Raw genomic sequence first — 144,179 nt, forward strand, 5'->3', positions numbered from 1 at the left:
GGTTTGTGTTGGCATTTGGAGGGTTTGCATGGTTTCCCCCCCCCCCCCAGGTGTGTATGTGTGTGTTGGTCCTTTTAAAGGAGCTACCCCCTAGAAAAACAACTTTGCCCCCCCTTTCTCTCCCTCCCTTTTCTCTCTCCCCCCCTCTTTCTCTCTTTCCCTCTTTCTCTCTCCTTCTCTCCCTCCCTCCCTTTTCTCTCCCTCCCCCTCTCTCCCTCCCTTTTTCTCTCTTTCCCTCTTTCTCTCCCCCTCTCCCCCTTTTCTGTTTCCCTCTTTCTTCCTCTCTCCCCTTTTTCTCTGTTTCCCTTTCTCTCTCCTCTCTCTCCCTCCCTCCCTCTCCCTCCCTCTCTCTCCTCCCTTTTCCCCTGTTTCTCTTTCTATCTCCTTCTCTCTCTCTCCCTCCCTCTTTCTCCCCCCCCCACTCTCCCTTTTTTCTCTTTCTCCCTCGCTCCCTTTCTCTGTCTCCCTCTTTCTCCCTCTCCCTCTCTCTTTCTCTGTCTTTCCCTCTTTCTCTCTCCCTCCCTCCCCTTTTCTCTGTCTTTCCCTCTTTCTCTCTTCTTCTCTTTCTCCCTCTTTCTCTCTCTCTCTCTTTCCCTCTCTCTTTCTCTCCATAGCAGGAGGGGGAGGGTCTCCTTTCCAGCGGAGCCGGGCATCCCCGCCCTGCCCGGGGAGGAGGAGGAGAGCAGGGAGGGGGTCTACAGGCTGCGCCCCTTCCTCAACCGGAGCCTCCCCCTGGCCCTTGCCCGGCTTGGGGAGGAAGGGGGCGGTTGGAGGGGGGGGAGAGGCGGGCAGGGGGGGGGGGCGCGCGCCCGGGCTCCGCTCCAGCCTCCCGCCCGGCCTTGACGTCAAGGAAGGAGGGGAAAGCCGAAAGGGGGCGGCCGAGGGGAGGAGAAGCGAAGCAGCGCAGCGCAGCCAGCCCAGATCCAGGAGAGGCGCCCGGCCGCGCAGCCGTTGGAGGGGCAACTTTGCCGCGGGAGTGGTCGCTGGAGCCCCGCCGGGAGCCCTGGAAACGATTGGAGGGGGTTCCTTTGCCTTTCCACCCATCCTTCCACCCATCCTTCCTTCCTCTTCTTCTCCTCCTCTTAATTCTTCCGCGCTCCCTCCTTCCTGCCTTCCTTCCCGGAGTCGAAGCGCTGCCCCGGATAGAGGTAAGCGAACCCGCCGGAGCTGCCAGTTTCAGAAGGGGGGGGGGGGTTTGCTGCTATTGTCTCGCTTTGGTCCTCCGGGGGGGGGGGTCACTTTTAAAGGGTGGTGGTGGTTGGGAATCCCGAGGGGGGGCAGGGAGGAAGAGGAAGAGGAGGGAATTAAAGCAGCCGCCCCCCAGGAAGGAAAAAAGGGGGGGTCCTTTGAGACACCCCCCTCTCTCCGCTTGGCCAACTCCAAGGGAATTCCCTCTCCCCATCACTTTCTCCGGCGCCCCCTCCCCAGTTTTCATAAAATACATAAATATTGTCTCGCTTTGGTCCGCCGGGGGGGGGGTGTTCACTTTTAAGGGGGTGGGTGGGAATCCCGAGTGGGGGGTGGGAGGGAGGAGGAAGAGGAGGAGGGAATTAAAGCAGCCCCCCCAGAAAGGAAAAAAGAGGGGGTTCCTTTGAGTCAACCCCCTCTCCATCCTCCCCTTTCAGACCCCCCCTTTGTCCCCGCTTGGCCAACTCCAAGGGAGTTTTCTCCCCATCAGTTGGTCCAGCGCCCCCTCCCCAGCTTGGGCGCGCGATTGGGGGGGGGAGCCTCGGCCACGTTGGGATGGGGAGAAAGGACGCCCCCCTCTGACATTAAGAGGAGGGGGGTCCTTTCTCCCCATTCCCGCCCCGCTTTTAATACAGACTCCCCCCCCCTCCTTGGAAATTAAAGGACCGGGTTGGCTTTTTGAGGGGCGCAGAGAGAAAGCGAAGGAGCGCCAGAGACAAAGAAAAGCGGAGCCCCTTCGGTGGGAGGCTCCTCCACCCATTATCTCGCCCCTCCATCCTCCCCAAAAGGGGGGGCTCTTCTGGCAGCCCCTCCCTGCTTGAGCTGGGGGGCCTTCACCTGGGGGGGGGCTTTGAGAAGGGCGGGGTGGGGGAAGAGCCGCTTATTCCGCCTTTTCTTTGCGGGATGGAGTCGGGGGGGGGGGCTTCTCCATCCCGGAGCTCCCGCGGGTGGGGTGGGGGGCTTTCTGGGGTTCGCCCGCCCCCGCTGCTGCTGCTTCTTTGGCTTCTTCGGGCGGTGGGCGCGACTCAGTCTTCGGGGTCGGTGGTGGGGGGGAGAGGCCGACCCGGCGCCCCCTTTGCACGCACAGCCCTCCTGGGCAGAGGTCGGGGGGGCATTGGGGGGAGGAAGGGTTTGTGTTGGCGTTTAGAGGATTTGCACGGGGTTGTTTTTCGGGTGTGTATGTGTGTGTGTTGGTTCTTTTAGAGGAACTACCTGGCTAGAAAAACAGCTTTGCCCCCTCCCCTCCCTCTTTCTCTCTCCCTCTTTCTTTCTCTCTCTGTTTCCCCCTTTCTCTTTCTCTCTCTGTTTCTCCTCCTCTCTGTGTCTCCCTCTCCCTCTTTCTTTCTCTGTCTCTCTCTGTTCCTCTCCCTCTCCCTCTCTTTCTGTTTGCCTCTTTCTCTCCCCCCTCTCTTTCTCCTTCCCTCCCTCTTTCTCTCTCTGTTTCTCTCTTCCCCCTTTCTTTCTCTCTCACCCTCTTTCTCTGTTCCTCTCCCTCTCTCCCTCTGTTTCCCTCTTTCTCTCTCTCTGTTTCCCTCTTTTTCTCTTTCTCTCTTTCCCCCCTCTCTCTCTGTTTCTCTCCCTCTCTCCCCATTTCTCTCTCTGTGTTTCCCTTTTTCTCTCTCCCTCTCTCTGTTTCTCTCCCTCTCTCTCTCAGCCTCTTTTTCTCTGTTTCTCTCTTCCCCTTTCTCTCTCTGTCTCTCTCTCTCCCTCTTTTTCTCTCTCTGTTCCTCTCTCTCACCTCTCTCCCTCCTTCTCTCTCTCTGTTTCCCTCTTTTTCTCTTTCTCTCTCTCTCCTTCTCTCTTCCTCCCTCCCTCTCTGTTTCTCTGTCTCTTTTTCTTCTCCTGGTCTTTCCTTTCTTTTTTTTTTCTTCCTCTGTGTTTGTGCCAGCTTGGTTTTGCTCCGATCGGGTTTCGCCTTCCACCTGACTTTCTGCCCCTTTCTTTGCAAAGATCACACCCTGCTTTTGTGTGTGTGTGTGTGTGTGTGTGAAGAACTTGGCAAAGGGCCTGTTTACGTTGGAAGCAAGAGAGAGAGGCGGGTTAGCTGGCAGTGCTTGGAGCAGCCTCAGGCTTTTGCAGCCTAGTTGGGACCCCGGTGCTTTGGGGGCTCATCCCTCCACAGGTGTGGAGGGCTGGCTGGGGGGAAGGAGGCAGATCCACTGCCAGATCCCTTCCTGGAGATCCCCTTTCTCTGTGGATCTGCCAGGAAGAGTACCCAAAGGATCTTCCACGGGGTTTTTGAGCAAACATTTGTGGCTTTCTGGAGCAACTCCAAAGCTTTCTGGAAAATCTGTTGTTTTGGCCCTGTTCTGCCATGTCCTTGATTTTTTCAAACATTAAAAGTCCAAATAAGCTGACTTTCCCCTCTGGACTGCATGTGAGTCTTGCTAGATTTATTTATTTTATAGTATTATTATTATTATTATTATTATTATTATTATTATTATTATTATTATTATGTCAATACAACACAGCAAACGAGATCACTATGCTGGATTTCGTATTTCATCCCCAGTCGGGGCGCTTCCCAAGCACCTAGGACACCGTGATGTAGCGACGAATTATGTTTGCCGATCCCAGTACAGCGGCCTTTTGCAATTGACAGGTGGAGATTTTGTCAATTCCGATGGTTTTCAAATGTCCACTGAGATCCTTTGGCCCTGCGCCCAGCGTGCCAAGTACCGCTGGGACCACTTTCACGGGCTTATGCCAGAGCCGTTGCAGCTCGATTTTCAGATCTTCGTATTTCACTAATTTCTCTAGCTGCTTCTCCTCAATTCTGCTGTCTCTCGGGATTGCGATGTCGATGTTGTTGTTATTGTTGTTGCTATTATTATTATTATTATTATTATTATTATTATTATTATTATTATTTTGCATTGGGCTCATTTCCCCAGAATTGGACAGCTGGTGAGCCAAAGGGATATTTGTAAACCTTTGCAAACGGAGCTGAGTTGGATCTCATTTCTGTTTGTACACAAGGGAGTTACACACCCCTCCATGCGGCTCCTTTTCCTCCTCAATCTCTCGGGCTCCTCTGCTTTTTAAGTCTTAACTTTCCTCTTTTGCTCTGTAATTCCAAAACTGATGGATCCCCAGAGTTTGTTTACATGAGTATAAAAGGAGGGAGACACCCAGCGTTCAGTGTAGTAGGTTTTTCCCCCTCCTTTGGTTCCAAAGTGTTGCCTCTGCCAGGAGGCACATGTGTGTGCGCGCAAAGTGTTCACACACACACACACACACCCTCCCTTACACCCTTTTCTCCCTTCCTCCCCATCTTCCTTTTGAACCTTAGAGGAAAAAGTTTGCCGAGTCTTCGGAGAGGGGCGGCATACAAATCTAATAAATTGAATTGAAAATTGAATTGCCAACTGTCTGAAATTACCAGGCTGGATTTTGCTCTTGTGCCATACGAGGCAGCTGGTGGGGAGAACCAACAGGTGAGGCTTTTGGGGGTGGAGTCACTCTACTTCGATTTTTATGGCTAAGTTTTTCATGTTGTTTCTCATCAATTCAACTGTCCCTGGTATGGCGACATGGATGATCCACACTTTTTTCTTTTCCACAATCTGTGTGTTCCAAAACATTGTCAAATTGAAATTTTTTTTAATTTATTCTTTGTCCAATATACAATACATATGGAAGAGAATAGACATTGAGTAATATATATAAAGATAGTAAGTAAAAAAGAAGAGAAATATATGAGAGGGAGAGAATATATATGATATATGAGATAAGGAAAGACAATTGGACAGGGTACATTAGGCACACCAATGCACTTATGTATGCCCCTTACTGACCTCTTAGGAACCTGGAGAGGTCAATCGTGGATAGTCTAAGGGAGAAATGTTGGGGGTTGGGGGTTGACACTATTGAGTCCGGTAATGAGTTCCACGCTTCAACAACTCAATTGTTAAAGTCATGTTTTTTACAGTCAGGTTTAGAGCGGTTAATATTAAGTTTGAATCTGTTGCGTGCTCCGGTGTTGTTGCAGTTGAAGCTGAAGTAGTCGTTGACCGGAAGGACGTTGCAGCATATGATCTTGTGGGCAATACTCAAATCGTGTTTTAGGCGCCATAGTTCTAAGCTTTCAAGACCCAGGATTGTAAGTCTATTTTCGTAGGGTCTTCTGTTTCGAGTGGAGGAGTGAAGGGCTCTTCTGGTGAAATATCTTTGGACGTTTTCGAGGGTGTTGATGTCCGAGATGTGGTATGGGTTCCAGACAGATGAGCTGTATTCAAGGATGGGTCTGGCATAAGTTTTGTAGGCTCTAGTCAGTAGTGTGAGATTGCCAGAGCAGAAGCTACGTAAAATCAGGTTAACAACTCTGGAAGCCTTTTTGGCGATATTGTTGCAGTGGGCTTTAGCACTTAGGTCATTTGATATTAGTATTCCAAGGTCTTTTACTGAGTGTGAAAGTCCCAAAGTATTTTGGCATGCTTGTTTTCAACTATTATCTCAGGTTTATGATCCCACCAGTTCTTTACCACTGGTAGGTGGTAGTTGTGGCACAGGTTCCAATGAAGCATCTGGGCCACCTAGTTGTGCCTCTGTTTGTAGTCTGTCTGTGCAATTTTCTTGCAGCCACTGAGCTACAAATACAATAATAATAATAATAATAATAATAATAATAATAATAATAATTTATTAGACTTGTATGCCGCCCCTCTCTGAAGACTCCTTTATTGGGGGAAGGAAAGCCAGATCTACATGGGTAGATCTGCCAGCAAAGCTGTTTCTAACTGATTCTTTAACAAGGCTTGGAAACCAATCTTGGATAAGCAGCAGGCACGTTGCTATCGCTTACCTGATGGGCTCTGAGGATGTACTTGGAAAAGAGGATCGCTTGCTTGAAAGCTTTTAACAAGGGGGTTCACGTAACTTCTTCTTCTACATGGCAGCTGGCTACTTTGTGGCTCAATGAGCTGACGGTTTGGGGTGTTGTGTATCCAGGCAATTGAGTGCCTTCAACCAAACAGAGATTAATGTCTTCGGTGGACGGATTCGTGATGGATGGTTTGTCTTTGATATGTGGTTCTTAGGAAGAGAATCTCTCCCATTGAACTCAGGCTTGTTGGAATATCATTAGCAATGGCTTCCGAGGAATAATACCTTTGAAGAGTGTCCAGAAACTTCAAACCGAGCCATGCGAGCGGTCAGGGGCCTTCCCAGCCATGCTCATGTTTCATCAACACTCCGCGGCCTGCGTTGGTTGTTTATTGGTTTCCGGACACAATTCAAAGTGTTAATAATGACCTATAAAGGCCTCCATGGCATCGGGCCAGATTATCCCGAGTTTGCGGAGAGGGGCGGCATATAAATCCAATAAATCTAATCTAATCTACTTGTGGGATCGCCTTCTGCCCCTTTTTCCAGGTCCTGTCAACTAGATAATGTCTCTTGGTGGGGCCAAGGGGAAGAGCCTTCTCTGTGGGGGCCCCAGCCCTCTGGAATTAGCTCACCCCAAGAGATTTGCCTGCCCCCACCCTCCTTGCCTTCCGAAAGAGTCTGAAGACTCACTTATGAAGCCAGGCTTGGGGCAATTAGATCTTGGGCACCCTGGCTGATGAATGTTATGTATGGTTGTTGTCTGAATGGGTATGATTGATTTTTAATGAAATTGGAGGTTTTAGGTTAGTTATCTAGTTTAATTAATTGGATTTGCCATTGTATTTTATTGTTTTTTAATTATATGTTGTAAGCTGCCCTGAGTCTTCGGAGAGGGGCAGCATTTAGAATAGAATAGAATAGAATAGAATGGAATGGAATTTTATTGGCCAAGTGTGATTGGACACACAAGGAATCTGTCTTGGTGCATATGCTCTCAGCGTACATAGGGGTCAAATAAGCAATGAAGAAGATCAATATTAATAAAAATCTTAGGATACAAGCAACAAGTTACAGTCATACAGTCCTAAGTGGGAGGAAAAGGATGATAGGGGATGATGAGAAAAAATTAGTAGTAATAGTAGTGCACATTTGGTAAAAAGTCTGACAGTGTTGAGGGAATTATTTGTTTAGTAGAGTGATGGCGTTCAGGGAAAAAATGTTCTTATTTAAATAAAATAAGTCAAATCAATCAATCAATCAATCAATAAAGAGATAAAGAAATAAAGAAAAACAACAACAGTTAACAACAACAACAGAGTTGGAAGGTATCTTGGAGGTCTTCTAGTCCAACCCCCTGCTTAGGCAGGAAACCCTACACCACTTCAGACAAATGGTTATCCAACATCTTAAAGACTTCCAGTGTTGGAGCATTCACAACTTCTGGAGGCGGGCTGTTCCACTGATCAGTTGGGAGTAGACAATGGGAGCTTTCAAAGCACCAGCTAGCAGTTGATCTGCGGAATAGTCATTTCCATCATTATTATTTTTTTTAAAAATCTGGAATGGAAGGAATGGTGGAGAGGTGTCCTTTGCTATTAGCAGAAAATGGAGCCTCCATGTCTAGAGGCAGGGTACCGTTTTGAGTGTTCTTCTGAGTGCAGAGAAGATCCATGGCCATCGTAAGCTCTACTAGGAAGTCTTTAGATGGGCTGGGCTGGGGAAATGAACTCTGGAGCTGAGGGGTATCTCTGGATCCAGAAGGGGGGGAAAAAACCCCATGCACAGGTACAGCATATGGGGTACATTGCTCCACAGTAGCCACTGTGAGAAGGATCTTGGAGTCCTAGTGGACAACCATTTAAATAGGAGCCAGCCGTGTGCAGCAGCTGCCAAAAAAGCCAACACAGTTCTAGGTTGCATCAACAGAGGGAGAGAATCAAGATCATGTGAAGTGTTAATACCACCTTATAAGGCCCTGGTAAGGCCACACCTGGAATACGGCATTCAGTTTTGGTCTCCACGATGCAAAAAGGATGTTGAGACTCTAGAAAGAGTGCAGAGAAGAGCCACAAAGATGATTAGGGGACTGGAGGCTAAAACATAAATAATGGTTGCAGGAACTGGACATGTCTCCCTTAGTCCTTTTCATCCAACCAGACATATCCAGTTCCTGCAACCATTATTTAATGTCTGGTTGGATGAAAAGGACTAAGGGAGACATGATAGTAGTGTTCCAACATCTAAGGAGTTACCATAAAGAAGAGTAGATAACCTATTCTCCAAAGCACCTGAGGATAGAACAAGAAGCAATGGATGGAAACTAACCAAAGAGAGGACCAGCCTAGAACTAAAATTTCCTGGTAGTTAGAACAATTAACCAGTGGAACAACTTGCCTCCAGAAATTATGAATTCTCCAACATTGGGAGTTCAGACCTCTCTGTTTCTATCTCTCCGTCTCTCCCTCTTTCTCTCTCTTTCTCTGTTTCTCTTTCTCTCCCTCCTTTTCTATGTTTCGCTCCCTCTTTCTCTCTCCCTCTCCCTCTTCCTTTCTCTTTCTCTCTCTCTCCCTCTTTCTCTCTCCCTCTTACTCTCTTTCTTTCTCTGTTTCTGTCCCTCCCTCTCTTTATTTCTCTCTCTCATTCTGTGTTTCCTCTCCCTCTTTCTCTCTCCTCTTTTTCTCTGTTTCTCTCTCTCTTTCTCTCTGTTTTTCTCTCCTTTCTCTATTTCTCTCTCTTTCTCTTTGTCGCTCTCTCTTTCTCTGTTTCTCTCTCCTTTCTGTTTCTCTCTCTATCTCTTTCTCTCTCTGTTTCTCTCTCTCTCTCTCCATTTGGTCTGTTTCTCTCTCTCTCCGTTCACTTGGTCTGAAACTGAGCAGGAGGTTAGACTAGAAGACCTCCAAGGTCCCTTCTAACTCTGTTGTCCTGCTTCCGTAGTCCTTTCATTCCAAATCAGATGAGATCTGATGGGCAGCCACTGTGTGCGACAATGTTTTTGGATGGGGGTGGGGGGGAGAATGGATTTTCCCATCCTTTCCCTCGGTGTTCCTGGAGGTTTTCCAGCCTGTCACTGACTCGGAGAGCAGAGCCAAAGAGCAGTCATGCTCTCAAATTAATTAATACGGGCGTATCAGCGCTCAGCGTTGTGTTTATACAAGACAGGATGGTGGAAAGGGGAAAACGGAGTCACAAGCCTGTTTATTTCTGCTCTCTGGTTTGCTTCTTCCCTTCCTGGTCTCTCTTTCTTCTGCGCTGCGGGATTCCTGCCTCCTCTTAGCCTGGCAGGGATCTTCTTGGAAGCTAGAAAGAATTGGGATCAAGAGAAGAAATGATCATTTAAAAAGTTATGGAATGTGCCCAGATGGATAGGTCAACCAAAAAATTAGAAGGGAAAGAGGAAACGGATTATTATAGAGTTTGGGATAAATTCTATAAATAGTTAAAAAATTTATTTTCTTATGAAATGTACAGTATCCACAGTAAATACAGACAAAAATGTTCTCAGTGTACAAATGTATACAGCTCCGATGAAAATTGGGATGTAAATCACCCCGGATGTGTGTGTTTTTCTTTTATGTTTGTGTGTTTTTATATGTGTGTTTTGTTTTAAATAAATAAAAAAAATTAAAAAGAAGGAACTGGGATGATGCCGACTTGCTTGGATCTTCCCAGGATCCCACACTGCGTGGCCCCCCCAAAAATTGAAAAAAAGAAAACAAATGCAGAAGAAAAAATAAATAAAAAGTTTTTTTAAAAATTGATTTTAAAAAAAATATGATGGCAGCGCCACTGACCTGGCATCGACTGATCTGATTGGCTGACATCATCATGACATCACCAGCAGACCGCTACCGGTTCGGGTGGGGGGGGCGTGTGGTTGTGGGAAGGTGCCCTCTGCTTTTTTCCATAGGGTGAAAATCAATGCACTTGTTTATATTTATTTAAAAGATTTACGGGGCTGCGCTTCTGAAGCAGAATTTGGGCGGCTCACCACCCTAACAAGAGGGCATTTGTTTGTTTTTATTTCTTTATTAAATTTTCGGTGCCGCCCATCGACTCTGGCTGGCAATAAAACCGAGAAAGACAAAAGCATAAATCAACAGCCAGGCATGGAGGAATCCACTTGGCAACTTCTTATTTATATCTCCTCTCCAGCATTAACCATGAAGTGCAGGCAACCATCCGTTCCTTCCTATACGAGAAATCATGTTGAAGATTTGTATCTCTATATCAATATACAGTATCCCTATATATTATATTATATCTATCCATATCTATCTATCTATCTATCTATCTATCTATCTATCTATCTATCTATCTATCTATCTATCTATCTATCTATCTATCTAGTATCTATCAAATTGATGATAGATGATAAAGAGAGACGATAAATGATAGATGAATGAGTGATAGACAAACAGATAGACAGAACTGATGATAGAGATGATGGGTGGATGGATGGGTGGGTAGGTAGGTAGGTAGGTAGATAGATAGATAGATAGATAGATAGATAGATAGATAGATAGATAGATAGATAGATGATAGACAGACGATAACGATGATAGATAGCTAGATGATAGATGATAGACAGATAGATGATAGACAGACAGACAGATAGATGATGTATGGAGATAGAGATAAATGGATGGATGGAAATAGATAGAAAGATAGATGATAGACAGACGATAGCTAGATGATAGATAGCTTTGGAGAATAGCCTGACTCCTTCTTCTTTGTGGCAGCCCCTGAGATATTGGTACACTGCTATCATGTCTCCCCTGGTCCTTCTTTTCATTATCTGTTGTGTGCTCGTGTGTTGTTGTGGTTGAAGCTGGAGTAGTCCTTGACAGGAAGGTTTTTGTGGCAGGTTATTATACAAGCTATGCTTAAGTTGTGTTTAAGGCGACGTAGTTCTGAGCTTTCTAAACCTAGGATTGTAAGTCTAGTTGCGTAGGATGTTCTGTTGCGAGTGGAGGAGTGGAGATTTTCCTTCTTTCCACGCAGGGACGGTGCCAAGGCTGGGAGGGAAATATGGGCTGTTTTGGTTCATGTTTTTTTTTGGGGGGGGGGGAGCAGGACTAGCTTCCCCCACCCCCGGAGGAGAGGTGGGGAGGATGGCAGCCATGTTTCTTTGACCAGAGCCCAGCATCCTACCCATCACGGTCCCTTCATCCCTGGAGCTCTCTTTGATCTCATGTTTCTGTGGGTTTTTTTCCACGGGGCGGGGTGCCTGGGTGGCTTCCAGGGGCTACAGTCCTCCTGCGACTTCAAAACACAGGCCGCCGGCCAAGCAGGGCTGTGGCTCCCTCCGCCAGGCCCTGGGCTTTTGTTTTCCAGCCAGGTTAGCAGTGGGGGGAGAGAACTGCGGTGTGGCGTTGGCTTTTTGACCCCGGTTTGGCGTGTGCCAGCATGGCAGCTGTGTCAGTGCCCTGGATTTGATGCCTTTGGAGCCGGTGACTCAGATGCAGTTGGAGAACAAGGTCCAAGAGAGCTTTGGGGGGGTGTAACTTCCTCCCCCCACCCCGCCCTGCTGCAGCAAAGACAAGGCCTGTACGGGGAGCCCAATGGAGCCCAAAATAATAAGAGTAGAGAATTGGAGAAGAGAGTGCAGAAGAGGACTAGGAATGGGAATAGGGAGGGAAGGGAAGAGAAAGGAAAAGAGGAGGAGACGGAGAAGATGGAAGGGAAGAGGAAGGGAAGAGTGGAGAGGAGAGGAAAAGAGAAGAGGAGAAAGAAGTAGAAGATGGAAGGGAAAGGAAGGGAAGGGTGGAGAGGAAAGGAGAGGAAAAGGAGAAGGAGAAGATGGAAGGGAATAGGAAGAGAAGAGAGGAGAGGGGAGGAAAAGAGAAGAGGAGAAGAAAGGAGAAGGAGAAGTAAAAGATGGAAGGGAAAGGAATGGTAGAGAGGAGAAGAAAGTAGAAGGAGAAGATGGAAGGGATGAGGAAGAGAAGAGAGGAGAGGAAATGAGAAGAGAAGAGAAGAAAAGAAAGGAGAAAGAGAAGTAAAAGATGGAAGGGAAGGGAAAGGAAGGGAAGGGTGGAGAGGAAAGGAGAAGGAGAGGAAAGAAGAAGAGAAGAAAGGAAAAGGAGAAGATAGAAGGGAAGAGAAGAGAGGAGTGAAGAGGAAAGGAGAAGGAGAAGGAGAAGAGATGGAAGGGAAGAAGAGAGGAGAGGAAATGAGAAGAGAAGAAAGGAGAAAGAGAAGTAGAAAAGGGAAGGGAAGGGAAGGGAGGAGAAGAAAGGAGAAGGAGAAGGAGAAGATGGAAGGGAAGCGAATTGGAGAAGAGAATACAGAAGAGAAAATAGAATAGAATAGAATAGAATAGCATAGCAAGAGTTGGAAGGGACCTTGTAGGTCATCTAGCCCAACCCTCCCACCCAAGCGAGAGACCCTGCCTCCTTTCTGACAGATGGCAGCCCCAGTCTCTTCCGGAAAGCTTCCAGCAATGATGAAGCTCCCCCCACAATGTCAGAATCAGATGTGACTCACTTAACAACTGGTTTGCTTAGCGACCCCAAACACCTGGTCCCAATTGTGTTTCTAAACTGAGACTACCTGCCAGGGGGGGGGCAGCATAAATTTGCATGGGACAGAAGGGCAGCTAAGCATGTTTTGCATCAAGAAGGGCCCAAAGATTTGCTTCCCACAGCAAGGAAATGAGAACTCAGCATTGATCCAAAGATTTCCAAATATTGGTTTTTTCCCCCCATTATTGGGGATTCCGGTTAAAGGCCCAGTCCGTTTGCCCAGTTTGAGGCTGAGCCACCCACATCTATATGCTCTGATTTCTTTGGGTATTTGACCTTTGATTGTGGCTTCCAGCCCCCATAAGGGATTTGGAGAGAGAGAGAGAGAGAAAGAGAAAAAAAAGCCCTTTCTCTGTCACACGTATTATTCTGCCTCCAGATCTTACAATACCTGTACTCTGGCAAAGGTGTTTCTCACGGTATTCCTTTCCTGCCTCCACTTCCTCCTTTGTTCCCAGCCACAGGTAAACAAAGAACCATCTCAGTGGTGGGAGATTGAGAGGCGAATCCACGGGGCCTTTTATTCAACCGGTTTTTAACCCTTTTGAAGTCGACAAAATGCTTCCGCTAGACAAACGGTTAGGGATAGCATTCACCCTGATTGAACTTTATCCAGATTTGGAAGCTAAGCAGAGTTGAACCCGGTTAGCATTTGAAAGAGAGGTGGGCTACCCTAGAGCAGTGGTTCTCAATCTTTCTAATGCCACGGCCCCTCAATACAGTTCCTCATGTTGTGGTGGCCCCCAACGATAAGTCTAAGAGTGCTATCCTGTCTCCGTTGGTCCTTCTCTTCAATAGACTGGCCATGCTCACTGATGGGCTCCTACTGGTATGGTCAGGTACGCAAAACCAGTAGAAAAAAATTGATTTTTTTTTTCTTTCTGGGCTCTGGGTATGTTTTCCCTATCACAGTAAACGAGGTTGAATGTGTATACGAGGTTGAATGTGTATACGTGTGTGTGTATGTGTACATACTTTATATAGTAGATAATGTATATTTTTTTGTGCCTGTGTGTAATAGGTATGTACACATATGGCATATATACATGGAATTAAATAATATATTGTGGATGTTCAGTAATAGTAAATAGATAGGGAAATCCATCCTAAAATAAAATACAGGAAATAGTGTAAGGGCAGACTAGATGGACCAAAATAAATATCTATTGTTAGATATTTATTTTTATACACCCTGACACCCTGTATTATTACGTTTTGTTTCTGTTTTGGATCCATTCATACCACTTATACCATATAAGTCCTCAGAGAGGGGTGGCATACAAATCTAATATATTATTATTATTATTATTATTATTATTATTATTATTATTATATTTTGTCCATTGTTCCCTTAATTGCATTAGTCATTTCATCCATCTCTGCACATCTATATATTTTGTCAATGATAAGATTCGGACTTTGGGGTTTTTTTTTCTTGCCTAAGTGTAAGGTTGTAAGTCCAGGACTACCAGTATTGCAGTAATTGGCTCTTTAGGGCCTTCTGGGCAAGGTTCTCCTGCGCGGAGGTGTGTTGGCCACCCACGCAGCCTTGCCCTAAATGACAACTCTTCTTCCCTTCAGGCATTTGCTGCAGAGCAGCTGCTCCGAAATCAGCCTGGCCTTGTTTTCAAATGAATTCTGATTTAATTGTTTGCACTCCCTGTGTTCCATTGTCTGGGAGGCCGATAATCTCCCATCTAAGGCTGCTGCCCAGATATCCTCTGCGCTCTGTAATCTAATGTGACTGATAGCTGCTTTTCTGATAAAGAGTTCCTGCCTGCTGTCGGATGACGATATTGATAAATATTGATATTGATAAAATTGAATGGGGCCAAAGACAGGCTACAAAAAAGAAGAGTTCCTGCCTGCTGTTGGATGACGATATTGATTAATATTGATATTGATAAAATTGAGTGGGTCCAAAGATGGGCTACACAAAATAGAGTTTCTGCCTGCTGTTGGATGACAATGTTGATAAATATTGATATTGATAAAATTGATAAAGATATTGATAAAATTGAATGGGTTCAAAGAAGGGCTACAAAAAATGGTGGGAGGTCTTAAGCATAAAACTGATCAGGGAAGACTTCATGAACTCAATCTGTACAGTCTGGAGGACAGAAGGAAAAGGGGGGACATGATCAAAACATTTAAATATGTTAAAGGGTTAAATAAAGTTCAGGAGGGAAGTGTTAATAGGAAAGTGAACACAAGAACAGGGGGGCGCAATCTGAGGTTAGTTGGGGGAAAGATCAGAAGCCACATGAGAAAATATTATTTTACTGAAAGAGTAGTAGATGCTTGGAACAAACTTCCAGCAGACGTGGTTGGTCAATCCACAGTGACAATGTAAACATGCCTGGAATAAACATAGATCCATCCTAAGATAAAATACAGGAAATAGTTTGTAAGGGCAGACTAGATAGACCAGGAAGTGTTTTTCTCTCGTCAATCTTCTATGTTTCTATGAAGGGGACAGGAAAAATAAAGCTTTGGGCCCCTCCTCCTTCCTTCTTTCTCCTTCTCTCCCTCTTCCTACTTCCGTCCACTCCTTCTCTTCTCCCTCCACCTTTCGATCTCCTCTTTCTCCCTCTTGACCTTTCCCTGAGACATTCTAATTCCAATTCACCTTATATTTAACTAACTGATAACATGTTCCCTTACATCTTTGGCTGATCGGTGTCCCTTCGAAACTCATTGTTTTTTTATATCATATCTATACATATAAATCTTTGTTCTAGCTGATATATACTTGCTCAAAAAAATAAAGGGAACACATAGAAAAGTTTGTAAGAAAAAGCAATTTTTCCCATAGGAATCAATGAAAAAGCAAATAATGTATGAGATTGAGGAAACCACAGGGAAGGTGGAGGCCCTGTTTCCTCCCAGGAGATTCCTAGAGAGGCCCCATGGAGGCTTCTCCCCACCTTTTCTGGCACTGTTTCCTCCCAGGAGATTCCTAGAGAGGCCCCAGGGAGGCTTCTCCATGCCTTTTCCGACCATGTTTCCTCCCAGGAGATTCCTAGAGAGGAGGTTTCTCCCCACCTTTTCCAGCCCTGTTTCCTCCCAGGCAACTCCTAGAGAGGCCCCATGGAGGCTTCTCCTTGCCTTTTCCGGTTACAGTTTTGGAGGCTCAGGTTTGTAAGTGGAAAATGGCTCTTGAGAAGAGGCAAAAAAATCTTGGACACCCGGTTCTTATCTAGAAAAGTTCGTAAGTAGAGGCGTTCTTAGGTAGAGGTACCACTGTATTGTTAATCTGCAAGCACCTCTTTCCGAATGAGCAATGCATGGGAAGATGTGGCCACGTTCCACGTGGCTCAGCTGTGTAGATTTTGGTCGGAAGGCTTGGCAGTTTCCACAGAATGCTGCAGCTGAGTTTTTCCTCCGTTCCGGAAATCCATATATATATATATATACCTCTTTGCCATGAACTCCCCCGGAGACCCTGGGAAAGTCTACGTTTCCTGTTTCCCTTAATGGAAAACAATGGAAGCGGCAACCGATAGCTTGGTTTTCGGAGATTGTGATCCCCTTATATAGAGCGCTGGTGAGACCACATTTGGAATAATACTGTGTTCAGTTCTGGAGACCTCACCTGCAAAAAGATATTGACAAAATTGAACGGGTCCAAAGACAGGCTACAAGAATGGTGGAAGGTCTTAAGCATAAAACGTATCAGGAAAGACTTCATGAACTCCATCTGTAGAGTCTGGAGGACAGAAGGAAAAGGGGGGACATGATTGAAACATTTAAATATGTTAACGGGTTAAATAAGGTTCAGGAGGGAAGTGTTTTTAATAGGAAAGTGAACACAAGAACAAGGGGACACAATCTGAAGTTAGTTGGGGGAAAGATCAAAAGCAACATGAGAATATATTATTTGGCTGAAAGAGTAGTAGATGCTTGGAACAAACTTCCAGCAGACGTGGTTGGTCAATCCACAGGAACTGAATTTAAACATGCCTGGGATAAACATAGATCCATTGTAAGATAAAATACAGGAAATAGTATAAGGGCAGACTAGATGGACCATGAGGTCTTTTTCTGCCGTCAGTCTTCTATGTTTCTATGTTTCTATGCTTTCAGACCAAATCCCTCTGGACCCGGCTTTTCCCATGTATGGAAAATGGGCAGATCGGTTTGTGCCCTGCTTGGACATTGTGAAGGCCGCAGATGAGATGCTGCTACCTATTTCACATGCGTTTCTTCACCTGCGCCAGTAAAGCAGGTTGTGAGCTGTTGCATCCTTTCAGCAAACAAACAATGATTAAGCCAAATTATCCCCTCACACACACACCCCCCACCGACACGCCAGCCTTTTGATCATGGCTGCCCAGATCAATATCAAAACAGACTTTGAAACCTAATGGTTTCATTGGATTACCATATTTTTCGGAGTATAAAACGCACCAGAAAGAGGCTGAAAATTTGGGTGCATCTTATACTCTGAATGTAGCTTTTGTTTCAGCACCAATGAAGCACTAAAGATCTTCCCCTTTTGCAGACTTTTGGATTGCTACTCAAAAGGTTTTTTCCATCCCTAACTTTTTGCAGGCTTTTCATAACTACTTGCTCCGAATAAGTTTTTTCCCCAGCCTAACCAGGGCAATAAAATAATGTGCTGAGGCTGACCAGACTAAGGATGCTAGCCAGATGAATACCTGGAAGGCAGATATCCCCCCCGGTTATTTTCCTTCCCAGGTGCACCTTTTCTAACATCTTATACTCCAAAAATAGTAGTATATCCAAAGTTATAATCCAGTGCGCAGCAGCAGTAAAAAAAAAAGCAAATTCCATACTTGGCATGATTAGGAAGGGAATCGAAAATAGGTCAGCAAGTGTTGTATTGCCTCTGCACAAATCGATGGTGAGACCACACTTGGAGTCCTGTGTACAGTTCTGGACACCACACCTCAAGAAGGATAGAATGGAACTGGAAAAGGTGCAAAAAAGGGCAACAAGAATGATCAAGGAAATGGAGCCCCTCCCTTTATGAAACCAGGTTGCAACGCCTTGGTCTCTCCAGCCTCGAAAGACGGCGTTGAAGGGGTGACTTGATCGAAGGGTATAAAATCATGCATGGGATAGAAAAGGTGGATAGAGAAAAATTATTTTCTCTATCACACAATACTAGGACGAGGGGGCCCTCCCTAAAGCTCATAGGTAGGAAAGTAAGGACAAATAAAGGGAAACATTTCTTCACCCAGAGGGTCGTTGGTTTATGGAATTCACTTCCAGAAGAGGTCGTGACAGCTGTCAGCCTGGATAGCTTCAAGGCAGGATTAGACAGATTCATGGACGTCAAGCATATAGATGGTTATTGAAACAGATGTCCAAGTGCTGCCTCTATGTTGGTTGAGGCAGGCAGGGTTCCCTTGAGTACCACTTGTTGGGGTGTCAAGGGAAAGGGAGGGTCTTGCCTTCCCTTTCTGCTCAAGATCCCCATGGACAATTGGTGGGCCACTGTGTGACACAGAATGCTGGACTCGATGGGCTTTGGCCTGATTCAGCATGGCTCTTCTTAGGTTCTTAACTTACTCATTTGAGTGACTAAGCTATTGACTGATATCTTTGGTCAGGAGGACAAGACTCTTTATTAATTTTGCAAAAAAAATAATGAGATTTCTTCACATATATTGTCGGCACTTACAATGTTGTATGCGCGTAGAAGTCTAATAATCAATCAATAAATAAATCTGGGACAGCTGCCATCCTGGCTGTTTACAGTGAAATTACATTACATGCGATGCGCTAAATTCAAGTGATGTGAATCAGGCGGCGGTGGGGAGGGGGCAGGTCCTTGACTTATATGACCACCTTTGTGTGAGGGGAGGTCAACATTTCCATTGCTCAGCACACAAGGAGGTAGTGAATCACGCTAAATTTGATGGTCTTTTTTTAACTAGGGTGATTGTGAATCATAGCAGTTATTAAAGTAAATTGTTAACAATTGCATGATATCATGCAATTGTTAAGTGCACCTGGCTTTCCCCATAGACTCGGCCTGTCCAGCTGGGAAACTTGCAAATGGTGATCAAATAGGTTGACCTTTTTTTTTTCCTGAGCAGGTGGATAATGGCCTTTTCTTTGCCATTCCATTTTTCTTTTGAATATATGGGAAGCCACTGGGTATCCACGGAACGAAAACAGATGCTGGATAGCGGAACCTCTGGGCTTCCGTCTTTTTAAAAATTAAAACAATATTTTTCGGTCGCACCCAATCGGATGGAGAAGGGACCCAGAACAGATGCCAACAGGAGGTGTCCACGTGCACATTGCCACGTACCCTATTAGAGGATCCTAGAATGATACACCTGCTTGAACGTGTCCTTTTGAATTGAAAACTCAAAGCAACCAAGCCTGAACTGTGGTCAGCAAACTCTTGCTGAGCGATTGAGCTCACTTTCATAGAAACACAGAAGATTGACCACAGAAGAAGACCTCATGGTCCATCTAGTCTGCCCTGATACTATTTCCTGTATTTTATCTTAGGATGGATCTATGTTTATCCCAGGCGTGTTTAAATTCAGTGACTGTGGATTCTTCCTTCCTTCTTTCTCTTCCTTTCTTCTTTCTCTTCCTTCCTTTCTTCCTTCCTCCTTTCCCTCTTTTCCTCCCTCCCTTCCTTCTTTTCCTTCCTTCCTTCTCTTTCTTTCCTCCTTTCCTCCTTCCCTCCCTTCCTCATTCATAGAAACAGAAGATTGATTGCAGAAAAAAACCCCATGGTCCATCTAGTCTGCCCTGATACTATTTCCTGTATTTTATCTTAGGATGGATCTATGTTTTTCCCAGGCATGTTTACATTCAGTTCCTGTGGATTTACCAACCACGTCTGCTGGAAGTTTGTTCCAAGCATCTACTACTCTTTCAGTCAAATCATATTTCCTCACGTTGCTTCTGGTCTTTCCCCCAACTAACGCACTTGGACAACCTCAGATTGTGCCCCCTTGTTCTTGTGTTCACTTTCCTATTGAAAACACTTCCCTCCTGAACCTTATTTAACCCTTGAACGTAATTAAATGTTTCGATCATGTCCCCCCTTTCCCTCCTGTCCTCAAACGCAAAGCATGGAATGCAGATTTAAGTGGCATAGCTCAGATTGGAGAACAGAGTTTTTTGTCCATGGGTGGTAGAACCACAGCTCTGGGATAGGGTTGCGTTCAGAAAGTGTATTGTGGTAGATTTTTCTGCCCAGTTTTAATCAATCTGCGGCGTTAAGAAGGAGCAAACCCAGGCTGAGTTGAAGGAAAAATGTATTTATTCACTCACTCATTCATTCGATTTCTATGCCGCCCAATAAAAATGCTTCCCCCCGGAGCCTCTGTGCAAGCCAAAAATCAGCTGGTCAGCACATACATGCATATTGGAGCTGAGCTAGGGCAACGGCTCATGTGCCAGCAGATATGGCTAGGTTCGCCATCACTGGCTTCGATAGTGTAAAAGCACTATGAAGCGATATATAAGTCTAAGTGCTATTGCTTGGGTGGGTGGGGATTGGTCTAGATCAGTGTTTCCCAACCTTGGCAACTTGAAGATATTTGGACTTCAACTCCCAGAATTCCCCAGCCAGCAAATGCTGGCTGGGGAATTCTGGGAGTTGAAGTCCAAATATCTTCAAGTTGCCAAGGTTGGGAAACACTGATCTAGATTAGATTTATTGGATTTATATGCCGCCCCTCACAACAATGGTAAAAAACAATACATAGTAACAAATCTAATATTTAGCAATCTAAATTACAGTTTTAGGTTAAAAAATCCAAAAGAAACTCCAATATATAAAAAACAAGCACACAGTCGAATCATACACAGGCACTACATGGGCAAGGGGGAGATGTTTCAATTCCCCCTTGCCTGACGGCAGAGGTGGGTTTTAAGGAGTTTGCGAAAGGCAAGGAGGGTGGGGGCAATCCTAATCTCAGGGGGGAGCTGGTTCCAGAGGGTCGGAGCCACCACAGAGAAGGCTCTTCCCCTGGGTCCCGCTAGACAACATTGTTTAGTCGACGGGACCCGGAGAAGGCCCACTCTGTGGGACCTAACCGGTCGCTGGGATTCGTGCAGCAGAAGGTCCTACAAGGTCTCTTCTGACACTGTTAATCCATTTAAAAACTTTTCCTCCTTTCAGAAAAGCAACTTACAGAGATCTCTCTTGTTGGCTAATGACTTTTTTTTTTTTTAAACCATTCCTGTTAAAACGGTGGGAGCTCTGCAAAGGCAGCTGCTCCACTTGGAGCCAGGAAAGCAAACTCAGAAACCTGGTTCTAAGACAGGAACAGCCAGAACAGGGCAAACCGTATAATTTAGTCTCCCGTCTTGAAGCCCTGATGTCGCCAGATGGGAGGGCGCGCGGTCGGGGTTTTCGCTAGCTTTGGGTGCCATCAGCTGCCTGGAGGCTTAACACACCTGGTCGAGGGATTATTTTGTCGGGGAAAGTAGCCAAACAAACCCATGCGGGATGAAAAACAGCAATTGGAACGTTAATTTCAGCATCTGCACTCTGGGAGATGGGTAGAAGGGTGATAGCAGAGGGCTGAAGGCCCAGAGGCAAACTAAAAGTTTCCCTTAAAATCTCCTGGGCATGTACAGATGACTGTGCAAAGTTATGCATATCGGGGCAAAGAACCCCAATTATACCTGATGGGGGCCAAGCTTTCTGAGACAACCCAAGAAAGGGATCTTGGGGTTTTGGTGGTCAGCTCAATGAAGATGTCAACCCAGGGCGCAGCAGCAGTAAGCATAGAAACATAGAAAAAGACCTCCTGGTCCATCTAGTCTGCCCTTATACTATTTTCTGTCTTTTATCTTAGGATGGATATATGTTTATCCCAGGCATGTTTCAATTCAGTGACTGTGGATTTATCTACCACATCTGCTGGAAGTTTGTTCCAAGGATCTACTACTCTTTCAGTAAAATAATATTTTCTCACGTTGCTTTTGATCTTTCCCCCAACTAACTTCAGATTGTGTCCCCTTGTTCTTGTGTTCACTTTCCTATTAAAAACACTTCCCTCCTGAACCTTATTTAACTCTTTAAAAAAAGCAAATTCCATGATTAGGAAGGGAATCGAAAATAAGTCAGTAAGTGTTGTATTGCCCTCGTATATGATGGTGAGACCACACTTGGAGTACTATGTACTGATCACTGCACCTCAAGAAGGATATAATGGAACTTGAAAAGGTGCACAAAAGGGCAACAAGAATGATCGAGGAAATGGAGCCCCTCCCTTACGAAACCAGGTTGCAACGTCTCAGTCTCTCCAGCCTTGAAAGACGGTGTTGAAGGGGTGACTTGATCAAAGTGTATAAAATCATTCATGGGATAGAAAAGGTGGATAGAGAAAAATTATTTTCTCTATCACACAATACTAGGATGAGGGGGCCCTCTCTAAAGCTCATAGTTAAGAAAGTGAGGACAAATAAAGGGAAATATTTCTTCACCCAGAGGGTCCTTGGTTGATGGAATTCACTTCCAGAAGAGGTCGTGACAGCTGTTGACTTGGATAGCTTCAAGGCAGGATTAGACAGATTTATGGATGCTGTGTATTGGTGGCTATTGAAACGGATGTCCATGTGCAGCCTCTATTTTGGTTGAGGCAGGCAGGATTCCCTCGGGTCCCATTTGTTGGGGGTCAAGGGAAAGGGAGGGTCTTGCCTTCTCTTTCTGCTCAAGATCTCCCTGGACAATTGGTGGGCCATTGTGTGACACAGAATGCTGGACTCGATGGGCTTTGGCCCAATTCAGCAGGTCTCTTCTTAGGTTCTTGTGTTCTTATGTTCTTATGACTTCTTGAGGTATGACTGCAACGGATCCCCAAAACATGAGTCACTAAGCGAGACGTTCCTTCAGCGGGTTTCAAACCAAAAAAAGATGGCGGTGCAGATAGGCTGCACCTAAATTGCATCATCAGCGGGCTGCGACTGGAGTGCCCGCATCGGAACCCAGCCCTACCCCACAAGTCTTAAAGTTGCTAAGCTTGAGGACCCCTGAGCTAAAGTCTAATCAATAGTGGTAAACACGAATCTCCGGGGGAAACTGATTCCAGAGGGCCGGGGCCCACACTGAGAAGGCTCTTCCCCTAGGCCCTGCCAAGTGACATTGTCTAGTTCAGTGTTTTCCAACCTTGGCAACTTAAAGATATTTGGACTTCAACTCCCAGAATTCCCCAGCCAGCGAATGCCCCAAGTCCTCGAAGAGGGGTGGCATATAAGAGAAGGAAGGAAGGAAGGAAAGAAAGAAAGAAAGAAAGAAGGAAAGAAGGACGGAAGGAAAGAGAGAAAGAAAGATAGAAAAAAAGAAAAAAAAGAAAGGCATACAAATCCAATAAATAATAATAATAATAATAATAATAATAATAATAATAATAATAAAGTTGCCAAGGTTGGGAAACACTGGTCTAGTTGATGGGACCTGTAGAAGGCCGAATCTGTGGGACCAGTCACTGGGATTCATAATCCTCCCCACCCTTTAAAATTAACCCTGTTTATCATGGTGTCCAACCACTGGGTCGCCATCTGACCTCTGACGTGCAAAGCAATGCGCTGGAAATGTGTCCCTCACCTCTCTCTGCCCTTCCAATTTCCTTCATCCACCTCCTCCCTTCCTGTTCCTTTTTTGGGGGATGTCCCCTGGGGAGGCTTTGGCCAGGACGATCTGTGTTTCCCTGTCCGGGGAGTACAGTTAGTTCCCAGGAGGCGGGAGGCGACCAGGATACGGATCTAAACTCAGTAGTTTAAAAAAGGAAAATCTTTCCGCTTTTGGGAAAGGTGGGAATTACAATCGTATCCAGTTCCTTCCTGGCCTCCCTCCCTCGTCTTCCTCCCCCCCCCCAACATCTGCATGGAGCTGACTCAGCACTGGGCGCTTGATGCAAAGCAGGAAGCAGTTAAAAGTTCAAAGGGGGGGGGGGGGGATAAAAACCACAAAAAAGAAGGCAAATGGAAGTCTTTTTTTGGGTGGGGAGGGGAAGAAAGCGGGTTCCATTTTGGAGCGCAAATTCGGTCAGCTGTCCGGCCAAGCCAAGAGATCTGGTTGCAATTTGCGGCCTGAACAGCTGTGGTTGTGGCTGGCTTTTCCAAAACTTCTCTCTTTCTTTTGTGCCGACAAATTTGGGGGTCTTTCCCCCCCCCCTCTCTCTTGCAGAAAGCACCAAGAGGACCTCCCCCTTCCCCCCAAGGGCACCCCACGTGTAGATTCTGTTCCTTGAGGCAAGGGGCTGTTTACAACTAGTTGCAAGGACTTGGGTGCTGCCAATCAGCCCAGAGCAAACAGGCCCAACCTGTCTGGCTCCTGTTTTGCGGGCAGCTTGCCAAAATAGTAAAAAAGGAGAAAAAAGGGAGTGGGGGGGTTGTTTATCTCTACACCTGAGGTTGATAGACAAATTTCAGGCTGGCTCCACCCGGTGAACCCGCGCTGAAAGATTTAAGGTTCTGTTGAACCGCTGCCTTCTCTGGGCTCTCCTACAGGTACGGTCAGGTCTGCAGAACTGGTGGAAAAAAATTGATATTTTTTTTCCTTTCCCCCCCTTCTGGCTTCTGGATATGTTTTTCCTATCACAGTAAACGAGGTTGAATGTGTACAATTTTAGAAGAGCTGTGAATGCGTGTGTGTTTTTAATAGGAAAGTGAACCCAAGAACAAGGGGGCACAATCTGAGGCTAGTTGGAGGAAAGATCAGAAGCAACGTGAGAAAATACTATTTGACTGAAAGAGTAGTAGATGCTTGGAACAAACCTCCACAGACGTGGTTGGCAAATCCACAGGAACTGAATTTCAACATGCCTGGGATTTAAACATAGATCCATCCTAAGATAAAATACAGGAAATAGTATAAGGGCAGACTAGATGGACCAGGAGGTCTTTTTCTGCCGTCAATCTTCTATATTTCTATGTTTCTACATACACATACAGTTTATATAGTAGATAATGTATATATTTGTGTGCCTCTGTGTAATATGTATGTACACATATGGCATATATACATCGTATATTTTGGATGTTCTGTAATAGTAAATAGATAGGGAGGTTGTATCTCTTTGAGGCGAGGAGAGGCCAGGTACCCTAACCCAAACCCTTGACGTGAGTGACATCAAATTGGCCACCTTTAAGCCAGTCACGTGATCTTTAAGCCATCCCCAATCACATGATCATCAAGCCACTCCTACCTGGTCACATGGTCAGGAAGCCACACCCACAAAATAAGCCACGCCCACAGTGTAGTAGTCAAAATTTTAGCAGTCCTTCACTGACTCAGCGTAGCTGGCTGGAGAATTCTGAGAGTTGAAGTCCACAAGTCTTAACGTTGTCAAGTTTGGGCAGCTTTTTTGGAGGGCAGCTTTTTTGGAGGGGGGGCAGTTTCAAGTGTTGGTGATTTCCTAAATCCGGCTATTGATTTGAGCTTCAAGCTTGGCAGTTTGTTTGCAAAGGTTTCATCGCCTTTCGAGGAGACGTCGTTGGCACACTTTGAGTTGTGCTCATCTGTCAGAAGACAGGTCTTTAAATACCTATTGATTGATTTGATTTGATTTATATGCTGCCCCTCTCCAAAGACTCCGGGGCAGCTTATGAGATCTCATTTAAAAAAGTATTTAAAGAACGTCTCCTCGAAAGGGGACGAAACATTTGTCACAAAACTGCCACACTCGGACTCAGACCAACAGCCTAACTCCCGACCCGAGCTACGGATATTGAGACACATTTCAGATTTCCTAAAATAAATGCCCAACCATGTTTCATGACCTCTTCCGAAAGGTGAGATGAGAGTCTGAAAGATGGGCGAGAGGTGTGAGTATCTTCTGAGCCTAAAGATCTGATCTTGGTGTTTACGGAAAACCACCTCAAGAAAACATTGGCCGGTGGATGAGTTGGGTCAAAAATGGATTGAGCAGTTCCATTTGTATAGATAGCACTGATTGTTCGCTGGACCTTTAGGCTGCTTTAATTCAAACAAGGCAGTGAAATGAAATTGGAAGAGTCAATGTGTGAATTTAGATTAAAAATGATTAAAAATAAAAATGAAAGGGCGGAAATGGGATCGATGTAACTTTAAATCTTAATGGTTGTAAGATCGTGCATATAACAGTGTATAATTATTAGTTAATAGTGTACATCAGGGGTCCCCAAACCTTTTACACAGGGGGCCAGTTCACTGTCCCTCGGACTGGTGGAGGGCCGGACTATAAAAAAAACCTATGAACAAATCCCTATGCAAACTGCACATACCTTTTTTTAAAGTAAAAAACAAAATGGGAACGTACTATTTAGAGGGGGGAGAAGATCTGAAATTCATATATGTTTATGTTTTGTTTTTAATTTTCTTTTGTTAACATCTGATTGGCTATACAAGGTTTTCTTGGCTTATGAAAAATGTATAAAGAAAGAAGGAAGCACTTTGGCATAATGGTTAATAAGTTAGAAATATAATTGGTGTTGCACTTTTTGAAGGAACATTAAGGATGGAATTTAATTTAAAGAAAATGAATGTAACTGGATGACAAAATTAGAAAAAAAAACCTTTTGGCAACTTTTTTGATGATTGATATTAGTTACTAACAAAATACCGCATTTTATTCATTGAAAATTAGATGGTACACTGTGTTGTTTGAATGTATGTTTAGAGAAAAATTAAAAAAAATTACCCCCCCCAAAACAGTCCTTCCTTACTCTGTCCCTCCATTCATTTCATTCTTCCTTCCTTCTTTCCTTCCTTCCTTCCCTCCTTTCTTCCTCTCCACTTCTCCTTCCCTCCCTCTCTTTCCCTTTTCTTTCTTTCTCTCTTTCTTTTCCCTGTGCTCTTGTCACTCACTGGCAGGCCGGATAAATGGTCTCAGTGGGCCGCATGTGGCCCGCGGGCCGTAGTTTGGGGACCGCTGGTGTACATAATGAATAGGTAAAGATGAAAAATGTTTAAATATAAAACAATAACCATAATTAGGAAAATGTAGAATTGAGAAGGAAGCTGTATTAGTGGAACTATATTTTATACCTGGACGGTTGATGTGTTTGTCTTTTACGTTGTTTTGTTTTTAACTTGGAAAATTTCAATACAAATTATTTAATGAGTTCTACCTGTTCTTCAAAGCCAGTTGGAATCTTCCTCCCCAACCTTCTTTCCGCCAGTTTGCAAGGGGCTTTCAAACAAGGCTAACCGAAATGCAACCCTTAGCTTGGTGGCTAAATTCCCGCACACAAGATTTCAGCTTTAATTGAAGTTAAAATTAAAAGTTGGCTCGCCGTTCCATCCTGCCTCGCCCTAATGCTTCATTTGCAGGCTTTTTGCAAAACCTTAGTTTGCAAAGCTTGGCTAGGGACCCAATGTGCCAGGAACCCATTTCGAAAGCTGAGAACGATAAGGGGGGGAAAGTAAATCATTTTAATTATATCCACGGATGGAGATCTAGGTTTTATTTTCTTAGAGGAAAGCGGGAAGGCCCACATGAAGACTGGGTGGAGTAGCTCCTTGCAAGTTCGGTCACGCTGTCTTTAGGGGCGAGTAGAAACATAGAAACATAGAAGACTGACGGCAGAAAAAGACCTCATGGTCCATCTAGTCTGCCCTTATACTATTTCCTGTATTTTATCTTAGGATGGATATTTGTTTATCCCAGGCATGTTTAAATTCAGTTCCTGTGGATTTATCTACCACGTCTGCTGGAAGTTTGTTCCAAGGATCTACTACTCTTTCAGTGAAATAATATTTTCTCACGTTGCTTCTGATCTTTCCCCCAACTGACTTCAGATTGTGCCCCCTTGTTCTTGTGTTCACTTTCCTATTGAAAACACTTCCCTCCTGAACCTTATTTAACCCTTTGACATATTTAAACGTTTCGATCGTGTCCCCCCTTTCCCTTCTGTCCTCCAGACTCTACAGATGGAGTTCATGAAGTCTTTCCTGATACGTTTGATGCTTAAGACCTTCCACCATTCTTGTAGCCCGTCTTTGGACCCCTTCAATTTTGTCAATATCTTTTTGTAGGTGAGGTCTCCAGAACTGAACACAGTATTATTCCAAATGTGGTCTCACCAGCGCTCTATATAAGGGGATCACAATCTCCCTCTTCTTGCTTGTTATACCTCTAGCTATGCAGCCAAGCATCCTACTTGCTTTTCCTACTGCCCGACCACACTGCTCACCCATTTTGAGACTGTCAGAGTAGGCGCACGTCAGGTTTGGAGCGTTGAGTGGAGAGGATTTCAGTCCAATGGCCTCTTCTCCTTTGGCAGGCGCGCTCTTTTCTTTTAAGGCAGGGAAGGGGGGTAAGATTTGCAAGCGGCTTTGGGCTGCAGCTCCCCTCCTCGTCTTGCCCATTATTATTTTTTATTTCCTATGAATGCCTCGGGGGGCATCGCATTCACTCCACTTAATTACATTTTTTGGAAATGGAAATAAGTTTTGAGAAAGCAAGTCAAATAGGGCAGGGAGAAAGGTCCCCCCAGGGAGAGCAGAAAAGTCACTACCCCTTTGTCTGTCTGTGTGTGTGTGTGTGTGTGTGTATGTATTGTGGCTCTGCGCACCACAAGACACACATTCCCCCCCCCCCCAGCCATCACTCTGCTAAACAACTAATCCCCACAACATTGTGAAATTAACTACTAACACAGTGTTTCTCAACCTTGGCCATTTGAAGAAGCGTTGCTGGCTGGGGAATTCTGGGAGTTGAAGTCCACACATCTTCAAACGGCCAAGGTTGAGAAATACTGTACTAAGACTATTACTAGTCTTCTTCTCAATCCTTCCTAATACCTGTCTCTTCCCCCTTATGGCTAAATCCATGTTGCTTGTTTCTTTACTCCTTATATGAGACTATTAGAGCCAAGGTGGCTCAGTGGTTAAGTGCAGCACTGCAGGCTATTTCAACTAACTGCTAGCTGTAGTTCAGCAGTTCAAATCTCACCCCCGGCTCAAGGTTGACTCAGCCTTCCATCCCCCCGAGGTGGGTCAAATGAGGGGCCAGATTGTTGGGGGCGATATGCTGATTCTGTAAACTGCTCAGAGGGGGCTGTAGAAGCACTATGAAGCGGTATATAAGTCTAAATGCTATTGCTATTATATTGTTTTTATTTTATTCTAGTATGATTTGACCGCTTATTAGTATCTTATGGCTATCACTAAGTGTATCTTATGATTCCTGATGAATATATTTTATTTTTTCTTTATGTACACTGAGAACATATGCACCAAAGAAAAATTCCTTGTGTGTCCAATCACAATTGGCTAATAAATAATTCTGTTCTATTCTATTCTATTTTATATTCTATTCTATATTCTATTCCATTCTAGTCTACTCTATTCTTTCATTCTTCTATTTCTATCCTATCCTTTATTCTTTTCTAATTCTTTTCTTATTCTATTCTATTCTATCCTATCTAAATTCTATTCTTTCTGAATTCTGTTCTGTTCTATTCCATTCCATATATTCTGTTCTTTTCTGTTCCATTCCATTCCATAATTTCAATTATATTCTCTTCTGTTCTGTCCCTTCCAGTTCCATCCCTTATCCCAGGGGTAGGCAAAGTTGGCTCTTTGATGACTTGTGGACCTCAACTCCCAGAATTCCTCAGCCAATCTTGCTAGCTCAGGAACTCTGGGAGTTGAAGTCCACATGTCATAGAAGAGCCAACTTTGCCTACCTCTGCCTTATCCTATTCTATTTTATTCTGCACTCTGCTCTGCTGTTCCGTTCTATGCTATTCTATGCTATTCCACAGTATACTATGCTAGGTTATCCCATGCTATCCTACCCTATGCTACGCGTGCGTGCATCTTGACCCCCGCAGGTTAGAGAACATTTGCAAAAGCCAAACTCGATTCTCCAAACAATTTGTGCAAAGCACCGCTTTATACAAAGAACAGGCCTTTTATTTTAAAAAGCTGTCCTTTAGATTTCCTTTAGCTACAAAGATGTCCTTTTCAAAAACAAAATCAAACAACCCTCCTTTGTCAATTTATTTTGGTCATTAAACTTTTTACGGGTACAAATGGTACCACTTAATGCCTGGTCTTTTGAAAAAAAAATATATGGAAATGAAAGGGTTTTTTAAAAAGCAGGCTTGATTTTAGATTTTTTTTTTTTAATTAGCATGGGCATTTTTGAAGCTTTTCTTGAATTTTCCTTGGTAAAAGCAAAGTGATAAAAACAATTAAGTTTCTTTTCATCTCGATAAACCTCTCTCTGATTTGCCCTTTTTCTTAAGTTGTCCTTTCATCCCCCATCGTCTACTTTAAAGGGTCTGTGATTTGCGTGGGTCTGTGGCTAAGGAGGCACTTGAAGTCCCAAATGAAAAGGCTTTCTTTTATGGGAGTGGGTTTATTTTAATTATAAACATATACATCCTAGCTGGTGACTACCCTGAAAATGGAATTTGGTTTACCCAGTGAAGGGCTGCAAAAAATTTTACTACCATACTGTGGGTGTGACTTATTGTGTGGGTGTGGCTTGATGGTCATATGACCAGGTAGGAGTGGTTTGACAATCATGTGATGGGGTGGCTTAAAGGTCATGTGACTGGGCAGGAATAGCTTACTGACCAAGGTAAGTTTTCAGATAGGTGCTTGGACTCTCAGTTGATTGGTACGAATTTTTTAAATTGTTTTTTCCTTGGTACGCTTTAATACAGTGTCAAATATCTTCTATTTCCAGAACAATAAAATGCAGTACAGTATTTTATTAGTAACTCTTGTATAATCCCAGGAAAAAATCATAATACAAAATTATTAATTTCTCTTTTATCCCTTATTGCAATTATTTAAAAAAATCGAATCTTGTTTTCCAGCAATCCCAATCATCATATATTACCTCTCTTCATTAATGTTCCCTCAAGAATATACTGACAAATAAACAATATTTCTAATATTTTTCAGTGGATGAAGTCCCATTATTTGAACAGCCACAAAAAAGGAACAAATGATAGACAGCATTATTGGTTGAGCACAGTCACATTTTAAGGTTTTGCACTGAACCCACAAGGTCCAGTAGGATAACAGATTAGGCAAGCAGCTCAATTTTCTTTCATTGCTATAAAAGTTCATTTCTAGTTCTAGAGAATGAATAAAACGATTAAAGCGTTTATGGGTAAAAACATACTATTTAATTATTTCCTATTTTAAATTCATCAAAAACTCATTCGTGCAGGTCTCTTCATGTGAGATTTCGCTTGCCGCGCATACGCATGAAGCGAAATCTCATGCGGGGGCACGCGTGCATGCGTTGGGGGTGCACAGCTGCGCACGCATCCTGAAAATTTTATTTATTTATTTATTGATTGATTTTGTCCAATACACAATGAGGGTTTTAGTCTGTATATATCTATATACACATAGTAAAATACATGATAAAGGTTATAGAGGAGATACTCATAGTAAAATATATCTAAGAAAGAATAGGAGAGAAATTATAGTAATAGAACATATCAATGAAAGAATAGAAGAAGAGATATAGGAATAGAAGAAAGGTATAGGAGATATAGGAGAGCAATAGGACAGGGGACGGAAGGCACTCTAGGGCACTTGTACTCGCCCCTTACTGACCTCTTAGGAATCTGGATAGGTCAACCGTGGATAGTCTAAGGGTAAAGTGTTGGGGATTTGGGGATGACACTATGGCAATGAGTTCCATGCTTTGACAACCTGGTTACTGAAGTCATATTTTTTACAGTCGAGTTTGGAGCGGTTAATATTAAGTTTAAATCTGTTGTGTGCTCTTGTGCTGTTGTGGTTGAAGCTGAAGTAGTCGCCGACAGGCAAGATGTTGCAGCATATAATCTTGTGGGCAATACTTAGATCATGTTTAAGGCGTCTTAGTTCTAGGCTTTCTAGGCCCAGGATTGAAAGTCTAGTCTCATAGAGAATTCTATTTCGAGTGGAGGAGTGAAGGGCTCTTCTGGTGAAGTATCTTTGGACATTTTCAAGGGTGTTAATGTCTGAGATGCGATATGGGTTCCAAACAGATGAGCTGTATTCGAGGATGGGTCTGGCAGAATTGCTACCAGAACAGACTACCTTACCATTCCATTTGCAGGCCATCACTTCCAGTGGGCAGGTAACCTCCCGACTCTAGTCACCGGTGGATTGTTCCGGTTCTGCAAACCAGTAGCGGCAGCGGTGGGTGGGTGACACTCCGCCCAGCCACCCAGCATTAACGGGTTTTAGAACGTACTACGATTCTGGTCTTCTTAGAAAGAAGCCAGCCAGAAAAGTCTGATCGGACGAGTAGGAAGAGAGATAACTCGTATCACACTACAAGAGGCGACAGGGTCAAATTGCTCATCTGTGTACGTGGGGAAGGAGAGGCTCCCCAATCTATAAATCACGGGGTTGGGCCACTGCTTTGTCTGGCCTAGCCCTTTACTTCTTCCTCTTGATGATGTTTTTCGAGAGCTGGCCAAGCCAGCAGGTGAAGATGAGTCTTGTTTTTTTTCAGCTTCCTTGTTTCATTGGCACCTTATATAAAAAAGTCCCAACATCCTTATTGAGCAAAGAAGTGCCGGGGGAAAAAATGTGCCAAAACAACAACAAATAATCATTGACTTAAAACTGGCCACAGTGGAGCCTTAAATGCAATTTTTAATTTATTTTTGCTTTGGCCTCACCCAGTGTTTTTGTCATGGACTTTCCCCTTTTAGAATATATTCTAAATATATTATTATATTAGAATATAATATAATACAGGGGTCTCCAACCTTGGCAACTTTAAGCCTCGTGGACTTCAACTCCCAGAATTCCTCAGCCAGCAAAAGCTGGCTGAGGAATTCTGGGAGTTGAAGTCCACGAGTCTTAAAGTTGCCAAGGTTGGAGACCCCTGATATAGTGTAGTGTAGTGTAGTGTAGTGTAGTGTAATGTAATATAATATAATATAATATAATATAATATAATATAATATAATATAATATAATATAATGTAATATAATGTAATATAATAATATATAATATGGAATAGAATAGAATAGAATAGAATTCTTTATTGGCCAAGTGTGATTAGACACACAAGGAATTTGTCTTTGGTGCAGATGCCCTCAGTGTACGTAAAAGAAAAAGATACATTTGTCAAGAATCATAAGGAACAACACTTAATGATTGTCCTAGGGGTCAAATAAGCAATCAATATTAATAAAAATCTTAAGGATACAAGCAACAAGTTACAGTCATGCAGTCATAAGTGGGAGGAGATAGGTGATAGCAATGATGAGAAAAAAACTTGTAATGATAGTAATGCAGATTTAGTGAATAGTCTGACAGCGTTGAGGGAAGTATTTGTTTAGCAGAGTGATGGCATTCGGGGGGGAAACTGTTGTCTTGGTGTGCAGTGCTCTATAGTGATGTTTTGAGGGTAGGAGTTGAAACAGTTTGTGTCCAGGATGCGAGGGGTCAGTCAATATTTTCACAGCCCTATTTTGGGGGAAGGTGGCCTTTGGCTTGAAAAGTTACAGCCCATTACTGGTCCTGTAGCAGGGAAAGAAAAAGAGAGGAAGTTCTGTTCCCGTTTGCCCAGATTATATTCAAACTGTCAGGGATTGGGACATTTAATTTGGCAGGGGATTAAGAAGGAGGGAATAATTTGTTCTCTTGCAAATGGTTTTCCGCCCAGGTTCAACCGGCATAGCATTTGAAAGTTAGGATCCTGTGGTCAGATTAGTCTGTCCATAGCTCTTTAGCTAGGATGGATCTTCCAAGCTTAGAGGCAGTCTATCAGAAGTAAATTCAGAAGCACGAGAACGTGGTTGGTTTCTAGATTTGGTTCTGCAAATCTGTCCATTGTGTAAGTGGTGAGGAAGGAGCGAGCAAGCCAGTGAGGAAATCTAATTTTTTTTACTACCAGTTCTGTGGGCGTGGCTTGGTGGGCGTGGTGTGACTTGGTGGGCGTGGCAGGGGAAGGATACTGCAAAATCCCCATTTCCTCCCCACTCCAGTGTAAGAATACAGCAAAATCTCTATTCCCACTCCAGTGTAAGGATACTGCAAAATCTCTATTCCCACCCAGAGTAAGGATGCTGCAAAATCCCCATTTCCTCCCCACTCCAGGGGGAAGGATACTGCAAAATCCCTACTCCTGGGGGAAGGATATTGCAAAATAATCTCCATTCCCTCCTCATTCCTGGGCCAGCCAGAGGTGGTATTTGCCGGTTCTGCAAACCACTCAAAATGTCCACTACCGGTTCTCCAGAACCGGTTGGATTTCACTTCTCAAGCAAGCCTTCCCACAAAATGGATTTTTTTTCTCAGGGAGGAAATAAAGAAGGGGAAATGGACTGGGAAGCAGTTCGAAATTGTTTGTGCTTTCTTTGCAAAAATATTCCAAAGCTTGAGACTGGGTAGTAAAACCTCTTTCCTCCTCCTCCTCCTCCATTTGCTGTTTATGCACATTCCTTCCTGGGCCGTTTGCCCTCCCATCAACCCTTCCGTCAGTTGCTGGGCTTCAAACAATCAGCTGGGTAAATAATACCACATCTTGAAAAATGACACCGGGTCAATTCAACTTAAGTAGCCCATCTGGTTCTTCTGCTGTCGGTGGTGGCCCTTAGGAAAAACAAGTTAGTCGCTTGCAAGTTCTGACAGAAGCCGATTCAGGTGGGGTGGGGTGGGGGGGAGAGCAGGCTAGCTGGAGTAGGTATATCGTGTGCAAAAAATAATAATAATAATAATCTGCTTGCTTTTTCTGCCAGTTGGAGAGAGAGCCATCGCTCGCTGCTGCAGAATCCAACTGGCATCCTGCAGCCTTGAGGGACCGGATTGGGGCTGTGCCGTTGCCACGTCAGAAAACTGAACTTTTGAATATTTCAAAAGGTTCCAGAAACATTTGCCCGGTTTTAAGTTATTTTTAAAAAGAACACTGTGGAGCCTTTCGAAGATGGCCTGGACTATCTCGCCAGTTTTTAAGCTTTTAAAAAAAGTTTTTTAAGGTTTAAAGCAGCCTTGTGAAAAAAGCCTTTGGAGGGAAAAGAAAGTTGAGAAAGGTTAAAAAATGCTCCTGCGCACAGAAGTGATTTTTCCTCAAGCACAGCTAAGGTGATTAAAGCTTAAAGAGCCTCGGTGGTGCAGTGGTTAGAGTGCAGTCCTCCAAGCTACTTCGGCTGATCACCGGCTGCTAACAGTTTGGCAGATCGAATCTCAGCAGGCTCAAGGTTGACTCAGCCTTCCATCCTTCCAAGGTCGGTAAAATGAGGATCCAGATTGTTGGGGCTTGGAGAGGGCTGTAAAGCACTGTGTAGCGGTATATAAGTCTAAATGCTATTGCTACTCTGTAAACTGCTTAGAGAGGGCTATAAAATCACTATGAAGTGGTATCTAAGTCTAAATGGTTTAGCAATGATGTAAGGGCTATAGTCAATGAAAAAAAGGCTGCCTATAGGAGGTATAAAGAGTCTGGAAGTATAGCTGATAGAGAGGTGTATAAAATGAGACAGAAGGAGGCGAAACAGATAATATATGCTGCTAAAGCCTCAAAAGAGGAAGAAATTGCCAAATCTGTAAAGAAGGGGGATAAAACCTTCTTTAGATATATTAGTGATAGGAAGAAGAAAAATTGCGGCATCACAAAGCTTAGTACCGGGAATAATACATGCATTGATGGGAATAAGGAGATCGCTGACCATTTCAATAGCTACTTCTGTTCAGTTTTCTCAAAAGACACCTTACAAAATAATACTATAGAGGGATATAGCATTGCTTCCAGCTGTACGGATTCAGCTCCAGTGATCTTAGAAGCCGATGTCTTAGAAGAACTTGAATGATTAAAGATAAATAAGGCAATGGTTCCAGATGGCATCCACCCCAGAGTTCTTAAAGAACTAATATCTGTCATTGCTACCCCCCTGACTGATTTGTTTAACCAATCCCTGTTAACAGGAGATGTTCCTGAGGATTGGAGAATGGCCAGTGTTGTGCCTATCCACAAGAAGGGCAGTAGAGAAGAAGCTGGTAACTACAGGCCAGTTAGCTTGACATCAGTTGTAGTTAAAATGATGGAGACTCTACTCAAAAAGAGGATAAATCAGCACCTAAAAAACAATAACTTATTGGACCCAAACCAGCATGGCTTTACTGAAGGCAAATCATGTCAGACTAATCTCATTGATTTCTTTGACTATGTCACAAAGGTGTTGGATCAAGGTGGTGCCGTGGATATTGCCTCCCTGGACTTCAGCAAAGCCTTTGATACGGTTCCACATAAAGAGCTGAATTAGTGAAGATTGGACTTAATCCCTGGATAGTTCAATGGATTTGCAGCTGGCTGAAGCATAGACATCAGAGAGTTATTGTTAATGGCGAGTATTCTGAGCAGAGACAGGTTACAAGCGGTGTGCCACAAGGGTCTGTTCTGGGTCCTATTCTTTTTAATATGTTTGTGAGTGACATAGGGGAAGGTTTGGTAGGGAAGGTTTGCCTATTTGCCAATGACTCTAAAGTGTGCAATAGGGTTGATATTCCTGGAGGCGTCTGTAATATGGTAAATGATTTAGCTTTACTAGATAAATGGTCAAAGCAATGGAAACTGCAGTTTAATGTTTCCAAATGTAAAATAATGCACTTGGGGAAAAGGAATCCTCAATCTGAGTATTTTATTGGCAGTTCTGTGTTAGCAAAAACTTCAGAAGAAAAGGATTTAGGGGTAGTGATTTCAGACAGTCTCAAAATGGGTGAACAGTACAGTCAGGCGGTAGGGAAAGCAAGTAGGATGCTTGGCTGCATAGCTAGAGGTATAACAAGCAGGAAGAAGGAGATTATGATCCCGCTATATAGAGCGCTGGTGAGACCCCGTTTGGAATACTGTGTTCAGTTCTGGAGACCTCACCTACAAAAAAATATTGACAAAATTGAACGGGTCCAAAGACGGGCTACAAGAATGGTGGAAGGTCTTAAGCATAAAACGTATCAGGAAAGACTTAATGAACTCAATCTGTATAGTCTGGAGGACAGAAGGAAAAGGGGGGACATGATCGAAACATTTAAATATGTTAAAGGGTTAAATAAGGTCATGTCCCCCTTTCCCTTCTGTCCTCTAGACCAGCGTTTCCCAACCGGTGTGCCGCGGCACACTGGTGTGCCGCGACACACCGTCAGGTGTGCCGCGGCGAGAGGCGGCGGAGGAGAGTGGGCGGATCGGGCGGGCAATGGGGCAGGGGGGAGAAGCCAGGGGCGCGTTTGGCCGGGAGTCCGGGACTGTGTGGCTTTGCGCCATGAAGAGAAAACGGCCGACTTTTCCCTGCTGCTGTTTTCTCTTCATGGCGCAAAGCCACACAGTCCCGGACTCCTCGCCCCAAGGCAGGAGGCGGCGGCGGAGGAGAGTGGGCGGGCAATGGGGCAGGGCGGAGAAGCCAGAGGCGCGTTTGGCCGGAGGCACCGTGGGGAGGCAGGGGCAGGGAGGTGCGGCAGTAGGAGTAAAGGGAGCCGCAGCTGCCCCTGCCTCCCCACGGTGGCAATGGCATCGGGAGTGCTAATAGCGGCGGCGGCGGGAATAGGGGGGGGGGCCTGCAAGTGGAAGCCTCAGCCCTGGAGCCCCCTCGCACCCATGGCTTCTCATCGATGCCTCTGCCTGCCCGATCCGCAGGAGTGCTAATAGCGGTGGCGGCGGCGGGAATAGCGGGGGGGGCTCCTGCCCGCCGCTGCTATTAGCACTCCAGCGGATCGGGCAGGCAGAGACATCGACGAGAAGCCATGGGCGCGAGGGGGCTCCAGGGCTGAGGCTTCCACTTGTGGCTGTCCCCGCCAGCCCGATCCTTCCTTCTCTCAAGCTTTTTTGGGGTGCGGCTTCTTCCACAGCGGTGGCTGCAGCGGCGCTGGCGATCCGGCCGCTAGCCGCTCCAAGCGCTGTGGGAACGCCCACCCCTCTCACAGTCCTGTCCCGGGCTGTCAGTAAAGGGGCTGCTTGCTCGGAACATTCAAACTAAGGGAAACCTTCGCTGGCCTCCACAGAGAAGAAAGGAAGAGAGAGAACGAGAGAGAGCAACAGAGAGAGAGAGAGAGAGTGATAAAGAACAAGAGAGAGAAAGCATGAAAGAGAGAGAAAGAAAATAAGAGAGAACAAGAGAGAGAGAGACTAAGAGAGAGAGAAAGAAAAGAGAGAGAGAGAGAAAATAAGAGAATGAGAGAGAGCAACAGAGAGAGAGAAAGAACAAGAAAAAGCACGAGAGAAGAAAAGCAAGAGAGAAAAAGAGATAGCAAGAGATACTGAAAGAAAGCAAGAGAGAGAGAGAGAAAAAGATAGCAAGAGAGACAGGAAGAGGAAAGGAGAGAGAGAGAGAAATGAGAACAAAAAGGGGAGGAGAAATGAGAAAATGATTGAGGCAGAGAATGAGAGGAGAGAGAAACAAGAGAGAGAGAGAGGTGATTCTTGAAGCATATGGTAAAAAGCACCCAAATAATAAGAAAAAAACCCCAGCCCTCACCTGTTTTTGAAAAGAATAAAAGAGAATTAAACCCCAGCCCTCACCTGGTTTTGGAAATGGTTGGAGTGTGTATACATACACACACATAAGGGGGGGAGAGAGACAGGGATGGAAAAAGAGGAGAAGTGAAAGGGAGAAGGAATGAGGGAAAAAGGGAGGAAGAGAGAGAAATGAGAAACATGAGAGAGAAAAGAGGGAAAGACAGGAGAAGTACCCATAAATGAGACAGCGGTATAAATTTCAGGAGGGATGATTGATGATTGACTGTATTTATAAGGGGATGTTACATGGGATTATATATATGAGGGGGTTATGTGTGTGTGTGTGTGTGTGTGTGTGTGTGTGTTTGTTTGTTTGTTTGTTTGTCTATTTATTTATTTATTTATTTATTTATTTATTTATTTATTTATTTATTTATTTATTTATTTATTTATTTATTAATTAATTAATTAGATTTGTGTCATTTTGGTTGGTGGTGTGCCCCAGGATTTTGTAAATGTAAAAAGTGTGCCGCGGCTCAAAAAAGGTTGAAAATCACTGCTCTAGACTATACAGAAATAGAAGTGCAGACTTTGTAAAATCAGGAGAATCAGGAGAAAGCTGGATTCGCTTAACGACGTATGTTACTAATTTAACTGCTGCAGCGATTCGCTTAACAACCATGGCAAGGAAGGTCGCAAAATAGGGCAAAACTCGCTTAACGACGGTCTGGCTTAGCAACAGAATATTGTGAGTTCAGTTGTGGTCTTTGACCAAGGACTATTGCGGATTGTGCTGAACCGGAACAGTGTAAAGCAGGCTGTTTTGAGTCTGAAATAAACCACTTTTTCTCTTATGTCGTGTACCCTCTTTCCCACCCTCCAACCACTTGCTTATTCCCGAGCCTCGTATGAGCCATATTTTAAAAGCAGCCCATGCACGCATATCAATGACTCCATATCTAGCGGGCTTGATACTTATCCTGAATACCTAAACTCTGGTTAGGAGACTGTAGAGCGAGCTTTTTGCAATCCTGTGCAGATATCCACAGGCAGATAAATTTACGACACCCATACCGGTCGGTCTATCTTTTTACAATCTTAATGATGCTCAAACCTCCTGCAAGAGAAACCTGAGAATCGTGTGTAACATATTTTTTTGCGGATAATGAAAAGGAAGGGGGACTAGTATAGATCTCTTTCAAGCTGTTTTGCTCTCATCCGCTAGCCCTACCCTTACCACCGGGATTTGAACCTGGGGCTTCTGCCTGTAAGGCGCTTTGGAGAATGTAGGTTTGAGAGAAGCTGAGCTGTGAATGCTGAGATTGGGCAGTTTTGTGTCTACGTTTTTGGTACTTGTTCACAAAGTGTTTATTGGTAGGAGATGCTATTTGTTGTTGTTGTTGTTGTTGCTTGACTTAAGAACTCTTTAGGAAAAGATTTGCATGAGATAGTACCTGTCTTGCAAAGAGTATGTAACAACTGTTGTGGGAACTGATATCATTTTGATATCATTTTGGGAGTCACTTGTTTTGGGGGGGGAGGAAAGGAACCAGCATTTTGGGGGAAGAGAATAGATATCAGAGAACAGAGAATAGAGAATATAATAAGAGTATAGAATATTATAGAATATGTAATAGAGAATAGAGAATATATATAGAATATTACAATATATATACAGTATATTGATTCGACACAAAAATATGTAACCCTTCCCTGGTGCAGAGCTGAAGGGATTGGATACTGTAGCCTAGAGGATAATTCTCTGCCTTACAAGGCAAAGGTTGCAGGTTCAAGTCCCAGTGGGTATGGCTAGCTGATGAGGCCAAAGTAAGGCTGAAATAGATCTATCCTAGTCTCCCTTAATTTTCAAATTCAGCAAAAAAACATGTGACATATAAATATATATATATATAATATTATAGCATAGAATATTATAGAATATAGAATATTGTAGTCTATATAATAAAATATGGGGGAGATCTGGTTTGTATTTAGCTATTGAAGCTTATTTAGAGACTTGGGCTGAATGACTGTCTTCTTCTTCAGCCTACCTCACAGGATCGTTGTATGGCAAGGGGACCCAAATTTGGGAACTTTAAAAATTGTGGATTTCAACTTGCAGAATTCTCTGGCTGGAGAATTCTGAGAGTGGAAGTCCACAAGTCTCAAAGGTTTCAAGACCTCTGCTGTACAGTGTTAAATTTGGGAGACCAGAAAACTTCATTTGGCTATCTTTTTTACTCCTGGTTGTAAATTTAAGAGATAATAGACTGCAACCAATTGGAGGGAGGGGGGGAAGTTACCGCCAGCAACGAAAGCCATTTCCTTCTTTCCCTTCCCCCCCCCCCCCGGAATTGCAGTTGAAGTCCTCATTTCCAGTTTCATAAAAACTGGGGAGGGAATTCTCCTTATTGTAAGGAAGTACATGTGATTTTGATGTGGAGGGAAATAATTAAAAAAAAACCCTTCCAGCCCCCACATAACATTTATTAATTTTCTTGAATTTATATCTTAATATTTTCAGTTATATTGACACCCATACATTTACATTCATAATAACATATTCTTTAGTTTACATATTATATGTACAATTATTTTTCTCTTTCTGCATCCATCTGCTGTTGATTTTTTTTTGTCTTTCTTTTTTTTGCATCCATTTGTACCAATTAGTCCAGCTGTTAAAATAATCCGAGTCTTTCTGGTCATTCAGCTCCATCGTTAATTTGTCCGTTTCCACGCAATCATACATTTTCTTAGGTACCTTTATCATGTACTTGTTTAAAACAAATGAATAAAAAATAGATAAACTACGTGCCCAGAGTCCCAGCAGGAAGGACCAGGAAGGAAGGTGAAAGGGAAGGGGGTGGGATGAGTGGGAACAAAGGAAGGACGGAGGGAGTTTCCATTCGGGTACCAATTTTCTACACGGATGTTCAAGGCCCCTGGTGATTCAGCCAATGAGCAACAAGAAGTGGAAATTTGAGAATCCCTGTTTTTCCGCCCCCTCCTCTCCAGCCCCATCACTCCTTTGTAGGCCACACGCGCCCGTTTCCCAGATTTCACAATCGGGGCTTCCTGTATTCTCTCTATTAAGGGAAAGGCCTTTTTACATTTCCAGAGAGGCTGACCTGGATGGATGAAACATAAGCAGCGCATTAAACCAAAGAAACAAAAGGTGTTTCTAATCTCAAATAACTTTTTAAAAAAACCAAACATGCTGGAAATGTTAAAAAAAAAGAGCCGGGCATCTTCTTTCATTCATGGTGGTTGTGTTCCGAAGCAAAAAAATAATATTGGAGAAAACTTGATAAATGGTTACAGGAAATTACTGACACTGAAATTGAATTCACAGCAGAACTCTTCTTATTGGTATTATAAAAAAAATATCCTATCCCAAAACTATCAAGCATTTAATATTACCCATAGGGACAGCGGCTAGAATCATTTATGCGCAAAAATGAAAAGATGCTCAGGTACCTAAGAAAATGTATGATTGCGTGGAAATGGACAAGTTAATGATGGAACCTTGTGGGTTCAGTACAAAACCTTATAACGTTACTGTGCTCCTCAACCAATAATGCTGCCTGTCATTTGTCCTTTTTGTGGCTATTCAAATAATGGGACTTTAATCAACTGAAAAAGAGTCCAAGCACTTATTTGAAAACTTATCTTGGTCGGTAAGCCACTCCTACCCAGTCACACGACCATCAAGCCACACCCACAAAATAAGCCACACCCACAGCACGGCAGTAAAAAATTTGGCAGCCCATCACTGGTTGGATGCCGCTGTAACCTAAGCCAACTAACCCCTTGCCTCTTTCTCCTTGCCAGGACAAAACTCACCGAGGAATAAAAGGAACCAGGATTGTATAACAGCCACTGCAACAGGAGACGTTTGGCGGTGATGGTTCTTCTCGGACTACGTTGGGAATCGTCCTTCCCCAGCAGAATGATTCCTCGGGTGGCTCTTTGCGTCGCTGGTACTTTGTCGCTGGTACTTTGCACGGAAGCCTCTGTGGTCAGCAACTGGTGGAATTTGGTGCCCAGGAAAACAGTGCCCTACCACGGTGAGTATTGTTAAGCTCCAGGGTTATGCCTTATGGAATGGAATGGAATGGAATGGAATAGAGAATGGAATAGAGAATGGAATGGAATAGAATAGAATAGAATAGAATAGAGAATGGAATAGAGAATGGAATGGAATAGAATAGAATAGAGAATGGAATAGAGAATGGAATAGAATAGAATAGAATAGAATAGAATTCTTTATTGACCAAGTGTGATTGGGCACACGAGGAATTTGTCTTTGGTACCCATGCTCTCAGTGTACATAAAAGAAATGATACATTTGTCACAAATCAGGAGGTACAACACTTAATGATTATCACAGGGGTCAAATAAGCAATGAGGAAACTATCAATATTAATAAAAATCTTAGGATACAAGCAACAAGTTACAGTCATACAATCCTAAGTGGGAGGAAAAGGATGATAGGGATGATGAGAAAAAAAACTAGTAGGAATAGAAGTGCAGACTTAGTAAAAAGTTTAACAGTGTTGAGGGAATTATTTGTTTAGCAGAGTGATGGTGTTTGGTTCTTGTGTCTAGTTGTCTTGGTGTTCAGTGCTCTGTAGCAACGTTTTGAGGGTAGGAGTTGAAACAGTTTGTGTCCAGGATGCGAGGGGTCAGTCAATATTTTCACCACCCTCTTTTTGACTCGTGCAATATACAGGTCCTCAATGGGAGGCAGGTTGGCAGCATGCTTATAATACTATCAACCTGAAGGAAAAACGATGTGAGATTTTCGTAGTGACTCTCTCGATCCCTTTGCTATTTTAAATGACACATTGGCATTTCAGAACAAAACTTCCATTTTCACTCTCAAAAAATAACAGCCCATCTTTCAAGTTGGGGTGATGATAACACTGAAGGTTGTGATAGGAATAGAATTCTGCAATAGTTCCCCTTCCATAAAGGCACATGCCTGGTTTATTTTATTTTTTTAAGACTTTACATAAGCATGTTATTTGAGCTTTTGAAGCGTCCCATTCAAGCTTTTGAAGTTTGAATTAATCGGAGAGTTGGTGGAAAACTCCACCCATCAATAAGAAGCAAGCAAGCAAGACGAGCAATTCTACTGCTTTGGGTTAACAGTTTAATTTTTCCCCTGTGGCACCCTGACCTCAATTTCTCCCTCCTTTCTAGCTTGCATCAGTTTTCAGACAAGACAGAACTAGAATTGCTTGTATAGTGTTGTGTCATCAACCCCAATGCTGGTAGGGGTGCATTATTGTTCTTGGAAGTTTTATTTTAAGAAAGCTCAGCATTTTTAAAGAGGAGCCCAAGACATGAATGAGAGGCAAAACAGCACAAGAAGAGGTGAATCATCTCAGGGCTTGGATGAAGGGAAGAAAGAACATCAGGTAGCAAGTTCAGTACTGCCATTGAACCCCTAATATTGGCTGCCGATTGGTTTCCGGACACAATTCAAAGTGTTGGTGATGACCTATAAAGCCCTACATGGCATCGGATGAGATTACTTATGGGACCGCCTTTTGCCGCTCAAATCCCAGCGGCCGGTAAGGTCCCACAGAGTCGGACTTCTCCAGGTCCCGTCGACCAGACAATAGAAACATAGAAACATAGAAGACTGACGGCAGAAAAAGACCTCATGGTCCATCTAGTCTGCCCTTATACTATTTCCTATATTTTATCTTACCATGGATATATGTTTTTTAAATTCAGTTACTGTGGATTTACCAACCACGTCTGCTGGAAGTTTGTTCCAAGGATCTACTACTCTTTCAGTGAAATAATATTTTCTCACGTTGCTTTTGATCTTTCCCCCAACTAACTTCAGATTGTGCCCCCTTGTTCTTGTGTTGACTTTCCTATTAAAAACACTTCCCTCCTGGACCTTATTTAACCCTTTAACATATTTAAATGTTTCGATCCTGTCCCCCCTTTTCCTTCTGTCCTCCAGACTCTACAGATTGAGTTCATTAAATCTTTCCTGATACGTTTTATGCTTAAGACCTTCCACCATAATGTCATGTGGCTGGGCCTAGGGGAAGACGCTTCTCTGTGGCGGCCCCGGCCCTCTGGAATCAGCTCCCCCTGGAGATTCGCACTGCCCCCACCCTCATCACCTTTCGCAAGACCCTTAAGACCCATCTACGTCGGCAGACTTGGGGCAGCTAGATCATGCACCCTTTTTCTCTGACCATTAAATGTTATGTGTGGATGTGATTGAGTGGACTGGCTGTTTTTTAAATAATGGGATTTTAGCCTACTGTTTTAACTATTAGATTTGTATATATATATTGTTTGTATTGCATGTTGTGAGCCGCTCCGGGTCTAATAATAATAATAACCTCAGCTCAGTTCACACAAATAGAATAGGGTAGGGTAGGATAGCAGAGTTGGAAGGGATCTGCGAGGTCATCTAGTAGTCCAGCCCCCCCTGTTTAGGCAGGGAACCCTATAGCACTTCAGACAAATGGCTATCCAATCTTTTTAAAAAAAAACAAAGGCAGGATAGCACCTCTCAAGGGTTCTTAATTGTCCTGCTTTCCATTTCTTTAACTTGGAAAATAGTCCTTCTCATCATTACATCTAGGCTTGGGCGGAGCCCTTAATTGATCCATTGGCCGTAGTCCCTTTGGCCATTAGAGTTAGAGTTCAGCTGCCAAAAAAAGACAAAGCAATCCTAGGTCGCATCCAAAGAACGAAAGCATTAGAGGTGATAGTAATGGTTTATATTGCACCAGTCAGGTCACACCTAGAGTTCTGCATCCATTTCTGGTCAACATGACACACTATAAAAAAGGGGTTGAAACTTTAGAAAGAATGCAGAGAAGAGCAACCGAGAGAAATAAAGGACTGGAGGCTAAAACCAACGATGAACGATTACAGGAACTGGACATTGGAAAGGGAAGGGAACATGATCGAAACATTTAAATATGTCAAAGGGTTCAATAAGGTTCAGGAGGGAAGTGCTTTTAATAGGAAAGCAATCTGAGGTTAGTTGGGGAAAGATCAGAAGTAACGTGAGAAAATATTATTTGACTGAAAGAGCAGTAGATGCTTGGAACAAACTTCCAGCAGACGTGGTTGGTCAATCCGCAGGAACTGAATTGAAACATGCCTGGGAGAAACATAGATCCATCCTAAGATAAAATTCAGGAAATAGTATAAGGGCAGACTAGATGGACCATGAGGTCTTTTTCTGCCGTCAATCTTCTATGTTTCTATGTTTCTATGACTGGACTAGTGAAGAGAAGGATCAGGGGAGATAGGATAGCATCTCCCAATATTTGAGGGGCTGCCACAGAGAGGAGGGAGTCAAGCTATTTTCCAAAACACCTGAAGGCCAGACAAGGAATAATGGATGGAAACTGACCAAGGAGAGATTCCACCTTGAAATAAGAAGAAATTTCTGATAGTGAAAACAATCAAACCCATGGATCAGAAGTTATCTGGAGAAGTTGTGGGAGTTACATCCCTGGAGGCTTTCAAGGAGAGACTGGACAGCCATCTGTCAGAAATTGTGTAGGGTCTCCTGCTTCGGTGGGTGGGGTTGACTAGATGATCTCTGAGGTCCCTTCCAGCTCTGTGGTTCTGTATTCAAGGGAACGACTTGCCTTCAGAAGTGGTGGGAGCTTCATCCCTGGAAGCTTTCAAGGAGAGACTGGACAGCCATCTGTCAGAAATGGTGTAAAGTCTCCGGCCTGGAGTAGCAGGTTGGAGTAGAAGTCCTCTTAGGTCCCTTCCGGCCATATAATCCTATGTTTTACCTTCCAAAAACATGTTACAGCTGTCAGGATGGATGTAGAGTATTACAGTCACAAAACGTTTCTAATTCCGAAAAAAAATTGGTGGATAATTTTTCCAGAGACCTTTTCCCCACCCCAGCTTATTTTTGTCTTTTATTTTATTTTATTTTATTTTTATTTTGTGGTTCTGGCTGGATGAGCATCGTATTATAACCCCACCCTTCCCCCCCCCCCCAAAAGGCTGAATCACGCCAGGCTCCTTTTTAAATAATGCCTTCGTTTCAGAGACGATCCAGAGGCATGTCTGGAAACCAAGATGGCGAGGCTGCAGGGGGGAATTGGCCTTGCTTACAGCCTGCCTGCAGCCCTGACGGAGGCTTTTGAAGTAATGAGGTTTAAGAAATCTGTCAGCGCACGGAGATTGGCAGGTGCCAGGGGAGAGGACGAGGTAGCTCCAGGTCATTGAGGCTCTAGTAGGAACCTCCTGGAACACAGGTCTCCAATCTTGGCAACTTTAAGACTTGTGGACTTCAACTCCCAGAGGTCTTCAAGCAGTCAAATTCTTCCTTCCTTCCTTCCTTCCTTCCTTCCTTCCTTCCTTCCTTCCTTCCTGCCTGCCTGCCTGCCTGCCTGCCTGCCTTCCCTCCCTCCCTCCCTCCTTCCTTTCCTTCCCTTTCCTTCCCTGCTTTCCTTGTCATTCTCCTTCCTTCCTCCCTTCCTTCCTTTCCTCCTTCCCTCCCTCCCTCCTTCCTTTCCTTCCGTTTACTTCCCTGCTTTCCTTATCCTTCTCCTTCCTTCCTTCCTTCCTTCCTTTCCTCCTTCTGTCTCTCTTTTGCTTTCTTTCCTCCTTCCTCCCTTCCTTCTCCCTTCCTTCCTATCCTCCTTCCTTCCTTTCCTTCCTCTAACTTCCCTGCTTTCCTTGTCCTTCTCCTTCCTTCCTTCCTTCCTTTCCTCCTTCTGTCTCTCTTATGCTTTCTTTCCTCCTTCCTCCCTTCCTTCTCCCTTCCTTTCTTTCCTCCTTCCCTCTCTCTTGCTTTCCTCCTTCCTCCTTCCCTTCTGCCTTCCTTCCTTTCCTCCTTTCCTCTCTCTTGATTTCTTCCTCCCTCCCTCCCTTCTCCCTTTGTTCCTCCCTCCCTTCCTTTCCTCCTTCAATCTCTTTTCCTTCCTTCCTTCCTCCTTCCCTCCCCCCTCCCTTTAATTTTTAGAACAAATAATGGCTGAGGAACTCTGGGAGTTGAAGTCCACAAGCCTTCAAAGTTGCCAAGGTTGGGGACCTTTGTACTAGAGATCCTTCTTATTTACCAAGAAGGAGGAAAAGACCCTTAATAGAGAGGATGCTAGGTTAGACTCAATGGATGGTTGGTGCTGGGCCATTTCCCAAGTCTCTTTGTAAGTTGCATGGTTCTGCTTCTTTCTTGGCACAAGGGAGGAAGGGGAGGGGGAGGAGGAGGAGAGGGAAGCTACGGTGAGGACGTGGCTGGTGTTTCTACCCAGCCTGTGTACTGGTTTAACCAGAATGTTATCCTCCTGGCCACTTGTCAGCTTTTGAGAACAGAATAGCCAAAAACATACCCTGCCAAGCTCTTAATTTACATTAACAGGTGTGTTCCAACACGATACGGGTGTAAGTCATCGCATTGGCTGCTTGTATCCAACCCTTTGTCAGAAGAACATCGGATTTCTGCAGCCCGTATACCAGAGGTGTCAAACTCCATTTCTTTGAGGGCCATATCAGGGTTGTGTTTGACCTCGGGGTGGGGAATGGGGTGGATGTTGCCAGGATGGGTGTGGTCAGCTCAACCTCATTCGTGTCCAGGGTCCCTGTGGTGGCCTGAGCACTCTGCTGGCAAAAAACGGACTCCCGAAGTCCGTTTTTGGCTGTGGTGGCCTCCTGCAACCCTCTGCCAGTCAAAACAGAGCGCAATTTTTACTGGCAGAGGCACCGCGGGACCGGTCGTTTGCTTTTTACATGGTGGCCCCTTGGGCCAAATCTAAGCACCGTGCGGGCTGGATCTCTTGAGTTTGACACCACTGCTCTATACTCTATACAGCAGTGTTTCCCAACCTTGGCCACTTGAAGATATTTGGACTTCAACTCCCAGAATTCCCCAGCCAGTGAATGCTGGCTGGGGAATTCTGGGAGTTGAAGTCCAGATATCTTCAAGTGGCCAAGGTTGGGAAACACTGCTATACACCATAGCCTTCATTATAGAATGGAATGGAATGGAATGGAGTAGAATAGAATAGAATAGAATAGAATAATTTATTGGCCAAGTGTGATTGGACGCACAAGGAATTTGTCTTTGGTGCATATGCTCTCAGTGTACATAAAAGAAAATATAGATTTGCCAAGAATCATGTGGTGCAACACTTAATGATTGTCATAGGGGCCAAATAAGCAATGAAGACACAATCAATATTAATAAAAATCTTAGGATACACGCAACAAGTTATAGTCATACAATCCTAAGTGGGAGGAAATGGGTGATAGGAACGATGAGGAAAAAAACCTAGTAGAAATAGAAGTGCAGACTTAATAAAAGGTTTGACAGTATTGAGGGAATTATTTGTTTAGCAGAGTGAAGGCGTTTGGTAAAAAACTGTTGTTGTGTCTAGTTGTCTTGGTGTGCAGTGCTCCGTAGCGACGTTTGGAGGGTAGGAGTTGAAACAGTTTGTGTCCAGGATGTGAGGGGTCAGTAAATATTTTCATCGCCCTCTTTTTTGACTCATGCAGTCTACAGGTCCTCAGTGGAAGGCAGATTGGCAGCCATTGTTCTTTCTGTAGTTCTGATTCTCCTCTGAAATCTGTGTCGGTCCTGTTGGGTTGCAGAACCGAACCAGACAGTTATAGAGGTGCAGATGACAGACTCAACGATTCCTCTGCAGAACTGTATCAGAAGCTCCTTGGGCAGTTTGAGCTTCCTGAGTTGGTGCAGAAAGAACATTCTTTGTTGTGCTTTTTTGATGATGTTTTTGATGTTAGGTGACCAATTTTGGTCTTGAGATATGATAGAACCTAGACATTTGAAGGTCTCTACTATTGATACTGTGTTCTCTATAATTGTGAGAGGTGGAAGGATGGAAGGGTTTCTCCTAAAGTCTACCACCATTTCTACGGATTGCAGTATGTTCAGTTCAGTTCATTCTGGAAGGGCTTTGCTCTTGTGCATCATCACTCATGGAGCCACAAGCCTGACCCAGGTTGGGCACCTGTCACATTAGCTTGACCTGCTTCCCTTTCAGAAACTCACCCCTACTGGCGACGAGGGAGGGAGAAGATAAATTCAGAGCAGACCAGAACTGTCGTCTGATGGCACTTTAGCTGCGAGATTAGCTGGGGCTCCTTAGAAGCCGTTAATTAAATTGGGAGTCCACTGTTAATTACAGGCAAAGAAGAGAGACAGGAGGATAGAAGGAGCTGGAAAAGGAAACACTAATTTTGACAAGCCAGTGGCTTTGGGGAAACCAGACTCAATAATTCAGATTTTACTACTACGATCGTTTTCGTCTCGCCAGTGACTCAGGGCTACCATAGATGGGGCAGTGGTGGATTGCTGCCGATTCGGATCAGTTCAGTCTTGTCAACCTGGGTTGAAGGTGAATATCTGGTGAGGTGTTGTGTGAATTCAGCCATAGAGTAACTCCTAACCTAGATTTTAGAAACATAGAAGATTGACCCCAGAAAAAGACCTCATGGTCCATCTAGTCTGCCCTTATACTATTTCCTGTATTTTATCTTAGGATGGATATATGTTTAGCCCAGGCATTTTTAAATTCAGTTACTGTGGATTTACCAACCACATCTGCTGCAAGTTTGTTCCAAGCATCTACTACTCTTTCAGTCAAATCATATTTTCTCACGTGGTTTCTGATCTTTCCCCCAACTAACCTCAGATTGTGCCCCCTTGTTCATGGGTTCACTTTCCTATTAAAAACAATTCCCTCCTGAATGTTATTTAACTCTTTAACATATTCAAATGTTTCAATCATGTCCCCCCTTTCCCTTCTGTCCTACAGACTCTACAGATTGAGTTCATTAAGTCTTTCCTGATAAGTTTTATGCTTAAGACCTTCCACCATTTTTGTCACCCGTCTTTGGACCCGTTCAATTTGATCAATATCTTTCTCTAGTTAGGCCTCCAGAACTGAACACAGTATTTATTCCAAATGTGGTCTCACCAGCGCTCTATACAGCGGGATCACCTCTTCCTGCTTGTTATACCTCTAGCTATGCAGCCAAGCATTCTACTTGCTTTCTTTACTGCCTAACTGCACTGTTCACCCATTTTGAGACTCTCAGAAATCACTACCCCTACATCCTTCTCTTCTGAAGTTTTTGCTAACACAGAACTGCCAATACAATACTCAGATTGAGGATTCCTTTTCCCCAAGTGCATTATTTTACATTTGGAAACATTAAACTGCAGTTTCCATTGCTTTGACCACTTATCTAGTAGAGCTAAATCATTTGCCATATTACAGATGCCTCCAGGAATATCAACCCTATATGTTAAATCAAATCCTTCAAAACCATCAAGGACAGAGTCTGTCCAAGCCTTAACCACTTTCCATTGGTACCAAGCCTCCAGAGGTACATCCCAAAGTGGCTCACCCAGTTTTCCCAAAGTGGAATGAAGCTTCTGCACAATTGTGTTAGCTCATCCTTCTCTTTTGTTCCTTTTTTTAAAAAATCTGTTATTCTCCTTTTCTCACTGCTCTCAATTTTAAGTTGGAAGCGGTCTCGGAGCAAGGATGTCTGATGTTGGCTTGAACAAAATGTATGGAAAATGGCATCGATTTTTGAGAGTAATGGCTCATAATCCTCCTCCATTTGGACAGCAAAAACTCTGAAATGGGAAGGTTGTTTTTTTTTAAAATACACAACAGTGTGAAATCACAACTGCTAATTGACCTTCGTTTGCAGCAAGTTCTTCCCCAGAACCTACAATGCAATATTGCAAGGTGATGTTTTTAATGGGTTGTCATAGTCTAGAATAGAATAGAATTTTTATTGGCCAAGCGTGATTGGACACACAAGGAATTTGTCTTGGTGCAGATGCTCTCAACGTGCATAAAATAAAATATACATTTGTCAAGAATCATGTGGTACAACACTTAATGATTGTCATAGGGGTCAAATAAGCAATGGAGAAGCAATATTAATAAAAATCTTAGGATATAAGCAACAAGTTACAGTCATACAGTCAACATGGGAGGAAATGGGTGAAAGGAATGATGAGAAAAACTAGTAGAGTAGAAGTGCAGATTTAGTAGAAAGTCTGACAGTGTTGAGGGAATTATTTGTTTAGTAGAGTGATGGCGTTCGGGGAAAAACTGTTGTTGTGTCTAGTTGTCTTGGTGTGCAGTGCTCTGTAGCGACGTTTTGAGGGTAAGAGTTGAAACAATTTGTGTCCAGGATGTGAGGGGTCAGTAAATATTTTACCTGCCCTCTTTTTGACTCGTGCAGTATACAGGTCCTCAATGGAAGGCAGATTGGCAGCAATTGTTTTTTCTGCAGTTCTGATTCTCCTCTGAAGTCTGTGTCGGTCCTGTTGGGTTGCAGCACCAAACCAGACAGTTGTAGAGGTGCAGATGACAGACTCAAGGACTCCTCTGTAGAACTGGATCAGCAGCTCCTTGGGCAGTTTGAGCTTCCTGAGCTGGCGCAGAAAGAACATTCTTTGTTGTGCTTTTTTGATGATGTTTTTGATGTTAGGTGACCATTTTAGGTCTTGAGATATGATAGAACCTAGAAATTGGAAGGTCTCTACTGTTGATACTGTGTTGTCTAGTATTGTGAGAGGTGGAAGGGTGGAAGGGTTTCTCTTAAAGTCTACCACCATTTCTACGGTTTTGAGTGTGTTCAGTTCTAGAGTGTTCTGGTCACACCACAAGCATAGTTGTTCAACTTCCCGTCTGTATGCGGATTCATCATTGTCTCGAATGAGTCCGATCACTGTTGTATCATCTGCAAACTTCAGTAGTTTAACAGATGGATCGTATGAGATGCAGTCATTAGTGTATAGAGAGAAGAGAAGTGGTGAGAGTCTATGTGTGGATTCAAGCAATGTGGCCCTTTTTATAGTTGACAGATGGAAATTTTTCTAAGGTACTGCCAGATTTTATCGTTATCCACTTTCCTTTCAATTTTTATTTTAAAAAAATGACCGTGCAATTCTTTTCCTTGCCAGCGTTCTATTTCCAACTCTTTATTACGTTATTTTGATACTCTGTGTTTTGTTTCCTGTAGATTCAGTCAGTTCCGATTATTTAAAAGTCAATATTATGGTTCATCGCAACAGTCAGCCTGATATTTAGACTGAATCTGGCATTTTTACCCACTTAACTGAGTTCTCCAGGTGAGGGAGGTGATATTGTTTGAGAGTGCTAAAGGTTACCCTGGTAGGATGCAATTTGTTCCAAGTAAAGCTGCCTTTTGCAACTGATTGATGGGGTTTTGTCAGTGTCGAAGGTGTTTCAAGTGGTGCTCCAGACATTTTGGGATTAATTCAACTCCAGTCGTTATTGATGCTATATATATACTTTCCTTTGCCACAGTCTTTCTATCCACGTTGGCAGGTTTTTATATTTTGTGGTTTTCTCCAGTTCTTTGTCTTCTCTTCTGCTGTCCCCATATACAGTGGGACCTCTACTTATGAACTTCATTTGTTCCATGACCAGGTTCTTAAGTAGAAAGGTTTGTAAGAAGAAGCAATTTTTCCCATAGGAATCAATGTAAAAGGAAATACTGTAATGCGTACGATTGGGGAAACCACAGGGAGGGTGAAGGCCCTGTTTCCTCCCAGGAGATTCCTAGAGAGGTCCCACGGAGGCTTCTCCCCTCCTTTTCTGGCCCTGTTTCCTCCCAGGAGATTCCTAGAGAGGCCCCATGGAGGCTTCTCCCCTCCTTTTCCAGCCCTGTTTCCTCCCAGGAGATTCCTAGAGAGGCCCCGTGGAGGCTTCTCCCCTCCTTTTCCGGCCCTGTTTCCTCCCAGGAGATTCCTAGAGAGGCCCCATGGAGGCTTCTCCCTGCCTTTTCTGGTTACAATTTCGGAGGCTCGGGTTCGTAAGTGGAAAATGGTTCTTGAGAAGCGGCAAAAAAATCTTGAACACCCAGTTCTTATCTAGAAAAGTTTGTAAGTAGAGGCATTCTTACATAGTGGTACCACTATATTATTGATTGATTGATTGATTGATTGATTGATTGGATTTATTTGCCACCCCTCTCTGAAGGGTCGGCTTACAATATATAATAAAAACAATAACATACAATGGCAAATCCAATTAATTAAATTAAATAACTAGCCTAAAATCCCCAATATTTTAAAAATCAGTCCTACACCTTCAGATTCAGCCATATATAACATTCATCGACAGGGGGGCCAAGATCTAATTGCCCCAAGCTTGGTGACATAAGTGAGTCTTAAGACTCTTGTGGAAGGCAAGGAGGGTGGGGACAGTGTGAATCTCTGGGGGGAGCTGATTCCAGAGGGCTGGGCCCCCCACAGAGAAGGCTCTTCCCCTAGGCCCTGCCAGACGACATTGTCTGGTTGACAGGACCTGGAGAAGGCCGACTCTGTGGGACCTGATTGGTTGCTGGGATTCATGCAGCAGAAGGCGGTTCAGCAATCTGCCCCGATGCCATGTAGGGCTTTATAGGTCATTACCAACACTTTGAATTGTGTCCGGAAACCAATCAACAACCAATGCAGTCCGCGGAGTGTTGGGCATGTCTAGGAAGGCCCATGACAGCGCGTGCGGCTGCGTTTTGCACAATCTGAAGTTTCCGAACACTCTTCAAAGGTAGCCCCACGTAGAGAGCATTGCAGTAGTCGAATCTCAAGGTGATAAGGGCATGAGCTGCTGAAAGTAGAGACTCCCTGTCCCAATGTTGTAATTTTCTCCAGTTCTTTTTCTTCTCTTTTGCTGTCCCCATGTACTATGATGTCCACTTTCTAGCCTTTTATTTTTGGTCTTTTTTAATGAAAAAATGATTAAGTCTGTATTCTTATATGACAGGTGCGTGTCTGCCTGAATTCGATATAAATTCTATAGAGTTCTATAAACGTTCTAAAGCGCTTGCATTCCTTCATTTTCTATTTTATAGTCTCCACTAATTCTTGCTTGCAGGCAAATGGTATTTGTTTTGCAGATATTTCAATGCACATTGTTGCTGCTTTTGCCATGCCACTGTTTGTAGTCAATCTGGGCGATCTTCTTACAGCAGCTAAATGGGTGATGCATTGTTTCTTCAGCTTTGCTAAGACAGCATTTGCTGTCTGTTGCTGTCTTCTCAGTTCTGGTTTTGCTATGCCTTTGTTCTTAAGGGTTGGTCCTATGTCCCATCTCTTTCTTCAATTTTCTGGCTTTTAGCCATTGCCAAGTCTTGTTATATGCTTTGCCTGCTCTATGTATTGGTCATGCAACAATTTTGCCTTGCTATAGCTCTTTTCTATTCCTTATTATTTGGTCTTTCTTGTAAGCTAGCTTGGTCTCTCCAATACTCAATAGAATACTAGCTTCTGTTGGTGTTGTTATTGCTTGGTTGACTGTGCAAACTTCAGAAGAGAAAGATTTAGGGGTCATGATTTCTGACAGTGTCAAAATGGGTGAACAGTGCGGTCAGGCGGTAGGGAAAGCAAGTAGGATGCTTGGCTGCATAGCTAGAGGTAGAACAAGCAGGAAGAGGGAGATTGTGGTCCCGCTGTATAGAGACCACATTTGGAATACTGGGTTCAATTCTGGAGACCTCACCTAAAAAGAGATATGGATCAAATTGAACGGGTCCAGAGACGGGCGATAAAAATGGTGGAAGGTCTTAAGCATCAAACCTATCAGGAAAGACTTAATGAACTCCATCTGTATAGTCTGGAGGACAGAAGGAAATGGGACATGATCGAAAGATTTAAATATGTGAAAGGGTTAAATAAGATTCAGGAGGGAAATGTTTTTAATAGGAAAGTGAACCCAAGAATAAAGGGGCACAGTCTGAGCTTAGTTGGGGGAAAGATCAGGAGCAATGTGAAAAAATATTATTTGACTGAAAGAGGAGTAGATGCTTAGAACAAACTTCCAGCAGACGTGGTTGGTAAATCCACAGTAAGTGAATTTAAACATGCCTGGGATAAACATAGATCCATCCTAAGATAAAATACAGGAAATAGTATAAGGGCAGACTAGATGGACTTTGAGGTCTTTTTCTGCCGTGAATCTTCTATGTTTCTAACTAGGAGCATTTCACTGTTTGCTTTCTAGTTATTCTACTTTTTTAATTTGCAATTCTTTCTCTTCTCCAGGTTCGTCCGCTAGCCAGACTATTTTTGTTGTTGTTGTTTGTTTGTTTGTCTTATGGGTTGTCGCACAGCCAGCCAGATAATCAGATAGGATTTGGCATTTTTATCCACTTTTATCCCAAGGACCTGGGATATCAGGGATTGACGTTTGACGGTGTTAGACATATAAACTCTTCTGAGCAAAGCTGCCTTTTGCAATTGACCGATGGCTGTTCTGTCAATGCCGATGGTGTTTATTATTACAAAGAGTGGCAGCATTAACCACTGAAGTTATGTATGCCTAGCTCTCTCGGGAGGCTTGTTCAAGAGGCATAGCTTTAAACTGCAGGAGTCAAACCTTAACTTCTGGTCCAAACTGTCCTGGATTTTGCATTGCAATTTTCACTTATGTAACCGTCTTGGCCGCTAGAAACAAAGCAGTCGGCGGAGTGCATTAAATTCACAGATGATGGCTGAGTTAAGAGGCACTTCTCCCAGTGATGAGAAGTGGAAAATTACATAGTCTGAAAACAGAATGATCTCATGCGCTCTGGAAAGAAAGGAAGCTAGATGGAAAATCCAAAAAAACTTGGGTGTCTAAGGAAATTCACAGTGGGGGAAGGAAGATGAACAGGGACGGATGGGCATAACTTCTTGATTTGTTCTGATCTCACCAACTGGTCCCCTGTCAAACAGCTGGACTGCAAGTTGTGTAATACAGGACGCTGCCCGAGGATGAAAGGTTGAGAAGGCTGCGGGAAAATCCTTTCTGTTATGAATGAAGGCCTGGGATACAATTGTAGGATGTTTAGGGAAGGAAAGGATGGGAAGTCGGTAATGGAAGTGAAGCTGAATCAGTTGGAAGAGGCCTCAATAGAATGGAATAGAATTAAAATAGAATTCTCTATTGGCCAAGTGTGATTGGGCACACAAGGAATTTGTCTTTGGTGCAGATGATCTCATGTACATAAAAGAAAAGATACATTTGCCAAGAGTAGAATAGAATAGAATAGAATAGAATTGAATTGAATTGAATTTTTTATTGGCCAAGTGTGATTGGACACACAAGGAATTTGTCTTTGGTGCAGATGATCTCATGTACATAAAAGAAAAGATACATTTGCCAAGAGTAGAGTAGAATTGAATAGAATTGAATAGAATAGAATAGAATAGAATTTTTTATTGGCCAAGTGTGATTGGACACACAAGGAATTTGTCTTTGGTGCAGATGCTCTCAGTGGACATAAAAGAAAAGTCAAGAACCATGTGGTACAACACTCAATGATTGTCACAGGGGTCAAATCAGCAATCAGGAAACAATCAATATTAATATAAATCTTAAGGATACAAGCAACAAGTTACAATCATAAATGGGAGGAGATGGGTGATAGGAATGATAAGAAAAAAAACTAGTAGTAATAGTAGTGCAGACTTAGTAAATAGTTTGACAGTGTTGAGGGAATTATTTTGTTTAGCAAAGTGATAGCATTCGGGAAAAACTGTTCTCAATGTGGCGACACCCCTGTTCTTCCTCTCTAAGAGCTAAGTAAGTAAGTAAGTGAGTGAGTGAGTGAGTGAGTCAGTAAGTAATTACGGAGAGGGGCAGCATACAAATCTAATAAATAAATAAATAAAGGAAGGAAGGAAGGAAGGGAAATAACAATAGCCCTTAGACTTATATAGCATTTAACATTTAGCAATACCATTTAGACTTATATACCTCTTCATAGTGCTTTTGCAGTCCTCTCTCAGCAGTTTTCAGAGTCAGCCTCTGGCCCCCGACAATCTGGGTCCTCATTTGACCCACTTTGGAAGGATGGAAGGCTGAATCAACCTTGAGTGAATGGGTGATGAGATTTGAACTGGGGCTAGCAGTTAGCTGCTGCATTCTAACCATTGCGCCACCCCACTTCTTTCTTTCTTTCTTTCTTTCTTTCTTTCTTTCTTTCTTTCTTTCTTTCTTTCTTTCTTTCTTTCTTTCTTTCTTTCTTTCTATTTTTATGCCACACTTCTCCTTAGACTCATGGCGGCTTACAACATGTTAGCAATAGCACTTTTTATAGCATTTCATAGTGCTTTGCAGCCCCCTCTAAGCAGTTTACTCTTGCCCCCAACAATCTGGGTCCCCATTTTACCCATTTTGGAAGGATGGAAGGCCGAGTCAACCTTGAGCTGGTCAGGATCAAACTCCTGACTGTGTGCAGAGTTAGCCTTCAATGCTGCCTTCTAACCACGGAGATGGAGGCAGGGAAGGAAGGAAGGGAAATAACAATAGCACTTAGATTTATATACAGCTTCACAGAGCTTTACAGACCTCTCTAAGTGGTTTACAGAGAGCCAGCCTTTTGCCCCCAACAATCTGGCTCCTCATTTTGCCCACCTTGGAAGGATGGAAGGCCAAGTCGACCTTGAGCCTGGTGAGATTTGAACTGCCAAATTGCAGGCATTTGCCAAGCAGCAGAAGTAGCCTGCAGTGCTGCACTCTAACCACTGTGCCACCGAGGCTCATGCCCGAATGTAATATTTCCCCTTTTGCATTTAATTAAGTGAAAATGAATAAGGAGCCAGCCTGAAGAACTAGCTTCAAGCATAGTCTGTATTTGCAAAAATGCCTTGGGACATCATTTATTTATTATTTCTTTACGCAGCCATATACTGTATTTATCGCTGCAAGTCTTGGTGGGGATGAGCACTAAACGGTTGCATAAATAAATACATAGGTATTTTTTGGGAAAGTTCATAGTTGAGATTAGCAAAAGCCCAAGGTTTTTCTTTGACCTTTCGTTGTGTTGTTTTTGTGATGGCCTCACCAACAAGGGTTGAATATATTTGCTGCCTTGAGTCATTTGTAAAAATAAAGTAAGGTAAAAGTCACTACGGATTTTACTCCACTAGTTGTTGCCGACTATAGGAGTCAGTACTCATCTCCCCTCCCCTCAGCCGGGGTGGTACAGTGGTTAGAGTGCAGCACTGCAGGCTACTTCAGCTAACTGCTAGCTGTAGTTCAGCAGTTCAAATCTCACCCCCGGCTCAAAGTTGACTCAGCCTTCCATACTTCCAAGATGTTGTATGACATATTTGTAGAAATCCCAATGTGCCCACTGGTTCCAAAATTATGGGGTTTCCGTGGGACTACACATTTTTTCTCAAATAGGGCTATCCTGTTGGGGCTGTAGAAATCCAGATGACCAAGACGTGGCAACAGTGAAATTCTGTAAAAAATTGGGGTCAGATGAGATCAGTATATTAGTGAGTATCCGTTTTTCAGGCGACAGTGTGATTGTGCAAGCTGGCACCATGCTTTGGAGCCCTTCCAAACCTCAAATCACAGTTGTCATGAAGTCTTGCGATCCTGAGATTTTTTGTCCTAGAATGCTCCCAAGGTTTTTTTTGCATTTTCTTATAAAATTGCCTAAAGGTCACAGCAAGACTTCGGAGAGGGGCGGCATACAAAGCTAATATATTGATTGATTGATTGATTGATTGATTGGATTTGTATGCCGCCCCTCTCCGTAGACTCGGGGCGGCTAACAACAGTAATAAAAAACATCATGTAAATCCAATACTAAAAACAACTAAAAAACCCTTATTGTAAAACTAAACATCCATACAAACAAACATACCATGCATAAATTGTAAAGGCCTAGGGGGAAAGAATGTCTCAATTCCCCCATGCCTGACGGCAGAGGTAGGTTTTAAGGAGCTTACGAAAGGCAAGGAGGGTGGGGGCAATTCTAATCTCTGGGGGGAGTTGATTCCAGAGGGCCGGGGCCGCCACAGAGAAGTCTTTTCCCCTGGGCCCCGCCAAGCAACATTGTTTTGTTGACGGGACCTGGAGAAGGCCCACTCTGTGGGACTTAACCGGTCGCTGGGATTCGTGCGGCAGAAGGCGGTCTCGTAGATACCCTGGTCCAGTGCCATGAAGGGCTTTATAGGTCATAACCAACACTTTGAATTGTGACTGGAAACTGATCGGCAACCAATGCAGACTGCAGAGTGTTGGTGTGACATGGGCATATTTAGGTAAGCCCATGATTGCTCTCGCAGCTGCATTCTGCACGATCTGAAGTTTCCAAACACTTTTCAAAGGTAGCCCCATGTAGAGAGCATTACAGTAGTCGAGCCTCGAGGTGATGAGGGCATGAGTGACTGGAAGATTTTGTGAGATTGCCAAATTCTCACACAAAGTTCAGAGGTCTCACAATCTTTGGCTCCTTCCAAGGTTTATTTTAAACAATTTAATTTAATTTGGGAGGGGTGGAGGCCGGAGGGGCGTTATCATTTCCATGACATTGTTTTCCGCGATGTCGTTTCCAAGGTTGGCCGAGTTCTGATGAAGTGTCTTGTTGCGAATCCTTTGTGTAGACGACACAATTCCTGCAGGTTTATTTATTCCCCCTAGGAGTCCAATTCTATTGCAAGGCAATTTTGTAGTATTGTGTATTAGGAAAGAAAAAAGAATAGATAGGACAGAACAGAGTAGATAGGACAGGTTGTTGGGTTTTTTTAAACCCTCCTCAAAACGGTAAATTCATATTGGCGGTGTTTGCCACGGCTTTGCTCTCATTAAAATTTAATCTAAAATATGTCACTTTGGTAGCAAGGATGCATCTGCGAGGCAGCCCAGGAAGTTTCTCTACGCCATCGAAAGAGACGGATTGGATTAATAAGCTTTGAGAATGTCTTGATATTGGAAAAGGCGATGCACAAATCCAAGGCGAATTTGGAAAATGGGGGGGGGGGTGATGGCGGTGGAGGGGAGTGGAGACAGCTTTATGAGGGATGGGTAGCGGTTGACTAAATATTTGGAAAAGGATCGGGCACTGTAAACTTAAAATGTTATCGGTGAAGACAGTGTATCTGTGTAGCAATAGAACAGGGTAGCTGGAATTCTTGGAGTGTGTGTGTTTCTTTTCTTTTTTTAATTTTAAAAGTTTTTTTTATTTTTTCTCCACAATTTCCACGTACACATCCATGTATATATCATAAGTCATATCGAAACGTACATCATTATACATTTCTATCCAATCTATCATAAATCAATATCCTATTTTTGCACCTATATATACTATTTTTGCACCTATATATACTATTACCGTCCGTGTCCTACTATCTTATTGCCTCTTTACCTGTACCTAGTAAAGGAAAAGAAGGGAAGGGAAGGAAAGGAGGAAAGGAAGGAAGAAAAGGAAGGAAGGAAGGAAAGAAAGAGAGAAAGAAAAAGAAAAAAGAAAGAGAAAGAGAAAGAGAGAAAGAAGAAAGAAGGAAGAAAGAAAGAAAGGAAAACATTGTGTAGGAAAAATGAGAGGGAAGGAAGGGAAGGAAAGAAAGAAAAAGAAGAAAGGATGGATGGAAGAAAGAAAAAAAGGAAAACATTGTGTAAGAAAAAAGAGAGGGAAGGAAGGGGAGGAAAGGAATAGTTTCTGAACTGAGGTTTGATGGGAGGATTTGAATCCGGGCTTCCAAACCTCCCGTTCAAGGGTTGCATTTCATAAAAATAAGGTAAATCCCTAGAGCCTCCTTTCCCAACCTCTGAAGCCCTCCAGATGTTTTGGACTCCAACTCCCATCCTCTTCCCTCACCACCACCACTGTAGTTGGAATTCTGGTCCTTCTGGAAGCCCAGTTGAGCAAATGATGAGTTTGCTTAGCCTTGGAGTATCTTCTGAGCAACCACCACCTCCTAAGCAACCAACTATTGCCACCACCACCACCAGTGTAGTTGGAATTCCGGTCCTTCTGGAAGCCCAACTGGGCAAATGATGAGTTTGCTTTGTCTCGGAGTATCTTCTGAGCAACCAGTAGGTTCTTACTGTCTCCTTCTATGCTCGCCACGAATTTCCAGTGTGTATGTCTGTGTGTATGTGGTCTCCCCTGAATTGTCATGCTCCTCTCCCAAGGCGATTCCCAACGTTGTCATAAACACCCGTGGATGATCTCATGCGCTGCTGCCTCCCCAAGGACGCCTCTCTTTCCTTCGTGGTGATGATGCTAACTACCTTGATGCGCAGGTTGGCCGCCGGGAAGGAGCTAGCAATCAACCTGGGCCTCTGTGGCCACCCAGACTAATTTTAGTCCCAGACATAACAGCCTCTGGGGATTCTGGGTGCAGAGCCAAGGCTTCCATGGTGATCGCTCAGGTGCTGCCTCTGTAAGCGGCTTTTGTCTGCTCACCTGTGTGTTGGGCAAAGAAGACCAAAAGGTTGGTTGGAAGTAGGAATTAGGGACACAATTTTATGTATACGAATAGAGAATGGAATATATTATAATTACAGGCATACACGAATGCTGGAAGTTGGAAGATTATGGCTATGTATATCTAAATAGTATTATTAACTCTTTTGTTCATCAAACGTGAAACTCAGTCAACTGAGCATTTTAAAATTATCATAAATACCACTGACTGGTGCTAATGGTTGATGCGGGTTGCTGACACAGTCCCAGGTATCCACCAAGTAACTTCTTTTTTTTAATTTTTTAGATTTGTATGCCGCCCCTCTCCATAGACTCGGGGCGGCTCACAATACAATAAAAACAGTTCATGACAAATCTAATAATTTACAATTTAAAATATTTTAAAAACCCCATTATTAATCAAACATACCTACAAACATACCATACATAAATTGTATAGGCCCGGGGGAGATATCTCAGTTCCCCCATGCCTGACGACAAAGGTGGGTTTTGAGGAGTTTACGAAAGGCAAGGAGAGTAGGGGCATTTCTAATCTCTGGGGGGAGCTGGTTCCAGAGAGTCGGGGCCGCCACAGAGAAGGCTCTTCCCCTGGGGCCCGCCAACCGACATTGTTTAGTTGACGGGACCCAGAGAAGGCCCACTCTGTGGGACCTAATCGGCCGCTGGGATTCGTGCGGCAGAAGGCGGTCCATGTAGCACAGGGTTTTTTTTGCAGTTCCGCTGGTGTTATTGCAGGAAGCTGCAATTTCTCGATGTGTTTTTGTGATATTTTTGGACATGGTACCAAGTGCCCTGAAGACAGTGGGTATCTTTGTGACATGTTTCATCCATAGTTGCGCACTTTCGATGGCCAGGTCGCAATATTTTGTAATTTTTTCCAGTTCTTTTTCTTTGACTCTGGTATCAGTGATGTCAATAAACTGTACTCTTTGGCCCTTGACAACCATGATGTCTGGTGGATTGTTGGGGGCAAGAGGCTGGTTCTGTAAACCACTTGGAGAGGGCTGTAAAAGCACTGTGAAGCGGTATATAAGTCTAAGTGCTATTGCTATTGCCCTTCCTTCCTTCCTTCCTCTTCCTTCCTTCTTTCCTTCCTTCCTTCCTCTTCCTTCCTTCCTTCTTCCTTCCTTCCAGATTAAGCCTTCCACCCATCTGAGTTGGGTAAAATGAGGACCCAGATTGTTGGTGGCAAGAGGCTGATTCTGTAAACCACTTAGAGAGGGATGTAAAAGCACTTTGAAGCGGCATATAAGTCTAAGTGCTATTGCTATTGCCCTTCCTTCCTCCCTCCCTCCCTCCTTCCTTCCTTCCTTCCTTACTTATTCAGCCTTCTGTCCTTCCGAGATGAGTAAAATAAGGACCCAGATTGTTGGAGGCAATAGGCTGATTCTGCAAACTGCTTAAAGAGGGCTGTAAAAGCACTATGAAGCAGTATATAAGTCTAAATCCTATTGCTAAATGCTATTGCTATACAGAAAACAGTGGTGGACCAAAACAGATTCCCCCTAAGCAGTTAAAGCAATTTAAAATATCCAGCAAGATTCACACCGACTTTATTTGAAACTTGAGAGAGTGGGAGGCGATGAACTTCGATTCAGAGTTGCTCAGCCAAGTCTCACCTGCTTGTTTCCTTGTTTACTCATACATACAAGCACATGTACACAACATTCATGCTTGGTTAGCACCTTATGGCTGGTGGTGGCTTGGCATTTGTAATTCCACGTGTTCGGCGGACCCAGGAAATGGGTTAGCCTGCCAATCCGATTGAGCGGTTGTATTGGAAACAACCTAGACGCATATGTTCAAATTGGAACCATTTATTAGCACACTTAATTAAAGTATCGATGGAATTTTTTCCACCTTTTGAACGATGATCTCAGGATTCAAAAGGCTGTGGGAATAGCAACAGCAATAGCACTTACCTAAGTTCACCTTTTCTTCTTTATCTTCTCGTTCTTTGTTTTCCTCATTCCTCAAGAATCTGGGTCCTCATTTTACCCACCTTGGAAGGATGGAAGGCTGAGTCAACCTTGAGTTGGAGAGAATCGAACTCCTGGCAGTGGGCAGACTTAGCCTGCAGTACTGCCTTCTAACCACTGTGGCACCAGGAAGGTGAAAGAGAGAGGGAATAAGAGAAAAAGAAGGAAGGAAGGAGATACTTTACGAGAAGAGCCCTCCACTCCTCCACTCATAACAGAATACCCTATGCCAGTGTTTCCCAACCTTGGCAACTTGAAGATATCTGGACTTCAACTCCCAGGATTCCCCAGCCAGCATTCGCTGGCTGGGGAATTCTGGGAATTGAAGTCCAGATATCTTCAAGTTGCCAAGGTTGGGAAACACTGCCCTATGCGACCAGACTTACAATCCTAGGTTTAGAAAGCTTAGAACTACGTTGCCTTAAACACGACCTAAGCACAGCCCATAAAATCATCTGCTACAACGTCCTTCCTGTCAATGACTACTTCAGCTTCAACCACAACAACACATGAACACACAGCAACTACAAATGTAAAGTAAACCACTACAAACTCGACTGTAGGAAATATGAGTTTTGTAATCAAGTAGTTGATGCATGGAACTCACTACCTGACTCTGTAGCATCATCACCAAACCCCCAAAACTTTACTCTTAGACTCTCCACTGTTGACCTCTCCTGATTCCTAAGAGATCAGTAAGAGGCGTGCATAAGTACACCAGTGTGCCGACCTCATTGGAGATGATATTAAATGCCATTAATAGTGTTGGGCGAACCGAATCCGCAAAGTTTTTTGCAAAAACATTTTGCAAAAGTTCGGGTTCGGGAGAGTGCCACAAAGCACCGTCGCCCAGCTGTCACCTTCCGGAACAGCTGGGGCGCTTCCCGGCGTTCTCCGGAGCCCGAACCCATACCTGAACTTTTTGCCGAACTTCCTAGTTTGGCGTTCGGGAGACCGCCGAGAAGCGCCCCGGCTGTTTCTGAAGGTGACAGCTGGGCGGCGGCACTTTCCCGAGCGCCAAACTCAGAAGTTCGGCAAAAGTTCGATGGTCAAAACTCAGCTGTGGGTCCAGGAGGACGCCCAGGTTGTGGACCCTATCTGAGGGGTCTCTTATGCCAAGAGACGGCAAACCTGGGTGAAAAGAGGCTACCCTGGGCTTGTTTGGGAAGCCTGGAGGCAGCGGTGCAGAGTGGGTGGGGCTGTTTTTCCTCCTAGGGCGTTGCTTTGTTCTTTCAACTCGCTCAAGTCCGTACTAGCCCTGCTCTGGAAGTTGTGAGAAACCAGGCCGATGGTTTGCTAGTGTTCAGAGCAATAGCAAGAGCATTTAGAGCTTTGTGGTACTTTTTACAGCCCTCTCTAAGCAGCTGACAGAATCAGCCTCTGGCCCCCAACAATCTGGGTCTTCATTTGACCCATCTCGGAAGGATAGAAGGCTGAGTCAACCTTGAGCTGGAGAGAATCGAATTCCTGGTAGTGGGCAGAGTTAGCCTGCAATACTGCATTCTAACCACTGTGGCACCAGGAAGGTGAAAGAGAAAGGGAATAAGAGAAAAGGGAAGGAAGGAAGGAAGGAAGGAAGGAAGGAAGGAAGGAAGGAAGGAAGGAATATCACTTATAAACCTTTTCATGGAGTTTTACAGCCCTTTATAAGAGGTTTGCAGAGAGGTTTGCCCCCAACAATCTGGGTCCTCATTTGACCCACCTTGGAAGGGTGGAAATCTGAGTCAACCTTGAGCCGGTGGTGAGATTTGAACTGCTGAACTACAGCTAGCAGTTAGCTGAAGTACCCTGCACTGCTGTATTCTAACCATTACATTTTAGCCCCCTGGCCACCGAATGTTATGTATGGTTGTCGTCTGAATGGGTATGATTGATTTTTAACATAACTGGGGATTTTAGATTAGTTCAGCTTGTTTTAAATTAATTGGATTTAGGCTGCTGTATATTATTGTTTCCTCTTATACGTTGTGAACCGTTCCGAGTCCTCGGAGAGGGGCGGCGTAGAAATTCAATAAATAAATAAATAAATTTATATTTATATTTATATTTATATTATTTATATTTATATTTATATTTATATTTATATTTATATTTATTTATATTTAAATAAAAAAATCCAGTCCCACTGGAGCTTGCAAGTTGGGAAAACCTTGACTCAGCAGACGGAGTCTTGTCGGAGACCCAGCATGTGGTTGTGGTTTCTTCCTCCCGATGTGTCATTTTCCAGGAGGACGGATGAAAAGCCCGATTACCATCCTGCTCTGATTCTTTATGGGAAAACAGTGGGGGGGCTGATAGGGTGGCCCAGTTCCAGCACTTCTTCAGTTCCACATCTGCCCTGGGGTGCTTTTAGTTTACGAGATGCTGCTTTGAGGAAGGGAGGAACACAGAAAAAGCCTTTGAGATAGTTAACTGATTCACAGAGTTTGGAAGGGACCTTGTAATAATTTATTTATTTATTTATTTGTATGCCGCCCCTTTCCGTGGACTCAGGGCGGCTCACAACACAATAAAACAATTCATGACAAAGCTAATAATATACAATTTAAAATTTAAAATAGTTTAAAAAAACCCATTTTTAAGCAGACATACCTACAAACATACCGTACATAAATTATATAGGCCCGGGGGAGATATCTCAATTCCCCCATGCCTGACGATAAAGGTGGGTTTTGAGGAGTTTACAAAAGGCAAGGAGGGTAGGGGCAGTTCTAATCTCTGGGGGGAGCTGGTTCCAGAGAGTCGGGGCCGCCACAGAGAAGGCTCTTCCCCTGGGGCCCGCCAACCGACATTGTTTAGTTGACGGGACCCGGAGAAGGCCCACTCTGTGGGACCTAATCGGTCACTGGTATTCGTGCGGCAGAAGGCGGTCTCGGAGATATTCTGGTCCGGTGCCATGAAGGGCTTTATAGGTCATAACCAACACTTTGAATTGTGACCGGAAACTGATCGGCAACCAATGCAGACTGCGGAGTGTTGGAGTGATATGGGCATGCTTAGAGAAGCCCATGATTGCTCTCGCAGCTGAATTCTGCACGATCTGAAGTTTCCGAACACTCTTCAAAGGTAGCCCCATGTAGAGAGCGTTACAGTAGTCGAGCCTCGAGATGATGAGGGCATGAGTGACTGTGAGCAGTGAATCCCGGTCCAAATAGGGCCGCAACTGGTGCACCAGGCGAACCTGGGCAAACGCCCCCCTCGCCACAGCTGAAAGATGGTTCTCTAATGTGAGCTGTGAATCGAGGAGGACGCCCAAGTAGTAGTAGTAGTAGTAGTAGTAGTAGTAGTAGTAGTAGTAGTAGTAATAATAATAATAATAATAATAATAATAATAATAATAATAATAATAAATGGAATTAAATTCAGTTTTTGTATCCCTCTCCTCTTCATTCGCATTCGCTGGCTGGGGAATTCTGGGAGTTGAAGTCCAAATATCTTCAAGTTGCCAAGGTTGGGAAACACTACTCTTAAGCAACCCATATTCCTCACTAGGAGCAGCATTTGTTGAATGTTTTCTTGACTCCTTGCAGCTTGCATGTGGTGGCCCGGTGTGACCCTTCGGAGAGCCAGAAAAGGCTTTCGACTCAGTTGACTCCTTGTGCCAAAAAAACTCCCCCGTGGTGGGTGGTTATTAGTCTGAATGGACGACCTCCTCTTAAATTCCTTAAATGGTGCTTTGGCTCTCTTGGGTTCCGTTCTGTTTGGCCCAGAAAAAAGCGCTGGTCTAGTCCCTGCCTCCGTAGCGTCTGGTGGCAAACAGAGAGTCTTAATTTGTTAATCAGTGAGCTGTGAACACAAAGCTATGAATCAAAAGTTGGAATTCAGATCGCCAGGAGAAATATCAACCACCGCAGATCTGCAGATGATACCACTCAAATGGAAGAAAGCGAAGAGGAACTAAAGAGCCCCTTGATGCGGGTGAAGAAGGAGAGTGCATAAGTGGGCTTGAAACTCAACATAACTGTCTGGTTCGGTTCTGCAACCCAACAAGACTGACACAGACTTCAGAGGAGAATCAGAACTGCAGAAAAAACAATGGCTGCCAACCTGCCTTCCATTGAGGACCTGTATACTGCAGGAGTCAAAAAGAGGGCGGTGAAAATATTGACTGACCCCTCACATCCTGGACACAAACTGTTTCAACTCCTACACTCAAAATGTCACTACAGAGCACTGCACACAAGACAACTAGACACAAGGACAGTTTTTTCCCAAACGCCATCACTCTGCTAAACAAATAATTCTCTCAACACTGTCAAATTATTTACTAACTCTGCACTACTATGACTACTAGTTTTTTCTCATCATTCCTATCAGCCATTTCCTCCAACATACAACTGTATGACTGTAACTTGGTTGCTTGTATCCTTAAGATTTTTATTAATATTGATTGTTTCCTCATTGCTTATTTGACCCCTATGACAATCATTAAGTGTTGCACCTCCTGATTCTTGACAAATGTCTCTTTTTTACGTACACTGAGAGCATCTGCATCAAAGACAATTTCCTTGTGTGTGCAATCACACTTGGCCAATAAAGAATTCTATTAAGAAAACTAAGACCATGACATCCGGCCCTCTCAATTCCTGGCAAATAGATGGGGAAGAAATGGAGGCAGTGACAAGATTTTATTTTCCAAGATCGCCGCAGATGGGGACTGCAGCCAGGAAATTAAAAGACACTTGCTCCTGGGGAGGAAAGCGATGGCAAATCTACACAGCATATTAAAAAGCAGAGACATCCCGCTCCCAACAAAAGTGCATATACAAGCCAAATCTCGTGAGATTTCAGCTATTTCATGGCACCGGACCAGAATATCTCAGGGACCGCCTTCTGCCGCACGAATCCCAGCGACCGGTTAGGTCCCACAGAGTTGGCCTTCTCTGGGTCCCGTCGACTAAACAATGTCATTTGGCGGGACCCAGGGGAAGAGCCTTCTCTGTGGCGGCCCCGACCCTCTGGAACCAGCTCCCCCCAGATATCAGAGTTGCCCCCACCCTCCTTGCCTTTCGCAAGCTCCTTAAAACCCACCTCTGTCGTCAGGCATGGGGGAATTGAAATTTTTTCCCCCTTTCCCCTAGGCTTATAGAATGTATACATGGTATGCTTGTATGTATGATTGGTCTCTTAAATTGGGGGTTTTTTTAGATTGCTTTTTAATATTGGATTTGTTACATTGTTTTCTTTATTGTTGTTAGCCGCTCCGAGTCTTCGGAGAGGGGCGGCATACAAATCTAATTAATAATAATAATAATAATAATAATAATAATAATAATAATATTTTCACCAATATGCGCAAAAGCAAAAAATGGTGAAAATCAACAAAATCTCGCGAGAGAAAGCAAGATTTCAGATACAGTGGTACCTCATCTTACGAACGCCTCTTCTAACGAACTTTTCAAGATACGAACCCGGTGTTTAAGATTTTTTTGCCTCTTCTTCCGAACTATTTTCACCTTACAAACCCAAGCAGCTGCTGCTGGGATGAAGGGGTTTCTTTTTTTCCCCTTTTTTGAAGAAAGAAAAGGGAGGGGCTGCTTGGAGTAGGAAACATTTTGCAGAGAACAACGTGCTTGCAAAGGAACTGAAAGGGTGTCTTTTGAAGAAAAAAAAGGGAGGAGGAAGGGGCAGCTTGGGGGAGGAAAAATTTTGCAGAGAACAAGGTGCTTGCAAAGGAACTGAAACGGTGTCTTTTGAAGAAAGAACAAGGAGGGGCGCCCCCCTTGCCTTTCTTCCTTCCCACTCACCCTTTAGCCTAGCCTTGCTTCTTCCACCCGCCCCCTTTAGCTACTCCTCCCTATCCTCTGTTCGCCTCCCTTCTAAAGTTTGGGATTTTCCTGAAGGATTTGCACGCGTTATTTGCTTTTACATTGATTCCTATGGGAAACATTGTTTCGTCTTACGAACTTTTTACCTTACGAACCTCCTCCTGGAACCAATTAAGTTCGTATGATGAGGTACCACTGTACTTTCGCATGAGTAGAAGCAAAAAAACGGACAACTTTTGCTGGAAATCTGTCGGTCGTGCCGTTCTCGGGCCGTTTCCACTACCCGGAGGAGCCCCTGACTGGATGTGTCCCTCTGGAGCAGTGTTTCCCAACCGTGGCAACTTGAAGATATTTGGACTTCAACTCCCAGAATTCCCCAGCCAGCGAATGCTGGCTGGGGGATTCTGGGAGTTGAAGTCCAGATATCTTCAAGTTGCCAAGGTTGGGAAACACTGCTCTGGAGAAAAGCCAGGGCTAATTTCTGCGCTCAGGCTAACATCACAGCTTTGCAAAAAAAAAATGTGCTTGCAGACAGTTGTGGTTAAGAACTAGAAGGGACAAGGATAGAGCAGATTTTATTTTTCTACTGAATAGCTTCCCCTCCTCAAAGCTGGTTTGGCAGCCCTGTTTTTGCCCTGGGCCTCCGTTGCATAAACAGACGTTGTTATCTGGTTTTTTCTTTTTTGATTCAGAAAAGTAGAACGTTTCAAATCCTTATCATAGGAGGTCACGGTTACACAAGTGCACAGCAAACCCCTTGGAACTGGAATGAACTCCATGGCTGGTCGAGGACAGGAGTCGGCAAACCGTGGCTCGCGAGCAGGGGGTGGGCTACTGCCCAGACGGGGACGGGGGACGGGGATGCAGTGAGGTAGCAAACATGGACCTCCGCCCCAGAGCACCTAATTTGCACTGAAAGTTGTTGGAAGAAAATTCAGGGCGTCCTTCATATGACCAGAATAGCTCCGAGACCACCTTCTGCTGCACGAATCCCAGCGACCGATTAGGTCCCACAGAGTTGGCCTTCTCCGGGTCCTGTCGACGAAACAATGTCGTCTGGCGGGACCCAGGGGAAGAGCCTTCTCTGTGGCGGCCCTGACCCTCTGGAATCAACTCCGTCCCCACCCTCCTTGCCTTTCGCAAACTCCTTAAAACCCACCTTTGTCGTCAGGCATGCGGAAATTGATTCCCCTGGGCCGTTTCGGTTTATGTATGGTTTGTATGAGATGTATGACTGCTTTTTATATTAAGGGTTTTTAAACTGTTTTAACTATTGGATTTGTGTTGTTTTGTTGTTGTGAGCTGCTCCGAGTCTCTGGAGAGGGGCGGCATACAAATCTAATAAATAATAATAAAATAATAATAAGCCACGCCCACAATGTGGTAGTAAAAATGTCGGTAGCCCTTCACTGCTTGTGAGCCACATGCGGCTCTTGAGCCCCTTCAGTGTGGCTCTTCTGCAGAAGCCGAATTTATGACATTGCGAGTGTGTCGCCATTTTATTTTCGGCGGCCATAGTTTTGCCATCCCTGCCCTAAACCCTACGCATGCGGGAATCATGAAAACCACTCCGGTCTCCCCAGCTTGCTACCTCTCAGGCTTCACGCCAGCCCCGGCAGTAAATCTTAGCTCTCCAGACAGTAATAAGCCCATATCCATTCCAGGATCTTCCTTCCCCGTCAGGAACAGTACCGTTAGATGAATCTCTTCTTCCTGGCGAGCTAGGACAAAGCCAGATCACCAGAGAGCCACCTGCCTACTGCAATGCAGAGGGATCAGACAGGGAGATCCCAGCTCCTGGGGTTGGTGAGGCGCCTCGATCTCACTCAAGGGATGGAACAGGCGCAAAAAGGCAGCGCGATTTGATGTACAGGCAGTCCACCACTTAACAAATGTTCATGGAGTGGATCGTTCTTCGAATAACTTTATGGTCACTTTCTTTCTTTCCTTCCTTCCTTCCTTCCTTCCTTCCTTATCTATCTATCTATCTATCTATCTATTTATTCGATTTGTATGCCTCCCCTCTCCGAGAACTTCAAAATGTATTCCAAATGTGGTCTCACCCCCGCTCTATATAGCGGGATCACAATCTCCCTCTTCCTGCTTGTTATATCTCTAGCTATGCAGCCAAGCATTCTACTCACTTTCCCTACCGCCTGACCGCACTGTTCACCCATTTTGAGACTGTCGGAAATCACTACCCCTAAATTCTTCTCTTCGCATAAATAGGAGCTAGTTGCCAACTGTCTAAATTATGCCCATGCGGTGCTGCAAAAGGGTCATAAGTCCCATTTTTTCTGTCCGTTGTAATAATAATAATAATAATAATAATAATAATAATAATAATAATAATAATAATAATAATAATTTATTAGATTTATATGCCGCCCCTCTCCGAAGACTCCGAAGACTTGTAACTTTTAATGGTCGCTAAATGAAGTCAAACATCACTTATATTATTCCATTTCACCCTTCCGTTCTTTTCTTCCATTTCTTAATGATAAAGCATTTTATTTCCACTGTTCGGTTTTTGAAGCTGCGTTTCTTTTGAAAAAGAATTAAATTCGCAGCCGTGCGTCCCAACAGCGGCTGGTCTCCGTCCAATTTTAAGTCCCTGCTGACATTTAAAATAATGGAGAAGAGGCTGTTCCTACGGCACTGTCTTCTCTCCCACCCTCCCCGTTGTATATTCCTCGACGCAAATGCTGTTGTTTATGTTCTCAAGCTTGCAAAAGTTATCCTTTGAAAGTTTCTGGTTTCAAGCGCGTCATCTCACGAAAGGTTGCCATGCCTTGAATTAAAAAGCTCTAGACTTTTGGAATAAATATATTAAAAAAACAATTCCCTCCCACTGAAATCGGAGACTTTTAAGGAGATGTTTGTAAGCCAGGTTTCTCTCCCGCCTCCCCGCCAAAAATGTATAATTTTTCAAGACTGCAAACTCTCTCGAGGAAGGGAATAAAATGTTTGCTCTGGACAGCCGTTCCAGATGAAAAAATAAATAAATGCACAGCACCATAGCTGCAAAAATTACTTTGCTGGGGGGGGGGGGGGTTTGCAGGAATATCTAGAAATCAACAGTGGTTTTTTCTATGCTGGCTGAGGAACTCTGGGAGTTAAAATGCACAAGTCTTAAAGTTGCCAAGCTTGGAGACCCCTGTTCTAGAGGGAGGTTATCTTTGCTTCTGCAAAACACTTGGAGACAGCCTGGTCTATTATATTAATTGGGTTTCTGCTACTGGAAAAGAATTAAAAAGACAACAACAAGGTTCGTGTAGAAGCCTGTCTTGTTTAGAAAGGCCACAAGACAAGGGTGTGGAAAGGCTTGTCCTGGAAAACGTGTCCTTCATTCTCCACCCTCCATGTCATCCAGAAAAATCCCAGGGAAAACTGGGAAGGAATAGCTTGCATGGGCTAGTTTCAAGATAAAAACCAGAATTGCTATTTAAAATGCGAATCTCCACCTCTAAACTCATACGGGCATCTGCGGAGAAGGGCAGCATAGAAATGAAATAAATAAAAATGAAGAAAGAATGAAATAAATAAAAAGAAAGAATGAATGAATGAATGAAATGAAAAGGAAGGAGGGAGGAAGGAGGAAGGAAGGAAGAAGGAAGGAAGGAAGCAAGGAAGGAAGGAGGAAGGAAGGAGGAAGGAAGGAAGGAAGGAAGGAGGAAGGAGGGAGGAAGGAAGGAGGGAGGAAGGTAGGAAGGAGGAAGGAAGGAGGAAAGAAGGAAGGAGGGAGGAAGGAAGGAGGAAGGAAGGAGGGAGGAAGGAAGGAAGGAGGAAGGAAGGAGGAAAGAAGGAGGGAGGGAGGAAGGAAGGAGGGAGGGAGGGAGGAAGGAGGAAGGAAGGAAGGAGGAAGGAAGGAAGGGAAGGAAGGAAGGGAAAGGAAGGAAGGAAGGAAGGAAGGAGGGAGGAAGGAAGGAGGGAGGAAGGAGGGAGGGAGGAAGGAAGGAGGAAGGAAGGAAGGAATTTAGTGTAGAGAAAGCAAAACCCTACACTTAGGAAAGAAAAACCCAAAGAACACTTATCTAATGGGTGAAAATAGGCTTAATAGCGATAAACATAAGAGGGATCTTGGGGTCTTAGTGGACAACCAGTTAAAGATGAGCCAGCAGTGTGCCACGGTGGCAGCCAAAAAAAGCCATTGCAATCCTAAATTGCATTAACAGAGCAATTCAACCAAGATCAAGTGAGGTACTAGTACTACTCTTTAAGGCCTTAGTAAGACCACACCTAGAATACTGCATTCAGTTTTGGTCGCCACGCTATTTTTAAAAAAAGGATGTGGAGACTTTAGAAAGAGTGCAGAGAAGAGTAACCAGGGTGATTAGGGGACTGGAGGCTAAGACATACAATGAATTGTTGCAGGAACTGGGCATGGCCTCTATCTCCGGGACCGCCTTCTGCCGCACGAATCCCAGTGACCAGTTAGGTCCCACAGAGTGAGCCTTCTCCGGGTCCCATCAATTAAACAATGTCGTTTGGCGGGACCCAGGGGAAGAGCCTTCTCTGTGGCGGCCCCGATCCTCTGGAACCAACTCCCCCCAGATATCAGAGTTGCCCCCACCCTCCTTGCCTTTCGTAAGCTCCTTAAAACCCACCTCTGTCGTCAGGCATGGGGGAATTGAGACTTTCCCTTCCCCCTAGGCTTATAAAATTTATGCATGGTATGTCAGTATGTATGATTGGTTTCTTAAATTGGGGTTCTTTTTTAAATTAACTTAAATATTAGATTTGTTTACATTGTATTATTATTGTTGTTAGCCGCCCCGAGTCTACGGAGAGGGGCGGCATACAAATCTGATTAATAAATAATAAATAAATAAATGGCTAGTCTAGTGAAGAGAAGGACCAGGGGAGACAGGACAGCAGCCTTCCAATATTTGAGGGGCTGCCACAGAGAGGAAGAGAGGGTCAAGCTATTCTCCAAAGCAGCTGAAGTCCAGGCAAGGAATAAATGGATGGAAACCGAGCAAGGAGAGATTCAACCTGGAAATAGGGAGAAATTTTCTCACAGTGAAAGCAATCAACCCATGGAACAGCATTTGCCTTCGGACATTCATCACCGGAAGCTTTCAAGAGACAGGACTGCCATCTGTCAGGAATGGTCTACTAGGGTCTCCTGGTTTTGGGGATGGGGAGTTGGACCTAGATCAAGGGTAGGCAAAGTTGGCTCTTCTATGACTTGTGGACCTCAACTCCCAGAATTCTTGAGCCCATCATGCTAGCTGAGGAATTCTGGGAGATTGTTTATTTATTTTATTTATTTATTAAATTTGTATGCCGCCCCTCTCCGCAGACTCGGGGCAGCTCACAGCAGTAATAGAAAACAATTTATTTATTATTAATTAATTAATTAATTAGATTTGTATGCCGCCCCTCTCCGTAGACTGTACAAATGTACAATACAAATCTAATATTAAAAAATTAAAAACCCATAATTTAAAAAAACATGCACACAAGTCACAGAAGAGCCAACTTTGCCTACCCCGGGACTAGAGGATCTACAAGATCCCTCCCAACTCTGTCAATCTGTTTTTTTAAAAGACCTCTTTCTCAAGGATGTCCACCTTTCCCTTGCAGAACTGAAAGAAGGGACCAAACGTTTCTCCATGGCAGGAGTGTCCAACTATACAACGCTGACCTTGGCTGACCGCAAAGGACTGCTCTACGTTGGAGCCCGCGAAGCCATTTTTGCCTTAAGCATCAGCACCATGGAGATGGAGGAAGCGGTAAGTAGACGAAGGAATGGGTTTGGACTCTGGACCGCCTGCTTCCCAGTCTGGGTCTTCTGTTTCCATCTAAGGCAGGGGTCGGCGACTCACGGCTCCGGAGCTGCATGTGGCTCTTTCATCCCTTTGCTGCGGCTCCCTGTCACCTGTCGGCATCACAATTTTGAGAGGAGCTTCCGGTTAGAGGAGGGGAGAAGCAGGGCGCACCGGGAGGAAGACTCTATGGCAAGAGGCGGGTTTTACAATCAGCTCCACAATGGATAGGGCTTTTGGTTAGGAACTCTATGGTCAGTTCCAGAATTGAACGGAGGGCTTCCTGTTAGGACCTATGTCAGTGATGGCGAACCTTTGGCACGGGTGCCACAGGTGGCACATGGAGCTATATCTTCTGACACACAAGCTGTTGCCCTAGCTCAGCTCCAACATGCATGTGTGTGCTGGCCAACTGATTTTTGGCCCGCACAGAGGCTCTGGGAGGGCGTTTTTGACTTCCAGAGAACCTCTGGGGTGATGGGGGAGGGCGTTTTTACCCTCCCTGGCTCCAGGGAAGCCTTTGGAGCCTGGGGAGGGCGAAACATGAGCCTACTGGGCCCACCAGGAGTTGGAAAACAGGCTGTTTCTGGCCTCTAGAGGGTCTCCTTGGAGTTGGGGAAGCTGTTTTTGCCCTCCCCGGGCATTGAATTATGGATGTGGGCACTCACACATGCGCAATATCATGCACGCACACTCTTTCAGCACCCCAGGGAAAAAAAAGATTCACCATCTCTGTCCTGAAGCAAGGACTACTTTCTCAACACCGGTTCCACAAAGCCTCTGCAAATGAAATTCCATTTAGTAATGACTGTTGGTAGCATTTCAAGAACGGAACCAGGTCCCTTAAAGACCCAGCATCCGCTTTTAATCCCGCGTGCTGGCTCTCTCCTCTTTTAATCTTGTTTCTTGGCTGGCCCGATGTGTTTCAAGCCCACCTAATTTCCTTGGTTTAATGGGCCCGGTGCTTTGTTGCACGCCTACAAAACACTCTATAAAGCCAAGGTAAAAAGATATACGAAAGACAGGTGGATTTAGTCAGGTGAGGCATGATCCTGCTCGCCGTCTTTAATTGCTGGTTAAATAAATAGGATCTGCCTGCCGAGCGGTCATTAATGGAAGGGTAGATACCTTTGGGGTTTATGGGCACTAAACCAGCCTTCCTTCCCATCAACGCTGGCAAGCACAGCCCAAGGTTGGTGAGACAGGGTGGGGTCAGCCTTCAAATGCTGTTGCTCAGAAGGGTAATTAAAGAGGGATAATTGTTCTTTGCAGATACTTTGGGAGGCTCCAGCCGAGAGAAAAGCAGAATGCATCCAAAAAGGGAGAAGTAATCAGGTAAGCACTTTCTGAAAAACTCCAGGTTTTTCTGTAGAATTCCCTTAGCATTAGGCCATCGAAAAACAAGAGTTGGAAGGGACCTTGTGAGGTCTTCTAGTCCAACCCTGGACCTTATGCCTGTGATGGCGAACCCAGAACAGTGGTACCTCTACTTGCGAACTTAATTTGTTCCGTGACCAGGTTCTTAAGTAGACATGTTTGTAAGAAGAAGCAATTTTTCCCATAGGAATCAATGTAAAAGCAAATAGTGCGTGCGATTGAAGAAACCACAGGGAGGGTAGAGGCCCTGTTTCCTCCCAGGAGATTCCTAGAGAGGCCCCACAGAGGCTTCTCCCGACCTTTTCCGGCCCTGTTTCCTCCCAGGAGATTCCTAGAGAAGCCCCACGGAGGCTTCTCTCCGCCTTTTCCAGCCCTGTTTCCTCCCAGGACATTCCTAGAGAGGCCCCACGGAGGCTTCTCTCCGCCTTTTCCGGCCCACTTTCCTCCCAGGAGATTCCTAGAGAGGCCCCATGGAGGCTTCTCCCCACCTTTTCTGGCTCTTTTTCCTCCCAGGAGATTCCTAGTGTGGCCCCACAGAGGATCATACTAAGGTACTAGAGAAGGAAGGAAAATTAAAAAAACTATTAAGTATTCAATAAATAGTGCATAAACATACTACCCCCACTGCCCCCCCCCCCCCATGGTGGCAGTGGCCTATTACTGGACAGGATACTGCAGGGTAGGTGGGCGAGACTAGCTGATTGTTGGCACTATCGCTTCACCCGAACCAGTCTGAACCGGTAACAACCCACCACTGCATAGATCAAACTCCTACTCCCTGCTAGCACTGGTGATGTTACCTAGTTGGATAATGAAACATCTGCAAGAAAACTACCCCACCGTTCCATTCTGAGCTATCAATAGAAACATAGAAGATTGACGGCAGAAAAAGACCTCATGGTCCATCTATTCTACCCTTGTACTATTTCCTGTATTTTATCATAGGATAGATCTATGTTTCTCCCGGGCATGTTTAAATTCCATTCTTGTGGATTTACCAACCACGTCTGCTGGAAGTTTGTTCCAAGCATCTACTACTCTTTCAGTCAAATCATATTTCCTCACGTTGCTTCAGATCTTTCCCCCAACTCATCTCAGATTGTGCCCCCTTGTTCTTGGGTTCACTTTCCTATTAAAAACACTTCCCTCCTGAATCTCATTTAATCTTCTAACATAAGACTGATGGACAGGAGTTAAAAACAGATGCAAAATGGGACTTTGATTTTTGATTGATTGAATAAAAATGTACAAATATGTATGTTATTGACATAATTTAGGGTATTGATATATACTGCTCAAAAAAATAAAGGGTACATTCAAATAACACATCCTAGATCTGAATGAATGAAATATTCTCATTGAATATTTCATTTTGCACAACTATTCCATTTGCACAACAGCATGTGAAATTGATTGTCAATCAGTGTTGCTTCTTAAGTGGACAATTTGATTTCACCGAAATCAATTTCACAGGCTGTTGTGCAAATGGAATAGTTGTGCAAATGAAATATTCAATGAGAATATTTCGTTCATTCAGATCTAGGATGTGTTATTTGAGTGTTCCCTTTGTTTTTGATTTACCTGAAGTTATATTCTGTTTTTTTAAGTGCTCCCTTTATTTTTTTGAGCAGTGTATAAATGGAAATTGTGGAGGGGAAAAAAATACAAAAAAAGAGAGAGAGTGAAAATTACAAAATTGAGCACAGCTCACTTTAACCAACCACTGACTTGGTTAGTAACAGAAATTCCGGTTCCAATCGTGATCATAAATCAAGAACTGTCTGGAACCAGCGTTCTCCAACTGGCATCCTACAGCCTACCTAGCCTCATTCACCCTGTCTAATGTGGAAGGATGAATCAACTTGGGATCTCCCATCTATTTTTAATGAAAGTTACTTCTGATTAATGAAAAAATTACTCTGGGCTATTTAAACGGATATTAAATATACATGATTGGATGAAAGCAAGTGTTCCCAACGCCAGGGCTTTCCAGAATAATATTAAAACGAGAAGAGGGAAAGAGGGAAAACTAAAGAATGCGACACAGACTGTCTGATTTGGAGCTGTCTTTGTAGCCCTTCGGTTTCTCTACACCTTATTTATATAAATAAAATATAGTTAATTAGGCAACATGAGGATCAAATTGCATTTTTTGCATAGCCACCTTGCTAAATTCCCGGGAAATTTTGGTGCAGTCAGTGATGAGCAGGGTGAGCGATTCCACCAAGATTTGAAGACCGTGGAGGCAGGGGATCCAGGTAGATGGGATTTACATAGGATGGCTGACTATTGTTGGAGCATCAAGCGAGAATGTCCACAGATTAAACACTCCAGAAAAAGCTATAAAGCGAACATTTTTACCTTAATAATTACTGTTCGATTTAAAAAAACAACAATTTGTATGAACACAATTTAACTTGCAGTAACTATTATAACCTTTGTGTGAATAAAATTATTCTTTGGAAACAATATACAGTGGTACCTCTACTTACGAACTTTTCTAGATAAGAACCGGGTGTTCAAGATTTTTTTGCCTCTTCTCAAGAACCATTTTCTACTTAAGAACCCGAGCCCGGAAAAAATTCCCAGGAAATTTGAGAGCGGCACGAAGACCCGGCCAGTTTCCTGCCATTCCCCCTTTAATCCCGGCCATCTCGGGCTTTTCTGTGCTGCCAGAGGAGCCTTTAGGTGGCGCTTAAGGAGGCTTTGGCAGCCCAGAGCAAACGGAGTGTTTTCCTTTCTCTGGGCGCTTGGAGAGGGAATGAACCTCTGCCAGCGCCCAGAGAAAAGAAATGCTCCCCTTGCTCTGGACAGCGACTGTCCTCCTCCTCGTCTTCTTCCTCCTCCTCCTCCCACCCAAATTCCGAGCTTTTATTTCTTTCCTAATGGGTTTGCACGCATTATTTGCTTTTACATTGATTCCTATGGGAAAAATTACTTCTACTTACAAACTTTTCTACTTAAGAACCTGGTCACGGAACAAATTAAGTTCTTAAGTAGAGGGACCACTGTATTTGGTAAGTTTTTACTTTCCTTTCCTTTATATGCACAGTTTGTATGAGTTTGGAGGGTACCCTGTAGCTTAAAAAGTTGACGTGATAGACAAAAACTGTAATTATCTTTGGATCCAGAGATCAAATGTTAGTTGAAAACAAGTCACAAATTTAAGACAACGAAATTGCTGCTCCCCAGTGTTACTTGTATTCTGCCCTGCCCTTAGCAGAAGCTAGCGTAGTTCTGCTTCTCAAAGCCACTCTTAAGAGTGAAAAGAATTATCCACAGGACAAATGCATCACTTTGAAACGGGGTTAACAGATATAATTATAAACAGATCTGGAACATGATTTCCCCTGCGAGACTCTGGATGCAGCTGAATTGACTGGAAAGCTCGTCATCCAAATATTCAAAGTCTTTAATCATCTGTGCTACGGCCATCTCAGAGCCTCGTTGGCCAATGACAGAGAAGCCACGCCAGATCACCGAAAGGTTCCCCAGCCATTATGTGTAGTACTCAACAGCCTAATAAGGGACTTTTTACCTGCTGCAAACTATCACCTGGGTGGAAAGGGAGCTATAAAAATGTACAACGCTGGCGTTGAAGAAGCTCCCTTGGAGAAGCAGCATCTCAGAAGCTTTGTGATAAAAAGGCAATTGATGCAATAAACGTAGTTCAGGATTGAACTGCGGATTCCTTCTTTCCTCTCCGAGCTCCGTGGTTTCGTTGCAGATCTTTCACGATCCAACTAGGCAACATTATCAGCTTCCCGAAGCCCTGCAGTGCAAAAAACAGCACAACCGGCAAGCTGGAAGTCCGTTTTTCCAAATTTCTAGTTTGCCCGTTTGGCCATTTTTTTCACCGTTCCAGGCTTCAGCAAGGCCTGTGCATTTGCATGGGGATAGGGGGAATTGTTCATTGGGGGGGGGATCTATATGCATTGCGGGCAGCTTTTTTTCCAGCCCTAACGAGGCGCTAACGATCTTCCCAGCTTGCAGTCTCTTTCATTGCTACTCTCTCCGAAGAAGTTTTTTCCCAGTCCTAATTCTTTGCAAGCTTTTTTCATTGCTACTCCAAAGAATGTTTTTTTCAGCCCTATCCAAAAGATAAAATCATCTGCCGAGGCTAGCCAGATGAATACCTAGTGTTCTGCCTGGATAATTGCAATTAGCTACCCACAAGCCCAGAATTAAGTCAAACACACACGACAGACAGGCAGTTGAATCCAGAAAATCTCTTTTATGTACAGAAGCTAAACGCCTGCTTGAATGACTCCCACTGTTCCAGATCAAAATCCCCAGCTACAGGAGCTGGCTTGGAGCCAACAACAACACCTAGTAGGCAAATTTCCCCCTATTTTCCTCCCCCCGAAACTAAGGTGCATCTTATACTCCAAAAAATATGGTAATTCCCTCCCTCCCCCATAGGAGCAAAATGATTCAGCTTGCAAGGACAAAGATTGATATCCAGAGTAACTGCTGTCAATTAACTAATTATCTGAGTGGATTAGAGCAGGAGTCTCCAACCTTGGCAACTTTTAAGACTTGTGGACTTCAACTCCCACAAGAGTTCCTCAGCCAGCAAAGCTTGGGGAGTGCAGGAAGAAAAGCTTCCAAGGCCCAGATAAAGATGCCTTAAAGATAAAGAAAGCACTGGTTTTGTGGCCTTTTAAAGAGGCAGCACGCACAACTTTGAACACATCCTAACAGAGGAGAATATTGTATTGGCAGTTCTGTGTTAGCAAAAGTAGAAGGATTTAGGGGTCGTGATTTCTGACAGTCTCCAAATGGGTGAACAGTGTGGTCAGGCGGTAGGGAAAGCGAGTAGGATGCTTGGCTGCATAGCTAGAGGTAGAACAAGCAGGAAGAGGGACATTGTGATCCCACTGTATCGACCGCTGGTGAGACTCCATTTGGAATACTGTGTTCAGTTCTGGAGACCTCACCTACAAAAAGAGATTGATCAACCTCCGAAACATTTAAATGACCGAAACATTTAAATATGTTAAAGGGTTAAGTAAGGTTCAGGAGGGAAGTGTTTTTGATAGGAAAGTGAACCCAAGAACAAGGGTGCACAATCTGAGGTTTGTTGGGGGGGAAATTAAAAGTAATGTGAGAAAATATTATTTGACTGAAAGAGTAGTAGATGCTTGGAACAAACTTCCAGCAGACATGGTCGGTAAATCCACAGTAACTGAATTTAAACATGCCTGGGATAAACATAGATAAAATCATCCTAAGATAAAACACAAGAAATAGTATAAGGGCAGACTAGATGGACTGTGAGGTCTTTTTCTGCCGTCAATCTTCTATGTTTCTAACAACAGTAATACCCATTGTCCTGGGGATCACTTGGTACCATGTCCAAGAATTTCACAAATCATTGCTGCAATAACACCAGTGGAACTGCAAATAACTGCAATAGTCTGCATTGGTTGCCAATCAGTTTCCGGTCACAATTCAAAGTGTTGGTTATGACCTATAAAGCCCTTCATGGCATCAGACCAGATTACCTCAGGGACCGCCTTCTGCTGCACGAATCCCAGTGGCCAGTTAGGTCCCACAGAGTTGGCCTTCTCTGGGTCCCGTCAACCAAACAATGTCGCTTGGCAGGACCCAGAGGAAGAGCCTTCTTTGTGGCGGCCCCGACCCTCTGGAACCAACTCCCCCCAGAGATTAGGATTGCCCCCACTCTCCTTGCCTTTCGTAAGCTGCTTAAAACCCACCTCTGCCGCCAGGCATGGGGGAACTAATACACTTTCTCCTAGGCCTTTACAATTTTATACATGGTATGTTTGTATGTATGACTGTTTTTATATAATGGGTTTTTAACTGTTTTTTTTAGTATTGGATTTTGTTGTACTGTTTTACTGCTGTTGTTAGCCGCCCCGAGTCTGCGGAGAGGGGCGGCATACAAGTCCAATAAATAATAATAATAATAATAATAATAATAATAATAATAATAATAACAACTGCGCCACTCGGAACATCATATATTTTAAGAAGATACTTGGTTGATCCTTAGGACGCTGGCAGCAACCCACAGCACCAGTCAGTGGTATTTGTAACACTTTTTTAAAATGTTCCGTTGACTGAGTTTCATGTTTAATGAGATAAAATATTTTTTTTAAAGATACGGTAAGCCAAGGTTGAATCAAATGCTGGTTTCTTTTTCCCCTGCTGCCGCCGCGGTTGCACATTTTGGCCCTGGAAAAGGTGCGCTCTGCAGTTTCCATTAAAGATGCTCTTTAAAATTAAGGATCGGGGAGAGACCGTGCTCCAGGCTGTCGAAGCTTTCTCTGATGTCTAAATTCCTTTCCCTGCTCGGCTTTCTCTGATCTTGTTGGGTTTTTTTTCCACTTCAAGCCAATCTCAGCCGCCTTGAGAATTCGCTACCCGCTGTTCAAGACAGCTACAATTTCGGGATGTTGAATCTCGCGCAACGATGCTCAGCACAAGCCCCCCCTTAGGTGCCCAGGTGGGTTTGTGCAGGAGTTTGTTAACAAACCTCTTCTTTCCTTCTCCCCAGACTGAATGTTTCAACTACATCCGCTTCCTCCAGACCTACAACAGCTCGCACATGTATACTTGTGGCACCTATGCCTTCCAGCCCAAATGCGGCTACATTGTGAGTAGAGTGGGAAAGGGGTTTTATTTTTTCCGTACGTGATACGGTTTGAGCAAGGGCGGCTTGGCGTGGGGGTTTATTAACAGTTTTTCCTTTTTCAACCATGCCTTTTGCAGGATCTGGCTACCTTCTCCTTGGACAGATTTTCCTTCGAGGAAGGCAAGGGCAAATGTCCGTACGATCCCGCCAAGGGATACACAAGCCTCATTGTGGGTAAGTGACCATAGAAACATAGAAGATTGACGGCAGAAAAAGACCTCCTGGTCCACCTTATACTATTTCCTGTATTTTATCTTAGGATGGATCTGTGTTTATCCCAGGCATGTTTAAATTCAGTTCCTGTGGATTTACCAATCATGTCTGCTGGACGTTTGTTCCAAGCATCTACTACCAGGCCTGCCGGAAGTTGGGAAACGGACTGTTTCCGGCCTCTGGGGGGTTTGGGGCCCTCAGGGAAGTCTCTGGAGCCTGGGGAGGGTGAAAAACAGACCTACCGGGCCCACCAGAAGTCAGGAAACAGGCCACTTCCGGCCTCCGACGGGTGGGGGAGGCAGTTTTTGCCCTCCACAGGTTCCAGGAAGGTCACCGGATGCTGGGAAATGGAGAGGGGAGGTCTGCGTGTAGGCGCAGGGGCAGGACCATATGGGGCTGGGGTCGTGTGCACATGCGCGGGGTTGGTAGATTGAATTATGGGTGTGTGCGCGTGTGATAGAATGCACGCACATGTTTTCGGCACCCGAGGAAAGAAAAGTTCGCCATCTCTGTGATAAGCGTTGCAGGTTTGCCCCTTTAGCTAAGCTATTGCCTTTTCCTTCCCTCTTTCAGAGGAAGAGTTGTACTCCGCAACACACAACAACTTCCTGGGTACCGATCCTGTGATCCTGCGCAACCTGGGCCCCCAGTATCCCGTCAAAACTGAGCACCTGCCTACGTGGCTCAATGGTGAGATGCTACAAGGGGTGTGTGTGTTTCTTCTGTGGATCATCTCAGCATAGTTACATAAGGGTTTTCCTTTCTTTTTTAATTAATTTTTTATGCATACACAAACATTATAATGACAAACAGAACAAACAAAACATAAAACAAAAATTGCTTGAGAAATTGCTTTCCCTACTCATTTAGAATTTTCAGTCGGAGAATTTTCCATTTTTTCTTTTTTTATATATATATTAATGTACTGCTTTGCATTTTTACATTTTTGGATATTCATCCTTGAATGTTATTTTATTTCTATCCTCTAGCCAATTATAAATTTCCCCCCACAATATTCTGAGTCTTCTTTCCCTTCCAGCTTTTTTAACATGTCCATCTTTGCACAATCCATCACAATCCATCATGCCTTCCTCTGGTATTTTATCAGATTTCCATTGCTGAGCATATATAATCCCTGCCACTGTCAAAATGTGAATAATCAGATTGTCGTACTTCTTTTTAAAATTTCTTATTGAGAATACCCAGTAAATATAATTCTGGGTTTTTTCCCCAGTTCTTCCTTTGTTATTTCTTTTAACCATTCCCTCACTTTGTTCCAATAATTTTTGACTTCTGAACATGTCCATCATTGATGGTAAAATGTACCTGTTTCTTTTTTGCATTTCCAGCATAATGGACAAACATTTGGGTACATTTTAGAAAATGATTTTCCTTTGTGAACCAACATTTTCTGTGCTGGGCGGTAGGAGGATCCATATGCATGTGCTGTATATTGGATGGGCACACTGCTTTATATATTTTGCATGGCTGTACTTGTCTTGGAATAACTAGATTTGCATAGGACGCTAGGTTGCATTTAGATGAATATGATCAGGGTCTGGTCAATATATGGTGGGAATCTAACTGTCGTAACATGTTGTGGGACGCAGGCTGTGATGTTCATTCAGAATATGGTGGCTTTCATGTGCTGAGAATGTGGAATTTAGCTGAGCTTCTAAGATCAAGATTGTGGCAGAACACTCAATAGCCACTAGCTGGCAACAAAGAGTTTGCGCTTTCTGGATCTCTTTCTTTAGCACCATCTGTTGGTAACTGCAGGTAATTACATGGTGGAATTGTTGTCAATTTGACATCTGTATTAGAAATTAGGCTGCACAGGAAGTTGTCTTACACCATCGGATCTAGTGATGGCCTGCTACCGGAACGGTAAGGTGCTATGTCCCGGTAGCGATTTTTCAGGATGTGCATGCACCTGTGCACCCCTGATGCGCGCCTGCATGCGCTTACATGAGATTTGGCTTCTGGGCATGTGCAGCAAGTGAAATCCTGCGCATGTACAAAAGCCAAATCTTGGACTGATACTGTTGTGTTTGTTTAAATAATTGAAGAAATTCACTGATTGGTTAAGACGCGGCTAAATGTAAGTTGCCGCCAAAGTTAAACGGTTGTCAGTTAGAAAACGCCCGCGTTTAAGAAAGGTATAAATAGGGCAACGGGTTAGCCGTTGCCCTTGTTGGGAGTTGCCTTTCAGGAGAACGCTTGCTCGTTGTGTTTTATTGGATAAACGTGTTATGGATCAACAGAAGTCTCCGGTGCAGTGATTTAACAGTGGCGACGAGGAGGTCGAACTCCCGCTAAGCAACCATGAGTTCGGTCATGGCTCCACCGCCACCTTTCTTCAATTCAGACTCGGAATCCTGGACATCATACATGTCCAAATTTAGAATCTTTCTACAAGCAAGCAACCTACAAGATGCAGATGACGACAGGAAACGGGCTATTTCCCTAAGCTATTGCGGACCAGCAATTTACAGCTTAGCCTCCACTCTCATCGACCCAGATACTTTAGAAACCATCGCCTGGTCAACACTCCAAGCCAAGCTTGCCGCTCACTTTCAGCCGACAACTCCTGTTCGAGTCCACCGCCACCAATTTGCACAAATGCGCCAATCTGAGGGCAAGTCAACCAACGATTTCGTTACTCGCCTCCGATCCGTCCTGGCTAAGTGCAGATTCAAAGATCCCGAGGAACAATTGCTTGAATACATGCGCACCCGCAAAGGCCTCGGAGGGCATACTGGTGGCGCCGAAAATGGCAAGGCTTCGCTGATCAGATCCCTCCTGGAGCGATGTGGCCATCCATGGTGTCGGGCAGAGGCTTCACGCCGAATCTACGATGTCATCTCTTTCATCTGGACAGAGGTGTAGGCCGCCTTTGCGCTAAATTACTTTTAATTTTCTCATAATTAACTGAAAGCAAATCAGTGAGAAGCTGACATTTTTATTATACATTCAATTTTTATTTTTTTTAATGCCACCCAGCTCATGACATTTCATCAAGCCGTGCGCCAGTCTCTGGCAGCACCATCTAATTCCCTGCCTCTCGTTCCGTGCAAACCTCACTGGCATTTTTAGAAAATAAATACTCTGTGTGTGTGCGTGAATGGCTTCAATCCAGGGTTTGCTTTGGAAGCGGGCCCACTGTGGGCTGGTAGAGAACATTCTGGGGTGTGTGTGAACCTGGTATCTTCGGAGAGAGGAGAGTTTAGTAACTGATTGGATTTTCTGGAATAAAATGAGCCTTGGACAGCCCTTCCCAGGAGTGTCGTGTGCACGTGAGCCCCGGACATGATCTTAAGATGATTTAAGTACCCCATCTGACCAGGAGATTTCATACTCCTTTAACTCTGGAGAAGGGAGAGATCTTACACAGAGTAGGAAGATTTTTTACACTGGATTATACTACAGACACGGATCAGAGGATGTTTGATGTTTCTTAGGGCCAGGAGATTAGTCCCTCCGCATTTGGAAGATGGATTTATAGTCCCCAAACACTCCGAGGTTGAAGACCTGCCGTTACTCACAGTTCATGATTGAGTGGCTTCTAAACGCTGAATTATCTGTGGATGTTTACAGTTGTCTTTTACTAAAACGCTTCTGTAAAACTTACCAGCCCTACATGGCATTGGAACAGATTATTTACGGGACTGTCTTCTGCCTCACATGTCCCAGCGACCAGTTAGGTCACACAGAATCGGTCCCGTCGGCCAAACAATGCCACCTGGCAGGTCTGTGGGGAAGAGCCTTCTCTGTTGCGGCCCCGGTCCTTTGGAACCAACTTTCCCCAGAGAGTTGTACTGCCCCCACCCTCCTCGCCTTCCGAAAGGTGTTAAGAGCAATCGTTTTTTCTCCAGCCAATAGCGTGAATGAGGGGTGATTGTTTTTATATTGTTTTTTTTATTTTTCTCAACTTTTTAACTGTTCATACTATTTTATCTCTGTTTTATATTTTTATCTTTGTAAGCCGCCTTAAGTCCGCAAGGAGAAAGACGGCCTACCAATCAAATAAATAAACAAACAAATAAATAAATAAACTTCACATTCAGGTAGTCCTTGACTTAAACAATTCATTGAATGACCGTTGAAAGTTAACAACGGCGCTAAAGAAAAAAACGTGACTTACCACCGATTTTATTTATTTATTTACTTATTGGATTTGTATGCCGCCCCTCTCCGGAGACTCAGGGCGGCTAACAGCAATAATAAGACAGTGTACAATAATAATCCAATACTAAAAACGATTAAAAACCCCTTGATATAAAAAACCAAACATACATACAGACATACCATGCATAAAATTGTAAAGGCCTAGGGGGAAAGAGGATCTCAATTCCCCCATGCCTGGTGGCAGAGGTGGGTTTTAAGAAGCTTACGAAAGGCAAGGAGGTTGGGGGCAATTCTAATCTCTGGGGGGAGTTGGTTCCAGAGGGCTGGGACCGCCACAGAGAAGGCTCTTCCCCTGGGTCCCGCCAAGTGACATTGTTTAGTTGATGGGACCCGGAGAAGACCCACTCTGCGGGACCTAACTGGTCGCTGGGATTCGTGTAGCAGAAGATGGTCCCTGAGATATTCTGGTCCGAAGCCATGAAGGGCTTTATAGGTCATAATCAACACTTTGAATTGTGACCGGAAACTGATCAGCAACCAATGCAGACTGTGTGTGTTTGTGTGTGTGACCTCTACTAAGACAGTTATTAGTAGTCGGTTGTCGATTAAAATAAGTTAGAACCAACTGTGTGTTTTGCTATGTTCTTACCTGGGACAGAACAGTTAGCTCTTATTTTGGGGAAATGCTAAATGCCTTTGTTTGGCTGATGGACTTAACTTTATTTTGGGAAGTGTGTGTGTGTGTGTGTGTGTGTGTGTGTGTTAGGGCTTATTTTGGAGCTGGGTCTTATTTGGAGGGGAGAAATACGGGATTTATCTCGACCCTCTTTCTCTCTGCAGAACCCCACTTTGTGGGCTCAGCATTTGTCCAGGAGAGCAAAGGCAGCGATATCGGAGATGATGACAAAGTTTACTTCTTCTTCAGTGAGCGAGCGGTGGAATACGATTGTGACATTGACCAGGTGGTAGCCCGAGTGGCTCGGATCTGCAAGGTAGGTGATGGTGCTTCTCTTTCTGGGGTCTCCCTAGAGCAGTGTTTCCCAACCTTGGCAACTTGAAGATACCCTGTTTCCCTGATAGTAAGACACCCCTGATTGTAAGACGTATCGGGGGTTTCAGGGGGGTCGGCTAACATAAGCCATACCCCAAAAGTAAGACATATGTCTTACTTTCGGGGAAACACGGGGGTATTGCCGCCTCCCTCTCATCTAGCTGCGCGCCGCCTCCTGCCCATGTCCGCACCGTCCCCCTCTCCATACGTCGCCGCGTCTGCCACTTCCCTCTGATCTTAATGAGCGCCGCCTCCTGCCCACTTCCGTGCCGCCCCCCTCCATACGTCACCGCGTCTGCCGCCTCCGTCTGATCCAAATGAGCGCCGCCTCCTGCCCACTTCCGTGCCGCCCCCCCTCCATACGTCACCGCGTCTGCCGCCTCCGTCTGATCCAAATGAACGCTGCCTGCGCCGTCCCCCTCTCCATACGTCGCCGCGTCTGCCACCTCCCTCTGATCTTAATGAGCGCCGCCTCCTGCCCACTTCCGCGCCGCCCCCCCTCCATACGTCACTGTGTCTAAATGTTAATTTTATGGTTAAAACAAAAAATTTGACAATTTTTTTCCAATATAAGACATACCCCGAAAGTAAGACATAGTGGGGCTTTTGGGTATAAAAAGAAAGTAAGACACTGTCTTACTTTCGGGGAAATACGGTATTTGGACTTCAACTCCCAGAATTCCCCAGCCAGCGAATGCTGGCTGGGGAATTCTGGGAGTTGAAGTCCAGATATCTTCAAGTTGCCAAGGTTGGGAAACACTGCTCTAGAGGTTGGCATGGGAATTGCAGTTAGGCGCTCCTGTTTGGGAGCTCAAGGAAGGGTGAGAAAATAGCATCTCAACGCCAGTCGGACATAGGGGGGAGATTAAAGGCCCTTCTTTTCTTCGGTCACTGCAGGGCGATGTCGGCGGTGCCCGTACTTTGCAGAAGAGGTGGACGACATTTTTGAAAGCTCGGCTGCTGTGTTCGATTCCAGAGCAGCAGCTGCACTTCAACCGAATCCAAGGGACCTACACGCTGATCGGCGACCATTGGCGTGAGACCAGCTTTTTCGGGGTCTTCCAGGCACGCTGGTAAGGAACGGCGTGAGTTTTCAGAGGGCGGGGCCTCTAATGGTGCTGATAAAATTGAAGGTTGGCTCCAGGGGGTGGGTTGAAGCTGGAGACACTGGTAGATTCTTCTGAAAAAGAATTGGGCTTGGGTTCTGTTAAGGCTATGAAGGAATCCTTTCTGGGCATCCCAGGTAAAAACTGGGAAGAGGTTGCATCACACTGTTGGGACTTCTGTCTGGACTTTTTTCACCATTCTCTGAGATGTGCTCTGGTTTCTCAGGGGCTGCCCCCCAAAAACGGGAGGAAAGCTATTCTTTGCTATTCTATGATTGTTTTTTTAATGGTCTTTTGGGTTTTAGTTTTTAATTAATTAATTGGATTCAAGCTCTTGTATATTGTTTATTATATGTTGTGAGCTGCCCCGAGTCCTTGGAGAGGGTGGCATAGAAATGAGAGAGAGAGAGAGAGAGAGAGAAAGAGAGAGATCAGACAGACAGACAGACAGGATAGATAGGTAGGTAGAGATAGGTAGGTAGGTAGGTGGTAGGTAGAGATAGATAGATAAATAGATATATATATAGAGAGAGAGATCAGACAGACAGACAGACAGGATAGATAGATACATCAGACAGACAGAGAGGATAGATAGATAGATAGATGATAGATAGATAGGTAGGTAGGTAGGTAGGTAGTTGGTAGGTAGGTAGGTAGGTAGAGATAGATAGAGAGAGAGAGAGAGAGAATAAACCTTCTCAAACGTGAACCCTCAACCACCTGGTTCTTCTTTGATTTCCTGCAGGGGAGACGTAGACGTTTCGGCAGTTTGTCAGTACCAGATCCTGGATGTGCAGAAAGTCTTCGAAGGTCCCTACAAGGAATACAGTGAAATTGCTCAGAAGTGGATTCGTTACTCAGACCAGGAACCCATTCCGCGTCCGGGCGCTGTAAGTCCTATGTCCCTCCTCTGAGGCAGAAAATACCCCCCTCCCCATTGCTGGCTGAGGAATTCTGGAAATTGAAGTCCATCTTAAAGTGGCCATGGCTGAAAAATATGGCCCTAGATCAGTGATGGCAAACCTTTTTTTTTCCTTGGGTGCTATTGCGCATGTATGAGTGCCCACACCCATAATTCAATGCCTGGGGAGGGCGAAAAGAGTTCCCCCCCAGAGGCCCTCTGGAGATGGGAAACAGCCTGTTTCCCAACTTCTGGTGGACCCAATAGGCTTGTGTCTTGCCCTCCCTCCAAAGACTTCCCTAGAGCCAGGGGAGGGTAAAAACACCCTCCCCCTCCCCCCGGAGGCTCTCTGGAAGCCAAAAATGCCCTCCCAGAGCCTCTGTGTGAGCCAAAAATCATTGGAACTGAGCTAAGGCAACAGCTCGCGTGCCAGCAGATATCGCATGCCAGATATCTGCTCGCGTGCCGTCTGGCGGGACCTAGGGGAAGAGCCTTCTCTGTGGCAGCCCCGGCCCTCTGGAATCAACTTCCCCCTGAGATTTGAACTGCCCCCACCCTCCTCGCCTTCCGCAAGATGTTGACGACTCATTTATGTTGCCAGGCATGGGGGGGACTAATCTCCCCCCTTCTGACTTGTAGCATTTGAGTGTGGTGTGATTGTGTAGCATTGATTGTTTTTAGTAATAATGGGTCTTTAACTTGTCCTTTTTAATATTAGATTTGTATTATATTGTATTGTTATTATTGTTGTGAGCCGCCCCTGAGTTCCATGCATCAACTGCTTAGTTACTGAAGTTGTATTTCCCGCAGTCGAGTTTGGAGCGGTTTACTTTGAGTTTGTATCTGTTGTGTGCTTGTGTGTTGTTGTGGTTGAAGCTGAAGTAGTCATTGACAGGAAGGATGTTGTAGCAGATGATTTTATGGGCTGTGCTTAGGTCGTGTTTAAGGCGACGTAGTTCTAAGCTTTCTATACGTGAAGCTCTTAACCTAAATCCTGCGCCCGTTGTCTTTTTTTGTTCCAGTGTATCACGGATTGGCACCGATATAACAGTTTCTCCACTTCCCTGGAGCTCCCAGATAACACCCTGAATTTTGCCAAGAAGCATCCCCTGATGGATAAGGCCGTGCCCCCACAGGGCAACCAGCCTTTGCTGGTCAAAAAGGATGCCAACTTTACCCAGCTCGTGGTGGAAAGAGTTCACGGCTTGGATGGCAAGCCCTACGAAGTGCTGTACATCGGGACAGGTAATAAAGAGGTCAAAATTGCAGCTATGTCCACATAATGCAGAGGTTTTCAAACTTGGCCACTTTAAGACTTGGGGACCTCTTTGGGGAGTGTTTTTCAAACAGTCACTCAATGAAATGTTCAAAATCAAGGATTATCTGTGATTAGCAGGAGTCAAACTCAACTCAAAAGCACACACACAAAAAGTCATTTTGTGCTTTAAAGCACATTGGGCACACGGGAACCTTTTTCCGTTAATGTTTAAGTGACAGCTTTCCCGTTTACCCTTAAAAAACAACAACTGCTGACTCGCTCATAAAAGTTAATCAGAGAAATACTGTATTTTTTGGAGTATACGACGCACTGGAATATAAGACGCACCTTAGTTTTGGGGGAGGAAAATAGGGAAAAGAATCTGCTTAGCAGGTTTTCATCTGGCTAGCGTCCTTAGTCTGGTCAGTTTCAGCACATTATTTTATCCCCTGGCTTAAAAAAAACATTTATTCAGAGAGAGTAACAATGAAAGAGCTTGCAAGCCAGTAAGAGCTGGGAACATCATTAGCACCTGGAAAGAAATGGTCGGAGCAAGTAGAGCAATGGAAAAAACTTTGCAAAGATTTAGGGCTTGGAAAACATTCTTTGCAGAGAGTAACAATGAAAGAGCTTGCAAGCCAGTAAGAGCTGGGAACATTGTTAGCACCTGTTTAGACCTGGAAAGAAACATTTGGAGTAAGTTAGACCAATGGGGGACTTATTGCAAAGACTTATGGCTTGGAAAGACTTATGGCTTATTGCAAAGACTTATGGCTTGGAAAGACTTATGGCTTATTGCAAAGACTTATGGCTTGGAAAACATTATTCGTGGCGAGTAACAATGAAAGAGCTTGGGAACATCATTAGCACCTGGTTAGGGCTGGAAAGAAACTTACTCAGAGCAAGTTAGAGCAATGAAAAAAAACCTGCAAAGATTTTTGGCTTGGAAAACATTCTTTGCAGAGAGTAACAATGAAAGAGCTTGCAAGCAGGGAACATCATTAGCACCTGGTTAGGCCTGGAAAGAAACTTATTCGGAGCAAGTTAGAGCAATGAAAAAATCCTGCAAAGACTTAGGGCTTGGAAAACATTATTCCCAGAGAGAAACAATGAAAGAGCCTGCAAGGTAAGAGCTGGGAAGATCGTTAGCAGCTAGTTAGGGCTGGGAAAAAACAGCTACATTCAAAGTATAAGAATGCACCCAAATTATCAGCTTTTTTAGGGACGTCTTATACACCGAAAAATATGGTAGTTTTCATTCTCTTGCCAGGATTCTGGCAGGTAGTTCTGCTAGTTAAAAATTGATTGGAGACTGGAGACAAAAAATATTTGGAGGCTTCGCTGGGACGAAGAAGCCCCATCTCCTGTTTGCCAACCAAGTGTGAAATGCGCCTTCGGAGACGGGAGCTCTTCTCCTCCTCTGCCGTTTTTTTTATTATTAGCAATTTCAAAGGGAGTAAATCACAAGCTCTCTTTATCAAGGAGTATTTTCAGTCGCTAGCCAGCCGCTGTGTTTAATTGCTTCTTCTAACCACTTAGCTGATTTTTTTTTTAATAAACAAATCCTTCTTTTGATGCGTTCAGCAGAAAGTGATTAAAGCAACAACAACGAAAAAAAAAAATGGAACAGCAAAGCAAAGAAGTAAAAAAATTGCAGTAACTCCAACAACAGCTCTTTTTTTCCTGGGTGCAATTCATAGGACTGGTTGTTCATCTTTAAAGCTCTGCAGGGTCAGCTTGTTTATGGGGCCACCTCTTCCTGAGGGCATCTGCCCTTCATTAAAAGCCTTAAAGAAATATCGGTCGAGACAGGGAAGTGGTCAGATCTAAGGACAGCAACTGGTTTTTTTGCTTCCCCTTGTGCTAAGTCAAAACCTGGTCCAACTGGCCCTGAGGTGCCAGGAATGACCAGTAGTCATCCCTGAACTTTGCACGAGACGTTTGCATGGGTTCACCTGGTGCACCAGTTGCAGCCCTATTTGGACAGGGAGTCTCTTCTCACAGTCACTCATGCCCTCATCACCTCGTTGTTCGACTACTGCAATGCCCTCTACCTGAGGCTACTCTTAAAGAAGAAGTTTGGAGACTGCAGCCATGCGAGCAGTCTTGGGCCTTCCAAGATATGCTCATGTCTCATCATCACTCTGTGAGCTGCATTGGCTGCAGATTAGACTCCGATCACAATTTAAAGTACAGTGGTACTTCTCCTTAATTTGTTCCGTGACCAGGTTCTTAAGTAGAAAAGTTTGTAAGAAGAAGCAATTTTTTTCTCATAGGAATCAATGTAAAAGCAAATAATATGCGTGATTGGGGAAACCACAGGGAGGGTGGAAGCCCTGTTTCTTCCCCCCTTTTCTGGCCATGTTTCCTCCCAGGAGATTCCTAGAGAGACCCCATGGAGGGTTCTCCCCCCTTTTCCGGCACCGTTTCCTCCAAGGCGATTCCTAGAGAGGCCCCACGGAGGCTTCTCCCCCCTTTTCCGGCCCCGTTTCCTCCCAGGAGATTCCTAGAGAGGCCCCACCGAGGTTTCTCCCGCCTTTTCCGGCCCCATTTCCACCCAGGAGATTCCTAGAGAGGCCCCACGGAGGCTTCTCCCCCCTTTTCCGGCCCCGTTTCCTCCCAGGAGATTCCTAGAGAGGCCCCACGGAGGCTTCTCCCCCCTTTTCCGGCCCCGTTTCCTCCCAGGAGATTCCTAGAGAGACCCACAGAGGCTTCTCCCCCCTTTTCCGGCCCTGTTTCCTCCCAGGAGTTTCCTAGAGAGACCCATAGAGGCTTCTCCCTGCCTTTTCCAGATCTGTTTCTTCCCAGGAGATTCCTAGAGAGGCCCCACAGAGGCTTCCCCTTGCCTTTTCCAGACCTGTTTCCTCCCAGCAGATTCCTAGAGAGGCTCCGCGGAGGCTTCTCCCTGCCTTTTCCAGTTACAGGGTTTTTTTTAAGTATCAGGGTTTTAGATTCATTTTAGATTTTGGATTTCTGATATGTTTTATTTTTGTATTTATCTTGTTGTGAGCCGCCCTGAGTCTACAGAGGAGGGCGGCATAGAAGTCCAAATAATAAATAATAAACAAATAAACTTGTTCTGCCCTCTTGGAGATGCTGGGAGTGACGTTCTGTAGGCAAAGCTGGTGTTTCCCGCCATGCTATGAGCTTTGTAAGGAGGGAAGGATCTTACTAATCATTGAACTGTCTCCTGCTCTGGGTTTTTTTTGCGCAGAGAACGGTTGGTTGCACAAAGCGGTGGCCTTGCCTTCGGGTGTCCATCTCATAGAAGAACTGCAAGTTTTTGAGGAAGCCCAACCCATCAAGAGCCTGGTGCTATCAGTACCAAAGGTAAGATAAGGTCCAGAGATGAAGTCTAAAGCTTCCAGAATTCTTAGCCTCTGGCCACGGTTGCAAGAATTAGAAGTCTTAGTGCCGTGATGGTGAACTAACAGCATGCCTGCCACAAGTGCCACATGGAGCCATATCTGACAGCAGCTGTGGCTGCTGGACAGCTGATTTAGAAACATAGAAGATTGACGGCAGGAAAAGACCTCCTGGTCCATCCAGTCTGTCCTTATACTATTTCCTGTATTTTACCTTAGGATGGATATATGTTTATCCCAGGCATGTTTACATTCAGTTACTATGGATTTACTAACCATGTCTACTGGAGGTTTGTTCCAAGCATCTACTACTCTTTCAGTCAAATAATATTTTCTCAGTTTGCTTCTGATCTTCTCCCCAACTAACCTTGTTCTTGTAGTTCACTTTCCTATTAAAAACAATTCCCTCCTGGGTGGTTCGGAGAACTGGTAGTGATGGCGGACCTCACCATTTTCTTTTTTTTTAATCCTCTGTAGTCTTCTGCGCATGCGCAGAGGTCGCAAAAGCACATGCTTCCGAACTAGTAGGGAAGATTTCCCTACTGCATGGCACCTATACCATGACTTTTATTGTAGCAGACATCAGGAAGTGGAAACACAATGGCTGCATTTGTGTGACGACGCCTTCAGACTCATCCCTGAGGGGTTATGGTGGGTCTCTGCTTAGATTCCTAGGGAAAATTGGTATCTAAGATAAAGTTCACCTTTCAGATAGTACTGATGCTTCCTCCCACGGTTGTCCTCACCACAACCTTGCCAACCCAACTCAGGATACCGTATTTTTCGGAGTATAACACGCACTGGAGTATAAGACGCACCTTGGTTTTTGGGGAGGAAAGTAGGGAAAAGAATCAATACATCTGGCTAGCATCCTTAGACTGGTCACCTTTTTTATTTTATCCCCTCGTTAGGGCTTTAATAAAAACCTTATTCAGACAGAGTCACAATGAAAGAGCTTGCAAGCCAGTAAGAGCTGGGAACATCATTAGCTCCTGGAAAGGAACATTTGGAGCAGCTAGAGCAATGAAAAGGTCCCTGCAAAGACTTGTGGCTTGGAAAACATTCTTTTCAGAGAGTAACAGTGAAAGAGCTGGCAAGCTGGTAAGAGCTGGGAACATCGTTAGCACCTGGTTAGGGCTGGTAAGAAGCTTATTCAGAGCAAGTTAGAGTGAAGTCTGCAAAGACCTAGGGCTTGAAAAACATTCTTCACAGAGAGAAACAATGAAAGACCTGGCAAGCAGGTAAGAGCTGGGAACATTGTTAGCACCTGGTTAGGGCTGGTAAGAAGCTTATTCAGAGCAAGTTAGAGCAATGAAAAAACCCTGCAAAGACTTAGGGCTTGGAAAACATTCTTTGCAGAGAGAAACAGTGAAAGAGCTGGCAAGCAGGTAAGAGCTGGGAACATCGTTAGCACCTGGTTAGGGCTGGTAAGAAGCTTATTCAGAGCAAGTTAGAGTGAAGTCTGCAAAGACCTAGGGCTTGAAAAACATTCTTCACAGAGAGAAACAATGAAAGACCTGGCAAGCAGGTAAGAGCTGGGAACATTGTTAGCACCTGGTTAGGGCTGGTAAGAAGCTTATTCAGAGCAAGTTAGAGCAATGAAAAAACCCTGCAAAGACTTAGGGCTTGGAAAACATTCTTTGCAGAGAGAAACAGTGAAAGAGCTGGCAAGCAGGTAAGAGCTGGGAACATTGTTAGCACCTGGTTAGGGCTGAAAGGAAACTTATTCAGAGCAAGTTAGAGCAATGGGGAAAAAAACCTGCAGAGACTTGTGGTTTGGAAAACATTATTTGCAGAGAGTAACAATGAAAGAACTGGCAAGCTGGTAAGAGCTGGAAACATCGTTAGCACCTGGTTAGGGCTGGAAAGAAGCTTATTCGGAGCAAGTTAGATCGAAGTCTGCAAAGACTTAGGGCTTGGAAAACATTCTTTGCAGAGAGAAACAATGAAAGAGCCTGCAAGGTAAGAGCTGGGAAGATCGTTCGGGCTGGAAAAAAGAACTACATTCAGAGTAGAAAATACACCCAAATTACCAGCCTCTTTTAGGGAGGAAAAAGGTATGTCTTATACTCCCAAAAATACAGTAAATGCGGCAGCTTAAAGCCACTATCTTCCATCTGATAATTGTATGCAAAGGCGCCTGCCAGTGATAAAGATCTGGTGAAGGAGAAGCCATTGAGGAAGAGGAGAAAGCCGCTTGTCAGGAACTGGGAAAGTGCCGCATAGCAGGGAACCCAGATTCGCAGAATATGCCGTGCTTGAGGCCAAGGTGGCTTAGCCAAATGGCTGGGCTCCCCCTCACACGGCTGCACCCAAGTGAATCAACTGGTTTAATGTGATGGTTTGGGTCGCCCAACAGGCTAAGGCACTGTCTGGGCGTCGGCGTTCCAGTAACACACCCACTGAAAGCAGAACTTTGAGGCAGGTAGATTCCTCAAAGGACAATTTATTGGACACATCACATTGGCACAACTGGTGGAACCCGACTCTGAAAGTTCCCGCAGTTTTCACCTGATTAAAACGTCATTGGTCCTATTGTCCAATAGTGATGTTAGCAGGTTGCCTGGTTACTTCGCTCCTCCTCTTCTCAGCCACTTATTGGTGTGACCTTGGTTCCCGATGTGGTATATGCACGTGCCCACCGGAAATGCGGAGCGGCACATGGCGTGTATCGATAGTGGCGGAAGCCAGCAACTCTTCCCTGCCTTTCTGATGTCAGAGGTTTTCTCAGAAGTTGCCTGCCTTCTGCAAGCATCAGGGCTAGAAACTTAGTTGACTGAACAAACAGAAGCAGGGTTCCGTGTTTGGCTGAAGGCCTTTGCCATAGTCTGTCTGGCACATAGGACTTTCCCACCCAGCTTTCAGAAAGCGGAGGGTGAATTTTTTCCCCCAGGCCTCCTAAGTATTAGAATGGATCTAGATGGGAAAAATCTAACTCTGCTAACAACCACAATTTCATGTTGTTTACTTAACAACCACAACTGAGCCTAGAATTACTATCACATATCATGCTGGTGGCATAGCAGGTGATCATAGGAATGACCTATTTTTATGACATCGTTTTTGTGGCAGTTGTTAAGCAAATGTTCTAGCTGTTAAGTGACCCTATTGCCCGCAATGGCTGGGTTTTTCCCAGAAACCAGGAGTAAATGTTTGTTTGTTGGGGGAGGCTGTCATAACTCATGGTCACTCTGACTGTGGGGTGCTGAGCTGGCTGCCGACAACCCAGACTGTGATGATGTCATGATTGAACATTGACAGTTAACCCGTTAATCTTTTGTGTGTGAAAATCTCAGATCCGGCTTTGCTTCTCCTGCAGCTACTTTGGTTTTAGTAAAGTGTACGGTGTTTTTGACTTACCGTATTTTCAGAGTATAAGACGCACTGGAGTATAAGATGCACCTAAGTTTTTGGGGAGGAAAATAGGGAAAAGAATCTGCTTACCAGGTATTCATCTGGCTAGCGTCCTTAGTCTGGTCAGCTTCAGCACGTTATTTTATACCCTGGTTAAGGGCTTCCCAAAAATTTTATTCTGAGAGAGTAACAGTAAAAGAACTTGCAAGCCATTAAGAGCTGGGAACATCATTAGCACCTGGAAAGAAATGGTCGGAGCGAGTAGAGCAATGGAAAAAACCCTGCAAAGACTTAGGGCTTGGGAAACATTCTTCTTTGCAGAGAGTAACAATGAAAGAGCTTGCAAGTGGGTAAGAGCTGGGAACATTGTTAGCACCTGGTTAGGCCTGGAAAGAAACATTTGGAGCAAGTAAAGCAATGGGGAAAAAGCACCCTAAAAAGACAGGGTTTGGAAAACATTCCTTGCAAAGAGTAACAATGAAAGAGCCTGCAAGGTAAGAGCTGGGAAGATCGTTATCAGCTAGTTAGGACTGGAAAAAAAGCTATATTCAGAGTAGAAGATACACCCAAATTATCAGTCTCTTTTAGGGAGGAAAAGGGTGCGTCTTATACACCAAAAATAAGGTAACATGGGCCAGAAGTTGAATACCACCTCTAGTCGAAACAGGTTTGTTTATGCTGAATTTTTAAAATTAAGGGAGACTAGGATAGCCCTGTTTCGGCCTTGTTCTGGCCTCATCAGCTAGCCATACCCTTACTGGGGTTTGATCCTGTAGCTTCTGCCTTGTATTAACCTCTAGGCCACAGGATCTGATCCCTTCAGCTTTGTACCAGGGAGGGGCTATATGTTTTTTCTGTTGGTAACATGGGCCAGAAGTCTTTCCTTCCTAATTGACCAAATTGGGATGGTTGACTGTGGTGATGGGGGCAGCCATCAGAACTCTGAATCAAGTCCCAAGTATCTTTGAAGGAAGTCTGTTATAACTTTGAGCGGTCCTTAAGGGATCAGTCGTTAAGCAACGATGACCTGTAATTCTTCTTTTCCGTTCTCAGAGAGCCCTCTTTATCGGCTCCAACACACAAGTCATTCAGGTCCCCGTGGCCAATTGCAGCAAGTACAAGACGTGTTCCGACTGCATTCTCGCCAAGGATCCTTACTGTGCGTGGACTTGGAACGGAAGTCGCTGCGTCCGGATTGATGCGTACGATGGGTAAGATGCGACGGGGCAGCTGGGGCCGTTTACAGAGCCTTTTGGCTCTCTTGCAACCATAAGGTCTAGAACCCTGATATTTCTAAACAAGGACCTTTGGATGCTAAATACTATGGCAGTGATGGTGAACCTTTTTTCCCTCGGGTGCCAAAAGTGTATGTACGCACGCTTTTGCGCATGCCCGAGTGCCCACATCCATAATTCAATGCCTGGGGAGGGTGAAAACAGCTTCCTCTGCCTCTGGAGGCAGGAAAGGGCCTTTTTCCCAACTTCTAGTGGGCCCAGTAGGCTCGTGTTTCACCCTCCCCAGGCTCCAAAGGCTTCCCTGGAGCCGGAGAGGGTAAAAATGCCCCCCCATCGTCCCCAGAGGCTCTTTGGAAGCTAAAAACACCCTCCCAGAGCCTCTGTGAGAGCCAAAAATCAGCTGGCTGGCACACACATGCATGTTGGAGCTGAGCTAGGACAATAGCTCGCGTGCCAGCAGATACGGCTCCATGTGCCACCTGTGGCACCCGTGCCATAGGTTTGCCATCACTGCCCTAGACCATTTCAGATAGATGACTGTTCAGTCTCTGTTTAAAAACCTCCAGTGATTGCAGCACCCACAACCTCTGGTGGCAAGCTGTTCCACTGGTTAATTGTCCTCAGTGTTAAGAAATTTTTCTTTCTTTCTTTCTTTCTTTCTTTCTTTATTCATTCATTCATTCATTCATTCATTCAATTTTTATGCCGCCCTTCTCCTTAGACTCAGGGCGGCTTACAACATGTTAGCAATAGCACTTTTTAACAGAGCCAGCAAATTGCCCCCACAATCCGGGTTCTCATTTTACCCACCTCGGAAGGATGAAAGGCTGAGTCAACCTTGAGCCGGTGGTGAGATTTGAACCGCTGATCTTCAGATCTACAGTCAGCTTCAGTGGCCTACAGTACAGCACTGTACCCACTGCGCCACCCCGGCTCTTTTTTAGTTCCAAGTTGCTTCTCTCCTTGGTTACTTTCTCAAGGAATGGAGCCACGGATTGTTTTTTAATTCAGAGTTGTGGCAGGGAGCCTGGTTTTGGTCCTGTTCTTTCTAATCCTTGGATCAACGTTACTGAAACCTTGGCCAATTGAAGATGCGTGGACTTCAACTCCCAGAATTCCCCAGCCGGCATTCTGGAAGTTGAAGTTCAACACATCTTCAAGGTTGAGAAACATTGCCTTAAATTATTCCTCAGGACTCCTTGCTTAGCCTTGTTGTGTTTTTCACATGTCACTAATCATCCGATGGGTTGTGTTTTCGGCTGTTACAGGACCTCTATATTGTTCCAAGATTTGGGGATGGAGCCGGCGATGTGTAACCCCATGCGTTCGTCCAGACCAGGTCAGTCCTCTCAACAAAATGTCAACCCCTTGTTTCATTTTCACCGCTCTCCCATTTGTTTGCATGTGTGGAATTGCGAGAGTTTTATACCTTGTGTGTCCTGAAATAGAACCCTTAAGCTCTTCTTTTTTTTTTAACATTTAACATTTACATTTCCCTATATGCATAAAACACAAGTTGATTTTTTTACAATCCCATAATAATCTTTTACTGCTAGTTTCTCTTTTCTCTCTCGATCCAGTTGTACAATTTTTCCCATACTCTGTAGTAGTGTTTATTTTGTTGATTTTGCATTTCGTAAGTTAATTTGCTTAATTTGGCGCAGTCTAATATTTTTTAAATTACCATCTCTTCATTTGGCGTCTTTTCTTGCTTCCAGATTTGCGCAGATGCCAATCTTGCTGCAGTTAATATATGGATTATTAGACAATAATTTTCTTTACTGGGTTGTCCTCTAATTATTCCTAGTAAATACATTTCAGGTTTCCCCTCTAATTTATAACCTAATATTTCTTCCATCCAGATCTGAATTTGGTTCCAAAATTTCCTTGCTTTTCTGGGCATAGCCACCACATGTGATAATAGGTTCCTACCTCTTTTTTGCATTTCCAGCATTTGTTACTTGTATTAGTATGAATTTTAGCTAATCTTGCTGGGACGTAGTGCCAACGGAAAAACATTTTGTATAGATTTTCTTTGTAAGGTATAGAAAACCCCCCCAAAACCCCTGAAGCTCTTTATCAACACAACGACACCTTTTCAAAAGCTAGCTCAAGGACTAGGATGGAGATTGACTTTTGAGTCGGAGATGGGGTGGGAGTCACATGCTGATTCGCCCAGCAGTGCCAAAAAAATGTGAGCGCGCATCCTCACCCGTACATGCTCAGGACCTTCTGGACATGTGCTTGGCATATGCACTTGGCTGAGATGCGCAGCTTGAAAGCATGACAAGACCGCCTTCTGCTGCACGAATTCCAGCAACCGGTTAAGTCCCACAAAGTGGGCCTCCTCCGGGTCCCGTCAACAAAACAATGCCGTTTGGCGGGGCCCAAGGGAAAAGCCTTCTCTGTGGTGGCCCCGGCCCTTTGGAACCAACTTCCCCCGGAGATTAGAATTGCCCCCACCCTCCTTGCCTTTCGTAAGCTCCTTAAAACCCACCTCTGCCGTCAGGCATGGGGGAACTGAGATATTCTTTCCCCCTAGGTCTTTACAATTCATGCATGGTATGTTTGTATGTATGGATGTTTGGTTTTACAATAAGGGTTTTTTTACTTGTTTTAGTATTGGATTTATATGCTGTTTTTTTGTTACTGTTGTTAGCCACCCCTAGTCTACGGAGAGGGGCGGCATACAAATCCAATAAATAAATAAATGACAGCACTCAAAGACTCCAAACAGAGTTGGAAGGGATTTTGGAGGTCTTCTAGTCCAACCCCCTGCTTAGGCAGGAGACCTTACACTAGACAGATGCTTATCCAAGATCTTCTTAAAAACCTCCCGTGTTGGAGCATTCACAACTTCTGGAGGCAACCTGTTCCACTGGTTAATTGTTCTAAATGTCAGGAAAATTTTCCTTAGTTCTAAGTTGCTTCTCTCCTTGTTTAGTTTCCACCCATTGCTTCTTGTTCTACCCTCAGATGCTTTGGAGAATAGCTTGACTCCCTGTTCTTTGTGGCAACCCCTGAGATATTGGAAGACTGCTATCATGTCTCCCCTGGTCCTTCTTTTCATTAAACTAGCCATGCCCAGTTCCTGCAACCATTCTTCATATGTTTTAGCCTCCGGTCCCGTAATCCTCTTTGTCGCTCTTCTCTGCACTCTTTCTAGAGTCTCCACATCCTCTTTGCATCGTGGCAACCAAAACTGAATGCCGTATTCTAAGTGTAGCCTTACCAAAGCCTTATAAAGTGGTATTAACCCTTCACGTGATCTTGATTCTATCCCTCTGTTAATGCAGCCTAGAACTGTATTGGGTTTTTTGGTAGCTGCTGTACACGGCTGGCTCCTATTTAAATGGTCGTCCACTAGGACTCCAAGATCCCTCTCACAGTTACTACTGTCGAGCCAGGTGCCACATGTACTGTAACTGTACATATTGTTTTCCTTGCCTAAATTTAGAACCTTCCGTTGACTTTCATTTTCGCCGCTCTCGTTGTTGGTGCTGGTGAGTAAAGCTGTTGTTTACCTCAGCTGAGGCGCGGCAGTCTGCTCTACCAAGCGAATCAGCTGAGGTAAAAAAAGGGAGGAATATAGGACAGGGAACGGTGGGTTTGGGAGATCGGGGCCAACCAGAGGAGTCTTCGGAGAGGGGCGGCATACAAATCTAATAAATAATAATAATAATAATAATAATAATAATAATAATAATAATAATTTGCTGGTTCTCTGAAATGCTCAAAATGGCCGTTACTGGTTTGCCCGAACCGGTTGAATACCACCTCTAGTCGAAACAGGTTTGTTTATGCTGAATTTTTAAAATTAAGGGAGACTAGGATGGCCCTATTTCAGCCTTGTTCTGGCCTCATCAGCTAGCCATACCCTTACTGGGATTTGATCCTGTAGCTCCTGCCTTGTATTAACCTCTAGGCCACAGGTTCTGATCCCTTCAGCTTTGTACCAGGGAGGGGCTATATGTTTTTTCTGTTGGATCACCCTGGTATATTGAAGGAACGTCACGGCTCCTTTTTGCCTCTAGGCCCAACCCAGGGCCATTTCAAGGCAGTTAATTTATTCATAGCCGACAAACTATACAGTATTCTGTATGTATCACATGTTTTTGCTGAATTTTTAAAATTAAGGGAGATAGCACTCTTTCATCCTTGTTCTGGCCTCATCAGCTAGCCATACCCTTCTGATGAGGCCAGAACAGGTGATATATACAGAATATAGTTTGTCGGCTATGAATAAATGAACTGCCTTGAAATGGCCCTGGGTTGGGCCGAGAGGCAAAAAGGAGCTGTGACGCTCCTTCAAAATACCAGGGTGATCCGACAGAATATATATGTGTGTGTGTGTGAGAGAGAGAGAAAGAGGGGGGGGGGAGAGAGAGGGATGGAGAGAGGGATGGAGAGAAGGAGAGGGAGAGAGGGAGGGAGAGAGGGGGGGCAAAGAGAGGGAGAGAGAGAGGGGGGAGAGAGGGAGGGAGGGAGGGAGAGAGGGAGAGAGGGAGGGAGAGAGGGAGGGGGAGAGAGGGAGAGAGAGGGGGAGAGAGAGAGGAAGGGAGAGAGAGAGAGGAAGGGAGAGAGAGGGAGGGAGAGAGGGATGGAGAGAGAGAGGGGGGTGAAAGAGAGGGAGAGAAAGAGGAGGGAGAGAGGGAGAGAGGGGGGAAAGAGAGAGGAAGGGAGAGAGGGAGAGGGAGGGAGAGAGGGATGGAGAGAGGGATGGAGAGAGAGGGGGGGAAAGAAAGAGGGAGAGAGAGGGGGGAGAGAGAGAGGGAGAGAGAGGGAGGGGGAGAGAGGGAGAGAAAGAGACAGAGAGGACCCCAGTATTTATATCTAGAAGTCTGGGATCATCTGCACAAACGCAGATGCCTTTTGTTGTGTGAACAGTTCTGTGGGGTTGGTTACAAAGAAGAGTGTTTAGGGGTCGTCGGCTTGCCTGGCTGAGTGAGTCAAAATGAACTCCCGGCAGGATCAAAAGTGTAGTTTCTCGTGCAGGCAGCCCTGTGATTGCAACCGTTTTCTCACAGCGGCCGGCAGACAATACCGCATCGTATTACCTGCACATCAAACGCAAGCTGCAGGCTCATAGCTCATAAACTAGAGAAGAGGGACGTGAGCCACATTCTTAGCAACTGGCAGCCCTGCAGCGCAGGCTTCTCTCTCTTTTCCTATTAATCTCTCTCTCTCTCTCTCTTTTCCTCTCTCTCTCTTTTCTTCTCTTTCAGTCTCTCTCTTACTCAATCTATTTCTCTCTCAATCTTTTTTCCTCCCTCTCTTTCTCTCTCTCCCTCTCTCTCAGTCTCTTTTCCTCTCAGTCTCATTTCTTCTCTTTTTTTATTTCTCTCTTCCACTCAGTCTCTTTTCCTCTCTCTCTCTCCTTCCCTCTCGGTCTCTTCCTCTCAATCATCTCAATCTTTTTCTCTCTCTTTCAGTCTCTCTCTTTCTCAATCTATTTCTCTCTCTCAATCTTTTTTCCTCCCTCTCTTTCTCTCTCTCTCTCTCAGTCTCTTTTCCTCTCAGTCTCATTTCTTCTCTTTCTCTTTTTATTTCTCTCTCTTCAACTCAGTCTTTTTTCCTCTCTCTCTCTCCTTCCCTCTCGGTCTCTTCCTCTCAATCATCTCAATCTTTTTCTCTCTCTTTCAGTCTCTCTCTTTCTCAATCTATTTCTCTCTCTCAATCTTTTTTCCTCCCTCTCTTTCTCTCTCTCTCTCTCAGTCTCTTTTCCTCTCAGTCTCATTTCTTCTCTTTCTCTTTTTATTTCTCTCTCTTCAACTCAGTCTTTTTTCCTCTCTCTCTCTCCTTCCCTCTCGGTCTCTTCCTCTCAATCTTCTCAATCTTTTTCTCTCTCTCTCAGTCTCTCTCTTTCTCAATCTATTTCTCTCTCAATCTTTTTTCCTCTCTCTCCCCCTCTCTTCTCAGTCTCTTTTCCTCTCAGTCTCTTCTATTTCTCTTTTTCTTTCTCTCTCTCTCTCTCTCAATCTCTTTCTCTCTCCCTCTCTCGCTCCCTGTCTCTTCCTCTCAATCTCTCCGCTCTCTTTTTCTCAATGTTTTTCTTTCTCATTCAATCTCTCTCTTACCCAATCTATTTCTCTCTCTCAATCTTTTTTCTCCCTCTCTCAGTCTCTTTTCCCCTCAATCTCTTTTTCTTTCTCTCTCTTCGGCTCTCTCTCTTTTCCTCTCGATCTCTCTCCCTCCCTCCCTGTCTCTGCCTCTCTTCCTCTCAATGTCTCTCCCTCCCTCTCTCTTTCTCTGTCTCCTCCCTCCCTCTCTTTTAAATTCCATTTTCCATTTGCAGACGCACTTTAAATCTTTATCCCGGCTCATTTGAAGTAGTGTTGTGTTGTTTTTGTTTTTAAAAAAGGAAGGCAACTGTTTTGTCTAGCAGCTCCTTGGGGAAAGGAAGATTCCTTCCACCATCCTGCATTCTTTGTCTGCCTGTCTTCCACCTAAATGCATTGTTTTATTTATTGAAAGTGGTTTTAGGACCCTTCAATCATGTGACACTAAACGGGTGCCAGCAAAACATACTGTCTGTAGCAGTGTAGTAAATCAAAGTTACTACAGTATACCCAAAATGTGAAATAATAGTAACAGGACTCCGCAATAGGTGGATAAAAATGCCATATCCAATATGAGCATCTGGGTGAGTGTGATGGTGATGATATATTATTATTATTATTATTATTATTATTATTATTATTATTATTATTATTATTATTATTAACAATACAACACAGCAAATGAGAGCACTACGTATTTCATCACCAGTCGGGCGCTTCCCAAGCACCTAGGACTGTGTGATGTAGCAGTGAATTATGTCTGCCGATCCCAGTAAAGTGGCCTTTTGCAATTGACAGATGGAGATTTTGTCAATTCCGATGGTTTTCAAATGTCCACTGAGATGCTTTGGCACTACACCCAACGTGCCAAGGACCACTGGGACCACTTTCACGGGCTTATGCCAGAGTCGTTGCAGCTCGATGTTCAGATCTTCATATTTTGCAAATTTCTCTAGCTGCTTCTCAATTCTGCTGTCTCTTGGGATTGCGATGTCAATGATCCATACTTTCTTTTTCTACACAATCATGATGTCTGGTGTATTATGTTTCAAAACTCACAGTAGTTTTGCTTGCTCATTTTTGACCACTTTTTCGGGCTTATGATCCCACCAGTACTTTGCCATTATTATTATTATTGTTGTTGTTGTTGTCGTCGTCGTCATCATCATCATTATTGACACTTTTAAATGTTTAGTTGACTGAGTTTCATGTTTAATGAATAAATGAGCTAATAATATTTACTTGGTTGATACCAGGATGCTGGCAGGCACCTGTATCAGCTATTAACGCCAGTCAATGGTATTTGTGAGGCTGAGTTTCAAGTTTAATGAATAAAAGAGATAACAGCAGCAACAAGAACACAACTGTGGCAAAAGAAAGCCAAGAAAACACCAATCGCAGCACCTTGCAAACAATCTCAAAACAGGTGTAGCATCGCTTGGGCCACTATTGGGCATTGACACAGTCAGTCAATTGCAAAAGGGCAGCTTTGCTTAGAGCCGCTAGCTCTCTCTCGGGCTCAGCATCCTCTGACAGCCCCCGTGGCCCAGGGTACCCAGAGGGGCCTGGCTCATCCTCTTCAGAATCAGGCATGACCTGAGCTGGACCAGGATCACGTGCAACAGTAAGGACTTCCTGTGGTTGCGCAGCGCACGGAAGACTCCTGCCAGTGGAGCTGATAATGCCAGTAAAATATGTTCTATTCATCAGAGCATGGAGACTGTAACTGCTCCGAAGTGCTGTCGGTCGGAGAAACGAACAGATGCTGGAGAGAAACGAGCATCCCGAGGATGGGTGGGAACAATTGTTGTACGTTCCGTGAATGTAGCGGTTGTTGCCTTGTCAGTGCAGATGTGGCCCAGCTTCTTCCCTTTAGTGTTCACACGTTGCCACCTTCTTCCTCCGTGGGAGCCCTGTGGGAGGCGCTACCTGCCACGATGGCACGGAAGACCTTGTCTGAATGGAGCCCGGGTGCTTAGGGGAACATAGGGGAAACCACCAACCGCAGCCTTGTCTGTCTCCCTATTCTTGGGACGGGAGGGTTATTGCCCCCAGTCTCAAATTGCAAAGCCCAAGCGTTCGATCTTTGTAGACAAGAAATGATGCGCTGTAGTGGGAAGGCGGGCGGTGCATCTTTTGAAGCTGTTCCCAGAGAGGAAGCCGTGTTCGCTTGCGGTGGGAAAGAACCAGCGGAATAATAAAAATGATTAAAACTGACGGAGACGAGACGTGCAGAGCAAATGGGATCCGTCTCAGAGACGGGGTGCTTGGAAGAGGAGGTATAATTCTGCATTCCCTCTGGAGAAGGGAGGAAGGAAAGAGAAGGGAAGGGAAAGGGAGGGAAAGGACGAATAATAATAATAATAATAATAATAATAATAATAATAATAATAATAATAGTAATTTATTATTAGATTTGTATGCCGCCCCTCTCCGAAGACTCGGGGCGGCTCACAACAAGAAGAGAAGGGAAGAAGGAAAGGAAAGGAAAGTAAGGGAAAGGATGAAGAAGGGAGGAAAGAAAGGAGGGGAAGGGAGGGGAAGGGAAGGGAAAGGATGAAGAAGAGAAGGGAGAAAGGGAGGGGACAGGAAGGGAAAGAAATGAAAGGGTAGAGAAGGGAAGGAAAGGAAAGGGGGAAGATGAGAAGGGAAAAAGGAAAGGAAAGGAAGAAAGGAAGGACTGAAGAAAGGAAACGAAAAGATGAAGAAGGGAAGGGGAGAAAGGAAAGAAGAGAAGGGAGGAAGGAAAGGATGAAGAAAACAAAGGAGAAAGGAAAGGATGAGGAAAGGAAAAGATGAAGAAGGGGAGTGAGAAAGGAAAAGAAAGGAAAGGAAGAAAGGAAAGATTGAAGAAAAGAAAGGAAAAGATGAAGAAGGGGAGGGAGAAAGACAAGGAAAAGAAAGGAAAGGAAGAAAGAAAGGAAAGATTGAAGAAAGGAAAGGAAAAGATGAAGAAAGGAAGGAAGAAAGGAAAGGAAAGAAGAAGAAAAGAAGAATTAGGGTCGCGACATGATAGCTGATTTCCAGGGGCTGCCACAAAGAAGAGGGGGTCAAATTGTTTTCCAAAGCACCAGAAGACTAGACAAGAACCAATGGAGGGAAACTAATTGAGAGGAAACAACCTAGAAGACCCCCCAAGGTCCCCCTTCCAGATTCAATTCTAAAATTCTATTCATACAACGTGCTTACAAATACATGCGACCCAGGTTCCCAAACCCAAAGATAAAACCTCAAATAGCCTTAAGTTACACAACATGCTCAAAAAAGGGGATGTGTTCCCCCCCCCCCCTCCAACTACCAGGGGTCATTTTGAGAAAGAAACGAGAGAGATTTTAACTGATCCTAGCTTGATGCCAGGCTAGACCATAAGAATAATCTCCTTTTTTGTTGTTGTCACAACAACCCATTAAAGTGATGTAATGGGATCAGACATGGGAGAATAATTGATGACGGCTGGGCAAATGTAATTGTGCAACTTTCCAGAGCTCTAAAAGGCATTTAAGTGCACAATGGTTCAGTGGTACAAATCATTCTCCATAACAGCAAATATCCCGGCTTATTTAAATCTACACTCCACTGACATCATAATTCACAAGGAAAGTGTTTTCCTGTTTATGGCTCTGCACAGCAGCGCTGCACCCACTGAAGAAAGCCACGAATCCCTAGGACAGTGATGGCGAACCTATGGCACGGGTGCCACAGGTGGCACGCAGAGCCATATCAGCTGGCACACGAGCCGTTGCCCTAGCTCAGCTCCAATGTGCATGTGTGTGCCGGCCATCTGATTGTTGGCTCGCACAGAGGCTCTGGGAGGGCGTTTTTGGCTTCCAGAGAGCCTCCAGGAGGATGGAGGAGGATTTGTGCACCCTTTCCCAGCTCCAGGGAGGCCTTTGGAGGGCAAAACATGAGCCTACTGGGCCCACCAGAAGATGGGAAACAGGACATTTCTGGTCTCCAGAGGGCCTCCAGGGAGTGGGGCCAGCTGTTTTCTCCCTCCGCTGGGATTAAATTATGGGTGTGGAAAATAGAAGAGATAATAGCTGTAAATAAAAATGTTACGTTCCAAGAATTAACTTTATTTATAAAATTATGATACATAGTAATAATTTGACTTTGGATATATTAAAAACTATAGAACAACCATATAATAACCGCTGATGTTATAGGCCGTATACAGTGGTACCTCGAGATACGAGTTTAATTCGTTCCGGACCTGGGCTCTTAAGTCGAGCAGCTCTTATCTCGAACGACTTTTCCCCATAGGAATTAATGTAAATAATTTTAATTGGTTCCAGCCCTCAAAAAACTCACAAAGTTAGTCTAAATTATGCAAAAATACATGTTTTTAATGAAGAAATGTACATGTACATATAAATGAATAATGAAGTTTCTTTCACTTAACTTGTAAACTTTCTTAAACTTTTAAATTTACATATGTTCAACTTCTCTGCCACCCAATCCTGTAGGACAGAGGTCCCCAACCCTTTTTGCACCAGGGACCGGCTTTAAGCGATCAAGAGAGGAATGGGTGAATGAATGGACGGAGGGTGGGAAGGAAGGAAGGAAAGAGGGAAGGGACAGGAACAGAGGAAGGAAGCAAGGAAACTTATGAAAGGGGAGAGTAAGAGAGGAATGAGTGAAGGGAGGGAGGGAGGGAAGAAGGTGGGAAGGAGAAAGAAAAGAAGAAATAGAGGAAGGGAAGGTAAAAGAGAGAAAGAAAAAGAGCAAGAAAGAAAGAAAGAAAGAAAGAAAGAAAGAAAGAAAGAAAGGGGGAAGGGACAGGAACAGAGGAAGGAAGCAAGGAAACTTATGAAAGGGGAGAGTAAGAGAGGAATGAGTGAAGGGAGGGAGGGAGGGAAGAAGGTGGGAAGGAGAAAGAAAAGAAGAAATAGAGGAAGGGAAGGTAAAAGAGAGAAAGAAAAAGAGCAAGAAAGAAAGCTGCAAGCATCCCCCCGAGCCCCCCAGGCCGGCTGCAACCTTTTAAAACACGCGCGCCGCTTCGCAGCTGTCTCCTGAAGCCGAACGCGGAAGTTAGCGTTTGGCTTCAGGAGACAGCTCCTTGGCGCTTGTATCTCGAATTTGGGCTTGTAAGTAGAACAAAAATATCTCTCCCCTCCCAGCTCTTATCTCGAGTTGCTCTTAAGTAGAGCAGCTCTTATGTCGGGGTTCCACTGTAATTCCATAAAGAAAGAACTGTTTTGGCAACAGTTCAGGTTGGGGTGGTGGTTATGTTGCGTTGTTTGTCTCATAAGACTTAAGTACAATACTTGAACAAACAAATAAGTATGTTGTAAAAAGATGGATCATGTATTGTCTTATTTTAATGTTTATATAATAAAAAAATATTTAAAAATACGGTAGTCGAACCTCAAGGTGATGAGGGCATGAATGACTGTGAGTAGGATAGAATTAATGTGGATAGAATTAACCCCACTCCATTCTTTTGTCTTTTGCTTGTCTTCTCCGCAGGGACCAAGATCGTTTCCAAGAACATCACCGCGATGGTTGGCATGGACCTGGTGCTCCCTTGCCAACTCACCTCCAACCTTGCCAAGGCCTTTTGGACCTTCAACGGGCAGGATTTGGTGGAAAGCCCATCTTCGGTTGTCTACGACACTCATCTCCACGCACTGATTGTCATGGATATCGGCCTGAAGCATTCTGGGTTGTACAAGTGCATCCAACTAGAAGAGATGAACGAACTAATGACGGAGAGTTACCAGGTCACTGTGATGGCCGACCCAGCCATGTCGTTGGAGACCCGAGCTCCCTTGAACAACTTGGGCTTGGTTTGGGTGGTGGTGATTGCTCTCTCGGCCATCTGTGTGGTTCTCCTGCTCGTGGTCTTTTCCCTGAGGCGCAGGCTGAAAGAAGAGCGCGAGAAAGGCTCCAAGGCCATTGAAAGCACCCTTGTCTACCCCATTGAGATGCCCAAGGAGCCCAAGAGCCCCACTTTTATTCCCAGCACCACCTCGGACTCGGACGAGAAGCTCTGGGATCCCGCCAGCTACTACTACTCGGACGGCTCCCTCAAGATCGTCCCGGGTCACGCCGTCTGCCAGAACGGGGGCACCACTCCGTCGCCCACCACCAACGGGATCCCTGGCCAGCCCTTGCAGTCTCCCCACCTCCACTCCCCCAACCGCATCAACCTGAGCAACATCCGCGGCTCGTCTTCCAACGGCTACATCCGCCTCAATTTAGGCACCGAGGAGCGGCCGGACTACAGTGACTTGGCCGAGGAGCTGCGTCGGAAGTTGAAGCAGAGACAAGCTCTGCCCGACTCGAACCCCGAGGAGTCTTCGGTATGAGCTGCCCTGCGGACTTGTCGGACCAATTACTCAACTACCTCATCTCCTAGGCCAGGGTCGCGGCCCACCGCCAAAACGACTCTCTTCTTTTTAAGACCAGACTTTGTGGACACTTTTGTAACAGGCTTCCTCACATCCCCGATTTTGATACGCACTGCCGAGGAGACCCCCCTCCCTCCCCTCACGGTTCCCGCCTTGTTCAGTGTTCTCCGCTGTGCTTCCTTTTTTGGGACCATTCCGAGACGTTGTGAGTGGTGGTCTTGGATGTTGAGTCCAAGCCTCTTACAGACTTGCCTTTGGCGGGGAGACCCTGAGCCGAGCCCACTGTCCTGTTTCAGATCCGCATGGGGGTGGGGTTGAAAGGGTTACGGGAAAAGCAAGGCGGGGCTTCCTTCCCCGCGGAATGGTTGCGGTCAGCTTCCTAGCAGCTGTTGCCATGTTTCTCTCTATTCTTCCTGGCTTGACTGCGAGAGTTGGATTCTGCAGTAGCTATTCTCCCCAAAAGGGTAGGGGACCAGGAGAGGGGTAAATCAGCCCCTGTCCCAAAGTATGACCACTTTGGGGAGAAGGGGACCTCAGAAAGACAGGTGTGCGAAGGAGCAGGGACAAGGTGCATGTAGAGTAACTCAACCAAAGAGAAAGGGATATGTTGGGAACTGGGGAATGCTCGTAGCCATAGTTTGGCCTCCTTTCTTAATGGCCACGTTTAGAAGTGTGTGAAGATGAGGTGCACTCAACCCACTCAAGAGCTTTCCTTTCCCAGCAGCAGGTGGGACACCTGTGGGAGGATGATGTCCTTCTGGGGCAGCTACAGGAGATCTGATGTCCCCGGAGTAGTGAAGGTCACACTTTCCCATCAATTGTTCGGAGGTTTTACAGAGGTGTCTCTTTGGGCCTCCTCAAACACTCCTCGTATCTTCACCAAAACACAAAGGCAGCCCCAGGTTTTGATCCCACCCGTTTGCGGGTGGGCTTCTTTGGACCACATGTAAAGGAAGAAGTTGACCAGGGCAATTCTGAGAGAGCGGAGGAAGGCGAGCATTAAGGGGGGGGGGGTCAGTCCCACATGGCAAACTTTGCAGATGCCTGGCACATTCCTTTGGCAGAAGGCTAAATCCATACACACACACCCTCCCCTCCAAAAATGTGCCATGGGGCCAATTTCGTAGCCTCTTCCCTGTCTCCTCCTTGCCACCCCAGGCTCCTTTTCCAGAGGGATACACGCAACTCCGGGAAGTTAATGTGTGCAATTGCACACTCGCTCATGGCCATGAGGGGCATTGGTCGTCGGTGAGCGAGTTAAGGGAAACACGTACCATCACATGTTCCATCCCACAAATTACATTCTCGGCACCCTTCAGTGTCATAACGCATGTGACCTTCTGTTCCTACCGGTCTATTTCAGTGTGTGTGTGTCTCTGTGTGTGTGTGTGTGTGCGAGAGAGAGAGAGAATTTAGGGTTCCCTGTATTGGGCGAATCCAGAATGTCGTTGAAATCGGCCGCGAGGTTAAAGATACCGCGGCGTTGCGTGCTTATGATCGGAGCGCGAGAAAGAGAATTGCGCTTTCGAAAGCGAGGAACAGGGGCGGATTCTTCCGCCCTCCATTTTCCGTGGGGAGCAGGCCAATCCCTACGTTCATTCCAACCCACGCTCACATCCCCGGCGTTGACATTGTCTGTGTGGCCTATTATCCCCTTCCGTATCCCGCATGCTTCTCATCGCACCACCACTGGTTTTCCTGAAAAACACAACTTTGTACATAAAGGAACACGCTCCCTTGTTTCCCCCCCAGCTGAGTTGACCTGCCCTGAACTGTAATTTATTTGTTATTAAAATGTATTTATTTGACAGAAATGTACAAATATTTTTATACTAATAATAAAATGGAAAAAAAGAAGAAAAGGGGGGGAGACCAAAAAGCGGGTGTGTTGTGCTGTGTACCTAGCGCTTAACCTCCCCTGCCCGTCACTGATAAAGATGGAATTATATACCACTTCACCGTGTTTTACAGGCCTCTCTACGTGGTTTACAGAGTCAGTCTGCAGTCTCCAACAACATGGGTCCTCATTTTGACGACCTTTGAAGAAGGGAAGGCCAAGTCATAGAAACATAGAAACATAGAAGTCTGATGGCAGAAATAGACCTCATGGTCCATCTAGTCTGCCCTTATACTATTTCCTGTATTTTATCTTAGGATGGATCTATGTTTATCCCAGGCATGTTTCAATTCAGTTACTGTGGATTTATCTACCACGTCTGCTGGAAGTTTGTTCCAAGGATCCACTACTCTTTCAGTGAAATAATATTTTCTCACGTGGCTTCTGATCTTTCCCCCAACTAATCTCAGATTTCCCCCCCTTGTTCTTGTGTTCACTTTCCTATTAAAAACACTTCCCTCCTGGACCTTATTTAACCCTTTAACATATTTAAATGTTTCGATCATGTCAACTTTCACCCTGTGAGAATCGAACAGCTGACAGTCGGCAGAATAAGCCTGTAATACTCCATTCTAACCAGTGCACCACCACAGTTCTTAGAGGCTGAATATTTATGCTGTTTTGGGGCTTGCCAGCCATGTGACCAGGTAGGGAGTGGCTTGACAATCATGTGATCAGGGGGTGGGTGGCTTAAAGGTTATGTGACTGGGTGGGAGTGGCTTAACGGTCAAGGTAAGTTTTCAAATAGGTGCTTGGACTCTTTTTCAGTTGTTTAAGTCCCATTATTGGAATAGCCACCGAAAGGACAAATGATAGACAGCATTATTGGTTGAGGAGCACAGCCACATTTGAAGGTTTTGTGCTGAACCCAAGAGCAATAGATGGAAACTAATCCAGAAGAGAAGCAACCTAAGTTTCCTGAAAGTGAGAAGGGCTGGGTGGGTGCTTCACTTCATTACAACTTCTGAACTTGGAGGTGCTTCATCACTGGAGCCTTTTAAAGAAAAAACTGGACAACCACCAGCCTGAAATGGCATGAGGTCTTCTACTTGAGCAGGGGGTTGGATTGATGACCTACAAGGTCCCTTCCAACTCTCTTCTGTCCTAATGTCTTCATTCTGGATATCTTTATTAGCCTGTTAGCGTTTCGTGGGGGCTACTTTCCACTGTGGGTGAGTGATTATCGTAGCTTCAACCTCTTTATTTATTTATTTTTCCATATCGTTTGTGAGCTCATGGAAACTGAGCTGCAGGCCTATAAAAGGACATTTCTCTCTTCCCAGCACTCCAAAGGGCAAAGAGGAGAGAACAGCTCCCAGCCCTTCTGTTGGAACTGGCTATGGGGTGAGGAGGAGGGGAAGCAGAAACCCTTAAGAGCAGCTGGTAGATTAATTGTAAGGTGACCAATTTTTGTTACAATGAAAAGGAGGATGAAAAAAAATTAAGAAAAAAGTACAACGTAAATAGATGAAACATTTTATTAATTCAAACAAAAATACACTAATTATGCTTACATCCCTTTTAATTATTTAATTAAACGAGTCCCCCCCACCCATTGAATGAATATTTTTTTGTCAATGTATCATTTTCTAACAATATATGGGAAATTTCATAGAAGACTGACGGCAGAAAAAGACCTCATGGTCCATCTAGTCTGTCCTTATACTATTTTCTGTATTTTATCTTAGGATGGATCTATGTTTATCCCAGGCATGTTTAAATTCAGTTACTGTGGATTTACCAACCACATCTGCTGGAAGTTTGTTCCAAGGATCTACTACTCTTTCAGTAAAATAATATTTTCTCATGTTGCTTTTGATCTTTCCCCCAACTAACTTCAGATTGTGTCCCCTTGTTCTTGTGTTCACTTTCCTATTAAAAACATTTCCCTCCTGAACCTTATTTAACCCTTTAATATATTTAAATGTTTCAATCATGTCCCCCCTTTTCCTTCTGTCCTCCAGACTATACAGATTGAGTTCATTAAGTCTTTCCTGATACGTTTTATGCTTAAGACCTTCCACCATTCTTGTAGCCCATCTTTGGACCCGTTCAATTTTGTCAATATCTTTTTGTAGGTGAGGTCTCCAGAACTGAACACAGCATCATTTTCCACTTTCCAAACATCCATGTTACTTACTATTCCTTCTAAAGTCAGAATTCCCTTCTGTTGCCTTTCCCATTGTACCACAGAAAATCTATTAAAATCAAAGCGTGACTCTTATCTTTTGCTTGTCATCACCAGAGACCTCCTGGTGAACAGCATCCAACACCTCCCACGAAGATGGGCCGAACCAATTTTCTCCTAGGACATTTGAAGTAGATCTGTCTGGGGATAATCCATCTCCAGCAACCCCAAGCCTACATGAAAAGATATTTTCCTCTCACCAAATCACAATAATAGTGCAGATGGTCCTAAACGTTGGTTCCTGTAATATTCCAGAGGCCTCAGACCAGAGGTGGGCTGCTGTGCAGACAGCGGGGGGGGGGGGGGGGACGGGACACACAGTGTGGTAGCGAAAATGGAGCTCCACCCCAGAGCATCCAATTTGCACCAAAATAAGTTGAAAGAAAATGGGGGGTGTCCTCTTTAGACAGCCTCTGCATTCTTCCCAAAGGCATTTAAAACCCCCAAAGCAGGCAATTCTGCTACAGACAAAAGTGTCTAGGAAAAGTATAAGGAGATAAGATCTGGAATGAATTCTGTGTGATCTGGGTTTCTGCCTTTTGAATGGCTATAATATTCTCTAAAACAGAGATCTTCATAGTGGGCTGGAAAATTCTGGGAGTTGAAATTCACAAGTCCTAAAGTTGTCAAGTTTGGGGACCCCTGCTCTAGAAAAATAAAATGAATAATGCTTAAATAATGCTTAAAACTTAATGCTTAAAACTTAATGTTTTGCCAGAAACCTGTTTGGTAGTCAGCAGGAAGGAGGGTTAAGACTGTTTGTGTGCAGGGCTAGGCAAAGTTGGCTCTTCTATGACATGTGGACTTCAGCTCCCAGAATTCCTCAGCTAGCATAACTGGCTCAGGAATTCTGGGAGTTGAAATCCACAAGTCATAGAAGGGCCACGTTTGCCTACCCCTGGTTATGTGGAATGGAGCATTTTGGGATGTTCACTTAGGCTGTGAAAGTAGCAAGGGACACTTTAGATTGTTGCCTTTGAGTAAGTGATTATGTTGTGAGTGGCCATTTTAATCCTGAAGGCCCCTTTGTGACAATGCTCAAAATGGGCTTTCAAAATTCTAATGTTTCCCTCATTTCACTGCTCAAGTTGGCCACCTTTAAGCCAGTCATGACCTTTAACCCCCCCTCAAATGATCGTCAAGCCACTCCCACCTGGTCACATGGCCGGCAAGTCACATCCACAAAATAAGCCACGCCCACAGCCCTCACTGAACAACAGCAGCAGCCTCCATTTTCTTTCTGAGGTGATAGTTGCCACAAGAAATTTGCTACCCTGTTGGGGCTGCTTACAGAAAAGACACACACATACACACACAAATACACACTCACACACTTACATATCCACTTACACATATTGGTTTTATACTTAGGCAGTCCAACTCTCAACTTATTCATGCATAAGTGCACTAGTGGGCCTTCCGTCCCCTGTCCTATTGTCTCTCCTATATCTCCTATATCATATCTACTATTCTTCTAATCTTTTTATACTACTCTCATAATATCTTTCTATTCTCTAATTGATATATTCTACTCCTAAATTTTCACTTCTATTCTTTCTCTAATATATTTTACTCAAGTATAACCTCTATAAGCTTCATTGTGCATTGTTGTGTATTGGAATTAAAAAAGGTAAGTAATTAAGTAAGTAAATAAGTAAGCAAATAAATAAGCAAATAAATAAGTAAGCAAATAAATAAATAAATAAGCAAGCAAGCAAGCTCCAAACATTATAAGGGAGGTCAGATCCTTCATCCATATCCTCCTTTAAAGCTATTGCTTACTCAATGATCTCCTTCCTGCGTCTTTTAATTAGATTTTGTTCTTGTGTACCCTTAAGAAGGTTTGCTCTTGTCAAAAAAAACTACTCGGACCAAAATACTTGTGGGACCGCCTTCTGCCGCATGAGTCCCAGCGACCAGTTAGGTCCCACAGAGTCGGCCTTCTCCAGGTCCCGTTAAGTAGACAATATCGCTTGACGGGGCCTAGGGGAAGAGCCTTCTCTGTGAGGGCCCCGGCTCTTTGGAATCAGCTGCCCCCACAGAGATTCGTACTGCCATGACCCTCCTCGCCTTCCACAAGAGTCTGAAGACTCATTTATGTCGTCAGGCTTGGGACCATTAGACTCTAGCCCCCTGGCCGACTAATGTACTGTGAGTTTGTCGACTGAATGGGTATGAAGGTCTTTTAATTGGTTTTTAGGTTTTTTTAGATCATTAATTCAAATTAATTAGATTGAGGATGTATATTGTTTCCTTATATGTTCTACTCCTCTACTCGCAACAGAATACCCTACGCAACTAAACTTACAATCCTAGGTTTAGAAAGCTTAGAATTACGTCACCTTAAACACGACCTAAGCCTAGCCCATAAAATCATCTGCTACAACGTCCTTCCTGTCAACGACTACTTTGGCTTCAACCACAGCAACACCTGAGCACACAACAGATACAAACTTAAAGTAAACCGCTCCAAACTCGACTGCAGGAAATACGATTTTAGTAACAGAGTAGTTGATGCATGAAACTCACTACCAGACTCTAGTATTGTCTCCTAACCCCCAAAACTTTTACCCTTAGACTATCCACTGTTGCCCTCTCCTGATTCCTAAGAGGTCAGTAAGGGGCGTGCATAAGTGCACCAGCGTGCCTTCCATCCCCTGTCCTAATGTTTCTCTCTTACTAGTATCATGTATATAAATATTATTATAGCTTTGTGTACCACCAATACGTACTTGACAAACAAAAAAAATAAAATGTTGTAAGCCACCCAGATTCCTCAGAGAAGGGTGGCGTATAAATCCAATACATACATACATACATACATACATACATACATACATACATACATACATACATACATACTCCTAGTTGTATCTAAAGTTAAAGCAGGGGTCTTTCCACCACGATCTGTGGAAAACAACTGGGATGGAGAGGTTCAGTGCTTAAGAATAATGGAGTCTAAGAACGACCATGGATTGCCAGAAAGAGCCAATCAATCAATTTGAGGCTAAATAAAAGCTGATTGCTCCTCAGTGCAATGATTAGTGAACTGGATCTAACATACTCGGGCATGTGATATGAGTGGATGAGGGACGACTGAAGGCAATTGATTGCGCTTGGCAAGAAGAAACAGAAGAACGGGAAGACAACATCTACTGTTAAGACAAGGGATCGGAGAGATTACGGAAATGCCCTTGGAAGAGCTACAACTTGTTATTCAAGCCAGGCCAGAAGGATGAGCATTTCTCATTTTTACATGTTAGAGAAATAGCCCCATGCAGTTCTAGGAATTGAAGATAACTTGATGGTATGGGCTGCCCAGAGCCAAGGGAGCGCAAAGGGACCGTTTCTCTTCTATGGGTGCTGGGAGAGGGAGTAAACTCTCAGCAGCCAGGTTGTTATTATTTATTATTATTATTATTTATTAGATTTGCATGCCGCCCCTCTCCGAGGACTCGGAGCGGCTCACAACAAGGAAAACAATACAATGAATACAATACAATGCCTCTGAAAAGTTAATATGATGCAGTTAATATGATTCCCCTCCGGCAGCCCAGAAAAGCCAAACAAGACAGGCTCGGGTTCGCAAGTGGAAAATGGTTTGTTAGAAGAGGCAAAAAAAAAAAATTCCTTGAACACCTGGTTCGTATCTAGAAAAGTTCGCAAGTATAGGCGTTCGTAGGTAGAGGTTCCAATGTATATTTTCTTTTATATACACCAAGAACAGTTTTTTCCCGAACGCCATCACTCTGCTAAACAAATAATTCCCTCAACACTGTCAAACAATTTACTAAGTCTTCACTACTAGTTTTTTCTCATTCCTATCACCCATTTCCTCCCTCCTACGACTGTATGATTGTAACTCATTGCTTGTATCCTTAAGATTTTTTATTAATATTGTTTCCTGATTGCTTATTTGACCCCTATGACAATCATTAAGTGTTTTTACATCATGATTCTTGATAAGTGTATATTTTCTTTTATGTACACCAAGAACAGTTTCCCCCTGGAATGCCATCACTCTGCTAAACAAATAATCCCCTCAACACTGTCAAGCTATTTACTGAGTCTGCATTACTATTACTACTATTTTTTTCTCATCATTCCTATCACCCATTTCCTCCCACTTAGGACTGTATGTAACTTGTTGCTTGTATCGTTAAGATTTTTATTAATATTGAATTATTTCTTCATGGCTTATTTGACCAGTATGACAATCATTAAGTATTTTTACTTAATGATTCTTGACAAATGTATCTTTTATTTTGTGTACATTGAGAGCATATGCAACAAAGACAAATTCCTTGTGTATGCAATCACACTTGACCAATAAAGAATTCTATTCTATTCTATTCTATTCTATTCTAGACTATTCTAGTCTAGTCTAGTCTAGTCTAGTCTTTACTCTATTTTCTTTCTATTCTATTCTATTCTTTACTCTATTTTCTTTCTATTCTAGTCTATTCTAGTCTAGTCTAGTCTAGTCTAGTCTTTACTCTCTTTCTATTATATTCTAGTCTAGTCTAGTCTTTACTCTATTTTCTTTCTATTCTATTCTATTCTATTCTATTCTAGTCTAGTCTAGTCTTTACTCTATTTCCTTTCTATTCTATTCTATTCTATTCTAGTCTAGTCTAGTCTTTACTCTATTTTCTTTCTATTATATTCTAGTCTAATCTAGTCTAGTCTAGTCTAGTCTAGCCTTTATTTTCTTTCTATTCTATTCTAGTCTAGTCTTTACTCTCTTTCTATTATATTCTATTCTATTCTAGTCTTTACTCTATTTTCTTTCTATTCTATTCTAGTCTATTCTATTCTAGTCTAGTCTAGTCTTTACTCTATTTTCTTTCTATTATATTATAGTCTAGTCTAATCTAGTCTAGTCTAATCTAGTCCAGTCTTTATTTTCTTTCTATTATATTCTAGTCTAGTCTAGTCTAGTCTAGTCTAGCCTTTATTTTCTTTCTATTCTAGTCTATTCTAGTCTAGTCTAGTCTTTACTCTATTTTCTTTCTATTATATTCTAGTCTAGTCTAGTCTTTATTTTCTTTCTATTCTATGAGAGGTACAACATTAAGTGATATACCTCATGATTCTTGACAAATGTATATTTTCTTTTATGTACACTGAGAGCATCTGCACCAAGACAAATTCCTTGCGTGTCCAATCACACTTGGCCAATAAAATATTTCTATTTCTATTCTATTCTAGGTCCAGGAGGATGATTTTGAAGGGTTGGAACAGAACCGGAAAGGATGACCGAATAGCAGGCCTGAAGTGTTTGACTCTCAGCTGCAAGAGCCCATTTACACCGACAACAAAGGTTGCGAGGGGGAAAAGCGCCAAGGTTAGTGAGAAGCGAAACACAGAAAGCGCCCGATCTGACAGTGCAATTAGAGCTTGCATGCATAATGAATTAAGCACAGTGACCCTTCACAAGCGCGATGATGGATGGTAACGTAGCCGAGAGTCGGTGATGCTGAGTTCATTAACCTAAGTAATGGGACGGGCGCCCTTGTCTCGGTGCATACGCTACGGTTCTAATTGAATTGTCTCAGCTGTGGATTTCTCCCTTTGATCAGGCTCGGTCACCCACCCCCTCCCAACCCCCCCAAGAGCAGGATATTTGAAACCGATAGCAGATAGTTATCGGATCAAATGAGTCCAGAAAAGGCCAGTGGGTGCTGGGCCCAGAGAGATTTTCATAGAGGAAGGAAGGAGGGGAGGACGAAGGGAGAGAGGGAAGAAAAGAGGAGAAAGAGATGGGAAAAGGAAGGGGTGGGAGCAAGGGAGGGAAGGAAAGAAGAAGAAAGAGATAGGGAAGGAAGGAAGGAAGAGATAGGGAAGGAAGGAAAAGGGGAGGGAGGAAGAAGAAAGAGATCAGGAAGGAAAGAAGGAAGGAAGGAAGGAAGGAAGGAGAGGTGGGAGAAGGAAGGGATGGAGGGAGAGAAGGAAGGAATAAGAAAGAGATGGGGAAGGAAGAAAAAAGAGATAGGGAAGAAAGGAAGGAAGGAAAGAAGGAGAGATGGGAGAATGAAGGGAGGGAGGAAGGGAAGGAAGAAATAAGAAAGAGATGGGGAAGGAAGAAGAAAGAGATAGGGAAGGTAGGAAGGAAGGAAGGAAGGAAGGAAGGTAGGATTTCCACCTGATAGGAAATGCTGAGGGACCAATTGGCTTATTGTGAATATAAACTAGGAATATAAACCAAAGACCTGCGTTGATCCAAGAGAAGAAAGACGAAATGCTGAAAGAAGAAAGCTGGGCAATAGCTTGGTTATTATAAGGGAGGACCTGGAAGGGGAAGCCATGAATATATTTGCTAGCTCTAAGGAGCAGAACTGGGTCAGAGCAGAGCTTGGCTGTTTAACCCCTCCTTGTGGTTTCTGGGGATGGTGGTGGGGTGTTAAATGAAAAATAGCTCTGCTAAGCAGAAGGCAACAACTTCAACTTTTATTTTGCTCTCCCTCTCTCTTTCTCTCTCCTTTCTTTCTTTTTTCTTCCTTCCTTCCTTCCTTCCTTCCTTTCTTCCTTCCCCATATCTTTCTTCCTCATTCCTCCCTCCCTTTTTCCTTCCTTCTTTCCCTATCTTGTTCTTCCTTCCCCATCTCTTTCTTCTTTCTTTCTTCCCTCCCTTGCTATTTCCAGGGCATCCCCCAGGCCAGATCTAAGCCCCCCCATGGGCTTACTACCACACTGTGGGTGTGGCTTATTTTGTGGGTGTGGCTTGCAGGCCATGTGACCAGGTGGAGTGGCTTGACGATCATGAGACGGGGATGGTGGCTTAAAGGTCATGTAAACTGTCTTAAAGGTGGCCAACTTGACGTCACTCACTTCAAGGGTTAAGGTGCCTGGCCTCTCCTCGCCTCAAAGAGATACAATCTCACTATCTATTTGCTATTACTGAACATCCAAAATATACTATTTAATTCTATGAATATATACCATATGTCTAAATACATATTGCTCACAAGCACACCAAAATATACATTATCTACTATATAAACTGTATTTGTATGTACATACACGCACAGCTCTTCTAGAATTATACACATTCAACCTAATGAGTCTTCGGAGAGGGGCGGCATACAAATCTAATAATAATAATAATAATAATAATAATAATAATAATAATAATAATAATAATAATAATAATAATAACCTCATTTACTGCGATAGGAAAAACGTACCCAGAGCCCAGGGAAAAAAAGAAAAAAATTTCAAAATTGTTCTACCGGTTCTGCATACCTGACCATTCCCGTAGGAGCCCATCACTGGGCGAATCAGTCCCACGGGCCTTGAGTTCAACACCCCTGACGTAGGGGTCTCCTACTCAAACAGTGGGCTGGACTAGAAGACCTCCAAGGTCTCTTCCAACTCCTGTTATTCTATGAAACGCCTCGCGTCGGAGCATTTCGCCACTTCCTGACCAGAAGCGCCCTAAATGGGAGGGGGAAGGATTCACCACCCTAACCACCAAAGTCATTTCCCACCATCTGACGTGAGTTCCCTCCGTGGGAAAAAAGCCGGCTGGCGACTTCGGACAGCGAGTTCATTCTGGATTGAGCAATGTCAGAATTGTTTAAAAAGCAGCAGAGGATTAGCCCCTGGGACAAGGAGGTCGAAGGAGCTGCGCGCAAACGAGTTGAAAAGTCTGGAAGTTGTTAGGGATTTATTTTTCGGGTGAAGGGCTTGGTGTCAGAGATAACAGTGCGTCACTTCTGAACACAGGACTGACTGGAAGATATTATTCTTTCCTGGCCCTTTTTGTGTGTTTTCTTTATCTACATTCTTTTTCTTGCCGGCTGAAATATCTCGGCAGGATCAAGACTGGTGAAAGAAAAGGTGATTTTTTCCCCCCCTCACCAACCGTCTCCAAAATGTGTGAGGGATCGCAACACACAAGATTCCCACCGTCCAAAATGCAAACTTCTTGTAAGTCTAACATCCCACAAAGCAGGGCTGGTTGTCTTCTTAATCAGTCCAAAAAAACTCAAAGGCCGAGATGGGAGGACAAACAGGGGTCCTGTCTTGAAACTGAATAACAGTGTGTGTAAATGTGGGAGCTAAAGGGAGCCTCCATGTACAGAGGCAGTATCCCTCTAAAGGAAAATATTGGTCACCAACGCCTGATGACAGGAGGAGGAGGAGGAGAAGAAAAGAAGAACAAGAACAAAACAACAAAACAACAACAACAGAATGAGAATGAGAAGAAGGAGAAGAAAAAGGAGGAGGAGGGGAAGAAGAAGAAGGAGGAGGAGGAGGAGGAGGAGGAGAAGGAGGAGGAGGAGGAGAAGAAGAAGAACAGCAACAACAGAATGAGAAGGAGGAGGAGGAGGGGAAGAACAACAACAACAACAACAACCACAACAAGAAGAACAACAACAAGAAGATGAAGAAGAAGAAGAATAACAACAACAACAACAACAAGACGAACAAAAAGAACAAAACAAGAATAACAACAAAAGGAGGAGGAGGAAGAGGAGAAGAAGAGTAAGAAGAAGGAGAAGGAGAACAACAAAAGAACAAGAACAAGGAGGAGGTGAGGACGGCTGTGGGATCCTTGCTGCTCTCGGAGCTCGGTTGTTTTCCTGCAGACGTCTCATTACCCAAACTAGGCAACATCTTCAGCCATCATCAGCAATTTGGGTAATGAGACGCCTGCAAGAAAACAATCGAGCTCAGCGGTAGGCCTGAGATGGGAGTTGGGTCCCGCTGAGGTCTGTCCATCCCCTCCTGCCTCTGCTTTCCGAGACCTCCAACTTTCCAATGGAAAGCAAACTCTGGGAGGCTCCGAAGTCAGACTGCAGCCTGACCCTGAAGTTCATTCTCATGCGCCAACTCTGGTTTCTCCTTCTGGAAAAGGGGGCTTATCTCCTGCCATTTCTCTGCGGCTCATCACTCGCAATTTCCCAAGAAGTCATTTGGAAAGAGATGCTGGGACGCTGACAGAGAGAGCACATCAAGGGGGGGGGGGCTGTTTGTTTTATGGTAAGCAGAATAAATATTTTTTCCCACCACTCCCCCCCCCAATTGGATGAGAGGAGACACACACACATCAAATGAATCACAGAGAAGAGGAATTTGGCATCTTGTTCATGGATACTGCAAAGAGTCCGAGGAGTACAAGCAAACATTTCATCTTAGAATATAATTTGTTGGTTTGCTTGTTGTTTAGTGATATTTAAATGCCGCCCAAATCTAGAGGACTCTGGGCGGCTCACAATAATCACAGCAAATAAAAACAGTATAAAATACAACAACAATAAAAATAGCAAAAAGCATCAAAATAAATAAATAATCCAAAAAGTCATGCAAACACTCAATCTTTCCTAGAGCCAGGCCTGCCGGAAAAGCCAGGTCTGAACGGAGCCAGGTCTGGAGGCAGCTGATTCCACAACTCCAACAACACAAAATCATCTTCTTCTTCTTCTTCTTCTTCTTCTTCTTCTTCTTCTTCTTCTTCTTCTTCTTCTTCTTCTTCTTCTTCTTCTTCTTCTCCTTCTCCTCCTCCTCCTCCTCCTTCCCTCCTTCATCTCTTCCTCCTCTACCTCCTCCTCCTCTTCTTCTTCTTACCCCTCCTCCTCCACCTTCCCGCCTTCACCTCTTCCTCCTCCTCTTCTTCTTCTTCTTCCTCCTCCTTCCCGCCTTCACCTCTTCCTCCTCCTCTTCTTCTTCTTCCTCCTCCTCCTCCTTTAGTGGTGGGTTGTAAATATTTTTTCTGCCGGTTCCCACGTGTACACAAACCTTCTGCGCATTCACAGAAGCTTCTGCGCAGAAATGTCCCAGGTGGGTAGGCGGAGCCTCTTGCCACTGGTGCTACTGGTTCTAAGAACCGGCCCAAATTGGGAGCCACCACTGTTCTCCTTCTCGTTCCTTCTATTTTTCCCAGCATTAGAATCTCCCCTAGAGAACTGAGTCTTTGCACAAAGGTGTCCAAAAGTTGGATAAGTTAAGCCTGATCGTTGGTACCTGGAGAGAAAACTCTGTGTTCAATGATGCATTGGTTTGTTTCCATAGCTGTCCACTACAATCTCTGGGGTCTTCTCCACCACCAAGGTTCAAAATCCTTCTTATATTCTTCTTCTCCTGCTTCTTCAAGTCCAATTTGTACTTAATCCTTAGAAAACCGTGGCTTGCATAATTCTGATCTTTTACAAGAGCAATACTCATTTCTGAAATGAACTTTCTCAATAAGACGGAGCAATGCTTTTACATATGCTTGAAGTTTAATGAGAAGCTTGAGGATTAAGTAAATCTTACATTGACATTATATTTCCCCCCTCTTTTTCCCGGTATATTCTCTTTTTCTCTCTCTCTCTTTATGCTCTGTTTACTTTAATCAGCGCAAGCTATGCCGTTTTTGCACTGTACAATCATTACTTTTGTTTGTTTGTTGTACTTCGCCAACAAAACACTTTAAAATAAAACCGAGCCAATTTAAGAAGACTTCCACACGGTCGTCTTTATGGAAATTCGGAAAGTTAGACTAGGTTGAAACCATTCCTGTGGCAGTACTAGGAGCCAAGTGATTCATCAAACTTTGGAGAGTGGGTGGTAATCACATTCAAAGGTCAAGGAAGACTTATCAGATTCATTTCAGTTGGTCTCGACCAGGAATTAAGGAGAAACTTCCTGAGAATGAGGGCAATTAACCAGTGGAACAGCTTCCCACCAGAAATCATGGGTGCTTCATCACTCAAAGTTTTTAAGAAGAGACAGGACAGCCATTTGTCTGAAATGGTATATAGATTCTCCTGCTTGAGCTGGGGGCTGGATTAGAAGACCTCAAAGGTCCCTTCCAGGTCCTCCATCCTACCCTATCCTATCCTGTCCTATCCTATCCTATCCTATCCTATTCCATTCTATTCTATTTATTTTCTATTCTATTCTATATTTATTTTCTATTCTATTCTATTTATTTTCTATTCTATTCTATTTATTTTCTATTCTATTCTATTCTATTCCCCTCCCCTCCTCTCGTACTCCACTCCACTTCATTCCACTCAATCATTTAATTCAAGGAAGTGAATGGAGAACCCATAAGGATGCCGTTTGATCATCCAGTGTTCCTTTCCAGGCAGAAAGAGTGGGTGGCCAAATCTATCCTTTACGGTTAAAAATAGCAAGCCGCCCAGGAACGATGCATTCAGTCAGCAGTTAATTAGATGGATCCATTCCCTTTCATTGGCTGTTGCTCTCCGCATCTCCTAATCCCTAAACATAATCCCATTCTTGATAACTAAGAAGCAGACCCTTGAGGAGGCTGACGGCGCTACTTCCACAGGTTCCTAATCTTTACAACCCGAGCCAAGTATATCGTTTGAGTCGCTACCCTGCCATCAAAGGTCTTAGTTGCACGTGGTTATAGAACCAACATTGTTGGAAAGCCCACACGTCGTCAAGGGATTCCCTAGCATTAACGACTTCTGTTTTTCCCCTCCTTTAAAACATTATCCTGCATAGAAAATTGCCACCAGGAACGCCTCTACTTACAAACTTTTCTAGATAAGAACCGGGTGTTCAAGATTTTTTTGCCTCTTCTCAAGAACCATTTTCCATTTACAAATCTGAGCCTCCGAAACTGTAACCAGAAAAGGCAAGGAGAAGCCTCTGTGAGGCCTCTCTAGGAATCTCCTGGGAGGAAACAGGGCCAGAAAAGGTGGGGAGAAGCCTCCATGGGGCCTCTCTAGGAATCTTCTGGGAGGAAATCAGGGCCGGAAAAAGAAGGGAGAAGCCTCTGTGGGGCCTCTCTAGGAATCTCCTGGGATGAAACAGGGCCGGAAAAGCAGGGAGAAGCCTCTGTGGGGCCTCTCTAGGAATCTCCTGGGAGGAAACAGGGCCTCCACCCTCCCTCCCCAATCGCACACATTATTTGTGTGCGATTTGCGTGATTCCTATGGGAAAAATTGCTTCTTCTTACAAACTTTTCTACTTAAGAACCTGGTCACAGAACGAATTAAGTTCATAAGTAGAGGGACCACTGTATATCATTTGAGTCGCTACCCTGCTATCAAATGTCTTAGTTGCATGTGGTTATAGAACCGACGTTGTTGGAATGCCTGCACAGCTTCGAGAGATTCCCTAGCATTAGTGACTTCTGTTTTATTTGCATCTTTTAAAACGTTCTCCTGCGTGGAAAAACTGCCACCAGGTACTTCAAAACCATAACCTGTTCAGTCTTTGCTCTTCATTTACCTGCTGCGTTTGACGGGATTCCGTTGCAATCAAATCCATCTTTATCACAATCATAGCTCAGCGGAAACCCTTATTTTTTTATTTTTTAGCCTTCTGGTAATTGATGCTCGGGCATCCCTCAGCACCCCCGGTATCTCTCCAGTCCAATTAAATTGCTTGAAAGGGTCACAGTGTCATCTGCGTAGGAAGGCAACGGCTACGGCGAGGCACAGAAGCTGTTGAAAAGGCCCCCTCGGCGAAGGCTTTGCACCAGACGGAGAACGTGTGGTGCAAAGAATGAAATAGAATGAAATAGAAGAGGCACCAATGCACGTTCGTTTGTTCTGAACAGCAATAACAATTGGCTGGCTGGACATAAGGATTGTATTTCACTTGCACAAAGGAAAGATCAAAGAACTTATTGACTAAGAATGGAATGGAATAGAATAGAATAGAATATATGGAATAGAAAATAGAATAGAATAGAAAATGGAACGGAACGGAACGAAACAGAATAGAATAGAATAGAATATATGGAGCAGAGCAGAGTGGAACAGAACAGAAGGAATGAAATAGAATAGAATAGAATTAGAATAGAATATATGGAGCAGAACGAAACAGAACAGAACAGAAGGAATGAAATAGAATAGAATAGAATAGAATAGAATTAGAATAGAATACTGTATATGGAGCAGAACAGAACAGAACAGAAGGAATGGAACGGAACAGAACGAAACGGAACAGAACAGAATAGAATAGAATAGAATAGAATTAAAAAAGAATAAGGAATATGGGATGGGACAGGACAGGGCAGCAGAGGACAGAATACAGCTGGAAGGGACCTTGGAGGTCTTCTAGTCCTGCCCCCTGTTCAAGCATGAGAACCAATACCATTCCAGACAAGTAGCTATCCAATCACTTCTTAAAAACCTCCAGTGATAAACCACCCCCGACTTCTGGTGGCAAGCTGTTCCACTGGTTGATCCACAGTGTTGGGAAGTTTTTCCTTAATCCCAGGTTGTTTCTTTCTTTGATTAGTTTCCATCCATTGTTTCTTCCCCTGCCTTCTGGTACTCCGGAGAATAATTTGACACACACACACCAACTTCTTTGTGGCAGCCCCTCATCCTATCACCCCTGAGTTTGCCTGTTTTTTCCTCCAGACCAGGCAAACCCAAATCCTGCAAACATTCCTACATTTTAGTCTCCAGTCCTTTAATCATCGTAGTGGCTCCTCTTTGCAATTTTCTTTTGAAATGCCTTTAATACCAGCCACAAAAAAAAAAAAAAAATCAAAATCCCAGGGGAACGGAGCTAAGGAACACCTGTTCTGCACTAAAAATCTGGCAGGTCTCTCTGTCTGTCAAAGCATTTTGACGCACTGTTTAATGCCAGGCATAGAAGAAGGTCTCCTGTGGGTTGTGTTTTGGAAATTTGTTTTGACTAGCAACCTCTTTTTCTGCAGGGGCCAGAGCTATAAATCCCCAGCATCCCATAAAACGGGACACGAGATCGATACGTTATTCCCAGTGACTGGTTAATTCAGAGGCGTATAGATCCTGGGGGTGCCATAAAAAGGCAATCAGGGCTTGAGCCGATTGATTAAATCATCAATAGAGATCTATCGCTATACTCTGTAATTATACTTTAACGACTACAGTTTACCTTTAATGACAAGTGGATACCCACTATTCACTGCGAAACTCTTTCTCCATTCTTCTTTTTCCATTTCTACCTTCTCCATTTTCCCCTCTCCATTTCTTCATATCTTTCTTCTCCATTCCTTCCTTCCTTCTTCTTCACATTCCTCTCTCCATTTCTCCTTCTTCTCTTTCTCCATTCTCCTTCATTTCTTCCTTGTCTTTCCTCTTCTTCTCCATTCTTCCTTCTTTGTTTCTATCTTCTCATCCTTCTTCATTTTCCCATCTCCATTTCTTCGTGGCTTTCTTCTCCATTCCAGCCTGTGGGCTGAGAGTTCAGACATTCTACACCCCCTCCCCACCTGAAAAGAACTCTGTTCCAACTGATAGTTGCCTTATATTAAAATGGTCGGATGCTAAGGAGTTACACATTCTACATACATTTTCAAGTTTTAAATGTCAATGTATGCAGCCCAATGGTAACTATGGTACTCATTAATTTTCAAGCTTTAACTGACAATTTATCAACGCAATGACATACGAGTATTCAGCTACTAGTTACTTATAAAGTAATAAAGGTAAGATGATAATAATAACAATAACAACAACAACAATAACAATAATAATAAAAATAATAATTTATTAGATTTGTATGCCACCCCACTATGCAGACTAGATAAAAATCTAACAAATAAGTAGAAAATTTTAACAAATAAGTGGAAATTTAAACGATTGCTAAAGCATCTGGGTCCTGTATTTCTTTGCTAATGTGTTCACCTATTTATTTATTTTTTTAAAATTAAAGTTAGCTCAGGCTTTTGATTCAAGAAAACAATAGCTGGTTAACAATGTTTAAATCGGTGTTTCCCAAGCTCAGCAACTTGAAGTGAAGATCCACTCCCAAAATTCCCCAGCCAACATCTTTTCCAAGCCCACTGGCTGGAAAATTTTGGGAGTTTATGTCTACCCATTTTAAAGTTGTTGAGCTTGAAAATATAGAATAGAATAGAATTCTTTATTGGCCAAGTGTGATTGGACACACAAAGAATTTGTCTTGGCGCATATGCACTCAGTGTACATAAAAGAAAAGATACATTTGTCAAGAGTCATGAGATGCAACACTTAATGATTGTCATAGGGGTCAAATAAGCAATCAGGAAATAATATTAATAAAAAATGTTCAGGATACAAACAACAAATTACAGTCATACAGTCATAGGTGGGAGGAGATGAGTGATAGGAACGATGAGAAAAAACTAGTAGTAATAGAAATGCAGACTTAGTAATTGACAGTGTTGAGGGAATTATTTGTTTAGTAGAGTGATGGCGTTCGAGGAAAAACTGTTCTTGTGTCTAGTTGTCTTGGTGTGCAGTGCTCTGTAGGGACGTTTTGAGGGTAGGAGGTGAAACAGTTTGTGTCCAGGATGTGAGGGGTCAGTAAATATTTTCCCCGCCCTCTTTTTGACTCGTGCAGTCAATGGAAGGCAGGTTGGCAGCAATAGTTTTTTCTGCAGTTCTGATTCTCCTCTGTGTCGGTCTTGTTGGGTTGCAGAACCAAACCAGACAGTTGTAGAGGTGCAGATGACAGACTCAACGATTCCTCTGTAGAACTGGATCAGCAGCTCCTTGGGCAGTTTGAGCTTCTTGAGCTGGCGCAGAAAGAACATTCTTCGTTGTGCTTTTTTGATGATGTTTTTGATGTTAGGTGACCATTTTTGGTCTTGAGATACAATAGAACCTAGAAATTGGAAGGTCTCTACTGCTGATACTGTGTTGTCTAGTGTTGTGAGAGGTCGAAGGATGGGAGGGTTTCTCCTAAAGTCTACCGCCATTTCTACGGTTTTGAGTGTGTTCAGTTTGAATCGCTTTGAATCAGCCCCGTATATCTGACTGTGAAGCAGCCTTTACAGAAAAAGGGAAGTGACACACTGGAAAAGCTCCTTTCTTATTTCCAGAGTGTGCGTGCACATAAAGAGCATTAAAAGCCTGCAATTATCCACACTTAACCAGAGAGCAGGTAGCTCAGTGGAGGTGACGTTTGGTAGTAGATGTATAGCAGAGAATGCCAACGTGCAGATGGTGTTTAAACAGAGCGGAAGAGGGGGCTGCATGAAATAGTGAAAGAGTGTTGCTGGCATCCGACAGTCAGCCAGAAAATGTGGCTTGCAAACCATCATCTTGGCTTGGTTCGCACATCAAAGCGAGCACAAAGGTGAACTGCAAGTTGCGGCTTAGCAAGCTGATTGAACAACCAGGTTTGGGGTTTTTTGACGTTGCGTTCAGCCCATCCTTTGATCCACGTTGGTTCAACAAGCACTAATTGGCTGGGGAGATGACAGACAGACAGACAGATAGATAGGCAGACAGATGATACACAGAGATAGGCAGACAGACAGATGATAAATAGAGATGGACAGATAGACAGATGATAGATATAGATGATAGATAGATAGATAGATAGATAGATAGATAGATAGATAGATAGATAGATATAGATGGATAGGAAGATAGATAGATAGATAGATAGATAGATAGATAGATAGATAGATACATACATACATAGATACATAGATAGATACATAGATAGATACATAGATAGATACATAGATACATAGATACATAGATGTTCTACCACAACACATAGATAGATACATAGACAGATAGACACATAGACAGACAGACAGACAGACAGACAGATGATAGATATAGATGATAGATAGATAGATAGATAGATGATAGATAGATAGATAGATAGATAGATAGATAGACACATAGACACATAGACAGACAGACCGACCGACTAACCAACCCAAAATACACCCTTCAAAGCTTTCTGACTGGGAATTTTTTTTATACTTTCAAATGCTGGGTTGAAGGTGGAAACGGCAGGGCTACTGATCAAGTATTCAGATGGCTCCGAGCCAGGAAACCCTTGGAGACAAATCAGACAGAATTTTTTTTTTAAAAAAAACCCTGTGCAATTAGGGCTGAAAGACTCTGTCAATTTATCAGAATGGTGGATTGATTAATGCACTAAACTGTGGCTTTGAAAGGGGAAACCTGACGAGGGGTTGACAAATAGGAGAACAATCGGACTGAGTAGCAAAGAATGCCTTGGCTTCCACACCGTGTTCTGTATCAGTTGATTGCATTGTGTAGTTCAGTCAGAGGGGTAGTTGTAGATTTGTGGGGGCTCACGGAAACGTGGATTCAAGGCAGTGCAGGGATCTGGGTGCTTGAGACCAGAAGCCACGTAGATCCCTTCTCGCTAGTCCAGGGGCAGCCATCAAGAAGAGAGAGTCAACCCAATGGTGGGTTCCTACCAACACGGTCCAGAGTGTCACATCGGTAGGAACCCACTTATGACGCAATTTTCGGTGATTGTTTTCCAGTTGTAGTCATAAATAGAAAAATAGATAAGTTAATAGGAAAGTACAGTGGTCCCTCTAATTAAGAACTTAATTCGTTCCGTGACCAGGTTCTTAAGTAGAAACGTTCTTAAGTAGAAGCAATTTTTTCCATAGGAATCAATGTAAAAGCAAATAATGCATGCAAACCAATTAGGAAAAAAAAAATAAAAGCTTGGAATTTGGGTGGGAGGAGGAGGAAGAGGAGGAATTAGAAGTAGGCAAAGCAAAAAAGACGTCTTCGCTCAAATGAGTCTTGCGATGCCTTCATATTTCCAGATTTAATTTACATAGGGGCGGGGGGAATGCTTTATAGGCACGAGCGCGTGAAGGAAAGTGAGTGCGATATGCAAGTAGGGCAGATTTTACAGCAAAAGGAGGCAATTGAGCATCCAAAGCCAGTTATCGGCCTATTAGTTCCTCCCTCTTTAATTATCTGCTCCAATGTCTTTCTCCGGCTCTTTTAACCTTTTGCTGAGTAGGGTGGGAAGGAGGAGGAGGAGGAGGAGGAGAAGAGGAGGAGGAAGAGAAAGAAGAGGAGGCGGAAGGGGAAGGAGAGGGAAAAGAAGAAGAAGAAGAGGAGGAGGAGGAAGAAGAGGAGGAGGAGGAGGAGGAGAAGAAGATGAGGAGGAGGAGGAGGAGGAGTAGAGGAAGAAATAGAAGAGGAGGAGGAGGGGTGGAGGAGGAGAAGAGGAGGAGGAAGAGGAAAAAGAGGAGGCGGAGGGGGAAAGAAAAGGAGAAGAAGAAGAAGAAGAAGAAGAAGAAGAAGAAGAAGAAGAAGAAGAAGAAGAAGAAGAAACAAGTTACTCTTTCCATTTGAAAACAGATAAATCTCCTATGATTTCTAGGAACTTATGAAATTCCATTTGATAGAGGAGTGGTGACTTATGCCTATTTTCTTGGATTTTTTATTTGAACTCCCCAGCCTACCCCAAATTCCTGGGATCACCTGTTGGTCTTCCAACCAAGTAGTAACCAAGTTGGATCCCACGAAACATTTTGGGACGTCTAACTGGCTTCCTCTGTCTCTCACGTATTTTCAGGATACGTCCGTGGGATGTGGTCAAAAAAGTCAAGATGTCGGTCACCCCCACCACAGTGGGGTTGAAGTTCCCTTTGTTATGTGCATTGTGGCTGCCTGCTTGGGGTTTTTTTTTAAATTGTTTTGTTTATCATATCCTGTGAGCATCCTTGAACAGAAGGACTTTAGCTCAGCATCTCTCTGAAAATATAAATGTTTGCAGGATGGAGAGCAATACTTGGAACGGGCCTCGTTTGGCACACGGCAGAATGCTTTGGCAGAGGTTCTGCTATGCTGGGAGTGTGAAATGAGGCATGGACCCCACAGCTGGAGGGAACCAGAAGGTGTTAGAAAAACCACATGTTTCTGGCAACCAGTAGCCAATTATGGACTTCAATTGCTACCGTGCCTAATTTTTGGGGGTGGGGAGTGGGGGGTTGTTTCCAATTTTTTGTCTGTGGATGTGTAAAGATTCAAATAATTGATTTTTGTGATTCTTAAAACACACACACACACTTTTGCTACCCGTGTGCTAATGAAATGAGATACGATTGAATCAGTATGATTGTCTTTAAATATTGGATTTTTTAGATTGTAATTTTAAATTTAATTAGATTTGCCTTCGGTGTTATGTTGTTATATGATATGCTGTGAGCCGCCCCGAGTCCTCGGAGAAGGGCGGCATACAAATCAAATCAAATCAAATCATCAATCATCAAATCAATAATTCCTTAGAAAGTAGGATTTTTATCTTGGGGAGCAGGCATGATGGTTTAGTCCAGGGGCAGGCAAAGTTGGCTCTTCTCTGACTTGTGGACTTCAACTCCCAGAATTCCTAAGCCAATCATGCTAGCGTAGGAATTCTGGGAGTTGGAGTCCACATGTCATAGAAGAGCCAACTTTGCCTACCGCTGGTCTAGTCCAGTGATGGTGAACCTTTTTTTCCTTGGGTGCTGAAAGAGCGTGCGTGTGTGCTATTGTGAATGTGTGAGTGCCCACACCCATAATTCAATGCCTGGGGAGGGCGAAAACAGCTTCCTCCACCACCCCTGATGTCCTCTGGAGGCCGGAAACAGCTTGTTTCCCAACATCTGGTAGACCCAGTAGGCTCGTGTTTCATCCTTCCCAGGCTCCAAAGGCTTCCCTGGAGAATTAAAGAGTATATTTTGGAGGTTCAGTAATAGTAAATAGATAGGGAAATTGTATTTCTTAGAGGCGAGGAGAGGCCAGGCATGCTAACCCTAACCCAAAACCTTGACGTGAGTGACGTAAAGTTGGCCACCTTTAAGCCAGTCACATGACCTTTAAGCCACCCCCTGGTCACATGATCGTCAAGCCACTCCCACCTGCTCACATGGCCATCAAGCCATACTCACAAAATAAGCAGGCCCACAGTATGGTAGTAAAAAAATTTGCAGCCGATCTCCTGCCTAGGGAGGGGGTTGGACTAGAAGACCTCCAAGGTCCCTTCCAACTCTTTTATTCTGGCATGTGCGGGGGAGGGCTATCGTTCCCCCTTTTAAAGGATCACTAGAGAGGGAAGTGTAGGGGAGGGGAGGAGGACGCTTTCCTGATGCTTTCCTGCAGTGAGGGTCCTTATTTTAGACTCGATTAGAAAAGCATTAGGGAATTGGCGCGGATGCCAAGCAGAGCATCGAAGGGGAAAGAGGATTTGAAATGAAAAAAAACTTATTGAGATTTTGAAGGCATTGAGTAATTTCAGCTCGGGGAAAGACGGTGAATGGAAAAGAGGTTGATCGTCTTCAAAATATTTAAAAGACTCTGCTAAAGGGACATGAGGGGCTTCTCTTGCGGGAGAATGGGCCTCTTGGGCATAATGGATGCAGCAGAGAAAGTCTGGAGGGGAGACCTGGATGGAAGACCAAATGAAGGCAGGAGAATTTGGAGAAGGAAGCGGCCCCCACTGGTTGGAGATCCTCTGCTTTCTCCCTTAACCGTTTTTTCAGTCTCTGTTCTTTTGATCTTTCATTCATTCTGGTATAAGAGTCTAGCAAAAACCCTCCTCTTCCTCTTCCTCTCCTCCCCCTCTTTCTTGTCCTCCTCCCCTCCTCCTCTCCGCCCCCTTCTTCCTCTCCCTTATCAGTCTTTCCTGATAAGTTTTATGCTTAAGACCTTCCGCCATTTTTGTAGCCCGTCTTTGGACCTGTTCAATTTGTAGGTGAAGTCTCCAGAACTGGACACAGTATTCCAAATGGGGTCTCCCATGCGCTCTATACAGCGGGATCACAATCTCCCTCTTCCTGCTTGTTCTACCTCTAGCTATGCAACCAAGTATTCTATTTGCTTTCCCTACCACCTGACTGATTGTGTCCCCTTGTTCTTGTGTTCACTTTCCTATTAAAAACACTTCCCTCCTGAACCTTATTTAACCCTTTAACATATTTAAATGTTTTGATCATGTCCCCCCTTTTCCTTCTGTCCTCCAGACTATAGAGATTGAGTTTGTTAAGTCTTTCCTGATAAGTTTTATGCTTAAGACCTTCCACCATTCTTGTAGCCCGTCTTTGGACCCGTTCAATTTTGTCAATATCTTTTTTTAGGTGAGGTCTCCAGAACTGAACACAGTGTTCCAAATGGGGTCTCACCAGCGCTCTATACAGCGGGATCACAATCTCCCTCTTCCTGCTTGTTCTACCTCTAGCTATGCAACCAAGTATTCTACTTGCTTTCCCTACCACCTGACCACATTGTTCACCCATTTTGAGACTGTCAGAAATCACTACCCCTAAATCCTTCTCTTCTGAAGTTTTTGCTAACACAGAACTGCCAATACAATACTCAGATTGTGGATTCATTTTCCCCAAGTGCATTATTTTACATTTGGAAACATTAAACTGCAGTTTCCATTGCTTTGACCACTTATCTAGTAAAGCTAAATCATTTGCCATATTACAGAGGCCGCCAGGAATATCCACCCTATATTTGTGTGTGAACACTACTAAACCAGTTTATTACCGTAGTGGTGGTTAATCTATTAAATACAGGTTTGATCTAACTTTGGGTTTGCTACATTTTCTCTGGTCTGTAGCTTTGGGCAGAACCTCATCACTTTCAATCTTCCAAGCTGGATTCTGACAAGCCAGATTCACTTAACGACCATATTGTTCACCTAACAACTGCAGCGTTTCATTGAATTGTGGCCAAAAAAAAAGGTTATGAGATGGTTCAAAACTCACTTAACGCCTGCCTTGCTTAATGACAGAACTTTGGGGCTCCGTTTTGGTGGTACGTCAAGGACTACTATAGATTCTGGCATTCCCTCTTTGATAAATTCTGTTCCGTGTCTTTTTGATTTCCTCCAGAATTGCACTCCTTGGGCTCATTTTAGACTCCTTCCCGTAGATTTGCTGAAGTGGTTGAAGGTCACTTACATTAATCTAGTTGGATCTGCGGCTGAAAACATTTTTCCTCTGCCATTTACTGATTTTTAAATTTAAGCTTAGTGATTAGGCTTCACGTTTGGCTGTTTCTGAGCGTGTTTTGCCAAGCCTGGTGCTTCATCACACAGAGAGGAGGCTATAAATAGAATTAACCAAAATAAAAAGAAATAGCTACTTATATATCACGGAATCAACTCCTTACGTTCCCCAGCAACCGATGCAATATATATATATATACATAGCTGCCTTCAACTAATCCTTATCCTTCAACAATTCCTTTAACCATCAAGGCACCTTCTGATTTTAAAGTCTCCAAAACAAGGGAATTTTCTTAAAGTGTGTGTGTGTGTGTGTTTTCCCCGCGGGAAAAACAGAATAACAAAGTTGAAAGGGACTTTGGAGGTCTTCTAGTCCAACGCCCTGCTCCAGCAAGAAAACTGAATTTGGCTAGCGTAGGCAGGTGTTCCCTTACCATTTTCTTCCCTGTTTTAACTTGTGTTCCTAATATTTTTTTTGTGATGCTGTTTTTGATAGGTTGGACTGGTTTTTTTCCTTTTGTGTAAAAACAGATGCAAAAATACACGTGTTAAGTACCTTTGCTTTCTCCCTGTTGCTTGTCCCCTTCATAATAATAGTAATAGTAATAGTAATAATAATAATTTATTAAATTTGTATGCCGCCCCTCTCCGCATACTCGGGGCGGCTCACAACAATAATAATAACAATGTGCAATGTAACAAATCTAATATTTAAAAGAAAGTACCGTATCTAAAAACCCGTCATCTAAAAACCATACATCACAAACATACCATACATAAAACTATATAAGCCTGGGGGAGATGTCTCAATTCCCCCATGGCTGGCGATATTGGTGGGTCTGAAGCAATTTACGAAAAACAAGGAGGGTGGGGGCAATTCTGATCTCTGGGGGGAGTTGATTCCAGAGGGCCGGGGCTGCCACAGAGAAGGCTCTTCCCCTGGGCCCCGCCAGACGACATTGTTTTGTCGACGGGACCCGGAGAAGGCCAACTCTGTGGACCTTAGCGGCCGCTGGGATTCGTGCGGCAGAAGACGGTCCCGGAGGTATTCTGGTCCGATGCCCTTTTCTCCCTCCAATGGACCAATTGTTTCCTTGACTTTTTTCTTGTTTTTAATAAGTTGGAAGAAGCTTTTTTTGTTGTTGTTAGTCTTTACTCTTGTTGCAAGCCTTTGTTCATTGTGAGCTTTAGCTTTCCTCACTTCATCTTTATAGCCTCGGGCTATTTGCTGGTGTTATTATTTCCCCTTCTTTCCCCTTTTTATACTTGTCCTTTTTGCCTTTCAATTTGTCAGAGAGCGGTGGTTTCTTTTGTGATCTATTATTTTTCTTCTTCATTGGTATTGAACTAGTCTGGGCTTTTATAATCTCACTTTTCAAAATTTCCCAAGCTTCTTAAGGATGCCAAATTCTGAGTTCCAGCCTCCAGAGGGCCTCCGGAGGGCGGGGGAAGCTGTTTTTGCCCTCCCCAGGCATTGAATTATGGGTGTGGGCATTCACCCATGCGTGGTAGTGCACACCCAAGGGTGGGCAGCAGGCAGGATGGAGTGGAACACAGTTCCACCCGCGGAAATGAAGATGCATGCACAGCTCCAGCTGATCGGCGACTGTCACTTCCTGGATTACCGGTCTCATCTCGTCTCTCCTTTTTTCCCCCCTGCTGCTGCGTCTGCGCTCCTTGCTTTTTTCCTCTTTCCTCCTTCCTGGCCTCGGACGAGCTTCCCTCTCTCCTGCCTGGCTCCCCTTCAGCCTCACGCGGCCATCTCCCGCCTGAGGTACAAGCAGAAGCCGTGAGTGGAAGCGGCGCTGGCAGCATTTATGCTTCTTGAAGCCCCCGTTCACCTAGCTACCCAGCCTGAGGCGGGGGGGGGCAACCCAGGAAGGAGAGTGTGGGAAACACAAAGCAAATTGTCACCCCAGCGAGCGACACTGGTAAGGTTGTAAGTCGAGGACTTAACAGTTCAGTTGAACGATGATGATTGTTCAAGCCACTCCCACCTGGTCATATGGCCAGCAAGCCACTCCTACCCAGTCACATGGCCATTAAGCCACACCCACAGTGTGGCAGTAAAAAAATTGGCTGCCCCTTACTGCGCACAGGAAAAAAAGGTTCACCCTCCCTGGTCCAGAAGACTTCCCAAGTCCCTTCCAACTTCGCTATTCTGCCTTCCCTGGCTGCTTTCCCCTCTTCATCCCAAAATGGGAAGCCAACCCCGTGCCGTGGCTGATTACCATCACCTCTGCCTCACCTGGAGGAGGTAAGCATCCCCTTCTTTCTGCGCCATTAATCACCCTGCAATGAGATTTTTCTGGCCTCGCTGGAGGCAACAAGACCTGATAACTGAGCGAGCAACCTGCCTGTCTGGAAAACATCCTACGCTTACCTAAGGAGTCTGGTCACTTTAATTAAAGTGGGAAGCTCTTGAAATGACTGGTTTCTGGCTCGGCCAGAGCTGTCTGCTGCTTTGTGGTCAAGGGTAGGTCACCTGTAGACAGTAAAGGCTGCATAGGAGCCACACAGCTCGCACCGTGATGGACAGCTGAGTTTATTTAGGTCTTTGCAAGTGTGAATGTAACATTGCACCTTGTTTGTGCTTTTGGGGTCTTTACTGGGCTTGTTGGGTCCAACTGCTGGTTGGTTCTCCTCAGGGAAGGGCTGCCAAAATTTTTACTACCACGCTGTGAGCGTGGCTTATGCAGGACGCCCTGCAATTTCTTTCAACATCCTTCAGTGCAAATTGGGGGCTCTGGGGTGGAGTTCCATTTTTGCTACCCCACTGCGTTCCCCTCTGTCCGGGCAGTAGCCCACCCCTGGGTTGACTCCTTCTTCTTTGTGACAACCCCTGAGATACTGGAAGGCTGACATCATGTCTCCCGTGGTCTTCCTTTTAATTAAACTGGACATATCCAGTTCCAGCAATCATTCTTCATATCTTGCAGCATCTTGTAGGTCATCTAGTCCAGCCCTTTCACCCAAGCAGGAGACCCTACCCCATTTATGACAGATGGCAGTTCAGTCTCTTCTTGAAAGCTTCCAGTGATGAAAGCTCCCACAGATGCTTGGAGGATCTCAATTGAAGCATCTATCTATCTATCTATCTATCTATCTATCTATCTATCTATCTATCTATCTATCTACTTTCCTTCCTTCCTTCCTACCTACCTACCTACCTACCTATTTATCTATCTATCTATCTACCTATCTATTTATCTCTCTATCTATCTATCTATCTATCTATCTATCTATCTATCTATCTATCTATCTATCTATCTATCTACTTTCCTTCCTTCCTACCTACCTACCTATCTATTTATCTATCTATCTATCTACCTATCTATTTATCTCTCTATCTATCTATCTATCTATCTATCTATCTATCTATCTATCTATCTATCTAACTAACTAACTAACTATCTATCTTAGTTTTTTAGATGTTTTTTAAATATTAGATTTGTTACATTGTCATATTGTTATTATTGTTGTGAGCCACCCCGAGTCTGCGGAGAGGGGCGGCATACAAATCTAATTTTTTATTATTATTATTATTATTATTATTATTATTATTATTATTATTACTACTACTACTACTACTACTACTACTACTACTACTACTACGTCAAGTACATACGTATTGGTAGTATGTTTTGGGGGTTTGGTGACAAAACCAGAGTCAGGTAGTGAGTTCCAGACATTAAGCACTTGGTTGCTAAAGTTGTATTTTCTACGGTCAAGTTTGGAGTGCTTCAGTTTTGAGTTTGTATCTGTTGTGCACTTGTGTGTTGTTGTGGTTGAAGCTGAACTAGTTGTTGACAGGAAAGACGTTGTAGCTTATCAAAAGTAATCCTTGAAGAAATGGGGAGAGGGGAAGCTCTGATTTTTAGGGACAGATATAATAAGTTTGGGGAATAGACGACTTGGTTCCCCAAGTGCTGCTCAGCTCAGAAATGGACAATATCACTTAAGGGGGTTTTGGCCAGGGAGGTCACCAAACCTTGGTTTATAATGGAGTGTTATTTTGTGTGCATTGCATGTATGCATAACATTGCACTGCTAAACTTCAGGGGTGCCTAGCAAAGAAATGAAATCTGGGGGTTCATAAAATTAGCATGATTGAAATGTTACCCCCAAAGTCCCAGATTGCTGGCTAAAGAAAAAAAAATCAGGGGCAACACATATTGGGAAAAAAATATCTTTCTAATCTACTGGCTGTGATTAGACAAGGTTAACCTAGTTTGTGAATTAACTCAGTTTCTGGGAGGAGACAAGACGCGGAGCATTCCGCCTCCTCTTACCACCAAGCCTGAGTCCCCAGCTCCCCCTAGTGGATAGGTGCGATCATTGCTGACAATACAACTCGCTCCGCCTCCCCGGAGATTTCCTATTGGTTTGCCTGTGCCCATCCCGTCGTCTTGGATTGGATGACGCGCTTTTCAGTATCCGGAAGGAGGAAAGATGGCGGCTGTAAGACCAGCGTGGGTGGGTGCGCGTGCTTTTCGGGCTGCGGGGTGTTGCTGCGTTTTCACGTGTCTTTTACAGAAAGGGGGGTGGAGAGCATTGTAACACCCCCCCTTACAAGAATTATTAGGGGTAGAGCAATAGGCTCCTTGAAAATTGGCTTGTATAATTATTCCCATACGGTGGACTGCCTGTCCCATCCTCCACAGCCAGCATGGACCGAATAGGAAAGTTGGGACTTGGCAGGACTGCCAAAACTCAGCAGGGAGGAAGACGGAAAGGGGGGGGGCATTTATCTTCATGTGGAAATGCCTTTTGACGGTCCAGGACTTTTTAAAAAAGAAACAAACCACCCACCCACCGCATTTGGTTCTGCAGATAGCTTTGGGGCCCAGCTAAAGGAACTCAAGGGTTGAGTTCAAACTGCGCCCATTCTGGAGATGGGTTTTTCTTGGCGGGGGCTCGTATTTACAGCAATTATGGAAAAAGTTGGGCACCCTTCTCTTTCGGATAGAATAGAAAAGAATAATAGGGTGGAAATAGAATGGAGGAATAGGAATGGAATGAATAGAATAGAAGAATAGGAATAAGAAGAGAAGAATGGAAATTAGACAAGAATAGAATAATAGAGTGGAAATAGAAGAAAGGAAATAAAATAGAAGAATAGGAATAGCATAGCATAACATAGCGGAATGGAATGGAAATAGAATAGAAGAATGGAGTGGAGATAGAAGAGAAGAATGAAAATTATAATAGGAATAGAATACAATATAATAGAATAATGGAATGGAAATAGAATGTAAATAAAATAGAAGAATGGAAATTAGAATAGAAGAATAAGAATGGAATAGAATAGAGCTGGAAGGGACCTTGGAGGTCTTCTAGTCCAACCCTCTGCCATTTCTAAAAGGCGTGTTACTGGCTAATCCAGAAGCCAACCTAAAATCTTGTGTATATTGCATTGTGGTTTGTTTTTCTTTCTTTTCACTTGAGGTAAGTGAATTTTAGCCAAATACGGTTTGCAGACCATCTGTGAACTGACCCAATTATAATGTGTTTCATGATTCACTCAAGCAAATCATGACTTTGTAAACCTTGTCAGAACCAGGATTTAAAGATACATATTGTTTGTCATTTGGTGAGTTCTGCAAAATTAACTAATAAGGCTTGTAAGCCACAATTGAAAGCTGACCGTATTGTGTGAGCCCAGCCAATTGTAGCGTGTTTGATATATTATGTTACAACATATTGTATGAGTGTGGTCAGAAATTGTCGATTCTCCCCCTCACACACACACAGTTCCTTAAACCTAGATCAACAATTATACAACTGATGGATTCTTGTTTTGTTTAATTCAGTGCCCTGGATTTCTATAGCAACTGAACCACAATTTTTAATAAGTTACTGTTCTGAGTACTTCAGAAGATACCACGAGAGTCACTTTCTAATTTCAAAAGGGTTTAGAGATAGTTACTGGTCCAATTTATAGTTCTTCAACAAATCTGAATGTACAGTACTTGCAACCATAAGTTACAAGTATTAAAACTGGCCTTGACCATCCCTGCCTTTGTTGGCAGTGTTACGTCTTTGAGTTTTACTATTTTGTCAAGATTTGGGATAGCTTTCTTCATGAACAAGGAGAGATTCAATCTAGAAATAAAGAAGAAATTCAACCCATGGAACAGAAGTTGCCTTCAGAAGTTGTGGGAGCTTCATCATTGAAAGCTTTGAAGAAGAGATTGGACTGCCATCTGTCAGAAATGGTGTAGGATCTCTTGCTTGGACGAGAGGTTAAATTAGATCAGTGTTTCCCAACCTTGGCAACTTGAAGATATTTGGACTTCAACTCCCAGAATTCCCCAGCCAGCGAATGCTGGCTGGGGAATTCTGGGAGTTGAAGTCCAGATATCTTCAAGTTGCCAAGGTTGGGAAACACTGAATTAGATGACCTACAAGGTCCCTTCCAACTCTGTTAATCTATATCTATATTCCAACTAATGGGCATCTCTTTGTTCCAGGAGTACATTATATTGCAGCAATTTCCCTCATTAGTTGATGCTGCTTTACTCTGCATCAGGTTTCAGGCGTCTCCGAATTAAGCCCCAAGTCCCATTAGTATTTGCAGTAAACAGTTGAGCGGTGAACTTCGCCTTGATTGCTGTGAAATGTGCTAAAAGTTCCCTTTTTATGGAAGATGCCTGCAGAATTTAAAGCAGCAGATACCTTGGTGACTTTAATGG

At 44.1% G+C, this 144,179-nt stretch overlaps 2 protein-coding genes across 4 annotated transcripts in view; both read left to right on the forward strand.

Moving 5' to 3' along the window:
- The first annotated feature begins 844 nt into the window (after positions 1-844).
- SEMA4C (semaphorin 4C) lies at positions 845-113,597 on the forward strand. Of its 2 annotated transcripts, none has more exons than XM_070765506.1 (15): positions 845-1,148; positions 41,730-41,965; positions 74,476-74,624; positions 75,930-75,992; positions 82,558-82,656; positions 82,773-82,869; positions 83,482-83,598; positions 87,877-88,028; positions 88,985-89,160; positions 89,939-90,083; positions 91,117-91,339; positions 94,567-94,682; positions 99,125-99,282; positions 100,575-100,645; positions 110,835-113,597. In XM_070765506.1, exons 2-15 carry the CDS (start codon positions 41,803-41,805, stop codon positions 111,674-111,676), a joined length of 2,571 nt encoding a protein of 856 aa, XP_070621607.1. In that variant the 5' UTR covers positions 845-1,148; positions 41,730-41,802; the 3' UTR covers positions 111,677-113,597. The 2 variants fall into 2 exon arrangements, with proteins under 2 accessions (XP_070621607.1, XP_070621608.1); XM_070765507.1 differs by lacking the exon at positions 845-1,148 and adding an exon at positions 23,897-24,002.
- Positions 113,598-141,921: 28,324 nt separating this feature from the next.
- Positions 141,922-144,179, forward strand: part of ANKRD39 (ankyrin repeat domain 39) — a 10,684-nt gene continuing 8,426 nt past the window's right edge. Inside the window, exon 1 of one of the 2 annotated variants that reach the window (XM_070765835.1) lies at positions 141,922-141,960. The gene's annotated coding sequence lies outside the window, so the exon portion shown is untranslated. The remainder of the gene's footprint in view (positions 141,961-144,179) is intronic. The other variant, XM_070765836.1, reaches the window with a different exon arrangement.

This window comes from Erythrolamprus reginae, chromosome 12, assembly GCF_031021105.1.
Source record: "Erythrolamprus reginae isolate rEryReg1 chromosome 12, rEryReg1.hap1, whole genome shotgun sequence".
NCBI lineage: Eukaryota > Metazoa > Chordata > Lepidosauria > Squamata > Dipsadidae > Erythrolamprus > Erythrolamprus reginae.

What these genes read in the sequence shown, in the direction of transcription:
- SEMA4C (XM_070765506.1), top strand. Translation starts at nt 41,803, where the DNA reads ATGGTTCTTCTCGGACTACGTTGGGAATCGTCCTTCCCCAGCAGAATG. An exon ending in ATACACAAGCCTCATTGTGG is followed by an intron (nt 82,870 to 83,481) that starts GTAAGTGACCAT and finishes TCCCTCTTTCAG; the next exon opens with AGGAAGAGTTGTACTCCGCA. An exon ending in AGTGCTGTACATCGGGACAG is followed by an intron (nt 91,340 to 94,566) that starts GTAATAAAGAGG and finishes TTTTTTGCGCAG; the next exon opens with AGAACGGTTGGTTGCACAAA.